At 46.8% G+C, this 141,469-nt stretch overlaps 4 protein-coding genes across 5 annotated transcripts; all 4 read left to right on the forward strand.

Annotated features, from left to right (window-relative positions):
* The first annotated feature begins 23,859 nt into the window (after window positions 1-23,859).
* Window positions 23,860-65,569, forward strand: PPP1R16B (protein phosphatase 1 regulatory subunit 16B). Its single transcript, XM_082491321.1, has 10 exons — window positions 23,860-24,121; window positions 53,683-53,753; window positions 55,836-55,981; window positions 58,201-58,304; window positions 58,622-58,746; window positions 60,802-60,927; window positions 61,278-61,353; window positions 62,467-62,596; window positions 63,349-63,517; window positions 64,114-65,569. The coding sequence occupies exons 1-10, from the start codon at window positions 23,875-23,877 to the stop codon at window positions 64,633-64,635; spliced, it is 1,716 nt and encodes a 571-aa protein (XP_082347447.1). The 5' UTR covers window positions 23,860-23,874; the 3' UTR covers window positions 64,636-65,569.
* Window positions 65,570-71,074: 5,505 nt separating this feature from the next.
* On the forward strand, window positions 71,075-78,947 carry LOC309678110 (protein FAM83D-like; the record flags this gene model as incomplete). Its single annotated transcript, XM_082491050.1, has 4 exons — window positions 71,075-71,527; window positions 76,326-76,493; window positions 77,398-77,522; window positions 77,877-78,947. The coding sequence occupies 4 exons, from the start codon at window positions 71,075-71,077 to the stop codon at window positions 78,829-78,831; spliced, it is 1,701 nt and encodes a 566-aa protein (XP_082347176.1). The 3' UTR covers window positions 78,832-78,947.
* A 2,412-nt stretch (window positions 78,948-81,359) lies between these two features.
* On the forward strand, window positions 81,360-86,821 carry LOC309678160 (protein FAM83D-B-like; the record flags this gene model as incomplete). Its single annotated transcript, XM_082491119.1, has 4 exons — window positions 81,360-81,812; window positions 83,675-83,842; window positions 84,451-84,575; window positions 84,822-86,821. The coding sequence occupies 4 exons, from the start codon at window positions 81,360-81,362 to the stop codon at window positions 85,210-85,212; spliced, it is 1,137 nt and encodes a 378-aa protein (XP_082347245.1). The 3' UTR covers window positions 85,213-86,821.
* An 855-nt stretch (window positions 86,822-87,676) lies between these two features.
* On the forward strand, window positions 87,677-118,302 carry DHX35 (DEAH-box helicase 35; the record flags this gene model as incomplete). 2 transcript variants are annotated; one of them, XM_082491235.1, is made up of 22 exons in its annotated part: window positions 87,677-87,716; window positions 89,988-90,121; window positions 90,467-90,559; window positions 91,399-91,476; window positions 93,662-93,766; window positions 95,044-95,105; window positions 95,713-95,782; window positions 96,355-96,414; window positions 98,410-98,522; window positions 98,873-98,969; window positions 100,058-100,216; window positions 101,490-101,700; window positions 103,450-103,574; window positions 104,288-104,342; window positions 109,100-109,195; window positions 109,593-109,687; window positions 110,285-110,362; window positions 111,524-111,653; window positions 112,375-112,456; window positions 113,001-113,072; window positions 115,434-115,545; window positions 118,070-118,302. In XM_082491235.1, the coding sequence occupies 22 exons, from the start codon at window positions 87,677-87,679 to the stop codon at window positions 118,112-118,114; spliced, it is 2,112 nt and encodes a 703-aa protein (XP_082347361.1). In that variant the 3' UTR covers window positions 118,115-118,302. The 2 variants fall into 2 exon arrangements, with proteins under 2 accessions (XP_082347361.1, XP_082347362.1); XM_082491236.1 differs by lacking the exon at window positions 90,467-90,559.
* Between the last annotated feature and the right edge of the window lie 23,167 nt (window positions 118,303-141,469).

The raw sequence follows: 141,469 nt of genomic DNA on the forward strand, positions 1-141,469 counted from the left end.
TCATGCCAAGCACTCAAGTGACCCCACAGGTGCGCTCACCTGATGCAAGGGCGCTGGGAGCACCTCTAACGAAAGCTCTCGGCACGGGCACCAGTGACAAGGGGAGGCGAGAGGTGCCGATTCCATACGCCGAAGGCAGAGGACGAGGAGGAGCGTGCCATTAATAACAGGAACGCAGCTTCACACTCGGCACTGGGCGGGCGGCCAGCTCCTAACCACAGGGATTTTCACTCGTAACCTTGCAAGCCGTGGATCTTTGCCCACCAGTCTGCAATATTTCTTGCCTGTCAAGGCATGAAAGCTTCCATTGGTCAACCTGGTCCTGGCTCTTTATGCGTTTGGAGAGGTTTGTTCTCCAAACCTGCTCCTGGTTTTTGTGTTTGCACACAAAAGTTCCTCTGGGAAAGTCCTGGATGCCAACGCTGCAGCATTGCTTTGGGCCGGTGCTGCCGCTGGAGCTGGTACTCAACGGTTTGGTTGGAGAGAGTTGGCCGTTTTGCCTACAGAAAAGAGGAGAAATTAGTGACAGCCTTTGATAAGGGTGAGTTGTACCAATATTGAGGGCTGATTGATTAATCTTTTTTACTTATTTTTGGTGTATTTGCAAGGTACAAACTGCCATTGGCACCATCCCGCATCTTAATTTTCCTGTAGCGGTGAGGATACACTTGGATAATTTGTTGGACTGTTGGGAAGTCCTCGTGCCAGTTTACTGGCTCATGCCCAGTGTGGCGTAGGCTTTCCTAGCATGGATGGAGTAACGGTCCTCAAGGTCAGGGTCCCTCCTGCCAGACTTCACAAAGCTGTTTTTTACTGATTTCATGCTCAAGTATGAAAGGTGAGTTACCTATAACTTCTCTTGCTACAGCACTTTTTCGTTCTGCTATACCATACTGGAGCCCGAACTGTGCACCCTTTCTTTTTGCCTCACGGTTTATTCTTCCTCTGATCTTTGATTTCTTCTTGTGGCCTTCTGAAAACAGCATGAATATCCCAGATCTACCCCTTTCTCTCTTTAGTAGTCCCACATTTCTGCTGCCACTTTCAGCTTTTACCCGGTGCCCTCCCGTGTGCTCTCTTCTCTTACTGATTCCGGCACTTTCCAAGCCCTTGAATCTGTTGTTCGCTTGTTGTTTTTCACAGAGAATAACCAATGTCAGTGGTTTTGCTCATGTATCTTTCTCTAAGATAGTGTTTCACCACTGTCAACCCCTTGGTTTGAGCATCATTTCCTTTTCTCGCCCCTGGTTGCTTCCTTCTTGACAACCCACATCCCACGGCTGAATCGCTCCTCCCCCGCCACCACCCCACGATTCCCCTTGTGCCGCACCACTGACTTCCTCCCACTCTCTCTGATCGAAACCTCACCTTTAAGCCTGCGAGATTGCCCATTTCCTTCTGTTTCCCCATCTCCAACTCCCACTCTCATCTCCCGCACCCTCCTGGTGCCTTCCATGCCTCCCCTGCCCAGTCGGCTTTGCCTCCTGCACTGGGCAAGCCCCAGTGCTCGAAGCAGCCCATGTTCACTGACCGTAAACGATTTCTGCCTTCACTTCTTGTCTCACAGCTGGTTTCTTCCCCCCAGCCTGTACCATGCTGGCAGATGCTGCCCATGAGCGTTGCCCAGCAGCGCCCTGCCGTGCGGACACCGCGGAGCAGGTTGCTCTCCTGCTTGGCCAAGGCTCGTGTTCGTTTGCAGTAGGTTTAAGTATGGAAGTGGTCTACTTGCTTGCCATCAGCCTTGCTTCTTGGCGACAGCAGCTCTGAGCTGGAATAAAATACATTAGGTGACCTTTAAAGATCATGAAAAGAAAACTTTGCCAGGGAATTAAAACTGTAGAGATGGAAGTGTAAATTGCAGAGAAGAGGGGGAGCACCTTCAGCTCATGCATGGGGCTGCTGGCACAGCTCCTCCTACGGCACTCGGCTCCCGCTGCAGCCTACCTACGCTCAGCCGGGTTCTGTTTTGACAAGCTGTCACCACGCGAGCGTACGATGAAGCAGCAATCACAAGCACACGTGCTCTGGATGCCTGCAGAACAAGGACCTGGTTTTTGCTGTCCCCTCACTTCTACATTTTTAAACTCACAGCACAGCCCAAGACTGGCAGATCCTTCTGTGCATCTGAGTTGGGGGGTCTGCTCAGTGTCCTTCAATCACTGCAGATTTCTACCCATTTTGTTAATCCAGAAGGCTCAACTGGTTGCCAATGTCTAGTCTGACCGCTGACTGTGTTGCCCAAGGAAGTTGTAGATGCCCCATCCCTGGAAACATTCCAGGTCAGGTTGGACAGGGCTCTGAGCAACCTGATCGAGTTGAAGATGTCCCTGATCATGGCAGGGGGTTGCACTCAATGACCTTTAAGGGTCCCTTCCAACCTAAACTATTCTATGATTCTATAATGTATATATTATAAATGCACAAGAGAAAACTCCTGTTATTCAAGCTGGGTGAGATCTTTCCAGAGAATAGTGAATTTCCTAAAGAAAGGAATTTGAGGGACCAAGAGTAGCTGTGAAATTGGATTGAACACCAGATGAGGCAGAGATGCTAGGAGCTGGGTCTTTGAAAATGCTGGACGTTTTAGTAGTGTTTTTTAAGAACCTTCACTTTTGAAATAGCTGAGGTTTTTTTAAACCTAAATCTTTATAAAATCTTTTTAATATTTTTAACTTGTACTAAAAAGAAAACTTGATGCAGTGAATTTTGACTGCGTTGGGAAACAAACAAATTGTATTTCTGTTCTCGCTCCAAATCTTTGTATTGGCAACCGAAGCAAGAGCTTTGATTTGCTGGCAAGAAGGAGGAGGATGCAGATGCCCACGGGCTCTCTCCAATGTGCTCACCCCTCCCTCTGCCCTGAAGATCTCCAACTTCTCCATTCCAGGGCTCTGGGCACCGCAAGAGCCTGCTGACGTCGTAGCTGGCCTTATCTTCCCAATCACAATGCTCATAACCAAATTTGAACAGAAAACAGAAAAGAAGTTGTCTTTTTTTTTTTTTTTTTTTTTTGATCCTCTAACTGCTGAGATGCATTTCGGCTCCTTACGCTGACTCAGTGGTCTGGCTTGGAGCCAGTTTATGTATGTGACTCCCCTCATCATTACCAGACGTGCCTCAGAAAGCAGCTGTGCTTACAACACATCTTAAATAAACAGACAACTGAATTATGGACTTCAGAGACTGGTCCAAAGCTGCTCGGCGCTCCAGTGCCCTGGGCTAAGGCTCCGGCTGCCAGACTCACTCCTTGGAAAGCCTCCTCCTCCCTGCGCAGCCCAGGGCTACCAAGGTCTCTGCCTGGTGAGGATCTAAGTCTAGTCCCAGATCTGTAACTAACCTTTAACATGGCTAACAATTTTCCCATTCCTCCCATGGTGCACCTACACCTCTGTGGGTCCAGTGGGGAGGAGGACGTGGATGTACTCTCTTCTCATCAGCTTTGTCTTCCAGATTTTGCATGTACAAATGCAGCAATAAGACAAGTTTTTACAGTTAAGGCATGTCTCCATGTGTCACTTGGTGACTCTTAAAACACAGTTCTGCCATCTTACAGCAGTGATATGTGAAATTTGGACAGAGTTCCCAGACACGCATCAGGGTATACTCCCACCTTCAACAGAATCTCACACTCTGGATCGTCTCCCACTCTCATGTACAGTTACAAAGATCCAGGTTTATTACCCATAAACACTTACCCACACATTGTCCTGTTCAAAGGAACGAGTCACGTTTCAAACCAAAAGGCATTTGTTGAGCTAGAACGTTTTAATGAACCCCCACAGCTTGATGGTCAGAGCTGTCTCCCCATTGACCTGTCAGGTCGGAAGGGTGGGAGGCTCTTTCCCAAGGAGAAATAGGGCTGCTGCTGATTAACCCGCCAAACCTTCTGAAACCTATTTCACACTGGAAAAAGCAACCCATCCCAGACACAATATCTGACGGCAGCGTGAGGAATCCTCTCTGCTCCACTCCCAGCCCGTGCAGGGGTGAGTGTGGGCTCCCGAGTGCCGCTCCCTGGCCCGGGAGGCTTCTTGGCTTCTCTCCCAGCTCCAGTGAGTGGCTGACTCCCGGCAAAGACTCTTATCTGCCTCTCTTTGTCCGTCTGTAAAATGGGCATGAGGCATACTTCAGGAATGGAATTCGTTTTCAGCATCAGTCACCGTGCTCTAGAAGCCTGATGTGAGTGCTACATTGCATTGGGGGTGGCTTTTAGTTTCTTCTAAGAAAATGCTCCCCGTCCCTAGCATCGACTCGCTCTGTGGCAAACAGGAACCTGCTGCCGGGCTCGGCTATTTACACCGAAAAAAAAAAAAAAAGGCAAAACGGTTTCTAACCCGGATATCCTCCCCAGCCCTTCCAGCTCCAGCGCAGGCAGCAGCATCCCGCATCTCGCACCCAGACAGCGGTCGATCGGGGAAAATCTTATCTACAGCCGTACTCGGCACCCTCAGGAAGGCCGAGGCGTGGCTGCAACCTTCCACCGAAACTTGAAGACCCTTTTTTTAAAAAAAAAAAAAAAAAAAAAATTAAAAATATTATTTTGATTACCCCCTCCCCAGCCCCACCCGCCCCGATGCGGACAAGCCCTCGTTTTGTTTTTATTTCTTTTGTTTCCAAGGGCCGCCCCCGGGGATGCTCCCCCGCTCCGCGCCTTCCCACCTGCCGGCAGGGGACGGGCTGCGCCGCGCCGGTTCCGCGCCCCCTCCGCGGCCGCGCCCCCCCCTTCCCTCCGCGGCCCCACCTCGGGGCGGAGTCGTGGCCGCCGCCGGGGCCGGAGGCGGGCGGGGGCCGGGGCTGCCGGCGCCGCTGCCTGCCTGCCGGCCGGGGCGGCCGGGCCCGCGGAGCCGTGCGGAGCCGTGCGGAGCCGCCGCGGGTGAGTGCGGAGCGGGGAGCGGGAGCGGGGCCGAGCGGGATGCTGCGGGCGCGGCGGCGGGGCTCGCCGCTCTCCTTCCCCCGTGTGTGTGGTGTGTGTCCGTCCCCGTGTGTCGTGTGTGTCCCCCCCCCCCCCCGCCGCAGGGCCGCGCAGAGCTCCGCGGGGTGTCCCCACCCCCCCGCCGCCGCCAGGCTGCAATCACGGCGGGGAGTTTCGGTAACTCCAGCCCTGTGCGATCCCGGAGCGGGCTGGGCGGGAGGCACTCAAATAACGTCCTCCGCTGCCTTCCCCGGGTGGCATCGGGCGCCCGGCTGGTCGCTGGGTGAATTTGGGCAGCCTTACCTTGGGCGCATCCGATGATGAGGTCGCAATTACCCCTTTAAGGCAGTTTTTACTCCGTTGAAGGGTCGGTGTTGGTGTTTAAGTGCACGGTCGTACCGTGGGGTCATCGCGCAAACCCCGAGACGCTGAAGCTGTGAATTTCTTGCGTGTGTTCGCGAGTGGGTTTTCCTTACTGTGTTTAGAAATCCTCTCCCTTTTGGCATGATTCGGGTGGGGCAGAAATATACCGGAGGTGGCATAAATACAAGCAACTGTAATTCCTGAAATGGCATCAGGGTTGCAAGTGCTGGTCCCTGTGCGAGATGAAGGTCTTTCTCGGAGAGAGTCTCCTTCAGATGCTGGCAGACCAGGCGAACTTCAGCCTGAACTTCAGCCCCTTCTCCAGTTCCAGGGTCTGAGGTGTCAGTGGGGGTAGAGGTGCTTTCTGTTGACAAGACAACGAGTTCACGTTTATATCTTGCTGATCATGAAAAGATCTTTCCTGCAGCGTGATACTGCTCAAGGAGGAGGAGGATGCTTCAAGCTGCACTGGAGCAGCAGAGAAAGTGGCTTCTCAAATTGTTAAGGAAAGCAGAGGGCTCGTAAACCTGGGGGGAAAAAAAAACCAACAAAACCTCTTGGTTTGAGCCTTCCTGTGTTCCCTAACAAATGCTTGGGGAACCTCGGGAGAAGCGAGTGCCTGTGCTGCCCTAGCTGTCACCTTGACCCAGCCTTTCTTGACCTGGGTGTCCTCAGCCCTGCCATTACCGCTAAGTGCTTTTTCACAGATGGAAGGGCCAAACGCTGTTGTGGCAGAAAGCAGAAGGGGTTTTTCTGGCTGGAACTGAATTCAGTCTGGCAGGGGATTGTGTTCATTATTAAATCCTGAATATGAAGAATACTTTTTTATTTATGTTTTTCTCTTCCTTATTTAATCTCTATGCTATGGGTTGTACCAAGAAGTGCAGATGATATTGAAAATATTCTTATTACATTATTTTATGGGTTTTGCTTCAGTTTTGCTGAGATCTCTCATGAAGTTTAAAAAAAAAAAAGCTTATTTTCCTTCTGACTGGAAAACATAAGTGACTGTTTCATAAGAAAAATAAGGTTTAAAGTGTTGAACTTCAGATATCTGTGGTGGATGTGATGAAACGCTGAGATACCGTGTCTTCTTTCTGCTATCAAGGCCACGTGTCCAGGCTGCCCCTTTCTAACAATGTCTTGTTGTTGAGTCCATCGTTGCAGGAAAAATGACGCTGTGTGAGTGTGCTGGTACCAATTGTACCGGTTCCTTGGTGCTTCTGCAGCCACTCTGTTGGAACCTTATTTTCCCTTGGTTTAATAATTTATAAAATGCCTGTTGCCTCTAGGCACATTTCATCCAGTAAGAAGAAAAACATCAACCAGTGTTTACTGGTTACGGAGCCTGAGGTTGACAAATAATGAAGCTTTTGTAGATGGAAGGGATGTCTCATTTTTTAATCTTATATAAACTCGCAAAAATGCAGGGTTTGTGCAAAAAGTCTTCTGGGGATGTTACTCCTTTCTTATCCCTGTCCTTACAAAGGTCTCTTGCCCGCTGGTGACAAAGTGGGTTTTGACTGTGACCTTCCTTAAGCTGTTCTGGGGTCTGCTTCTCCTTTTTGCTTTTACCGATGTCTGACTCAAGCTTGGCAGCTCTTGGGTATTTAATGATTGTCAAGTAAGAAAGCAAAATCAGGTCCTACATCTTCACAGGCTTAGCTGCTTTGGCCTGAAAGAGGTCACTCTCTTTTTGGGCAATAAATCGCCCTCTCAAATCCTCTGGCAGACACTTACGAACCACTGTCATTAACTGCGTTTTGAGTCACTCATTGAGCTGGAGGGGGAAGATTGGGCTGCAGTTCATCTTGTCTCCTTTGAAACTGCTAAATGATGAGTCAGTGACCTTAGTGGGCAAATTATATCATCGGCTAATTGGCCTAAGAAGAAAAACTTGCTTGATATCAAACAAACTGGCTGCTGCTGTTCTTCATCCTGAAACCCTCTGCTGCCCCAGGTGATAGCTCCGGTTTCAAATACTTGTGGGGTTTTGTTGTGGCACTGGAAAGGGGCATAGTAAACTCTTGCTGTCAGCCATACATGTGCACGGCATCCAGTCCACCTCCAGCACGCTTTGAAGGTATCACCCCTTTAAAAAACCCCCAAGCGTAACAATCTTAACATTTCAATCCTGCCTTCCCCTGTGGACAGCCCTCTCCTCTTCCTCCTCGGAGGGTGAAACTGCTCACCGGGGTGTACTGGTTTTGGAGGATTTGGCTCTGCCGGGGATCCCAGCAGAGCCGAGCTGAGGAAGGGGGTGAAAGCGTGATGGCAGGGGACCCGCTCATCACCTTGAGGTCCCTGTCCCTGCTTGGGCAAAGCCCTCTTCAGCAGCGATGTGCCTCTCCCCAGGCAGCTTCGTGGCACGACGTGGGGAACACGGATCGGGATTAGCCCCGGCATGGGCAACGAAACGTGCTGTAGGGTGAGCGGGACGGTGCGCTTCGCCAGCGCCAAGGGTCAGCGCGACCTCGCTGCTCGTTTGCTTGTGGAGACTAATTCAGGGCTGGCGGCTTCTCTGCAAAGGAGGGCTGTGATTGCGGGCGAGCGCCGGTGTAGAAGCATCCAGGCTCCACAGGTTCAGCCCTCCTTTGCTTCAAGAGCTGCAGGAGTGAGCCGGGATGTGTGAAAGGGGTCAGCTGTTGGCTTTTTGCAAGGCTGTTAGTCGAGTTACACCACCTCCTCGGATGGCCTTGCCAGCTGGCTCATCCTTTAGGGAAGTTTCAAGAGGCTTATCACAATCTTACTAGAAATCTGTCGTCTTCTATTAATCTACTTGTCTCTCCTCATCGCCTTTCCACGTGCTGCCTTGCTCATTCATCTCGGCAGCACCGTCCTGCCTGCGCTGTGGCCAGTCGACACCAGCTGTGCCGCTTGCCAAAGTGCTCCTGGTTTGGGCATGTTCATTTGTAGACCATCACGTTTGCTGTCCAACATGGTTTTTCTTTATATAGATACTATATTTTAATTTTTTTATTATTTTTTTGAAGGTGACACTGCTGGGTGGACAGCAGAGCCCAGGTGCTTTGCTGGCTGGGGTGGAGGTGCAGGGGAACCGGGGTGCCCAGGAGCAGTCAGACTCCAGCTCTGAGTAAGGCAAAGCCCTCCCCCAGGCCGGGTCCTGCTGGGCAGCGGGCTCCGCGGGGAGCACAGCGTGCCTTGCCGCTGGCGGCAGCGAAAGGGATGGGTAATTGTGGATGAGAATCACCGGCTGCCTGTGCCTTCCCCTCCGAAATCACAGAATCATAGAATGGTTTAGGTCGGAAAGGACCTTGAAGACCATCAAGTTCCAACCCCCCTGCCCTGGGCAGGGACACCTCCCCCCAGCCCAGGTTGCTCCAAGCCCCGTCCAGCCTGGCCTTGAACACCTCCAGGGATGGGGCCTCAACAACCTCTCTGGGCAACCTGGGCCAGTGCCTCCCCACCCTCAAAGGGAAAAATTTTTTTCCTAATGTTCAATCTGAACCTGCCCTCTTCCAGTTTAAAGCCATTCCCCCTCATCCTATCGCTACATGGCTGAGTAAAAAGTCCTTCCCCAGCTCTCCTGTAGGCAATCAGGATAGTTCCCACTTTGGGGGGGGTAAGGGGGTAGCGCTGCGCTTGGCTTGAGGAAAGAGCAGAGGTGAAGGGCAGCAGAAAACACTGTCAAACTTTGGGTAAGAGGGGTGGACGCTGCGCACCGCATCTCATGGTGAAGCAGGGGAGCATTCATCGGTGAGAATGGATGATGCTGGACCAAGTCTGAGCTCGGTGGCACCTCTGCTACCTGGGGCAAATGTTACGTTTGGAGTAACGTGGGTCTTCCTAATGGATCTTTTCCTTGCAGGTCTCACAGAAGCATGTCGATACTGGGGTTAACAGCCACATAGGCACCAAGGGGAAAAAAAAATGAATAGCTTGAGGAAGACTAAGCCTTAATACCCATACAAAGCAAACAAATGGTATATCGTTTGACGTGGATTAGGTGAGCTGCGAGATCTCTGGCTCTAGAAGCCCAGGTAGGAAATGCAAAGCCTTTGACAAAGGTGGCTTTGGCTGTCCGGGCTTCCAGAGCCAGCATCCGTGTGCCGAGGCTGGTACTGGTGCTGCCGGGAGCCGCTTGTCCGCCTCTCCCCTCAACTTTCACAGGGATGTGCTTTCCCCTGCACAACATGTTGTTTGCTATCCATGAATGTCGCTAGCTGGCGAGGAAGGACATCAGTGTGGTGGTTTGTTTTTTTTTCCAGAATAGTCGGCTGATTTCATCCCATGGGAAGTGGTTGAAAAGCAGGAGACAGGTGGGTCGGCATTCCTGCTTCGCAGCCTTCCATAATTCCAGCAGGAGAAGGATAAACCGAGAGGTGCAGTTGCTGGGTCCTTTCCTATGTTTGCATTTGAAAGAGCTTGATAGGCTGTGATTAATGAGGCTAAATGGAAGCTTGATAAATGGGAAATTCAAACGAACCTCAAACAAAAATGGCTTTATAGGAAGGCTTTTGGCGGTGTGCGAAGTGCGGATTGTGGGTTGCGCCTAGCGCTGTTTGGTTTAGGGTTGGCAGAGCGCGTGGCGCGGGCTGTCCCCCTGCCGAGGTGCGTCCCCGCTGCGCCGCAGCTCCTGCCCGAGCCGTGGCCCCGCAGACCCTCCTGCGGGCAGATGGTTCTTCCCTGGTTTAAGTCAGTATCACGTTTCCAAATTCGGGCTGACATATCTGCATCCATGTCCCCATATCCAGGCTCTAATTAAGGATGCTCTAAAAGCAGCAGGGCAGCCACCATGGCCTTGCAGATCAGAACCATTGGCCTAATCTATTTTTAAAGTGAGTTAAACTAGAAAAAGGTACCGCCACCCTAGAATAAGAAGCCACCTGGGGAGTTAACCCAGAATAGTTGTTCTGCTTTGAATTCGCACCCTATCTCACTTCCAAATAACTTTCAAGCACCGTAAGCACAGAAGGCAAGGCATGTCTTAAGGAAGCTCACCCAACAGAGCTAGGAAAACATCCTATTTTCCCAAGGGCTTCTCTGCATCGTCCCCCGGCAATCCGCACACTCCCTTAACTTAGGCATCCTTTTCCGTGACAAATCCGCCCTGTTTCTTGCTCGGTCCCCTGCAGAGATCTGCACGCCTTTCCCTCCGTGGTTTGCTGTAGCCCCCCAGCTGCCCGCTCCCCGCGACCCCCTCCGCTCCCCTCCTCTGTCCCCTGCCCCGCTGCCGTGCCGCTCACACGCAGAGAAAGGAGCATCCCCAGTGCTCATCTCCCCCGAGGTCCCCGGCAAGATTGCGCAAAGATCTTTTCTTAGGTGGGATGGGACCTTCTCACCTTTCCGGTGAGTCAGTGTGAGCACTAGGTAAGAGGCAGCATCGGGTGCCTTTGTCTGAGCCGGGGCTGATAACCTGAGCTGGGCACGGGTGGCAGGCGTAAATTATTTGCAGCGGCCGACCCGGGCGCTGCTCTCGGGCTGCTCTCGTCTTGCCTCGGCTGGGAGGAGGAGTGGGGATATTTGCATGATGTTTTGAGTTGCGCTGAGACACTCTGCTGTTACACTGCTCCTTCGGATTTGTCAAGCTGAAGTTAAATGTATATAATTTTAACATCTCATGATTCTTTGGGGGCTGACTCATGTTTTTTAGGCCTGAATGAATCATAGCTCTCGAACTCCATTGCTAAATTCATTATGCAACAATTACAGGGTTGGAAATGCCACCCTAAGTGCACACAAACAAGCTGGTGGCAATTTTCCCCTCCTTTTCTCTCGCCCCGTGTTGCCAAGAGACCTCCCTTGTGAGTTTGCTCATTAGCTCGTGCCTCCACTCGGCAGGTGAGGGGCCACTCGGCACCCTGTGTCTTGAGGCTTCGCCCTTGAGCTGGAAGGGGCAGGAGGTGCAGGTTGGGTGTTTGTGGAAGAGCAGAGAGGGGACAGCCTCGGCGGGAAGGCTGGAGATGTGCAGCTTCGCTCATCGGTGCCAGTTGCCTTGATTTTGTCCTGACTGCTCCATGTGACGTTATGGTATAGTCATGGCACTTCTAATGATCCGTGTGGAAAACCCCAAGTACGAGGCGCTGCTTTACAGTGGCTCCGGGTGTCAATATTGGATGTTGGCGGTGTTTCACAGGCACAAATTCTGCTTGATTCCTTGCTCGGCAGCTCAAAGGTCAAATACACATCGGAGGAGGAAGACGTGAGCCCCATGCTGGCTGTGAAGTGTCTCGTAAAACCCACCATCGTTTTCTCTGCTTCACGGTGTTAAGCTGAGATTTGGGGATTTGTGTAGGGCTTGACTTTTTATTACCGGGGTCTTGAGCAAGAGTTTTTCTGGTGTGTGAAATTAAGAGGGGCTTTGTACTGGGTGGGCTGACGTGCTTAACCCACCCAAGCTGGTGGGAGCTGTGCTATAGATCTGTCAGCGGGATGCAGAAGGACCATCTCCACCATCTGCAGGATCAGGTCAGATTTCTGGCTGTAATGTGCCCCTGCTACCTGAATTTGACTTTTGCTACCAGAACACTGATTTTTTTTTTTTTCTGCCATCTAAATATAACTGCTTCTCAGAACAAATATTCAGCTGAGGTCCATACGGAATGGCAGGGTGGGTACCTGTGCCTGGGGAGCCCTCCAGAACGTCTCCCTGAAGAGCAGCCGTTTTTCCCAGCTGAGTTCTGGCCCTTAAATCTCAATATCTTTGGGAAGAGTCTCTTCCCTGGGCAGGTCCAGCTGTTTGCACATCCAGGCACGGCTGCGCATGGAGACAGCAGAGAAGGATGGCTAAACCTTGTGCTCACGGGTGGACGAGGTTCTCCTTGGCCTGTGGCAGCAGAGCCCTAGTGCTTGTGATCCCAGAAACGGTGGAAGCAAAGTAAGAACCACACTGATGAGGAGGAGAGCTATTCTGGTACCATGTTCATAGTCAAGTTAAAGTATCCAAAATTGTATTTTCAAACTAAGAAGTGGTAAATATTTGATGAAACTGAATGTCAGAGCAACTGTATTGTCCAAGCAGCAAGTCAAGCCAACGTGCCATCTCTGACTGTGGCCCAGAGTAGATGCAGAAAACACAGAAAGTAGGGCATGTATGGTGACGTGCGGGTTGATAACTGCGCCTAAAAATAAGGTACTTTAGAAACATAAAATCTGCCTCGCAAGCAAGGCAGTGGCAAGCTGCTCCGAGTGCCTGATTTAAGACTGAAACTGGTGATGTTGGCACTGCAGAAAGCTGCGCTAACGTTTTGTTAGCATTTTGCTAGCAAAACATTTTGCTTCGATCTGATGGTTTGCATCTAAGATAAGGCGAGTCACTCTGGAGCTGTGCTTGGGCGGAGGTGGGAGCGAGAGGCAGCGGTGGGGCTGTTGGCAGAGATGCTTTTGCTCAGCCGAGCCCCGCCGGCAGCAGCCTGCTTCCCGCGTGGGATTTCTGCCGAGCTGCATTTTAAGGAGCCTTTGTCCTCTTGAAGTGTTATGGTTCAACTTTCTAGAAGATGCGCTTGTAACATTCCTGCAGGCTTCAAGGGAGAACAGTCTCGATGGCGCTGCGGTAGCAGTGTCTGGTGGTGCTGATCTTTGCTGCTGTTGTGAATGGGCTGATACTGGTACCCTATGGAAACTATACGATGCTGCTTGTCAGTATTGCAGGGAAGCCTGACCCACTGTGCTGAGGTCAGCAGCCTCAGGGTCCCCTTCTCGCATGCTGGTGGCTGTCCTGCAAAGGCTGGGTGGAGAGGAGGATGAATATTTTGGAGTGGAGGGGTGACACGTGCGTGGTTTAGCGGTGGAATAAGTAAGTCATTGCGGAGTTCACCAAGGTAGAAGGGCCATGCCTTAGATAACAAATCCAGATGTTTGAGCCATATGGAGCAAAGCATCCTGCACTGTAGCGTGGATAATTCATTTTTCCCAAAGTCTCACCTCTTTACTCTCCCAGCAGAGCCCGTGGGCACCCTGCTGGTCCCCCCACAGCAGAGGCAGGTGGGCAACACCGTCCTGAGTAGATGTACGGGCTCCCTGATGGATGCAGAATGGGTCAGAGGGCACCTTTTTGTGTTGTTTGGTTAAGATCTTCTGAGGCTTATTGGAATGGTTATCAAATGCTCAATAGTGTCTGTAAACATTAGAGTTGAAAGCATTTTGTTAGCAATAATTAAATACAACTGCTATTTAAAAAGGATAAATCAGATTGTTGGGAAAAGCATCCTCTCTTAAATCTCCCACAAAATCAGTATTCCTCCTGTCGGGTGTGTACCAGGCACTTTCAAATCCCACCGGTCATATTCAAGCCCACCATAAAGCACCGCCTCATCCTGACGGCAGCGCTTCTCACCAGTCTCCCCAAACCTCTCTTCATGCCACGGTGAGCTGTTTGGCATGTTTGGCTCTGGGTGGTTGTGCCCAGTTGGTGACATCTGTCCCACGGCTGGGGGCAAATGCCTGGTGCTAGCGGGCTATATGGTATTTGCTCCTGTGGTCTGGTAGTCTGGGAACCTCTCCTACCTTCTGCACGAGCTGATGCATCACGCTGGTCCTGACCTTGGGTCACTCTGTGCTGGAGTCTAGGTGTCCAGCTTGGAAATAGTTGTTATCTCTCGACGTTAACGTTGGTATAGCAAATTCCAGTACGGGTGTGCAAAGACAAGTCTTCTCTTGCATACCAGCATCATCTCGCAGCGTGAACCCAACATGCGTTGTCCCTTCCTCCCATCTGATTGTGATTGTGGTGGCTTCGTTGGCTGCTGGCATTGTCACCGCGGTACCAGAAAGCTTCCAGAATCACGCCTTCGCCTTGGAAGGAGAAGAACAAGGCAGGACTCTCTTCTGGTGGCAAAGAAACCAGAAAAAAATTAAAAATAGGAGAAACGTAGTCCTATGGGATGGTAACTCCCTGGGAGGATGCTGCAGGAAGGCACAGCCACGGCGGGCTGCGTAGCTGTTTGGGGCAGGTAGGATGCTCGCTGTCCCTGTCGCCGGAGGTGCATCGCACAGAGGTGATGGGGAGAGTGGGCATCCCCTGGGAAAGGCATATCCCTGTCAATAGCTGAGAGCCTGCAAAAGCCCTGCCGCTGAAACATCCCCTGTTGGCTCGTATCGAGGTGCCTAGGAGCTGTAAATGGAAAATCCAGGCACTTATCTAGCTTGTTGCTGAGCCAGAATAGGGCTGTTCCCAGGATTGTTTTTATTTTTTTTCCATGGACCAAAATGTGTGTAAGTGGCTTTAAACAATGGAAGGATTTCTCTTAGAAAGACTGGGGTGCAGGCGAATAGGGCTTTAATTTGTATCTTAAGGGAAGGGTGTGGGCTCTTGCAGTGGTGTTTTTGAGATTCTGTTGGAAATAAGCTTTGTTTTTTTCCCATGTCTTATTTTAAAGCCTGTTTTGGGAAAAAAAAATGTCGTTTTTCAAATTACAGCTCTCCAAATACATAGTTTAAAATGTCAGGAAGGGGGATGCAGTTTTGGAAGACTCCACACATCTGTCTGTTGCAGGGCTGATAAAAAACGGAAGCTTTAACCAGAAAAACAAATAAAAGGAGGTAATATCACTGTCACAGATGGGTCGGGCTGCTTTCCCTGCAGGTGTCTGCATTGCAACCCACACTCACATATAATGTGCTGTGGAAAAAATAAATGGAGAGCCGAATCGGAGACTTATGCCCTCAATTAATTTTTGTTCCACATAATCGGAGCTGCTGCACGCCTTTCCTTCAATATTTAACTGCCTGCCTCGCAAGACGGGGCTGCTCTCGTGCGAGGGAAGTTGGGATTCGGTTCATGTTTGCGCTGAAATCCCGTTCTGATCTTTCTTTCTTTGCCTAAGGGCAGGAATCCTGCTGCTCCTCTGATGCTAGAGATAAATTTTGTTAGCAGATACTTTTCTCTGGGAGAGCAAAGGGGAGAGGGGAGTGGTATGTAATGAATTCTTGAAGGAATAAAATTTCCTTGTCTTCAAGCATCATCTTCTCTAGGGCCCCGTGTGCTGCCTGGAGCCCGTGTCTGCGCTGCCTCAGTGGGGAGCAGAGGGGAGCGCTTTGCTGGTGGCTTGATGTATACGGTCCTCATCGAAGGAGGGAAAAAAAAAAAGAATCAGTACAATTAGTGCGTGCTCTCTGCAGGTTTACAGGCTGCTGCATTGTTTTCTCTATCGCAGGAGATTAAAAGGGGATGGCTTGTTTTGGTGTGTAGCTTGAAACGGAGCCCCCAACTTAGTTTCTGATTTTTAACTTGATTCAAAATCACAGATTTTTTTTTCAAGTTCAAACTAACCGAAACATCCTTCTCCCTTCTCTCTGTGGCAACCTGATGGCCAAGAGCCCGGGCTGTCTCTTTTTACTGATTGACCCATCGACCCGAGGGTGGGAGGCAAACCCAGGGGTGTCACCTTTGGGGAAGCAAAAGGGGGGTTAAGCTGTTCCTGCAGCTCTGAGGCACCCTGGAAGGTGCACCCCGTGGCTGGTGTGGAGCTGCACCTCAAACTGGGGGCTGGGAGAGCCGGATCTGCCGTGGATGTGGGGGGAAAGCAATCAGAGCGGAGCTGGGCTGTCTCGCCTCGGGATGCTAGGGAATAAAAGCAAAGAGGAGAGGAAAAAACCCAAACTTGTAGTCAACATACAAACTATCCGCATAAATGTTCTGGATTTGAAAATCTACATTTAATGCAGAGCAGTGGCAGCCTTGAGAGAGCTGTGTGGAGCAGACGTAGAGCATTTGCTATACGGAGCTTCTAGATTAAGGTTTTTCCGAAGCGAGTCCTGCTGCCCGGCAGTGGGAACTGCGCTTTGGGAGCAGCTTTGCACAAGGACCACGTGGAGGGAAGCAAGCGCCGAGCTGGTAGAGCTTTACACTCTGCCTTGCTCCTAAATCATGCGTCAAAGTGTGCTGGGAATGTGTCCTGCTGCAGCAAAGTCCTCGGTGTGTGCGGCCGTGCCCCATGAACCCACAGCTCCAGCTCTCCAGTTGTTGTATATACGCTGGCCATGAAGCCCCCATCATCTGGGGACCACCACTGGATATTTTTTGGTGGTCGCTGAGGTGCCGCCGCACAGAGCAGCGTGTCTCCGAGAACACTGGTGTGGGGGAGTGCTGCTTGGCACAGAAGGTCTTTTTTTTTTAAGGAGGCCCACGTTGAAATATTGATAGGAAAAAGAACGTATATTGTGCTGTGCTGAGTGTTTACAGGAAATATATAGTGCAAATACCGAGGGGCTTTCCTCAAGCAACTACCAATATTGTTAGGAGTGGAACAGTTGGGAGGAGAAAAGAATGAGGCACTTAAAATTTTCTGTTACCAGCACTGGCTCCAAAGAGATTTTTTTTGACTTCTTGTTTTGCTTTTTTCTTCTCGCTCGTATTTCATTCCCACCGCTAGGAAGGAGCTCACTGAAGAGGGAGAGATTATCTGGAGCTAGAGATAAAGCGGCCGAACCAAAATGTTTAATGTGTTTAATTCTCTGGGGAATTTAGCTTTAAATTTTGAGCTTTCCATTAAGCTACAAAAATAACTTCCGTGGATGCACCTTCACCACCAAACTCACCTTTGCATCAAGCGGTAATGAAATTCCTTTGCTGCAGATGGGTAAAACAGTATCTTCACTTTAAGGAGGTAATTGGGGCACAGATTAAGTTACTTACTTTGCATACAAGAAACCTGTGGGAAAGCCAAGAATCTCTCCCGAAACTCCCAATTTCTGATGAGATCTCTCACCCAGAAGACTTCTGTGCCTGCTCTTCTTCACCAGTGCTCCAGGGCAGACTGTAGGAATTGTGTTCCCTAAGGGGTCTTGGCTGAAATCTCTCTTCTTCTTTTTGGTTTGTTTTTGGTTGTTTTCTTTTTTTTTTTTTAAGTGGTGTTTCCTGCCACTTCCCCCTTCATTCCTTCAGGAGGAACCATTCATTTGGTAGCGCTGAGCATCTGCTGCTTAAAATGCCGCAGAAGCCCTGAGCGAGGAAAGGAGCCATTTGCTTCCAAGATACCAGCGAAATTAAATCATGCAGCAACAATTTTCATAATTTTCGCTCCTCCATGTGGTTAACCTGTGGGTGCTGTGGGGCTCGCAGCTCGGTGCAGGGAGGATCGCATGGTGCGTGCAAGAAGAACTTGCTACCAGAAGCAATAGGCAGAGCTGTAGGAGTAGCACCGAGGGACGAGTAGGGTTTCACTGGTACCTCCTGGCTGGAGCGCAGGATGAGAAATAATAATCCTGTAGCTCTTACAGTGAGTTTGTTGCCTGAAGTCAAGCAAGTGACCTTGTTCTGTGTTCATCTGGTCATCAGGGGATCTCTCGACCTCTGGAGAAGGGCTTGTTGCATATTATTCTGAAAGTACGGGCTTAGGTGTATGTCAAGCTGAAGTTTGATGGGCTGCGTTGGGCTGTGTTCAGGGTGTGTGCGTTACCAGCGACAGGTTTCTGACCTCAGCTTTGCCGTCAGCGCTGACATCCCGGAGGAGGCGGTGGTCGGTGCCCACCTGCATCGCAGTCACGGCACCAGAGATCCAGACAAGGGAGATGGCACAACCTTGTCTGGCAGCGTGTGTATTAGAGAAATAACAATTTCAGGTTCAGAAAAGAAGGGAAACCCTTGAGGAGGCTGGAAATGCTGTGTTTGGAGTCACTTACCACTACAGCCTTTCCCCGCGGGTGTCCTCTCCTCCTCCTCCTCCTCCCCTGGGCTTTGTAGGAAATGCGACTGTCCTGTAGCATTGCAGGTGAAAACAAGTGTTTCGGGGCCGGAGTTCCTTGGAGGGGCAGGCATGTCTCTAGTGATTTGAACTCCCCTCCCCAGTTTGTCGCTGTTGGTATCTGACCCTCTGCCTGTCTTCATTTGGAAGAGCCAGTGGCCGAGTGCCCTGTTAGAGGTGTGTAAGGTGTAGTCGGGGGGCAGGGCTTGATGCTGTGTCCCTGTTAACGATGCCCTAATGAAATGTTTTTCCAAATGGCAAGAGGTGAGAGGAGCAGCTATAATAAGGAAGGAAACCCTTATTCTGGGCGACGGTCTTCTTAGCGCAAAAGACTCTCTTGACTTGATGCACCCTGTACTAATTAAAAAAAGCCCCACAACCCTACAAACCCCAAGAGCTCTTGATCCAGAAGAGGGCTCGCTGTTCCCATCAGCAGGCCGGCAGAAGGGTTTGGTTTCCCATCTTCCCAAAGGCATTGCGGATTGCCGGAGGGAGCAGCTTGCCTGCTGGTGGTGGGGTGGGGAACGCCTCAGCAGAGCTGGCGCGGTGACGTGCTCGGCAGTGACACGGTTTAGGAAATGACTTGGAGCGTGTTCCTCTGGGGAGGGCAGGAGGGGGCCGCTGCTGCCCTTCTCGCCCTTGGGTTGGGCTGTGGAAATAGACCTCGGCTCTTCATCTGTGGTCAGCCCCGTGGCACATCCACGCTTTGGGCAGCCCCCTCTGTCCCCTGCCTGCTCTCCCCTGGGGACAGTTGAACTCCTGTGCCTGCCTTTCTCAGCTGCTGCTGCCTGTCCCTCAGTCTGTCACCTCCTGCCCTCGGTGGCTTTCTGGCTGTCTCTGGGTGGCGTTATGGCTGCTGGGCTGCCGGTGAGCTCTTCCCCTTGTCAGGGAGCAAGCGATGAAGAACTGCTCTGCTGCTTCCCCCAAACCTCAGGGAGATCCTGGCCAAGAGCGGAAACAGCAATACAGAACGTGCGACTTTGGCTGCTTTGTATCACCAATCTGTGATGATGCTGAGGGTGATGCCCAAAAGAGGCGCCTGTGAGTTCTTCGTTAGTGCTCGCTGCCGGAGGACGGTTCTGCAAAAGGGCGGTGATGGGCTGGTCATCTAAGCATTTGGTGGGGCAGGAAGAGGACAGATTGGCTTGGGCCCTCATAGGAAACAGAAGGGGTAAATTTGGCAATTCCTCATCTTCCATGGTGCGGGAGTTGACGCTAATGAAATAAATAAATGAATTGGGCAGCCACCTCCTCTGCAGGCTGCTTATGCGCTCGGATCTCTGCTGTAGGCTTTCGTGCTTGGTTTCCAATTCCAGCTGAGAGATTAGCTTGGGGGGTGGGGGGGAGGGCTATTTCTGTCCTCCTTCATGCCACTGACTTGACTTTACGCTGCAAACGCAGATGCTTCACCTAATCGGCTGGGCCCAATCCTGCAGGTGCCTCCCCACAAGCAGTCCAGTGAATGGGAACGATCCCCTCAACTTCAGAAGTGGCTGTTCCCGTATCCGAGTCTTGAATTTTACCTTCGCTTGAAAGATGCACAACTTAGTTCGGCAGCTAGAGAATTCTGTTTCATCTTAAGGTGTCCCATTCAAGGGTTGCTCTTCCATGGTTTGTGGTTTGGTTTTTTTTTTTTTTTTAAGTGGAATAAAACTGAAGCCGGTTGATGACACTTAATGTGAAGTGCTCTTGCAAGTGTTTGTGTTCTGCTTCGGTGTCATGCTGTGCATTAAGTAGGGCCTTGGGGAGGTGTGACGGAGGATTTGCAGGTCTTAGCTCCGGCTTCATCGCCTGGCGGGGAGATGAGGAGGCTCTCCAGCATCACTCAGCACCGTGCCTGTTTTAATGGACCCAGCTCTAACCTCAGCGTTATCATGGCAAAGTGTCTACGAGGGGAGGGCTTTGTAGGAAGGTCGAGGGGGCAGGTCCGAGTGTGCGTTGGAACATCCCCGTAAACGGACTCGAACATCCCCGTAAACAGACTTGATTTTTCTCCTTTGCAGGGTGCAAATGCCAACCTCTAAACGTGAAATGGGAAGAAGTGTGTGTGGGGGAGAGGCAGGGCCCCTCCAGGCAGGGTCGGTGGTACAGGGCAGGCAGCTTGTTGCACCCATTGACTCGGGAAACTCTCGCTTCACAGAATTGCCGTCTCTTCGTGTATGGCAAGTGAGTAACCAGAGCCCTGAAAGTCCTTTTGAGCTTAATGAGATGCATCTTGTCTTGAGGTGAGACAAAATGTACAGGAAATGTAAACTTATTTAAAAAGGTGATTGTGTTTGCCATCGCTTGTGTGCCCTTTGTGGGGACCGCTCTGACGGGTTTGGAGCGGGTCTTTGCCGCAGTGCTGAGAGGACGGCGGTGGCACGAGCGCAGTACAATAGCGAGCGTCTCGCCTTCCCTTTGGCCCCTGAAATAGAGTTGCCCGTTGTCCCCGCGGGGCCCGGGGCTGTGTGCGTCTGGCAGGATGTCCTGGGCACGGCGGCAGGCAGATCTGCTGAGCTCACGGAAACTCAGCTCGGTCGAACATGAGGAACAGCTCTTTTTTTTTTTCTTCCCCCCCCCCCCTTCTTTAAATAAAACAGAAACCAAAATGCGATGCCTTGCAAACCACAGACACCCACACAGCCAGCTTCTCTGTCGCTTCGCAGGTAAACAAATGCTGGGGCCCGAAACTGCGCTATAGTTAGACTGACCAGTTTGTGCACTGAGAAGTCAATGTGCCACTTTTTTGGTACAGGGAAGAAACGACGTCATTGGAAAAGAGGCAGCAAGAGTGATGGAGCCAAAGTCTTTCTGAGGCTCTGGGGTCTGCAGAAGGTGCTAGGGGGCTTGTACCTACGTCCGGGAGAAGTGGAGCTGTGTACCCTTCAGGAAGACCTCTCAGGGTGACCTCTCTGCTCCTTTAGAGGTTCATTTGCTGGTCGGTTTGAGGAGACACTGGCGTCTGGTACTTCCAGAAGATGTCTCTTGGTGTTCCTGGCTCTCCCCTCTCCATTTGATTCCCCTCTGTAGGCCACTCGAATCTCCCTTCTGTTGTGTTGTGAGCTGCTGGAGGCCGAGGCACGTGCAGGAAAGCTGAAACACGGGCAAGCAGAGCAAGCCACGCTTCCCCTCTCCTTGTAAACCAAGGTCCTGGTGCTCTTTCCAAGGCGCAGTCCTATTACCACCAAGACAGCTTCCAGCTTTTTCGGGGGTAAACAGGGAAATGCTGAAATAAGGTTTCTTTGCTTTAATAAACCTGCAGAATGAGGTCCTCGTTTCTACTTCAGGTGTGTTTTGGAAAATATTTGTTCATCTTTCAGCGAACAATGGCAGAAGTGGCCTGGAAAAGGAGCAGGGTGGGAGTGCCGCGTGCGGTATGCCGAGAGGCATTTCCTGCCCTTATCTCCCCTCCTTCGAGGTATTGTAAACGGGGCTTCAGATCTGCAGCCTGTGTTGCTGGAGCGGAGATCGCCAAAAAAGATACCTTCCCGGGAACGCCTGCGCGGGGCCGGAGCCGTGCTGTGCGGAGCCGAGTTCACCGGAGGTGGTGAAGAGCTTTCCAGCCAAGTGCCTGTGCTTGGAAAATGCCTCTGCCCCGCAAGAAAGCTTTTTGGAAAGCGGGCTGCGTTTGCGCCGCTCTTGTCGGCAGGGTTCGTGGGCGCCGCGGTGAGTGGGGGCTGCGGGCAGGGGGCAGGGAGAGCTGCGCGGGGCCCCCGTGCCGTGGAGGAGCCGTGGCACGCTTCCCTCGCTTCCCAGCGCCATGCTAAAGCCATGAGGGTGGTACTTCCCATCTCAGGCAAGTGTTTGAATTTCTAGGTGGTATCTCTCTTACGAACAACTTTGCAAGGATTTGGGTTTGTCCCTGTGTGGAACTAAAGCACTTTTTTGCAATCTTAAGTTCTTATGGGATGGAACAGGGTGGGTGGGTTGTTTGGTTTTTTTTTTTTTTTGTTCAGATCTGTCCTGAAACCCTCAAAAAAAGGTTTGCAGGTGCTGCTGAAGCCACCCTTGGCCTTCTGTTGGCCATTTACTGGATAAAGCGACTGCCCAGGACCCGCCAGTGTGCTCTGGCTGAGTTTGTTTGTTTTCAGTTCTCAAACCAATTATCTCGTGGAGGAAATGGCGTGCCTCGCCATCAGTCTGCCCAGATATTTATAGGTAAGGTCAAACCCCTGTGGAAGGTCTCTAGCAATGTTTGGAAGGAGTGGATGTCTCAACCTTGCAAAATTCGCTGGGACGTGGTGGATATGCTGCATGGCATGGATGTTTCTCTGCAGCTCCTCAGGGTAATCCTCCCCCATTGGGCTGCTTCGCCCTCTGAAGAGGGATGAACGGTGGGGTTTCCTGGCTTGGCCGGATGGAGTAAGGTTTGGTATCCTCACCACGTCTCTCTCCTGGGCCTAGCTACTTCTCTTCTGTGGCTATTTTTCCTATAGATGCTTTTCATCCATTCCTTATGAGACTGTTGCTTCCTCTCCTTTGGAGCAGGAGAGTTGAGCAAAGAATGGGTTCAGCTGCCCTGTTGGGGCTTTCTCAGGTGCTTGTGAATACTTAAGCTCTCCATAGTGTCCCTTCCCTATCCGCTTTTTTTTTTTGTTGTTCCTCCAAGCTGGCTGAACCTTAAGAGCTCTCATCTCATGCACGGCGTACCTCGATTTGGCACGCTCACCTTGCCATTCGATGTGCTTTGCATGGGTCTGTTTGGAAAGAACTCATTCAGTTTGCTCGTGACATTGGCTTTATTTCAAACACACCTTTCCCTGTTGGACCACTCCTTAAATCCGGGACGTGTTTCCTCCTCTCTGCAGCAGGTGACTGGGCTGCTGTCCATGGGTCCCCCGGTCGATGGCTCTGCGAGTAACGCTGATCTGAGGTCTCCGATGTCGTGGTCACACCGAGAATCTGGGGCTGTGATTTAACTGCTCTCGTTGCTGTGCTTGTGCAGCCCGTACAGCAAAACCAGAATGAGCTAGTGTGTGGTGGGAAAAACCCAACACCTGACGAGAGAAATGAACACAAAACCCCATGTCTTAGTGGCTGAGGCAGTTTAAGTGTCAGTAACACCTCCCTGGGAGCTGCGTCCTATCTGTCTGCCCTTGGCCAGGGCTGGGGTGAGGAGGGGATGATAGATGAAGTAGAGGAGTGCAGGTGATGCTTCTGGTGGGTAGAGCTCCTCTGGGAAAACCTGCCTGGCCTCGGGGTGCCAGATGGGTATCCCTGTGCGTTTCCAGCCTCTGGGTTATTTGTGCTGGGATGGCCCCGTCTGGTGTCTGTGGGTGCCCTGGGCTCTGCCACTGCAGTCTTGGTCCCCTCTGCCCCGTGTTTTGCTGCCCAGACCGAAATGCTTTGGGGGGGTGGGGGGGAGTGCTGGTGTGCGTCAGTCCTGGCTGCGGTGTTGGGGACACATGTAACGAGGGGTGACGGTTGCACTGGAAGGGACCAGCTGGAGGGAAGGATGTGTCTCAGTACTTGTATCTCTCCTGAGTTGTCTGAGGAATGAGATCAAATACTATGGAAGATCTTTGCTCATTAAGACTTTCTTCTGCTTATAAGAGAGGGCTACCTTGAACTGTAGACGTGACTGAATTGCACACTAAAACTACTGCTTTAAAGAGGGTTTTGTTTGGCTCTTTGGAGTGGGCGAGGGGTGGAATCACAAAGGCCAGAGAGAACAACCAACCAACTAAAGCACAATTAAGTGAGCTGCCTTCTAAGATGGTGGGTATTGACTGTCATGTTTTCCAATGGGCTGGTCTTAGTTGCTTGTCTGGATGGGATGATAAGACTCGATCCCTCACGCTTTCCTCCTCTTTTCAGGTTCCCACCATATTCTCATCAGACACTGCAATGGGCCCTTCCCAGCTCAGCCTGAAGATGCTGGTATAGCAGCAGGCGGCTGCAATCCAGAGGACCTGTGGTGGGACATCATTTCCCGCTGGGACATTCTTCCCCCCCTCTCTCTCAGCAGAAGCAATGGATGCCCACGTGGACCTCCTGACAGAGCTGCAGCTGCTGGATAAGGTGCCCACGCTGGAGAGGCTGCGGGCAGCCCAGAAGCGGAGGGCTCAGCAGCTGAAGAAATGGGCGCAGTATGAGAAGGAGATGCAGCACAAGAAGCGGAAGCATGAAAAGAAGAGAAATGCTGTTAACCGAAAGAAAGTGTCTTTTGAAGCCAGCGTTGCTCTGCTGGAGGCTTCTCTGAGGAACGACTTGGAGGAAGGTATGGTGTTTGTATCTGGGAATTTCTTTGTCTGGCGATGTGTGAGGTCCGTAGCACTGTGGTGTGCAGAGGCATTTGCATTGACATCCATGGAGTGGACTACCTTTGATGTGGTGTCCGTCTCCAGAGTGTTGCCATCTCTGATAGAGCTATGGGGGTCCCAAAGCACTGTGTGACACCAGCGTTAGCTAGACTGACCTCAGGAGTGGGCACACGAATGCCAGGGTAGGGCAGGAGTTATGACTGAGATTTGGGGAAAGGGAGGCGGCTTTCATCTCTTCCCTTTCACACTTTCTACTTACAGAAGGTGTGAAACACTTCTTTGCCTTCTGGGTGTGCCTCTTTTTGTGGTTTTATAGAAGTCTGTTGCAGGGATTTACGTGTCAGTGTAAATCTCTTCAGCTTCCCTGCTGGGGGAGGTTGGTTGAGAGCTACATGGATGCATGAATTCTTCCCCTATTCAAAATATTGAAAAACGTGGCTTTGCTTAATGCTTCCTATAGAAGAGAACTGCAAATTGTTCCAAAATTTATTTAATTGCCCCGTTTCAAAGTGGATCAAAATGCTTTGCTTTTGCTTTAGAAACCGAAGGGAGCAAAAAAAAAAAAGTCTAAAGTCAATGCCCATTAGCCTCAGCACAGCACGGGGGGAACCTGTGAGCTCTGGGGGGCCGGGGCTCTGGTAGTGGCTTAGAAACGGGGCAGCTGAGCTCTGGTGCTTCCACCAGCACTGCTGCCACGTCTTGAGGGCCTCTCAGCCTTGCTGAAAGCACCCCAGAAGGGGCCTTTGCTGCTCTCCCAAATTAGAGAATAGGAGTTCTGTTCCTACAATGAGCACTGGAATTCCCCTGGGCTTTTCATGAATGACATGCAGAACACTTCCCTGCCAACACAGTAATAATTTTTTTATAAGAAGTCTTCTCTGGGAAGAGAGCTTGGCTCACCTATTTTCCCAGTCCCGCCACTACGAGCAGTGGGCAACCACCTGGTTTCCCACTGCTGAGAATCTCTGTAAGAGACAGAAATCCATCTGCTCGCCTCTTCCTAAATGCTTTGGGATTTAACACCATCCTTGCTTGGTTTTCAACCAACCCAATCACCGTGTACCACTACTCATAGTCCATGTCAAGATAGCGGGCTCAACCCTACTAGGAAATGAGGGCAGATTCTCTGCAGAGAAGTAAAAACATTTCTTGGAGGAGATGTGGAGCAGCCTCTGCCAGGTAGTGAAATTGGTGTGCGATTCCTGGTCCCTTGGCATGGCAGAGGCAAGGGGAGATGCTTAGAAAACGTGGGCACTTGACTTGCATCTCTGCTAGTCAATGTTGATCTCATTTCCAGCATCTTTTACAAGAAGCAGTATACGCTTGCCTGGTATGTGGGTGGAAGGCAAGGACCTCATCTTGTGAGGAATCTCCCCAAAGTCACGTCCCCCTTTCTGAGAAGGCCTTTTGTGCATCGTAACTTGTCCTCATGTCCTACCAGTGCATGTTTTGTTTTGCATCCGTTTGGAAACGGAGCACTTTGGTGGCGGACAGTGATGCCTGCCTGGGCGGTGCGTTAGAAGGGTTTGCCGAGCCCTGCTGCGTGTCTGTGGCTTTGTGTGCATTTGTAGCCTCTCTCTAGGAGAGCAGACCTGTGATAACGCCCTGGAAGCTGCAGGCTTTTACTTGTTTCTTCCTTGCTTTAGAGGTTTAACAGTTGCTTGCAGCTCTTTGCTCCAGTGAACCTGTGTTTCTCACTCCGGGCTGCTCTAGCCTGCTGCAGACGCCCGGCAGTGAAGGCAACTAGAGCCCCACTGTGAAACTGTGTCTGGCATCGCCTGAGACGGCAGATTTGTGACTTGTATCGCCTCCGCCTGTGCTGGCGGATACTTGGTGAGGTATGGCTTTGGGTTTTGTACCCAGCTGCCCACCTGTGAGTGACGGGTCACCGTGTTGGGGTGAATAACGAGCGTTTCATCGTTCTCTTCGTGTGACAGCCGTGCCCCTGCCCAGCGCGTGGGCTGGAGGGTGCGATGGGGCCAACGGCTCTACCAGAGGCCCAACCTTGTAGTTTTGCTTTCTGCATCTTCTGGCTTTGGTTCCGGGTGGGATAGTTTGGAAGGAGCGAAACTCCTCCATTGTCCGCCTTAAAAATGCTTTTCTTATTTTGCGTGAGATACACAAACAGCAGAGGCACGTGCAGACACGGCACTGGGGGAGGTGGTTGCATACCCCGGTGGCAGTGCGCGGGCAGCAGCGATAACGTACTGGTGTCAGAGGTCCTGCAGACGATGGTCTTGCACTGCATGTGGATGCTTTGCTGTTGGGGGTGCAGGAGTGGAGCTTTCGGCTCTCAGCTTCACCCTTTTCCTCCTGTAAGGGAAAAAGCCATCACTGCAGGTCTCTCTTGGTACCGTAATCCTGTTGACCTCTTTCCGTAGGAGAGCCGGGTACTGGGCTTTAACCGTCCGTCGCTCTTTCCGATGCGATGCTGATTCCGCCAAACATGATCGAGGCATTTCCCTGCTGGGTGGAAAATCAACCTCTCCCCCCGCCGGGAGAGGGCAGGGGCAGCGTCCTCGGTGCCACGGGCGCTTCCCCTGCGTAGCTGGATTTTTCAGATGCCTCAAGTTTTTAAATTAGGTTTTTGCAGTCAATAATTTAAGTCTTCAAATTAGCGTGTGGGCAGTTTCTGTCCTTGCTCTGCCCCCTCTGTGCTGTGGGACCAGTATAAAGGGGAGGGAGGAGGGGACAGAGCGCAAACCCAGATGCCAAACTGGGAAAATTCCGTATCAGGTGCCCTAGGCCAAAGTGAGGGAATTCGTGGGCTTCCGGAGGTCCCAGGTGATTATTTTGGTGTGTGAATCATCTTTTGTTTCCATGTGGGAAGTGGCGGGGGAGGTGAAATATGAAGGGTGAAGAAGTGGAGGAGTTGGCGTGCGCGGGATGGCGATTCGGGGGCACAGCTGGCAGGCGTCACCCCCGGGCTACCTCCGGGCGGGTGTGCCCTTGCCACTCTTTGTCACTTCTGCACTTTTGTATTTATTTTTAACATTCTCACTCCTGAAGTGGGAGAGGGGATGGTAGGATGCGCTGTGCAGTGAAATTGGGGGGAAATTGAAAGGCTGAGGGAATTGGGGCTTTTTAGTCCAGAGAAAAGAAGACTGAGGGGGGATCTTATCAACGCTTATCAATCCTTCAAAGGTGGGTGCCAGGGGGATGGGAACAGTCTGTTTCCAGTGGTGCCCAGTGACAGGACAAGAGGGAACGGGCACAAACGTGACCATAGGAAGTTCCATCTCAACCTGAGGAGGGACTTCTCTCCTGTGCGGGCGGCAGAGCACTGGCACAGCTGCCCAGAGAGGGGGGGAGTCTCCCACTCTGGAGCCATCCCAAACCCGCCTGGACGTGTCCTGTGCCACTGCTGGAGGTGCCCCTGCTCTGGTGGGGGGTGGGACTGGGGGAGCTCCAGAGAGCCCTTCCAGCCCTGACTGGTCTGGGATTCTGGGGGAAAAGAAAGCGGAGCTGGTGAGCGAGTTGGCTCTTTGTGCGGGAGGTGTCCCGTGCTGTGGCGTAACCCCCTGACGGAGGCGGTGGGTTGAGCCCTGTGGAATGGAGTCGGTGGGTGCAAAAAGCCTCTCCTGCTCTTCAGGGGGCAGCCCCACGTCTCTGAGGACCTGGGCGTGCTGACCTCCCTGTCCTTTGCCCAGGCGCAACTGAAAGAGCAGCGCTCGTTTTGCTGGGCTCCCGTGCGCCCGCAGGTATCTGCAGCACCTTCCTTCCTCCCCGTCGATGGCACAGCCACCGGGCTGAGCCACCCTCCTTCCCACCCAGCCCGGGACCTCCCTGCCTGTGCAAACACGATGGCCTCAGAGAAGAGGACTTCTTCCCCGTGTAAGAAATCCAGGTTTGTCTGTGGCTGATGAGTCCCCAAGTGACCGGGCGTGCTGCGGGATGGCTGTACCTCGGCATGGTGGCGAAGCAGGGCTGAAGGCAAGGGCTCCTAGGGACCACCAGCCCCGGCGTGGGCAGGAGCTGTGAAAGGGTGATGGCTCCTGCCTGCTCGTTTCTCGCATCTTCTGCAACAGATCTGTCAAAATATCCCAGGTTTAACAAACAAGCTGCTATTAAAAGCTCCTTTGGATCTCTGCTGACAGAACCAGGGTAGGGAGCATGCCACCAACACGCTGGTGGCGGATGTGAGCAGACAGTCACGCTGGGGAGAAGTAGGTGATGGGCAGCGACCCCAGACCGAGGGCAGCGGTCCCCCTGGGCTGCAGCGTGCTGGCCGGGACCTTTGGTTTGGAAAGCTGAAGTATCTACAGGCAGTTCATGGGTGAGCAGAGTGCTCCCAGTTGCCACACTGGACCTGTTCCGCTCTCACCCGTGGAGGAGCTGGGGAGGGCATCGCGCGCAGTCACCGTTTTAAGTGGAAATATGTTCAAGCTCCTACTTAGCTCTAGGCACGATGTGACCCGGTTGGAGGAGGACGGTGCAAAGGGGAGGATGCTCAGTGCATACAGAGGTCACAGCGAGCGGCAGTGCTGTGTACAACCTCCGGGCTCTTCTAATGGCTGCGAAGGAGAGATGCTTTACAGTGCAACAAAACAACGCTTTATAAGATACTGTACTAACTGCAAGGAAATTGTGAGGGCTGCTGAAGGCTGTGGCCCTTCGAGGCCATCCTGCAAGGTGAGGGACCAAAACTGTGGGGCTGTCGTGTCCAGGTCTTTCTACATCGCTGAGCTCCTATAAAAGCAGCCCCAGGGCGCAGGGAGAGGAGCTGGCGTTCTGTAAATTGACAAAAGAGATCCCAGAGGTGGGTAAAGTGGCTGCTTGTACAGACGTGTGGCATTTGCTGCCTGGAAGTCCCTTTGCACGCCCAGCCTGTTTGCAGGGGGAGCTGCCACTTGAATGGCAGAAGGTGGAGGTGTTTGTGTGTGGTTGGGGGTGAGCTGTGTTCCCTTCAGCAAACCAACGGAGAATTAAAGCCCCTGAAGGACAAATTCACCTTCCAGCAGCGCTGGAGGTGCCCTGGTTTCTCCTGCTCTGGGATGAGAGCTGCATCCCCACGGGTACCCGCTGCCCCCCCACCCCGGCTGTGGCTCCGGGAGAAGCATCGCCGCAAAGTCCTTCAGCTCCCACCTCCTGGCACTTCATCCCGCAAGCAAAACTTTGTCAGAGCCAGAGTGTTGCATAAAATAGCGTTTCTGCAGAAGTTTAACCATGCAGATCCTTACGGCTGGCGAGCCAGAAAGCGAATGAAGACTTGGGCTTGATGACCTTGGACTTGGCATCCAGCAGAACGGTTCCCGTCAGCAGAGCAATGGGCGCAAGCCTGGGGCTCGCTGGGTCCTGCGCCGGTGTGGAGAAGGTTTTCCCGGGGAGGGCATAAGTAGTGCACAGCTTGTTCGTATACATACATCCCCCCTCGTTTCCCTTCCTGCCGACCCTTAAATCTCCTGTAAATGTGCGGTAATGAGGAGCGTGGCAAACCCTTTCAGGAGCCGTCCCCAGGCAGCTCCTACCATACTCCCTTTGCACCTTTCTGGAATAAACCCAACCTTGTCATTTGCAAAGGCACTTTAAAAAGAGGCCCTAATTAGTGTCTATAAATTGCTTTCTTTAACCTTTCCAAGTTGATGTGATCTGTTCCCTTGTTACTAAAAACCTTTTATGAGGTGCCTTAATTTTCCACCCACATTATTAGTCTCCTGAAGCTTTTACATGGGGTTCCTGTGTCCAAGTCTACGAGCAAGTGCATTTATCTGTCTGAGAAGATTTTTCTCCTGGGTTTTGTGCCCTTTGAAGGGCTTTGGAGAAAAAAAAAAAGAATCTTTTATCACCAGCAGTCTGAGTGTGTATCTGGGAAATAACTTGAGTCAGAAATGAAAAGCTTCTGTTCAATAGCAAAGGTGTTTCTTGAGTTTTCAACTCCATAGGTGTGGCAGTGGAACCCGTCCTCTTCGGGAAGCTGTGTGTGTGGGAGCTCTTGGCAATGATGAATTTTGTTAATTTTGTTAATGGTGGTTGGTATGTCTTCCAAAAGCAGATTCACATATTTGGCCACATTTAACTTGGCTTTTTCATGCAATCTGGATGCGATGCCAGCGCGGGGTGGCTTGCATATGGCAGCTAACTAGATGGCATCTGGGAGCACAAGCAATATTGAATATGCAGTCATCTCTGTTGTCATAACAAGTAAATAATCTTTTTTTTCTTACTTCCTGAAATTTCAATCAAGTGGGAAAATTATTTCCGTTTCCATAAGAGTTTGAAACACCAACTTTTCTTTTTGGATGTTAATGCTGGAAGTCCATCTCTATTTTTTACTGGGGTGAGCCCCTCCTCCAACAAATCTGGAGGCAGCTTAAACCTTTTGTTTCAAACCCTTTCTTTAAACAAAACAGTTTGAGAAATACTTTTTCTTCTTTTTTTTTTTTTTTTTTAAGTAACAAAATGAGATATTTCCTTGACTTCAGAACGTGTTTTATAAACGGTGACCCCAGCTGTTGTAGAAGAGCTTTGGCTTCAGTGGGTCAAGCCCCTTTGTAATCCCTGTTGGAAGGATTGGGCTGTCTGTTCTTGGGGCACTGGATGTTGCGTGCGCTGAGCATCACTGCTTGCTGTTTCAAGACGTGCGACTTGAGAAACGGGCTCTTTCCATGCCTGCAGACCAGAAATTCTGCATCTTTTGAGTTTCTCGGTTCACAGCAAGGCTCATCCCACAAGCCGCCTTCCTCCCGCTCCCCGCACGGCGAGCAATTGCTTTTCTTGACTAAAACAAGAACTGAAACTGTGTGTGTGGATGCGCTCTGACTGTCCTTGCTAAGAAACGGTGATGTAGGGATCCTGGCTGGAATTTTTTTGATCAAAATTTGAGCACGCTACCCCCCACCCCCGGTCTCTTGCAGGCCCACCCCCGCCTCCGTGGGCGCATCTTCCCGCTCGCGCCTGGTTTCGGCAGAGCGCGCGTCCTGGGCTTGCGTGATGGAAATGGGTTGGTTTCACATCGTTTCGGTTTCTGGCTTCTGCGCGTGTGCCAGCTTCCACCATTTCTGATACCGCTGACAATATTTCTTATGTATCTTACAGCACTGCAAGATAATGAATAAACATTGGATTCAAACTACTCGTCCCTCCAGTAAGGATGGCCTGTTTGGATTCAAGGTGTTTTAAGTCAAACAGGGGTTGGCCCATGACTGTTGCCAATCCCAGATTTTTTTTCTTACTAGAAGTGGCTTAAATCACTTAGTCGGCCTCTAAAATTCAGCTACAATGTGTTTTGGAGGGGAAACTCGGAACTGGTGTCTCCTTGGTTGCATGTACCTGTAAATGCAAACTGGGTGTTTTGTTGGTTTATTGGTATTGTCGATGGTTGCTTCTTCATGCAACCGTGAGTGTGGAGTATTCCCTTTCAAAAGGGGATCTGGGCAATGGGGAGTAAAGGCCGAAACCGTTCGGGCCGTGCACGCGAGGTGCAGCAGGTAGGATGTGTGGGATATGCAAGGTCACCATCTGCTCTGCAAACCCTGCCCGGCCAAATCACGGCAGGGAGAGCTCAGGCTGCAGCGGCCGCCTTCGTCGGGAGCGGCGGGGCTTTTGTCAGCCCAAGGCTGATTATCGGTGGGACCTTAATTCAACCAGGTGCCCCCGGGATGTTCGTGCGTACAACCAAGTGCTAAATCGCTGGCGTTTAACCTTTCCCTTCCCTGTCCCGGCTGCTCTGCTTCCAGTGACGTGGAGGCAGCCTTGGACGGCTGCTCGTTTTCTGATAGCTACAGGCTGCCAAGTGTCAAAGCCAGAACTTCCCAATCTGAGCCTGATAATACTTGCTGATATATCGGTGGCTTTTTCTAGCCAGGAACTTCCCAGCTGGGTCGTCCTTGTGATTTTTTTTTTTTTTTTTTTTTTTTTTTTTTTTCCCCTGTGGGGGATGACTGCCTGCCATCCGCACGAGAAGGGACCAAGGCATGGAAGAGCAGCCACGGCCACGGCCGTGGGTCGGATCAAGCCCTGAAAGCAGCACGCCTGGCTGCCTGCTCGGTGGGATAATGGCGTGGAAGGGCTGATGCTACAGCCCAGCCCGCTCCTCGCTCCGGGGGGCTGTGACATGGGGTTTCTTGCAGGCAAAGTGCTTCTCGCCTGCCTGGCTGCCTTCCGGGTGGGTGCTGTTTCCTACGCTCCCATTAACTGTGTGTTGTGTCCCACTGCAATAACGAGAAACCAGAGAGCATAAATAGCAGCTCGGTGGGGGACCTCTGGTATCTTCCTCGTAATAAGCAGCAGCAACCTGGAGTGAAATATTGTCTGCGTTCCCACCTTGGCCGTGACCTCCGATAGCCACGGCGCTGCCTCGCTGCGGTGCTGGGTCCTGATATCTAATCCAGTTCTGCCAAAAGGACCTCAGACGTTCGCCTGATCACTCCCGAGAGCTCGCTGGTACCCGGAGTTTTGCAGCATTGTTGTGTTTGTGTATTTTGAAAAAAAAAAACAAAACAAAAAAAAAACCAACAAAAAACCCTAAACAAAAACTAACCCAAACCCTCTTCTTCTTTGCAAATTAATATTGGTGGGGAAATGAATATTTTTGGAGGTGAAGCCTTCTTGCAGTGCGAACCCTCACACGGCTGCTTTACCCTGATGCAGCTGAAAATGCAGTGGTTGGATGTCGTTTCCAGGCAGGAATAACTTGGCTGTAAACTGTGGCTGCAGGCTCTGCTTTCTGCCCCTTCTCCTGGTCAAGGAGAACTTGAAAAGTGGATTAAATCTATTCCCCCCCCCCAGATTTAAATTCCTGCCTTTCTGGATTCAGGTCAGCTCAGCCGGTGTAGATTTCTTCCTCCGAGAATCATGGAAAATAGAGGTTGAGAGGGCCTCAGGAGGTCATGTAATCCACCTCCTGCCCCAAGGCAGGATCAACTGTATCTAAAATGCTTGCTAATGAGGTCGGAGTTAGGTATCTTAGTGTATTTATAGGCATCCCCGCAACACGAGAGCAGATACCTGTGCAAGCAGCCCCTGCTTCTCGTTCACTTCTCTGTGTTTTTCCCACTTGCTTGTATTTATTCCCCTTTATTTTGCTTTGCATGCCATCCTTACGCTTACTGGCTGCGAGTTTTCCTACTTCCGTGAAGAATGCTCTAATTCTTTCTTTAATAGCAGTTGCTATGGCAGCTGCTTCAGGCGGTGCCTTATAACCTCGCGCAGAGCGGCTTTTACACACACTTTCACCGCTTGTTTTTTTTTTTTTTCCCTCTGGAGCCTGGCCAGATCTTTGGGAAACCTTATCACCCACCGCAAATGTCTGAACACCAAAATGAAATAAATCAGGTTCTGGCACGACTGTTAAAAAAACCCTCTCCTAAGCCTTGCCTACCCTCTAACCTGTCGCCTAAGGGATGCTAGCTAAAATAGGCCAGGAAGCGAACTGCTTAATTCTGCCTGCTGATGCCTTTGTAATCAAGAGCCGAGATGCAATCAAGCACCCTGCACTCCTTGTGATTCGGGGAACAAGAGCCCCCGCGCCGCTCCCAGCGAGCGGATGCAGTTTCCACTGAGGTCCCCGCAATTTGCAACTGCTTATTGCCGAATTTGGCCTCCGGGCTCCCGAGATAGCGTGAGGTAGACTGGCTATAAACGTTACTCCTGTAGGAAACTGGCTGCGGCTGCTCGGCTGAGTTTCTCCTGCTCGTTTTATAACAGTCTGCAGCATCTGTCGGTTTGGCCAAGGGTTTCAAGCTAGATCTCCAGTCCCTTTTTCCTGGTGGTCTCGTCTGCTCTGCCTGGCTTTGCTCTCATGGTGGCACAGAGGAGTGGTCCCCGCCTTGAGTATAAGAGCACCAAGCTCTGAATTGGCACAGGAAACTTCCAAATTCCCACTTCAATTTGTGTGCCTTTACTTGAGCCAAGAGAGATCCTATTAGGAAGAAAAAAAAAAACCAACACAACCAACCACCAAATGAAAAAACCCCACTTTTTTTATCTCCTAAGGACTCCTGCTCCAGTAGTCCTCTAAAAGGGAAGACTAGAGCAGGAATTAACCTGAAAGTCACTCACACCATCCCCAGTGGTTGCACCAGCCCTGTTTTAAGCCGGCGGGCAGCTGATGGTTTCCATAGTAGAGAAGGGTTATCTGCACCCAGGTTGTATTTTGTCCTGTGTTACACCTACATCTGTCCGGAAACATCCCCGTTTTGGGTGGGTGGGGGAGATTCTGGCACCTTCAAAGTATTTCCACTCTGGTCTGATTCAGAGCAGTAAAGGTTGGAGATCAAGTGCTGATACTTGCGCGGTTCTGCTTGAAATAATAAGGCTTGAACATAGTGAGACACCACGGCTTGGTGTATTCAAAGTCTTTCAAATTACGCAATCTGAAGGATCCTCTATCTAAAAAAAAATAATCTATTTCGATAAAAGCAAAATATTTCCAGCAGAAAATTCTCGAATTAAAACATGAAGCCCTTGTGCGGGAATGGAGCAGCTCTGCTGTGCTGTGGTTTCGCTGCTGCAGGACATCTAGGGTCTGCCCAACAGCTTGGGCCAAGGAAGTCCATACCAGCTCTCAGCATCTTGCAGTTGGAGAGGAGCAGTGCCCCCGCAGTAAAGGACAGCCATTTCACTTGCGTCCAGGACGTGGAGAGAAGAGCGCTTTCTGCATCTGCCTATCGATGTTGGGTTCAATTCTCATGTGTTGTCAGCGGAGACAGGTGAGATCCGAACTGGGGTGCTGCGATTAACCCTCTGGAGAGTCCGTCAGCTCTACAGAGGCCAGGTCCTACCTTAGACACCTGGAGCTGGACGACACGCAGTGCTCCTGCAGAGAGCAGGTTTCAACCTACTTAGGAGCTCAGACTCTTTCTGTGACTCTCGAACTTTTCAGACCTGGTTTATTTTTTCACTTCAGATCCTGTTAGTTTGTCTTTAATTAGCAAGGCGAGAGCAGGGCTCCTCGGGAACTTAAATGGGACTCTTCATTTAAATTATAGTTTGGTAGCCTGAAATAGCAGGCATTAGAAAGAGCCAGAGCTCCAGCGAAGGAGGACAGTCCCCGTGGATCTGCGGTGACATCCTCCTGGCTGCCAGGCAGTTGATCGCAGGGTTTTCTTTCCTCCTAAAGCTGATGCTGTGAAAACAACGATGTAAGTCCTGAATGTGACATGAAGCTCCAGTCTAGGCTGTAACCGGTCAACTTCCAACCTGCTGCTGGATGCTGTGCCAAAACCACAACATATCTGGGTTGGTAGGTGACAGTGGGTCATGGAGAGATGCTGGAAGTCCATTTTGCTTCTATTAGAAGGGCCAGTGAGTTTAAAATTTCATCTTAAATGGCATCTAAGCAGGATTCCCTGGGTGCTTTCATAGAAAATCTATTCGTCCATAACTGTAATGATGCAGTGGTGAAATAGCGATGAACAAGCTGTCGCTCTGCCCCCTGACCCAAATTATTCTCATCTATGGCAATTTTCCGTCACTCTTCAGAGCAAGGCAAGCTGTCACTTGAGTACTGGTCAGCATGGAATCTGTAGCACGGATTCGAGATTTGGGTCGTCATTGCATTGTATCACTTGGTGCTCTGAGGTTTCCCATGTGTTTAGTACTAGGAATGTTTGCAGCGCTGATCTGTCCGGTTATCCTTAGGGGAACAAGAGAACAGGAAATATTTCTTGTTTCGCTTGCATTCAAAGACTTGTCTTCTAGCTGAAGGGCAGCGTTTGGTGACCGATTTCCTCCTGTGGAGTGGAATTGACAGCTTGAATTGCAGCTAGAGGTGGAGGGAGCCGTGCCCGGAGCCATGCGAGGGTGAGGAGACAGAGGTCTGGCCATCTGGCCGTGCTCCATCCTTGCGTTAGTCTCTTGGGTTTGAAAGCTTCCAGAAACACGTTGCTCATTCAGCCTCCCCGGACCAAGCTCTGACAGGAGCACATTCAGCTGCCATTAACTGGGGGCTGCTTGTGAATCCCTGAGGATTTTGGCACAGCTCTCTAAAGGTATTTGGATATTTTAGCTTCTACTGAAGTCAGTTAGTTTTGGTCACCAAATGCATTTGTGCTCCTTAAGAATATGGAGTCCATCTGAAAAATACTCAGCTCCTTTCTGTTGGATGCTGGTGTAACGACCACCCGGTAAAGCGCTCCTCCCCCACAGCATTAGAATATACTGGCATGGCATTTTGTCCCCACTGGGGATTGCCCCGATCAGCACCGGGAGGTCCCAGCAGCAGTGGGAACATCTCACCTCTTTGCCGTGGGGAGGAGTGGTTCCCCCTGGCAGCCATTACCCAGTTCTGGAAACCAACCCTGGTGCTGTGGGCTCCCCACCCTCCTCCTTCCCCTCCCAGAGGAAGGGGCTGTGGTTTTTTCCAGCTGTGGAACAGGAAAGAAATAGGGGATCCTGTTTACCTACCCGCTGAGCTGCTCACATCTATTTTAAAATTCCTCCCTGTGACATGCAGTGTTTTGGCAGTGTTAGGCTGATGGTTGGACTTGATGGTCTTAAAGGTCCCTTCCAACCTAGACGATTCTATGCTACTTATCACTGTGGCACCTCATTCAGCAGCTCTCCTGTCTCGGCTGTGCCCTCTGGAAGGAGCTCCTCCATGGAGCATCGCGTGTGGAGGTCCTGAGATGCCACAGCTGGGATGCTGGAGAGGGCTTCAAAACCCAGCGGGCTGATTGGAGGGGTTGAGGCACCAGCACTGGTTGCTGCGTAACCGGGAGATGAAAATAACACCTTTATCACCCACAGACCATGGGGTCTTGGGACTGGGGAGCAAGAGAAGGGTAGTTATTCACTGCAGTGGGCAAAGTTGGTCTTGCAGTTTTGCCCTGTCCCGGAGCAGTTTCTGTCTTAGACCCTAATAACGTCCAACTTAATATCTGCCCCATGAGAGGTGTCAGACAGTGTCTGACCTGTGTGTGAACATGGAGGTTTGGTGAGACTCATGCAAAGCCTTGGCTACATTTACGCTCTCTGGCTGAAATGTGAGAGGACATCGGGCACTGGCTGTGTTGTGACATCCCTTTGCTCTTGTTGGGAGGTCTGAGTTCTCCGCGGCTGCAGTAGAAGCCTGCTGGGTGGGAAGCCACCTTCCCACAGTGGACAGGAGATGGCTCTGAAGCAGGAGAACCAGGAGAACCTGGAGTGCCTCCCGTGTATGGTGCCTGGGAGTGCTCTGCGTGCTCTCGATGCTACGGGAGGGTCTCGCTTCTGCATGTGGAGTGATTTGTCTCATCGCTCCAGCTCCAAGGGCTCTTAGCAAAGGCAAGCGGGGTGACAGAGCTGCGGCTGGGGAGGGTTTGCTGGTGGAAACGCTTGTGGGGTGGGTGAAGGGACGGCTGGAGGTCTCCTTGCCAGAGCAGGATAGCCCCGATGCAGGAGCGGTGCAGCCTGGCGCTGGGACAGCCTCCTGGAGCCACGAAAACCTCCTTAGATTTGGCACAACTGGTGGCATCCAGAGTGATCACGTCAAACGCTGACTTGTGGGCTTAGGTGTTTAACCTGAGCAAAAAAGTCACGGGCTGGGGAGGAGGTATTTGCACTGGAAAGAAAACGTGTATGTGTGCTTGTGCATCCCCTGGGATGCGCGCAGCTCTGGGAAGCAGAGGGACTGGCAGGAGCGCGTTGGGACATGGCCAGGGCAGCCTTCTCCAGGCTTTTTGCTCTGTCATCGCCCCTGGGGGGCGCGTCATTCCCGTGGGGTTTGAGGAGAGCGGGTGTGCGAGGGGGTCCACAGGGCATTCCACCCTCCCAGCCTGGGGGCATCTCACTGCAGAGGCACTTGCGCCAGCCGGTCCCGTAGCTGAAAAGAGATGCCCCATAGCTGAAAATAGATGCCCCTTAGCCAAAGGGAAGCCCCATAGCTATGCTGTGTGTGGCAGAGGGTTTTCAGGTAGTGGTTAAGGAGTGACCGGTGGAGCAGGAGTCCAGGCACCCAGCAAGTCACTGGGTGGCCGCGTTTAACTAAAATTAGCCCTTTGTAAGCGGCGGTGGCAGCTGTGCATAACAGCAAGCTAATCTCGCCAGGGAGAGGATTTGCTAGGGAGATGATGGCTCCCGGGTGCCCTGGCCGGTGCAGGTAGTGGGAGCCGGGATCCGTATCATGCATCCCTTGGGAAGGCAGTCACACTGCCCCTGGGGTGTGTGTGCATCGTCTTTCCGCAGGATTCAGTGCTGCCAGCGTGCCGGGGGCAGCACCGACAAGCCTGGCCTTAGTCCGAATGCCGGCTGGTGTCTGGGGCCACGTAACCACGCCGGCGTGCATCCTCGGAGTGGGATGCTTGGGGACGCGCACGTGGGCACGGCCAGGGGTTGATCCAAGCCCTTCCTGCTGGCTGAACCGCGCCGAGCCAAGAGCCTTGGTCAGGCAACGCGGCTTCCACCTGCCTCTAATCAGGACACGCTGCCCGGCGCGGGGAGAGCGGCACTGCCAACAGGCACTGAGCATCACTTACTCTATTTAATTAAATATTTGGGGGTACATTTTATGGCTTTTTTTTTTTTTTTTTGACAGCTGCTTGACTGGGAAAGTAAGCTGGGGGGAGGGAAGCTGTCCTTATTTAAAAGGGTCTACCCTTCGCCCGGAAATCTGGGCCAGATCCGCTGGTACGTGCTGGCTGCTTTGCGCGGCCCTGGTAAGGAAAGCAACCACAAATGTCACTTTATAGCTGTTCTGCTTTGCTTGGTGAATCTGGATCAGTGTCTCTCTCCCTCCTAATGAGGTTAGTTTTCTTTTGATCTACCCCTGTTGAGGGAAACCTAAACTGATTTAGCTATCCCTATCCATTTTCCATTTGCCTGATGGCACTTTCCACGAGGCCATCTCTGCTCTACCCTAATTACGCTTAAATTGTCTGATGCTGTAGCAGGTGACACTCTGGCATATAACTTTGTAGATCTTAGCCAATATTCACTGGGAATTTTTTGCCAGATGTTTTGTTTCATTTGTGGACAGATTAGTTTTAAATTGGCAAATGCACTAGGTTTAAGGAGAAGACAATTGCTACTAGCTGTCAAAAAGAAAACACTAATTATCAATCATGTTTTATTGAGCCTCTGTTGAACTGATTTGCTGTAGAAAACATCATTTTCTTATACTCTGTCTCCAGGAAATCTGATTTTTGTGAGTTCTGCTCTCTCGATAATGGTGGTGTATGCTGGAGCATAGAAGAGAGGAAAAAATTAGCTCAGGGTTAAAATCTGTAACACCCTGGCATTTAAATCACCTGTTTTTAAGAGCACAAACCCATTATCCGTGCTGGCGTTCCATGAAATCACTGCAGATGTGCGTTCCTTGTCGCTTCTGCATGTAAACCCCATCTACGCGTGTGATTTACAGCGCTTTCCCGGCCGCGAGGGTTTAGTGACTGCGGCGCCTTGTTTTGTTGGCTCTGAAGAGGCCCCCATTTTGAAAACGAGCCTGGAGTTACTGTGAGAGAAGATAAGAATAGTCGGGGGGGAAATTTCAGTGTTCCTGCCCGGCTCCGGGGCTGCGCTTCCCGTGACTCAGCGCGGCAGCGAGGCACCGGCTTCCTCCGAAACCGCCCGCCTTTTGCAAAGCTCCTGGTACGGTCGTTAAGTAAATCAGGTTGGTTTTTGGTTTTTTTTTTTTTTTTTTGTGAGTTATTCTCCGCTGCCGTTGCACGTGATGTCCAAAATATATCTCGCTGTGCTCCTGTTGTCTTTTAATGCACTCGACGGTGTGGGAAGGCAGGTGGAAGCGAAGGAGCATCTTCCAAAGAGGCTCATGTAGCCCCTTCCTGACTCCAGACTGGTCTCGTTTTTCTCTTGTGATAAGTGGAGCAGGGGTCAGCAGTTTTTATCAAGCTATTTCTCTTGTGAAAGGGAAGTGTTATCTGTGAGGGGAGATACGGTACCCTGTGTGATGTGGACACGTGGGAGCTGATCCAGAAATGTGGCCAAGTAGGACCCGTCAGTGGTTCTGCGTAGCCTGGCCTCTCGCTGCCGGTTTAGCCCGGGGGTTGTGCTTTGGCAACAGCAAATTTCTCCTTATTTCTAGCAAGAATATTGGAAAGGAAGAGACTGCCAGCCAAGGAGTTGGGGAAACCTTGTCATTCAAATCTAGTCCACTATCTGAAGAAACTCCTTGACTTAAATACTCTGGGGTGGAGGAAGGAGGGACCACGTGGTTGCAGAGCATCCCAAAACTGCCGACAGTGTAAGGACCTCTTTATTGAGAGCTCCTGCTTCTCCCACAGTTCCTTCAAGAATCTTTTTCTAATGCTCTTGGATTTTTACTGCAGAGTAGAAATCCAAGGGAGGGTTTGCACATCTTGCCCAGCTACTCTGGGGCTCGGGGCTGTCTGAATTCCCATCTGACTGGGGCTTGTGTGACTGGGGCTGGTGGGCTGGTGCTGGGGTGGAGGAGATGGCTTTGCCCTTATGTGTCATCCCCTTCCCACGGTGACTCTGCAGATCACAGCTGCCGTGATTTGTTCCTCTCCACCTGCAGTGGGGATGGCCTCGCCTGAACCTCGCCCCCGTGTGCTGAGCATTCACCTCCGCTTTTATGGATGGTTTATTTACTAGAAAAGCCTGCTGCGTGTGTTCTCCTTTTTAATCTCTTTGATGCTGTTGTGCATTACAGGCACAAAGCACCTCAAACCAATATTGGTTTATTGGGTCTGTCTAGAGAAACAACCCTCTTGAGGAAGAGCCCCACCAGGGAGCAAGGCTTCAGCAGTGAAGAGGTTAATGCTGTCTGTCCCGAAAACTATCTGTGCCTCATGCCAAGCCCGATTGTCATCTTGCTCCTTTTAGCCCCCGCAGTTGTTCTGTCCCCAGAGCACCATTTGATCTGTGAGGGATGCATGTTTGTTGGGAAACTGTCCCCTGCTTCAGGGCTCCTAGTGCCCGGTTGGGTGGAAGAGGTAGCCCAGAGCCTGCTGTTCCTTCTTGTGTTCTTCAACCGAAACTACATGGTGATGCGAGGAGATCTTGGCCGGCAAAATGTGCTCCATCCCTTAGCAACAGGTTGCACGGATTATGCAACCAGGGCCCGTTTTAACTCGCTTTTTCCTGGTGATCCCCCTCTTCCCAGCTGTGCTGGATGGAGAAAAGGTAATGGTCCTGTTGGGGTGTGGAGCCAAGGCAGAGGGTAGAGCTGTAAGAGCCGGCAGCAGCAGGGCAGGAGAAGCACGCAGCCTTCACGCGCTCACTTTTCAAAGGGGAATAGCTGGAATTTGGTTCGAGGTTTGTAGGTCAGGTTTCCATTATACAGCTGTACTGGTTGCAGCTGCTCATGTGAGATCCCGACCTCGTTGGATGCTCTTGGCCTGGTGGGCTCCTTTCCTCGGGAATTATCCTTTACGATGAGATGTACAGAAACAAACAGGATTGCTCTGTTGTAGCACTACTGGGGTGGTAATTGAGGCTTGGAGTGGGATTTGCTTCAGGTTGTGAAATGTGGGAAACATCTTAGAAACATTTGTTACAAACAGCTGCTTGGAAAGAAATCCATTTTTTTAAGACTGTGTTTTTTCCAGACAAAGGTAGGACAAAAAACAGTTGAGGAGGGATCTTATAATTGATCATGGATCTGGTAATGAGGATCAGATCTCCCAAAACAGGTACAAGTGCTCTTGGCACAAGTCGCACTGAGTGCGTGGATCTCTGCCCGTGGTTGAAGGACAGGACTGCTTGTGTGAGGAAGGTCATACCCGTGGTTTAGTGAGTGACAGTGCAACCCTCCTGTTTCATTTCACAAGGGATAAAACGGTCTGTGGCGTCCCCAGGAACCAGAGCACTTTGATTCCTGTCCTCACGATGGTCCGTAAGGGCCCTGTCAGCCGGGTAGCCAGCCCCGCTCCCGTCCTTGAAGGACTTGCTCTTGAAAAAGGTGTTGAGTAAGATGCTACGGACCTCTTCTGCTGCATGCTGGTCAGCAGAAAACTGTGTTCTTCCACCAGAAGCTGCTGAAGTTGCTCAGTTATACTCAGTGCTGGAGATACTGAATTTGGGGTTTAGTAGCAGGAAAAAGCAGGGGGCTGCTGGATCCGGCCCAAGTGGTTGCATGGGACCGCACATCTTCCCGGTACCGTGCACGAGCCTCAGACCAACTCCTGGTTCCCTGTGCTGTCACTGGGATCCACCTCTGCAGCCTGTAATTAGTGCTGTCAGCAGAGCAGTGTAAGCAGCCACTTAAGCATTAATTACTTTAATGAACTTACTAAGGTGGGTTTAGCTACTAAAGCATTTTGTTGTTACTATAAATTTTTAAGTCAAAATATTAGACGGTGGAATCGATGGGAGAAGACGCAGAGCTCCAGCCTGGCTTTCCTCTTGTCTTAACATTCAAAGTGTGGGGTTTTTTTTTATGAAATATAATCATGTAGTCTTTTCTCCTCCATTGCCCAGAAGCAGCCGTGGCCAGAGAGCGTAAGGAGGCTCTCTCTCCGTTCGCTTATACGTAGGTGTAAGGGATGCAGCGAGCACGGGGCAACCTGCCATTCAAACCCAGAAGATGGATGTCGCCTTTCTTGGGTTGTGACAGCTAAAAGGTGGCTCACGTCGCTTGGGCTCCTGTAGTGTTCAATATGTAATGAAAAATTCCCTGGTGTGAGGGACCTGCTGGTGAGGGAACTCGCTTATAAGCAAACAGGATGGAATAAAATGGTTCATTAACAGAACTGGGTTTAATACCGAAGGAAGCAGAGATTTCACCGCTGTGGAGAGGGGAACGGTCCTGCCATTGCTAATGGCAAAACTTAATGTGGAATCTTAATGACTCCTAATTATTTTGAAAACCGCAGTTTTCTTGGGAAATGCAATATACTTTGGCAAACTGAAGCTCTTCTTCACTGCTGCAGAAAAGAAAACTATAATTCCTCTGAGCTGACTCTTGCTCAAGAGGGTACAGGAGGCATGTGGCTTGCAACGCTAACAAGGAGAGTTGGACAGGGTCTCTCAAGGGTCTCTCAGGACAGGAGACATCTCAAAGGGATGAAGGGAGAAAAGTGGGATATGTTGCGCGCTGTCTTCCCTGCTGTTGCCTGCTACTCCTTGTTCCCAGCGTCGAGGAGATATGTCTTCAATGTTCAGACATGCTGCTCTGATAAATAGGATACTTTAAACCTATGTAAGACTTGCAGGAATTAAATTGTTTGTGGTTGTTTTTTTTTTTAATTTGGTGGTTTAAACTATGTATTTTATTAATATTAATAAGCTCAGCATGTAAATACAAAGCAACATAAATTAAAAAAAAATAGCACTCTACATGCTGAGACTAAAGCGCTCATCTCAAAGAGGATGAAACATTAGTGCCTGGTCTGACGGACTAAGGCAAAGCATGATCTGGAGGAGAATTTCAGCTCTTCCACTTTGCATTAACTATTCACTAATGAGGGCAGATCCCCCTAGACTGACCCTGAAGGCTGTTAGAGCAGTCAGGTTATAGATCATCCCAGGTTGCATCATTGCGTGCCCACTTGTTTTGACCTAATTTAAAGGTCTTTTATGCAGTCTCTGAGGAGTCATGGAAGGGGGTTTCAATCCATCTTCTATGAAATCAGGAAATGTTGCGGAAATGAACTGTTTGTCCATGGTTCTTGATAATAGGGCTTTTTTCTTTTTCCTCTTTTTTTTTTTTTTTTTTTTTGGATGCTCAGGCTAACAAGGCCTAAATTTGGCTTGCACGACTAGCAACCAGCAGCCAGTTTATGCTCTGATCTTTTTGGAGCAGACCGTCCTCAAGTGGATCAGGCCCAGGTCTCCAGCTTCAGCCCCTGGCTGGGGGGGCTGGTGTCTTCTGTGCACAGCAGCCATCACACAGATTTCTTTACGTACCTTCTGTCAGGCCTGTCTCATTGATTATAGTTATTACTGTAGCTGTGAAAACCCACGTATCTGCCAAGCTCAGGTGCTAACTTTGGATTCAACCCTTAAATGTATAAGCTGCTTTCCATGCAGTGCTGAATACCTTTGATGATGTTCAGGGATAAACTCCCTTGACTTCTCCAACAAGGGTTTGTTGGTTGCCAGGGGATGGGAGAGCAGTTCCCGCGGCTCTCTAATCCGTTTGGTTATGCTGAAAACAAATTTGCAGTATGGAGAGTTGGGGTGCACAGGTGTTTCTTGGAAATGTCCCCATTTTGCTGTGTGGTGGTACAAAGATCTCCCGCGCCGCTCCAGGTTGGGTCCCACCAAGGGGCAGTGTGCCACTCGCTCTGGGACTTGGTGCCGGTGCTCGGTGACCCATTAGAGCTGCCTCTGTGCCCTATGCCAGCATCAGGCTGCCACGGAGGTGATGCTCAGTGGTGGGGGTTCCTTTGGGATTGGAGATGTTTGATCTAGAATTGAATGCACTTTTTTTGTTAATACAAAAAATAAGTTCTTGACCATATGATTGATTTGTCTGTGTGTGATAGGTGCTGAACTGAAGAGTGAAAGAGAAGTGGTTTGAAACTCTGGGGGAAAAAATTGGGATTTGATCAGCCCTGAAAGCCTGCAAACTTCTTGGGCTTGCAAGAGGGTAGATATAAAAGGGGTTGTCCTGGCTGGGTTGCTGGTAAAGATCAGGGGTGGTTGTGAAATGTAGGCTCAGTGGCCATATGTGCCTCGTTCTCCACCTTGGTGATGGCATCATTCCTCATGCGTAATGAAACGAAGCGTGCTGCTGCACCGCAAGCCCTTTGGATGACCCTGCTCCCCCCCTCTTGCGACTCGCTCTGCTCTCCCAGCCCAGGTCCCCGGGTGGTCAGCAAACAGGTCCAAGCCGAGCGGTGGAGACCCTCCCGAGGGAGCGATACCAGCCGAGAGCTGCTGCTGAGCCATGGTGTCGGTGCCTCTTTTTAAAATACCCGCAGACACTATTACCGAATTACTGAACTCTGCCAAATACAAGGTTCACGTTGGGGTCTGGTTGCCATCAAAGCTGTTGGCGTTGAGACTTCAGCTGCTTTGCCCAGTTCCTCTTGGCTGAACAACTGAGAGGAAGGGGGAGAGGGAAGAAGATTTTTCTTGTGCTTAAAGGGTGGCACTGGGACCTGGGACTCAAGGGCACTGTCACAGCTGTGCCACGGACTGTCACTGTGACCTTGGCAAAGGAACCTGAGCCTCCAGAGCCTTGGTCTAACTCGGGCTGAGATGTCACATCTGTGAAACGAGGCAAATACTGATTGTAAAATCCCGGGAGACAGCCTGGAGCTTGCTCTGCTAACGGCAGCAGCACTTTCGGAGATCTCGGGATGAAAGGCTCTGTTGAAATTCAAATCTCTGAATCGTGTAAAATTTGCTGCTGAATAATTACAGGTTGCAAAACCAGAAGTGCTGCTGAGGATCAGATGGTGCTTCTCTGGTAAAGTTCAGGTTGCTGTTGAATTTGCCTGAAAGTTTTCTTTCTGTAGCGTTTACTTTTGAAAAGGAAACCACAATCTCTTCTCACTTGACCAAAAAAAAGAAAGGGGGAGGACTTCCTGCTGGTGTGGACATTTTCCTCCCAGCGCTGTGCGGCAACGCAGCGTTTCCAGTAAGAAAGGGTGCTGGTGAGCGGGGGCTGCTGTTTCAGCAGATTACACCGTGACTCCTGGCGTGCCCCGTGCGGGGTGACGGTGTGGGACACATCTGGGCTGGATGTGATGTGGGGGGCTGGCACCGGCTCCTGCCGCTGGTGTCGGGAGGGCTGCGTTGCAGACCGTGTCCTGGCACGCTGTGCTCTGTCTCTCGCGGGGGTTCAGACCGTGGCTACGTGGTGCCCTGTTTCATGAAAGCAGTGATCCGCAGGGAGCAGACCGAAGGATGTGATTCAGTCCTGTATCTCTTCAGGATTTCCATCCCCAACGTGGTCGTCCTCCTAAAGTCATAATCCTAAAAGGGAGACAAAGTTGGAGGGGGCGAAAACCCAAAATATGCAGATCGAGGTCAGAGTGGATGCTGCGGAGGGTGGAGAAGGTACCGACACAGCCAGAGCAGTTGGAGCTTCCCTAAAGACCAGGGCAAGAGGTGCACAGCAGAGCGAAAGGGTCTCCGAAGCGGGGCAGGCTGAGGAGCAGAGGAGGGGGAGGGCCCGGGCTGCGGTCAGCAGGCTGCCACTGCGGGGAATGGTTTGGAAATTAATTCAGGGCAGCTTGAAAAGCGGATAAATAGTTCCCCACCCCTCCACCAAAACCTCTTTTCCGTTACTCTAAATAGAAAGTTTCCTGTTTTATAATTGAGGCTCTTAAAAACATTTGCGTGGTTCAGGTCAACGTACAGCTGCTTAGCTGAGGCCGTGAGACGTCTGAAATACGAGCTGGGGCAGAGGCTGTTGACTCTGGAACCTAACAACACTTTCAAATGGCAATATGAACTATTTCCTGCTATACAGAGCGTATTAGAGTATCCTCTCGCGAATACTGTCAGGCTGGCTCTGCGTGGAGCTTGGGGGGGTATCGCAATTCTCCTCCTCAGGCATCAATCGCACGGTGCTATTGTGTTGATGCAAAGGGGGAACCTCTTCATGTACTCAAAGAGCTGCAAAAGTTTACGTCCTGACACCATCGCTCCTTTTTTTCTAAACACTTCTTAAGCTGTAATTTCTATTAAAGCCAATTAATTTTTTTGCTGTATTTCCTTTTGTGTGTCCTGAAAGATTTATTTCCTAACCGGCTTAGTAGAAACATCACAGGTGACACCTGCTGCAAGTCTCAGTAGATAGGTTTTGGTCCAATACATCAAAAGTAGATTTTGAACAGGTATATAAGTGGGGTCCTCTGTGCTACTCAGATAAAAGGCTTTCAGGTTGTGTTGTCTGAATGGATTTGCGTGTGTTGTCTTGAATTCCAAGATGAGCCTTTTGTAGCGAGAAGGCTGGGCGCAGCCAGAGCACTAGGAGGACAGGAGGTCCTGGTCGAGCATTTACTGACTCCGTAGGTGCCCTTTGTCTAACTCTGCCTGAAACGTGAAGGGAAGCGAGGCGCGTTGCTTGCCTGCTGGCGCCCACCCAACCCGACCTTTCAGGTGCTACCCCAAGAGATGGGGGATGCAGGTTCCTATTGGCTCTGCTGGAGGACGTGGCTGTCCCTGGTCTCTCGCTTTCCCTCGGTGTCCCCTGCTCAGGCCGCTGGCTCATGTGGCTCCGACCGCAGCGGGACGATTCCCTCTGCGCGTTGTCAGTGCCTTCTGCTGACACCCTAAAAGCCAACACTGCTCTGTTCATCGCTACAGCTTCTGAGTCACCCTTGGGAAGTTTGGCCGTGGTATCCCTGATCCATACCTCCCTAAGTCTGACTTAAAATTATTTTTCCTTTTTAGTGCTCTTTACATACCTAGGCCAAAATGCCTCTGGGAGAGAGAAGAGGCTCTTTGGCAGCCCAGGTGTCACTGTCGCAATGATATTGGGGAATCTGCTTTCCTGGCTCCCTGCCCACAGAAATCCTGCTGGAGGCAGCTGAGCCCGAAGGTTATATAAAACACTTATCCCTTTGAAAGCCCATCATCTGTTTAAAAACCATACCAAAATGATTTATTTATTATTCCAATAACGGCTGAGGAATGGGAAGCCAAGAAAGTAATCTCTGACTTTAGTTTTCCTTTATGTATTTGGTGTCTCCTCCGTGGACCAATTTCCCTGTTAGTCTGAGCAGGAGGAGGGGATGAGGATTCTTTCGAACGTGATGCTACATCCTTTAGAAAAGCTTGTCAGGTGGCAGCATCCTCTAAATTTTATTTTACCTATTGAAATGAGCTTGGCTTTGTTTCTGCTGCGTCCTTTGAGCGTTGCTGGTTGCAGGTGGATAACCCGCACACCGTTACTTATCTGAGTAATCCCAGGTGGATGGCAGCCATTAAAGAAAGATGCTTTAGCATCGCGAGCACTAAGTGGGTTATCGGAGCCTGAAGTCTTGTCGATGCAGAACAAGAGAACTGTGGGACGCAGCACGGTTTGGGCACCATTCATCCAAGAGGCAGCCGGAGGTGGCTGTCCCCTTACAGCATTCTTCTTGGCGCCCGGGTACTACAATGATGGATAAGGGGTCAAAGCAGAAAGCAAAAATTGATTGAAATAGACACAAACGGGGGGGGAAAGACTTGAAGCCCATGCATTAAGTAAACGTATGAGTTGTTGACAACTCTCACTTGCTGTCGGAGTAATACTTGCGTACCCACCGTGCCCCGAGCTCTGTGGGAAGAGCGTGCTGCGTGAAGCAGGCTCCTGGGGGCTAAGGAAGGGTCTGCGCTCTCGAGCGAGGAGCATCACAGTCAGAAATAGGTTTTCCCTTGAGAGAAGCAGCAGCCGGGCTGCGCGTAGCTGCCTGAGTGTCCCGGCCCGTGTGGATACGGCACGAAGCAGATGGGGCTCTGCTGGCCCCTTTCCAAACTTCCCAGATTTTGTGGGTGTATTAGAAGGAATGTGCGCGCCCGGCTACAACCTAGGTGGGAAGTGTCTTAACAGGCTTTGAACCTTCCCGAGAAAGGTCGGTGATCAATGAAGAGGGGATGTCTCGGTTGCTAGCTCAGCAGGCAAACTGGGCCGTATTTATTTTTAGGTGTACTAAATGTTTGAAGCTGTCTGAGTGGGGGCTGGTTGTTTTCTGTGTGGTTTTGTTTTGTTTGGTTTTCTTTCAAAAAGCTTTAGGGAGCTGCAGAGTTTATGAATGGACCAGGATGGGCTATCGGTTGTACCTTGCAGGGGGTGGAGGATAAGGCTGAGTAAGTTCATCCCGTTATTGCTCAGGGTTTAGATGTGCTTTTCAGTATCACGGTGTGCTGTGTTAGGAAGCTGGATGCTTCGCTGGCAGAGCGCTCGTAGCTTCAATGCTGTTTTCCTGGCAGTGTTTCTCCTGTGTAATAAATATCCCTGCAAAACCATAGCGGTAAAAAGGCAGCTCTGAAGTAGCTGAGCCCGTCCGTCGGACGGTGCCTGGCGGGGGGGAGGGGGGGTGTCAGTCCTCCGAGACCTTTGCCAACACACCTCTGTGGCACAGACATCACCGGTGTCTCACTACAAATAACGCCGGGAAGAGTTTCTTCCGCTGGGCTGGGTTATGGACTACAGGTGCATTTGGGTGGAAGTGACTTGTAGCGACGTGTAAAAGCGTGCATCTTAATCCCAGTGAAACTTCTCTTCATTTTATCGAGTGAAATCAGGTATAAACATTATTCTGCTGCTGTAGAGACCTCGGTGCAAGAGGAGCTTTTAAAGGAAGCCTGAGAACCAGAAAGTGAACTACAAGACTTTAAATATTTTCAAAAACAAATCATTGAGTGCAAAGGATCAAGATAAACCTGGATTTTTAAAAAACTAACGGCCTGTGTGCATATGTTAACTTGGAGCACGCAGGTAAGGCTGCTGGCCAGTATGGACAGTTTGCCACTGTATATTTTCGGGAGGAATCAGCACCTCCTATCAGAAGGGTGTTTGGGGTTTCCACCCCCCCACTCCCCCGGTATCCATATCAGTTTCAGTTGGCTTTTTCTCTTAAGAGTTATTAATACTTGAGGTATGCAAAAGCTGGGTATAGATGGGAGTGTAATAGTATCCTGAGTTTTATGGTGTAGCTTATTGACTTAGGGGGAACTGCACTGACAAAGGCATATTTTCTCCATGGAAAAGTCTTCATCTGGTTTAGGAACCTTTCTGGAAAAGCTGTTTCTAGCTTTGTAAACTCAGTGGGAAGTAACATTGATGAAAAATAATAGCGCTGTAATATCTCTTCAGGTGAGAGAGCTGATTACCCCGCACTGAATTTTCCTTAAGGCCTTTGCAGTGGTTTTTTTTGGCTTCCCTTTGGTTTATAGGGTTTGGGGAGAATAAGTGAGGCTCGGACATGCTTGGGAGGAGAAGGAGCTCCTGAGAAGTGGGTTTGCCATGTTCGGGGAAGAGAATCTGTCTGAGGCTGCCCCAGGACATGTGATGGAGGGTGACTTAAAACCTAAGATGTATTTTCACAGCTGTTGTGGGAGCTTTTTCCATTTAACACAGCACAGATGTGAATGATAAAATATAAATGGAAGATTAATGTACATCGTCTTGGCGTGTGAGAGGTTCAATTATAGGCAGAGCAAGCAGAATAATGGAAAATACATTTGAGTGATTGTTCAGTTAATATAATTTGCAATGAATTATTCACAACAATTTGTTCACCCAGCTCTTATTGTAATCATTTTCATTCCTCCATTTGCTATGTGCTTGAAACCGCTTCCCACAACTTGTGCTTGACATGTAATAAAGTCTATCCACGCACCCATCCCCTTCTCCCCACCTGCCCCCCGCCTACACAGACAGATTTGAAAGAGCTCAACATTGGAAGCACTGGGCTCTCTTTAAGAAGTTCAGCGTAAGTGTTCAAGCGGAGGCTGCTGCCTGCTCAACCCGCCGATGTGACCCATAAAAGCCCGTTCTGTTGGGCTCGGGGTGACCTGGGCTCGCAGAGGACCCGTTTCCGTGCTGGACCTTGTGCGTATGGGGGGGATCTTCCTTTCACGAGTGGTGTGCTGAGGCCTGAGCCGACAGAAGGCGATCAGCTGGCGGCGAGCGATTAATCTGCGTCCTTGTGAGCCGAAGCATGCGCTTCCTACCTGTATGGCATCGTTCGTGCCTGGAGGAGGGAGGAGAAGGTGTTGGGCTTTGCAGCGAGGCGTGTGGCACCGGCAGGCTTGAGGAGAAGCACTTTGCTCGCTCGGGTCCCCGTCCCTTATGTTGTTCATTAAGCAGTGGAGCGGGTCGGTGGCAGTGCCACAGCCCTGGAGCTGAAGGTCCGGCTTCCAGCACCGCAAAGCATCGCAGTTGTGTCCCCCCTCCTCCTTTTCCTTATTCTGAAGGCACTGGAAAACCCACAAATGCACATTTCTCCTGATGTTTATCAGACAGGAGGAGTTGTTCTTCCCAGCTGTGTGGGAAGGGCTGTTCCTGGGCAGTGGGCACGGGGAAGATCCATGTCCTCCATCCACGTCTCTCTGCAGCTCTGCCCGCAGGGAGCGGGGGGTGATGAAGCTGCTCTTTGCCACCCCATGCCCTGCTGCTGGGGGTGGTGGTCGGAATGGGGCTGCGTTCTGCTATGAGCTTGGTGGGACGCTGGGTGAATGCCCATGCTTGTAAAAGGGCACGTGTGAAATAGGAAATGGCAGTTCTTGGAGAGTTCTGCCTACCTGTTGGGATTTGTTGTCTGGAGCAGGAGGAATCCCTCTGACTTGAGAGAAAAGAGCCAGGACTCGTTGCTGCCCAGCCCCATACTCCTCTGCCGAAGCCTGAGATGCAAACTTCAGCTTAGGACTGGTTGGAAAGGAGATTGATGTCTTCTTCAAGCCACGTTTGCCTGGACTCATTGGTACCATATCCATACCTAGCTTCATTACCCGACTTTTCTGTGCTCTTTGCTGGCGTCTTGCGGTTGTCAGTCTTTGGTGCATTGGGAGATACTGGGAAATGTTTTGAGGGCTGCGGTGAGCCGGTCCCGAGGGCAGATGGGAGCCAAGGGGAGGTACACTGCGAACATGAGGGCTGCTGCAGGGGTTAGTGGAGAATTCAAAGCTGCTTTAGGGTAAGATAAATCCTTCTCTGAATCTTAACCCTTCAAGGACTCTCACAAGCTCTGTCAAGCCACGATCGCAGAGCCTTCCACACAAAACCCTGTGCTCCATAACAAGCTGGGATTTATGCTACTGCTTCTTCCCATGGAGGGGACAGTACTTGTAAGGTTAACCTGCCAGCATCTACTTGTCCAAATCTCCATAATTAGGCAAAACGTGATTATGGACCTGCACGTCATTAGTACACAACGGCCCTTAAATGACTGGGATTGAATTAAAACCCTAATGGCAGAGCATCCAAAGTAAATAAGAGACAACCAGATCCGCTGGTGAGTGACTTGCCTATCGCTCAGCTTGGATTAGGAGAGCAGGAGCTTGGGGCTGGCCAGAAGCAGCAGGAGTGCAGTGGGTAAATTGGATATACTGGCTGGGGTTCAGCGCTGTTATTAGTCAGGCGTGCAAGTGTCGGGGGGGTGAGCTGAGCGTAGGCGGGGGCTTCCTGCGCTGCCTTTGAGCTGAACAAACCCACACTCTTTGGACTCGCCGCGGCGGGGGATGAGTTTTGTTCTTTGTTGTACTCTGCTTTTTTGTATCGGTTTCATAGAGGAGGTGTCAATGCCTTGAAATTATTTCCAGCAAACGTGGATTCGGGCATTCGTTTTGGGCCGGGTGAAACAATCCTGTGATAGCAAGTGGCTTATTTCCTTTCTGTCTGGTTTTGCCTTCCTTTTTGATAACATCAGACCAGTGGCTTCCAAACAAAATTTCACTTTGGTTTCGATTTGCCTGTCTGGCAGGGCACTTCCCAGATCTTTTAAACAAAGCTTCATAAATCAACATTGATGTCATTGTGGGCATGTTTTCCATGTTCTCCTTTGGGTGCCAGGAGTGCTCTGTCCCCAGGGACGGCCCTGATGTGCTGGGGAAAGAGCTGCCTCTAAGAGCGAGACAGCCCTGGGTCAGAAGCAGAGGCTGCAGGATGCTTTGGGAGCCACCAGCCTCGCAGTCGTTTGGATTGCCAGCTCTGGAGATGGTTATTGCCCTTTTAGCTTTGTTATCATTCCTTATTTTGCAGCTCTGGTCACGCTTAACAGTCGCATCTTTGCTAACAAATAAGATGGGACTTGAATATCTGTTGCTGCCCTCTCCAGGGAGATGATTCTGAACCTGTGACTTGTGCCCGTGCCGTCAGTGACATTTGAGGTGGGAAAAGAATTAGGTAGTGAAATCTCTGGACAAAAAAACAGGGAATGAGCAAGTAAACAACAGAAGACGGGTATAGATCATCAAGATCTGTCAGCAGGGTTGAATTTGAAGAGTTCCCGGGGATGCTATTAATTTACTCCCTCTGCCAGCCCTTATTGCTATTAGCCCGTGCGAGATCTGCACCTCAGAGCAAACTTTATCTTTTACCTGGGGGCTAATGGCTTTTCATGTGTTTCAGAAATTTGCATTTTAATGGAATAAATCTTATCCTTTCCCTCCGAAGCAGTAATAAATTAAAAAAAAAAAAAAAAAAGCCTCTGGGAAGCTTTCTTGAAATACCCAACAGTTCATGTGAAGTGTCCAAAGCATCCCCGGTGTATTTTCGATGCTGCAGGCCCCTGAACATATTGGGCCTCTCCTCACAGATTGATAACTTCTTCAGGCAAAACCTCATTTTTCCTCCTCAGTGAGACCTCTCTCACGGTTTTAACTCAGGACCCCAAAGTCCCCGATTGCGGCTGAGCTCTCCTGCGCTGCGGTGTGCAGAGGCCGCACTCCGATGTTGCAAGGCACAGATAAAAAAGGTAGATTGTTCCAGCCCAACCGTGTGAAAATGACAGCTCTGATAGCAAAGTCTCCTTTGGAAGGAGGTTGGGGGAAAATTGTATGCTGGTGCTCTCTGCTGGATAAAACCAAGAAGGCTTTTTTCCTCGCCAGCGCTGCGGTGACTGCGGGTTCACGCCAGCGTTGGGCTCTTGGCTGTGAGGTCTTCTGCAGCTCTGCCCGCCCTGGGACGCCCCGAGGGTGGGGGTTGCCTTTGGCTTGAACTGGCCAGGGCTAGCTGGGAGCAAGAAGTGTGTTAGGATCGCTGATCTGACTCCTTTCCTCCCGTCTCCTTCCCTTACAGTGTGTTACTTGCTGAAGAGCAACATCAGCCCAGACCTGTGCAATGAAGATGGATTAACTGCACTGCATCAGGTGAGGCGTGGGAGGAGGTCACAGCTCCCTCTGCTCCTCAGCAGACCTGCCAGGGGAACGCGGAAAGCTCTTGTGTTTCATTTTGTTGCTCAGTTAAAGCAGTGAAACTTCCCCGTGTTGCGCTGGCGATCCTGTTTCTTGGGGAGCAAACTGAGATCAAACCCTTCTCTTGCTCTATCCCAGACTTCGTTCAGTGATAACGTGACCTCAGGATTTGGGGCTGGGTTTCAGACGCGAACAACGTTTCTCCCACCCTTTAATCTTTGCAGGGCTGTGCTGAAAATGCTTAAAGCAGGTTAACTCAAATTTAGAGACTCCAGCAACCACGAGTTTTGAAACTGGTTTAATAAATGATGCGCAGCCTGCTGCTGCTCTCTGTGGGCTCAGGGACTTCCAAAAGCCTCTATGAGATGTCAGCCGCTGATCGCCCGTGAAATATGGACTTGCCATAGTGGTGTGTAAGCCTGTGTCCTTCCCCAGAGCCTCTGCACTGATGCCATGAGGGTTTTTCTATTCTTGCTGAGGCCCCTGTCCCCACCAAAAATCTGGAGTCCTGATTTTCAGTGCGAAGGCATCAGGAGACTCAGCTGCAGAATGCCCGTGGGACTCGCCGTGCCTGGCAGCTGCCGCCTCCGCTGCTGCGAAAAAACACTGGCGCGGTTGTCACACTCGCTCCGAGGGCGGAACGGGGACTCGTGGTTCTCTCGCCGTTAGTCCCTGCTGTAAATGCTCCCATTGACTTGGGATTTCGGATTCTTCTGCAAGTCGCTTGCTCTCTTCAAAGCTGGCTGGATTAAAAATTTTAAAAAGCTGGATTTGCTTAAAAACACACACTGGCTTCTAGAAGAATCACAGGTCCCCACCACCACCTCTCCAGAGAGATGTTGTTCTGCACACAGAAATGCTGACAGCCTGCAATGCTGGCGGCTTCCTTGCTTCACCACGAGGTACCGAAGCCATGGTGAATCCCGCCGTGCCCGCTCAAGGGTCAGTTATTGTAAAGGTGCATTTGGGAGCTGAGGTGGGAACTTTGCATCCACTGGAATTAATGGAATCCCTGAGCAGAGAGCAGCTCCGAAGTGAAGGCTGTTGCCCATTAGCAGCGGCTTCCAGTGAAGGATGCAGTTACGCTTCTGTGATAACCTGGCTGTGCGGCGGCTGGCGTGATTTTAACCTCACTTCCATACACAAATAGTAAACAGAAACAGAAATACAGAAAGGGTTATTGTCACTCAGCTGCTAACACGCTTGTCGTGGGCTGTAATTCAGCCCCGTTGCCAGCCCCCACTGCAGTGCTGAGCTCTGAGGCTCCCGTGTGGGTGGGCAGTAATGTGTAGATCACGACCAGGCTTCTCGCACAAGAATGGACCTTCTTTCAGTTTCTATATCCTGCGCACGTTCGTGTCGAGAGGTGAGCACGAGGTGGATCAAAGAGCAGGTTCCACCTTCCCCAAAGGAAAGCGGTTGAGGCCGTTCTTGCCGGCTGCCTCCGGGGCTGCGGTGTAAATGCATCGAGGATGCTGATTTTTTTCAGGAAGTGAAAGGTGCCCTCTGAAGTACCTCATAACTCTGGGAACCCGACTTGCATCTCTTCAGATAACTGTGGTAGGTAGCGTGAGCTGCTGGGAAGACTTTTACTCATCACCTGCCAGTGTGTGGGATTTTCCCTAAGAAAAGGGAATGTCAGCTTGTCAGCTCATCCCTCGGTATGTGGTTATACTGGTTATGTTGAATTTCTGCTATGTTTGCTCTTGAATATGAAAGACCCAGTGGAACAGCAGCTGTACACATATTTGCTATTGTTCTCTGCTGGTTCTGCCCCCAAACCAGAAGGCCCTGTAAAACACCAGTGACCTCCAGTCTGTCCAGCGTAGGTGTTCTGTATGGTGCCCTTCTGACCTGCTTGTGCTCGATTTGGTGTTTAACTCTGCTGGAGATGCTCATTGTCAAACGCTGCAGGGTAAAGTAGGTCTCCACATCCAGGTAGAACTGAGAGTTCTAAGATGAGGTATTAGCCCTCATCTTCCCAAAGTTTAAAAAAAAAAAAAAATAATCAATCTGTCTGCATCCCTTCCTCACCAGTGCTGCATAGACAACTATGAAGAGATAGTCAAGCTTCTCCTCAACCACGGGGCCAATGTCAACGCGAAGGACAACGAGCTGTGGACTCCATTGCATGCAGCAGCTACGTGTGGTCATATCAACCTGGTGAAGATCCTCATTCAGCAGTAGGTGGCTTTTTCTGTCTGTCCCTTTCTGCAGATCTGATCCTACCCACAGCTTCTGTGGATGGAAACCGAGACTGCTTAGTACCTTGCGAGACTGCAGCGATGGTGATTATTCCCTGCTTTCAGGCTATTCATGGCACTCCTTCCTGCATGGGGGAGAAAGGGGTGGAGGAGGAAGAGCAGAAAGGCTGAGCAGACACAGTAAAACCCTAGGTGAATTGACTCCGTTTCATGAAGCTTCTGGAGACTGGGCCAAAATTTGCCACACTTTGCCCACGTGCTGGTGTGTACGTGTCTGTGTGTGCGCCCGTTGAACCGAGCTCGCTGGATGGGTTGGAATAGGAGCAGCCAGCAGGATCCACCCTCACGCTCTCAAACACGACTTCAGGTCTTCCAGCCACAGCCAGAGAGACGCTGATGGAGGAAGACGGCAGCATGTTTGTATAGCTCAAACACTTGGGTGAACTTTGTGACCTGTCTTACTGGCTCTTAATTACTAGTTAACTAATTGACTAGTTGGCTTCTTGTAAGGCGTTTGTTCCCCAGCGGTGTCGCACAGGGTGCTTGCACTGGATCTTCCACTTGCCTTTACCAAGGCCCTAAAGCTCAGGTCTTTCCTGGACTTGCTGGCAAGGAGGAGGAAGCCAGATGTGTTTTGAGCATTTAATGAGCGCCTGCTGCGAGCAGATAGTCCTGAGACTGAATGGAGCCCTCTCCATTTCCCGGAGCAATGGTGGAGAGGGCAGAGTGTGCTTTGGGAGCGTTAACGTGCCGCCTTGCACAGCGGTGGCTGCTGCTTTGCCCTCGGGGAGGGAGACTTCTCCCTGTGATGCTGTCATCTGGGAGACTAGCATTGAATATTTGGCCCTTCTTCTTTGGCCAGACAATGAAGGAGGTGGAGCAGAGGGTGCAAACAAGCGTCTCTTGGAGGGCGTTCCCACTTGGGTTAGGAAATTTTTGGATGAGGGGCATAAAAATGGAGCAAACTTGTGGAACAATATAGTCCGTTCCTGACTCTTAACTGAAGATAAGGGAGTGTCATGGGGATGGGTGGCAAGGTGAGGAACTGGAGTTTATGGCCCTAGTTGTCATAGACTGTCCTGTGTTGAGTAGCTGCCAGCAAACGTGGACTCTAGTAGCCTAATGTCATGATCCCAAGCTCAGAAACAGTCTTCTCCTGGGCTTCTGAGGAAGGGGTCATTTAATTTGTTTGCAACAATCAAAGTTGTCCTTTACAGGAGGTGTCACGTATCAAATGACCGGCTAAACACTGCCTTTGAGGGCAATGTTACTGGTGATGGGACCTGGAACCCTTGCAGACCATCAGAGGAAGTAGCCCACAAAAGATGTCCAGTTCCTTGGGGTTTTTATTTGCTGATTAAACTAATGCTGATACTTTGCAAATGTGAATTTCAATGTAGTTTGCATTGCTCAGGCAGAGGGGAAAAAAATAAAGAAAGAAACAGGAATCTAAATGCAGGTGGATAGTGTCTGCAGTCCCTCTGTGACTGGTAACTGTCAAGGTGGATCAGAATTCAGCTGAAACTATTTAACAGCCAGCAAAGATGCACAGTTCAGAAGGTGCTGGAAACTTTCTACTATGTGGGAATATGGGGACAGCAATCAATCTAGCTGGCAATTTTACTTCCAAATAGTGACCTCCTGGAGGTCACTAAAGCACCTAGAGAAGTGCTATTGGACAATCAGAAAGAAAAATTCAGCAGTTGACGGGATATGTTTTTTATTACTATTGTTTGCCACTGTGCCCTTGGCTAGATGGAAGACTCCCTCCACCATTCAGCCTGTATCTTTCCCAACTTCTCTGGTCCTTGCAAACTTTTCATTGAAGGACTGCCAGATAAAAAGCACCTGGTAGTATCCAGAAATTCAGCAAATAAATCCATTCCATCATTGAGAAGCTGCCAGTCTGTCCAGTGCCAGGATCAGGAGAGGACAGGAACGGCTCAGTGGCTCACGTGCCCCACAGCCCACGAAGGAGGTGTAGCGTGCTGCCTTTCACCCACTTCTGGAATGTATCTTCCCCATTGAAGCTCCATGGCTTTGCTTCAAATCTTTCCTATTTCACACAAATCTTTGTGACATTTGGGCAACTAGTAAGCCCCAGTTAGTTTTTGCTGAGCATTTATCCCAGTGTTTGGCACTGTCTGCTCTAGGATGCCCGAGGTCCTTTCTTGTATAACTCCGCTTTCTCCTTGCAGTGGAGCAGACTTGTTGGCGGTCAATGCGGATGGCAACATGCCGTATGACCTCTGTGAAGATGAGCCAACTCTGGATGTCATTGAGACTTGCATGGCCTATCAAGGTAAGGAGGCCGAGTTCATGTAAAATACAAAAACAGGTCGTTGTAGTACTACAAAATTACCTTCTTTCTCAGCTCTTGATTTGCCTCTGGAGAAAAGTAGAGAGCTGCTGCCTGGTGTAATTTCTTGGAGCTTGTCTCTGTCTAGTTTCTCTGATTCCTAAATAACAATGAAGGTGAAGGACAGCTGTCAGTCCCCTCATAGCCTCTGAAAAGGATGTGAAGTCATATCAACCAGGAATTATTAAGTCTAATTTTACTCAACCAGTGGAGACAAAGACCCTTTCCAACTCTTCTCTCTATAACTGGAATTTCAACAGGAATTACACAGGAAAGGATCAATGAGATGCGGGCTGCTCCAGAGCAGGTCATGATCTGTGACATTCATGACATACTTGCGACTGGACAAGACCTGAACAGGACTGATGCCCAAGGTGCTACGCTGGTGAGTGAAACTGCTGCACCTTCACTTCTGCCTTCCTTCAGCCCGTGGGTTACGAAACCTGCCCCGTGGCAGCAGTTACACAAAATCAACACATACAAATCACCGAGAGGAGTGAGGAAGCTATTTTGATCTTTTTCCCTGTTTCAGTTTGTTGTCACGTAGGAACAGGTTCCGTCCCTGACTACAGCTGACACAACTTAGTGTCTAACCCTGCGCTTTTTGAAGCGAATCCCTTGTCCACGTGAGCTCTGTCGGTTGTCCGGCAGCTCGGGTCCTGCAGCAAGGCTGCTGAGCCCCCGCGCCCCGTCTGACAGGGGCCCGTACCAAAGAAAGGTGCAAGAAATCCTGTGATGAAGAGTTGCAGAACGTGGCGCTTGTACTGACCTCCGAGGAAACAGGACTGAAAGACCCTCCCAGTAATGTTTTGCCTTTCGCTAGTCCTGTAGTCTGACCCGACTCCTGCGGAGGAGACGTGAGAGTCCTCTGGTTTTCATGGGAGCAAGGTCTGGTGCTGGGCACTCTGGAGACTTTCTGCCTCCTCCTCCCTCTGCTTTGCATAGCATCTGGCTCAGCCGCAGTCCGTGGAGGGCCGTGTTTATTCACGTAGGACGGCATCTGCCCCTGGGCAGAGGAGGGCACCCAGGACAAAAGTCCGGCACAAAGCAAGCTGGCATCTGATTTGGCTGGACAGAGACTGAGAAGGCTGAACAACCCTAGTCCTGTTCCCTTCTTTTTCACCTGCGAATGTGTGGCTTAAACCCTTGCTTGCAGCAGTCCCGACTTAGGGAGGGTTCAGTAATGCTGTCATACGTGCTGGGGCTTTCACACAACCTCGGTCATTTGGTGCTGGGGTCCGGACGTAACTGATATCCAGGCTGCTCGGTGTCATTTCTTTGATGGGCAGACCACGGCAGTGCATTCAGGGTTTTTTATCTAAATTGTCGCCTATAGCATGTACTAGAAGCGTAAGGGGAGGGCAGGCTTCCTCCAAGACAAACTTGCACGACTGAAGCTTTTATTGCAGCTTATTTTTTTAACACGTTTCCCTTTAACAAGGATTATATACATAAATTTAAGCAGACCTCTTGGCTTCCCTTTTTATATCACCCCCAAGTGATTCCTTGTTAATTCATATGGCCTCTACAGGGTATGACCCTGTGCCATAAAATTTAGGTAGAAATTAATGGAATTGCCAGAAAGCATCAGAATTTATTTCCAGATGAAGGTTTAAATTTGTGTGGTGGAATCCACATGGAAATTTTTTTAAAGAAGCTTTAGTTGTCCTCTTCAGCACAGTTGAAATAGGATGAGCTCTGAGTGGAGTTCATACCTTCAGAGCAGTGCACAGGTCAATGTTCTTGCTCAGAGATGCAACGGCAGACCGCAATTATGAAAATTTTCAGAGACATGAAGTGTCGTGGAGGACTAAAGGAAACTATTATTGATGTCTCCAAGGTGACGGTTGTAGTCGGAAGCCACTATCTGAAAAAGCAAATTCCCTTAACTAAAAGTAGCCAAGGATTAAAATGTTTTTGATTTTCAAATGGCGAAAACAGTTATACCGTGAATGGAAGTGCACTTGCACGAAGGGCATCCTGACTAAAGCAGGCTGAAAATTTGATCAAAAAAAAAATCACATCCACAGTATTTAAGTGGGGGAGAGGAGACGTTCTTCTGGCATGAGGAATGCAGAGTTTACAGTGGATGATGTTCCCCATTGCAGGCTTGCGTTTTGAGGATGCTGTTTCCCTACAGATTGGGAAGCACTTAACAGCCCTCGATTTAAAATGTGAAAACATTATTTTTCTAACCCATATAGGCAAGTTATTTTAAGAATTGTTAAGCATTTTCCTCTCCAAACAGAACTGCAGGTAATACTGAGTTTTAGTAACAGGAACAACGTGCTTTTGACCTGATGGCATCTGCCAAAGGTGAAATGGGCTGCCTGTCCTGATCTAGGCTCAAGATGATAGCCAAGAAATCCCACTGAAACTTGGTGTATAAAACCATTCGTGGTCCTTGCAGGTGGTTCATGCTCTGTTCCTTGTCTCCTAGCTGCATATAGCTGCAGCCAATGGTTATCTGCATGCAGCTGAAGTCCTTCTTGACCAGGGGGCAAGCCTGGATGTTAAGGACTGGGACGGCTGGGAACCTCTTCATGCTGCTGCTTTCTGGGGACAGGTAATTATTTTGTTGCAAATGTCGTGCATGAGGGTGACATTTCTTTCTGCCTGGACAAGTTGTGGAGTACTCTGCAAATGGAAGAAATCTGTACTAGGGCTGGACTCACTGGACAGTGTCAGGTGAGGTCCTTGGGGCTCCAAAAAGAACCTGTTGCTGAGAAAGTTCGGGTAGAGTATGTGTGCAGTTGAATGGTAGGAACTGTGTTTAACACATATAACCAGAATAATTTAAGGCGAGTTGAGCATTCATGCCATTGCTTCTTAGCTTATTCCGACTTTCCAGCTTTGAGGAGGAAAATAATTGCCTACAATACCTCTGTCAACTTGGCTTTCTTTCCCTTTCTTTAGATGCAGATGGCTGAGTTGCTTGTGTCCCATGGGGCTAGTTTGAGTGCCAGGACATCTTTGGATGAGATGCCAATAGGTGAGTTTACTAAGCTTAAAAAAAAAAAAAGAGAGATCGCTAAGAAAAGCTTTTCCCCCTAAGCGTGCTGGAGTCTTCACATGGGGCTTTCAGAAGCATTAACTTCATTGTTCAGGTGTCTTTAGAATGAGAGTTGCAGTTACTTTAACTGGGACTGAAGTTTTAGAGTGCCTACTCCGTTACTTCTGAACGCACTTCTTCCTGCTCATAAAAACAAGGGGGAAGGCATTTCTCAAGCACTGAGTCTTTCTCCTGTCTGTTTCCACTCATGTTATCCCTCTGTACCTGTGCTTGGGAGTCTCCCTGCTCTTACATTGTAGTCTTGGACCTGAGCAGCTGCTGAGTGCAGCCCTAAGACTTGGGTGTCTAACCCTGCTTCGATGCGATGAAGTGTGGTACGCAATAAGGGGTTGGAGAGGAAAGTGAAAGCGCATGCAGGTCTTGGAACAGATTGGACGTAAAAATGCCAAAGTGCATCTGACCATGTGTGGTATAACCTTGTGCCACATTTTCTTTTGGCAAAAGATTTTCTGAGCCTTAATTGAAAAATCTGTGCATCCTCGCTTTGAAAGTTCTTGTCTTCTACCCTGATCTACAGAATTGTCAGGGTTGGAAGGGACCTCTGGAGATCATCTAGTCCAACCCCCTGCCAGAGCAGGGTCACCTACAGCTTTTGTCTATATTCTTTTTTGGTTTGGAGGCTTAAGTAAAAATGCCGTATTCAGGGGCGCTGCAGTCTGGTGATTACAGAAATATGGTTTCCTCCCATCTTGAAGCACCAGTCACTCTGTCTCTCACCCTTTCATGGGTAAAGGCATGGGTAAAGGCATGCTGCAGAGATGGGACAAACCCCAGCTGAACAGCTGGATCAAAGCTGAGCGCCTGTCACAATTGGCAGCTCTTGTTTTCTGCTCCTGTTTAGGTGTCCAAACCATTCCGCCTCCCCTAATTTGTTTAGAGGTTAATGTGCCTAAGCATATTCTGCTTAAATTTCCCTTCTCTTCCTCCTGGCATTTGTAGTTGTGTATACCAGGAAGGTGCAGTTAGTAACGTGGTATTAATGGTACCACATTTGAAGCGTCTGATTAATGGCTTGGTTTGTGTGTGCCATAGATCTGTGTGAAGAGGAGGAATTCAAAGTATTGCTTTTGGAGTTGAAACACAAACACGATGTGATCATGAAGTCTCAGCTGAGGCATAAATCCTCCCTGAGCCGAAGGACCTCCAGCACTGGCAGCCGGGGGTAAGCGCGTTGTTCCCTGGGGGTCACCCGGGGCGTTGGGGCGGCCGCCCAGATGTGCCTGCAGAGCACCCTGCGGTCGGTGTGGGGCGGACGACCCGTCTGTCCTTTCTGAACGAACTCCGAAAGGCAGAAGCTGACTTTTAGTTGCTGAAGGCAGAGCTCCTTTGAAGAGTGGCTCTTTCACTAGCAAGAGGTGGTGTTTCTTGGGGGGAAAATGGTTTCGCTCTGTTGTGGTTTAAGAACTGCTGTGTGCAGAGGACCAAGCGGTGAGAATTTCCCCTGTTAAACCACTGATACCGGTGTCGGAGAATCGGTGCTTCAAATGGATTAACTTGAGCTTCTCAATCACATGCCTGATGGCCAAGATACTGTGCTCAGGCACAGTTTGCACAGGTCTTTATAGGATGTTTGCTGGACACCAAAGCAGTCCTGCGGACCACAAAACTCCCTAAACAGCCTGTGGGCCTTTTCCCTCTACATTTACTCCGCTGGTTGCAGAGCAGATCCCTTAGGTGAGCTGTACGAGATCTAACCCAGATTTGCAGTACTGCTTTAAACCTCCTTACAATTCCTCCCACCTATAATATCCCCACTAGTGCCTTTGCTTTGCGTGGGTGCCGGGAAGCTAAACTCACGTTCCATTCCAGTGGGAGAGGCTGTGGAGCGCGAGGAGGAGGTGGGAAGAGGTACAGGGTAAGAGGAACTGTCGTGTCCTGCTCACAGCCTCCACGGCCCTTGTCCCTGTCCTGCAGGAAGGTGGTGAGGAGGGCCAGCCTTTCGGACCGAACAAACCTCTACAGGAAGGAATGTGAGAAAGAAGCCATCGTCTGGCAGCAGCTGGGGGCGGCAGAAGAAGGAAGAAACTCGGGTGTCATTGGAGAAATTGGGGAGACTCGGTCTGACCAGGAGAATACAGACCCCGTAAGGAATCTCTTCTGTATTATGGGAGTCGCCAAGGAGGGCTGGTAGCGCATGTTCAATAACAATGGGTGCCCTGGGATGAAAGGTGGCCAAAAAATTTGTAAACCCCATCCATCAGATGTAAGCAAAAGAGCAAATTCTCATTTGGTGTAAACTGAGATATCCCGCTCACGTGGAAAGACCGTTTTGGATTTACAGCTGCATAGTTTTGAGAAATGGCCCTAGTGACCCAGGAAATTCGGAAAAAATAACGTGTGCCTTTCTCTCTACAGATAACAAACTGGTAATCACAGAAGAACTGTAATCTTGTTTTGCAGTTATTTGTTTTTAATTCATTTATTGCCATGTTACATTAATATGCTTATCTATCTATATTGTTTTTGTGAGTCCTTCTGAGTTAACTGGTTGGGAACCAGCTCCTGGTTGGGGCATTGGAGCATTATAGGGCCCTGTTAGTGGGTGAATTCAACGTTTGTGGTGCAGTACCTGTCTGGTGGAAGGGCTGAGCGTGAGCAGGTTTAGGAAGTTGTCACGGGGGTGAACTGTGTTATGACGGTCAGGGGAAGATGCTCTTCTTTCATGTCTTCTTGTTACAGAATTCAGTGCTGGAGAACTCTTCCCTCCTTCCGGAGTTAGCAAACAAAAGCACGCAGTGTGACTCTGAAATCCCCCTCCAGAATGGACTCATGGCATCTGCCAGCACTTACCAGTACACCTTTTCCAACGGGGACATTTGGAGTATGCACGCTGACCCTGACGGGAACCCAGGCCACATGCTGCCCTACGGCAACCCCGGGCTGCCCGACACGCAGCAGTTCTGGGGTGCCTACAAGGAGCACAACCATCAAACGCTCTCCGAACTGAAGCGGCAGCGGGCTGCAGCCAAACTCCTCAATCACCCTTTCCTCAGCACCCACTTCAGCAGTGGCGTGGGAGGAGTCGCGGAGAACGGGGGTGAGGCCAAGTCGCACCTAATCGCATCCAGGACTTCTCCCTACAGCTCCAATGGGACCTCAGTGTATTACACAGTGTCCAGTGGTGATCCGCCCCTCTTGAAATTCAAAGCTCCCATGGAGGAAATGGAAGAGAAGGTGCACGGGTGCTGCAGAATTTCCTAGTCTCATCTGTTTCTCACCCCAGAGGAAACAAGACGCGGGTGGGCTGGTTGGATCTATCGCAGCGGCCAGGTTGTTGGCATTCCAAAGGGAGAATTTGGTTGTGGACATCCTGACTGCGGCGGCCTCGTTCATCTTGAATTGTACTTTACCCTGCCAATTACTTCCATTGCAGTCGAATGAGTAATGCAGGTGGAGCAAGGCTCTTAGGAGAGGAAGGGATGTGCATCAGTACAGTGGAAAAAAAAAAAAAAAAAAGAGAAAGGTCACCCTAGTCTTGCTCCCTGGGGAAGAAGGTATGTGCACTGCCTCCTTGTCCGTGGGAAGTCATGAGAAGCCTTGGAAAGGAGAAATGATCTGAATTAAAATCTTCGCATCTGAGCCTCTTGCTGTAAGCCACCAAGCTTCTGGAAGGTGGCAGTTCAGACCCGAGTTTTCACTCTTGGGTGATGCATATATCCCGGAGGGGAGATCAACCCCTGCAGGGGGTTTTCAAGAGTGGACAGAGCTGTTTTCCATACAGTTGGATCCAGCACGGACAGGGCCTGAGCGACAAGCAAGCGTAGATGCTGCGCTTGCTTTAGGAGGTTTGCAAGGTGCGTGGCCGCTCACCATCACAAACTGTGCGCTGCGTGGGTCCTGTTCTGCGCATGTACACTCATCGCTGCAGACTGCCGTCCGGTGTTAAGCAGAACTTTTCCTGGAACAGGCTTCACTCAACAGGCTTTAAAACTGATGTTGCAATACGGGGCCCTGGCAATAGAATTTTACTGCAATAAAATACTGACAAAGGTCTATATTGGGATAAGTAATTTAAAAAACTTATTTGTACTATTTAGACTCTTAATTTGTTAAAACTAAAAAGACTTTTGCTGATCTCACTTTCCTATTGATTCTGTTTGTTTACCCTGTATGCTCAACACAGATACTCGGGGCAGTGCGCTTTGTGTTCTGATTTTTCTGGATTTCCAGAACCACAGGGCTTGGGAGGGATGGGGAGGAAAGGCTTGCCAACACTAATCTAGAAACGTCACGGGGGCGTTTCTAGTCTCCCTGGACGTTACGACACGTGCATTAACCTGCAGTCTTTGGCTGATAAAGAAGTAACCGTTAAATCATTGCTTTGGTAGCTGAACATTGCAGCGCAACAGAAGATTATTTTTGGGGGTTTTTTGGTCTGTTTATCCAGCTCCAACACTGACGTCAGCAGTGGTTAGTAGCCATCAGAAGAAGGCTTCCGTGCCTCTCCGTATAAGGGAGCTGCCTAGCACCATGGCAGAGCCTCTCTGCTGGAGAGCGGTTGGCACACCAGGAGCTGCAGTGTGTTCCTGTCAGCTCTGAGAGAGCACCTGGGAACACTAGCACAGCACCGCCTGGGGTTTGGCACCGGCTATTCAGTGAGTTAAGGCTCGGCATGCCTGGGGGGGTGGTGAGAAGACAGCGCCCCGTGGGAGACAGCTCCGAGGAACTGGCCGTAGATGAGTTAACAAGTTCTATCTACAGAAGTAACTAAATCTTCAACCCTTTTGCTGCACAGAGGGGCTATCACACACGTAACTATTTGCCTGCATGAATATGTGTCTTCTCAGGCAGTTTAAACTCCAAACTCTGAAAACGTCAGCCTGCTCGGGTCTCTCTAAGCCATCAGTGGATTAAATCCAGCCCACGTAGTTGTGCTTCAGCCGAGTAACAGCAAATGCAGCTTCCAGCCATCTTCCCGTTACCTGGCGGCTGTCAGACACCGATATTACACTTCACACGTGCGCTCCCCCGGCGGGAATCCTCACAGCCTCTCCTATTTATGTAGGTTATAGAAAGTTGACTTGGGCTGCCAGTGTCTCTTAAGTGCTCCCCATCAAATCTCGCCCATCGCTGGGGTGGATGTTCTATGATCCGTGGCTCTGGGCTCCCGGAGGCAGCAGAGGTGGCAGTGTGTCACCACCACAACCGTACTGTGCAGGAAACACTTTTGGACCTGTGAGGTTATTACTAGGCTGACAATTTACTCTCTTGAACTCTGAAGATACAGTTCTCTTCCCTCACCAGTTTTAGGGACAAATCAGAAAATGGTAGCAGTTGATCTGATTTATTTATTTTTTTTTAAACCTTAGTTCAGTTAAAAGCCGGGGGGTTTCTTTGTATGTTTTGAAACATTCAGAGAAGTTGGGTTTCCTCCATTATTGAGATGCATAAGCTAAATATAAAACTAGAAAATACTTGTTGTGCTTGACTTAAGGTTAAGGGATTTTAAAAGTCATTCTCCAGTAGAAAGAAGATGATTTGGTAGCTGGACAGACTTTACCGCATGTGTGTGTGGTTAACAGTGGGTGTTCTGATTACCTCGAGAAAATTCTCCTGGGATAACACCAAGCATGGTCTGGCTATTCCTGAACGGGAGGAGATGCTTGTTTAGATGCCTCTTTTCTCCCGTGGTGGTGGGGTTGTCTCTCCACTTCCATCCTAATGAGGATTATGAACTCAGTGTAAGAAATTTTGGTGCCGCTATCCACTAGGTTGGAAGTGGTGCAAAACTCGGCCCCAGCGATGCGTTCCCTCCCAGGGAAGGAGCCGACGGGCCCTTTTCCTTCTCAGAGTAATTTTGTGCTGTCGGGTGTATCGAATCCTACCGAACTCCAAGCGAAGGAAAAGGAGACCGTTGAATGCGATAGCGTTAAGGAGTTTGAGGCTTGCTTTCACTGGGAGTTGTGAGTACACTAAAACTGCAGGAAGCCACCCTGTTTCAGACAAACAGCTTTTAGCCCATTGGTATTTGACTCTGTTTATATGTAAAACTCCAGGAACTCATCACTCTAGCTGTGCTCTTGAGCAAATCAACAACTGATCTGCTATCAGGCTAAAGGTATTACAGGTTCTAGATTACAAAGCATCCTCCTGATTGGACATCATATTTTCACTGTAAAATTGGCTGTAATACAGCTCTCCTGGCGTTATGGCTCTAAGCTAATGTGCTCGCTGAACTCCAGTGGCGTCTGATCAAATGTAATCAATTCTTATTCAGATGAGAGAGTCGGTAACCGATAAATCTTCACGGATGTGTTTCACAGTCATGCAAAGTATTCACAGTCACACAAAGTATTTATCTACCACTTCAGCTTTGGGCTGAAGTTGCATCAGAGTGGGGCTTGTGAAGGCTGTTGGAGTGACCTAAAGTGGGTTCGTGCTTATGTGTTGGTGACATTCTGGATATAACGGTCACTGCCTGTGGGGCACTGGCGAATGCGCTCGGGGAAGGAGCTGGCAATTTATGCTGCGTGCAGAATTGTTGGTTGTAGGTCTGGGATGAGCAATTCTGTAAACAGGATATTTAACCTGTCTCTGGTAAACTATTTTGTAGAGATAAACAGGCTTTTGGGGGATTAATAAATACATAGATACTCTTATCTGTGCACTGTAGGAGCCTACCTCTAGGAACAGGGCTTTTTGTTACAAATTTTAGCAGTGTTACAACAATAGTGGGTTTTTTTTTATATCTATGTGTTTTAAAGGCCATCCCAGTGGAAGGCTCTGAGGTACACAGCAGAAGGCACTTGTATATTTCATTGCATCTTAATTTTGCTAAAAAGCTGTAGACACTACAAATCATGATGGGATTGGCACATTAGAGGAAGATGGGGAGGGCTATGCTATATTCAGTGTTTTTAGGCTCACTCAACACCTAAGTACAGACTCAAGGTCAGATTAGAGTCCCACTGTTGTCAGCAGTAAGACAAAGGCTGTAGTTGTTCATACAGACCATGCAAAGATTTGAGAATGTGGATGTGTTGATGGGTCTATAGTAGGCAGAGCTGCACATGAGAATAACCCTTCTGCTTGCAAAATCTTCCTGTATGCTGAAGTCATACTGTTTCCAGCAAACTAACTGACAGCAGCTTTACTTTCCACATTGAAAGACTTTTTTTAGATGGAAGAAAAAGTGTGTCTCAAAACAGTGTTTGTGCTTTACTGAGCTCAACCAAGAAAAGTCCCAGCACTGAAATGTTAGCTAAGGGCTTAATTGCTGCGATCTGTTTGATGTCAGACCTGGATCTGTATTTCATGTACCAAGTGATGTGATTTTAGCCCACTTAGTTTCACTTCTGTGGTGCTCCAGAATCTTAAAACCCTCCCAATTCTGGGAAGAACTGATTCTAGGTGATGTGATTCTGTACCATCCTGCAGGTGTGGTTGAAGAACCACATAGATGAGGAACTCCTGGTAGGGAAGCAGAAGAGCAGGGCAGGGAAATAGCAATAATGAATCAATGCAATACTCGGTGCAGGCAGTGAATTCTCTAGTTTATTGAGCAGGGTTTTATTTCATGAGGTTGAAAGAACTTACAAGCTCCCAAATGGCATTGCAACTTCTGGTTAGTGTCCTTTTGTTTTGATCTTGGAGCTCTGTTTACCCAAATCTTCTCTGCTGAAACTAAATCAGCAATGCCACGAACTAGGAATATCTTAGCCGAGAAAGCAATGGCCCTGGTCTCCAGTGAGCCACGGATAAACTGTTGTCCATCTGCTGGAAGGTGTTCTCCCTCTGTCTGGATATTTCTGTGCCTTATCATACTAGCTAAAGGTAACGGGGTAACTAGTCTCTGGAAGGTTTGTGGTGACTACACAGTGCTGTTCTTTAACTTGGACACTATTTTGTAAGGGGGTAACAGTTCAGAGCATACCAGATTTTGAAGTTTTTATTTGGTCTTTCAGTTTCTCTCATGATTACCTTTTCTCTCTCCCTAAATACACAGAAAGGAAATGCACAGGGTGTTCATTCTAATTTAACAAATCACATTGACCTGTTTTGTTATGGCAGTTCTTGACAGGCAGAGTCCAGAACACGCTTGTAGCAGCGAGGTCTAGCCTCTTACTACAGAACACAGCTGGTATTTACATTTTTGTTCTGTTTTGCCTGTGGCTGGACAATAGAATTTGTTGTCCCTGGTTGTTCTTCAGCTTTATTCTGCTATTTTCATGTCGGCCAAACTGGTAACGTACTCCTCAGTCCCTCCACAGAATTCGAGTACCGCTGGGTTCTTCAGGCAACATCAGCTGTGGCACAATTAACAACCTAGAGTACGTTGCTATATTGCAAGTGCGGAAGCTGTAGTAGAGGAGACTCTGCTCAAGACACCTGTTCCCAAACCTACAGCAATGCAACTATCTCCACCCGCAGCTGGAGGGGAGGTGCGGGTTTTTAACCAGTGCAGATGCAGCCGCAGCGTTGCCACCTCTGCGTCGTCAGCCTGTAGAGCGCAGCGTGAGAATGGACTGCAGGAGCGTCGGTAACCCTGCTGCAGCTCGGTGTGACTGCTGCCTGTACGGGATATTAACAAAGGATGGTAAGCCTTCTGCAATAATTCCTAACTCCATCCATCAGTAGTAAACGATGTACAAATAAAACTTGATGAAATGTATTTTATGTGAAAAAAAAAAGTAAGAACTGTATATTGTATTAGCAGCTTTGTGTATAAAATGGCATTTTGGCAATCAGAGTCTAATATATTTAAAACTTTTTTTAAAAAAAAGGATATTTGATATTGTATGGAATTGACTTTATTGCTACTGTAAGTATGAAAAAGATGGTTTCTTAACATGTTAAAGCAATGCATAAAATCTTAAATTGTACGTAAAACTCATGCCAAAAGGGTATGTCTGACAGTATTAGCACCTGACTCAGTGTCTTTAATAGAGAGATTGAATTTTTTAATTTAAAAAATATATTAAATTTCTTTTAATAATACAAAAAATGCCACCGAGTTTTTATTTACTTGGCTTATGTTTTGCTACTGCCTAAATACCTGTCTCTGCCTCCCCTACAACCGTCAAGTACAGCCAGGAACCGTCCAGCAGAGTAAATCTAAGCAGTCGGAAGGTGTAATTTTATTCCTCAGCAGGCAGCAGTAACTCCTGATGGGGACAAGCATGAAGGCCAAAACCTGAACTGCCTTTCCTGGACTTTGTCATGTCCGAGGCATTAGGCCCAGCATTCACTAACACGCTTCATTAAGAGGGTCCTTCTCGCGTGGGGGTGACCGGGCCGAAGGCGAACCACCCTCACCCTCCCAGGGAGAGGAACGGGGAGGGCCGGGGCCGGCCATGGGGCTGCTCTGTGTCAGGCCTTGACGCCGCCGGGAAGGGGTTCGGCCCGGCGGCGGGAAACGGCCGCCTCAGCCAGGGCCTGAGGAGGGGAGCGCCGGGGCCTGGGGGCTCTAACGGGGCTGCGCGGTTCCCCGGCCCCCAGGCGGCGGAGAACGGCTCCGCTGCTTCCCCTCTTCGGCGGCGGCGGGGCCGGGCCGCTTCGCCACAGCCAACCGGGGCGCGGGGCGGGACGCGGCTCTCCCAGTGGCGGCGGCGGCGCGGAGCTGTTTGGATTCAAAGCCGCTATAAAGGCGGTGTGGAGCTGAGGCCGCGCCGGGCCGGTGCGATCGGCTGCGGCGGGCGCCATGGCCAACCCCTCGCAGTGCCTGGAGGAGGGCGGCGGGCGCTGGCCGCCGCGGCCGCCCGGGCCGTACAGCGAGGCGCAGCGGCTGGCGCTGGAGGAGCTGGTGGCGGGCGGCCCCGAGGCGCTGCGGGCCTTCCTGCGGCGGGAGCAGCTGCCGCCCTTCCTCTCGGAGCCCGAGGTGCAGGCCATCGCGCGGGGCGCCCTGCCGCCCGCCGCCGCCCCGGAGCCGGCGGGGGAGCCCTCGCTCGGCGCCTCCCTCGACGCCTCCTCGCTCACCTACTTCCCCGAGCGCTCGGACCTGGAGCCGCCGGCGCTGGAGCTGGGCTGGCCGGGCTTCGCCAGCGGCGCCTTCCGCGGGCTGACGCGGGTGGAGGCCCACTTCCAGCCGGGCTGCGGGGAGAGCATCTACGGCTGCAAGGAGGCGGTGCGGCGGCAGATCCGCTCCGCGCGGCAGGTGAGTGCCACCCGGGGGTGCGGGCTCTGCCCGGGGCCCTTCTCCAGCGGGTCTGCGAACCGGAGCGAAAAATCAACAGTATCATAGAATCAGGGAGTGGTTTGCGTTGGAAGGGGTCTTGAAGCATCTCCTTGGTGTGGCACTAGGCAGGGCCAAGCGGCTTTAAAAGCTCTGTCGAGCAAAGGGAGCCCCGTTAGGAGGACAAGCTGGGAAACGCACAAGGAGCGGTGCTCATCCTGACGGTGTGTGTCCACGTGCTATTCCCGCAGAATGGCGCTTTCCCTGTGACATTGCTCCAAAGGTGGTGGGCCAAGAGTTCCCCGTGCCCCTGCGCTGCGTGCAGAACCGCTGCTGCTGTTCATGGCCAAACCACCTGCTGGTTTCATCAAATTACATTAGAATTTGAAGGGACCTTAAAGACCATCTTGCTCCACCCCCCCTGCCCTGGACAGGGACACATCCCATCAACCCAGGTTCCTCCAAGCCCCGTCCAACCTGGCCTTGAACACCTCCAGGGATGGGACGGCCACAGCTTCTCTGGGGAACCTGGGCCAGGGGCTCACCACTCTCAGAGTAAAGAACTTCTTCATAATATCTAATCTAAATTTCCCCTTCCAGTTTAAAACCGTTCCCCCTCATCCTGTTGCTCCTCTCCCTGACCAAGTGTCCCTCCCCAGCTCTCCTGTAGCCCCTTTAGGGAATGGAAGGGGCTCTAAGTTCTCCCTGGAGCCTTCTCTTCAAGCTGTTTCAAGCTGATCTTGCTTTTATTCAAACTGAAAGGTTTCTTATTCCGGGTTCCTTAATGATGTGCTTTGCAAGCCGGATTTGCTTGCAGAAACCTCCTACTGTCCCTTAAAGGATGTGACACAAAAAAAAGGCCTCCCTTCTAAAAGAGGGTTATCTACTGAGATAACCCTATGACTATATCTCTCTTCTTCACCTCTTCCCTTCTTCACTTTATTAACTGCCCATAAGTAATGTGCAGAACTGCTCTTAGAAGGACTTCTCTCCTACAGGATTGGATAGCTTTGATCTGATGTGGAGTATGGCTTTAAAATCATGCGGGCATAGTAACTTCTAACTGTTCTCCGTAACTCATTATGTTTCCTGAGTTTATAGCCTCCAACTGTAATCCCTAGGAGGGAACCACCCTCTTGTTAGCAGCCATTCAATTGGCTTAGCTAAAATTTAAATGTATAGCTTCCTCTTCGGGTGGCCAGGTGAAGCAAGTGCTGGCTCAGTGTGTAACGTGCTCAATCATGGCACAGGGTGAATCAGCGACTGAACTTAGTCCCTGCTCGCTTCAGAGTGCAGAAGCGTAGGGGGTGTGTGTGAGGATGACATGAATGATGGGCTGCTTGCCAGAAATGGTCACCGGGAAGCTCTGTTCTCAAATGATCATTATCAGGTAGATGAGACCGGTCTGGTGACTTGAGTAAACTCCATGAAAAGATCTGTTTCTCAAAAAAGCTGTACTTGTTTGTAACATTCTTGCCTGTAGCACCCTGCCAAACACCTTCCCTTGCACAGAGCCAAGAGCCAGGCAAGCTGGTCCTGCACTGCTGTGTACATGCCTGATCCGGGGAGCGCTTTTGTGGACACTCAATGGAGAGAAATTTTGACGCCCTTTAATTTGCTGAATATCAGGTGCTGTGTGATATTGCTCAATCATGTCTGAGTTCCTCAGGTTAATGTGAGGAATGGGAAAACTTCAGATGCTGTATAGTTTCTTCTCAGCTCGCTCAAATGTGGTTTGCTTGAGTGGCTAAAGGGGACACTGTTGCTATCTTGCCTCTGCTATTCTGAATGGGTGAGTGTAGTGAAAAGGGTTTGCTCTCTCTCCTCCAAACATAACTGTACTTTTGGTCATTCTGACGATAAGTGTATTTCTTTTTCAGCTGCTAATTCTGGGATTAGAACTCAAACGTGCTGCTAATTGAGTAGTCATTTGAAGGCTCCAGTGTTTCCAAGGGTTTTAGCGTGAATTGTTCTGTTTTCAAGGGTTATTTTCTTGCTCATCTGTTCTTTTCAAAAGCATCTTATTTTTCTTCCTTTGACACTTAGACAAGTGGTTGGGTGGAGGAGAGCCCAGGAGAGACGCAAGAAGCACGAGCATAAACTAACTTTATCTAGAAATGCCAACGTGCCTGTGTGTGTTACACCAACTCATCCATACGGAGCCAGTCCCTTAGGGAGCAGGGCACAGGTGGGAATGCAGAGCTTAGCCTGTTCTTGTGGGAAATGTTTCCTCCAAGTCCAGGCAATGCCACACACAGAGCAGCTGCGTTGCATGGGTACACACGCCTTGGGTGTGTTGCAGCAGTGCGTGGATGCCTCGTGTCTGATAAGGGCAGGTGCCAGGTACCCACAGCAGTTGTATAATCATCCTTGATGCTGGTCTAATAGAAAGAGAATCGAAAAGTAATTTATGAATCCAAACCCTCTATGCCTTTGTGTCCCTACACAGATGTGTGTTCCTGGTTTTGAAGGGTGACAATTCTAGCACCAAAACAGCTCTGAATTAGCTGGAGAGATTGTGCATAAAAGTAGGACTGGTGTCTTGTCTTCGGCCCATTGAGAGAAAATCTTCCCATCTTAGGACTTGCCTTCTGTAAAGAACTTGTTGAGTGAGTGGAAGGATTTCTTGTGAAGGTATGGGATGGAAACTCAGAAAACCTCTAGTAAGAGTCTGGAAATAGTGTATTCGGTTTATATTTTGTTTCAGAACTAGTATATCTCCTGGTAACTTATATAGGGACGGCATTGCCTTCCTCCCACACAAAGAGAAATCAGTTGGGGTTTGTTAGTTGTTCAGTTGCGACAGTGAGGAGGCCATTCGAGCTAATTCTCCGGCAGGCAGTGGTGAGCAGCTATGCCACGCTGGGAGCACAGGAGTGGAAGCAGCTTCTCTGGATTCCTGATTCTGCTTCAACAGCTTCCCTGGTGTTACCAACAGGCCATATTATGGGACACAGAATCACAGAATTTTCAGCGTTGGAAGGGACCTCTAGAGATCACCCAGCCCAACTCCCCTGCCAAAGCAGGATTGCCCAGAGCACATTACTCAGGATTGCATCCAGGCGGGTCTTGAAAATCTCCAGAGAAGGGGACTCCACCACCTCCCTGGGCAGCCTGTGCCAGTGCTCTGTCACACGCACCGTAAAGAAGATTTTCCGTGTATTTGAACGGAACTTCCTGTGTTCTAACTTGTGCCCGTTACCCCTCGTCCTGTCACTGGGAACCATTGAAAAGAGCCTGGCTCCATCCTCCTTCAACCCACCCTTTAGATACTTGTACACCATAATAAGGTCTCCCCTCAGCCTTCTCTTCTCCAGGCTAAAGAGTCCCAGCTCTCTCAGCCTTTCCACATCAGGGAGGTGCTCCAAGCCCTTAATCATCTTAGTTGCCCTTTGCTGGACTCTTTCCAGCAGTTCCCTGTCCCTCTTGAACTGGGGAGCCCAAAACTGGACACAGTATTCCAGTTGTGGCCTCACCAGTGCAGAGTAGAGGGGGAGAATGACCTCCCTCAACCTACTGGCCACACTCTTCCCTATGCAGCCCAGGATTCCATTGGCCTTTTTGGCAACAAGGGCACATTGCTGGGCCATGGATAACTTACTGTCTACCACAACCCCCAGATCCTTCTCCTCTGAGCTACTTCCCAGCAGGTCTGCCCCTAACCTGTACTGGTGCCTAGCATTCTTCCTCCCCAGGTGCAGGACCTTGCACTTGCTTTTGTTGAACCTCATTAGGTTCTTCTCTGCCCAGCTCTCCAGCCTGTCCAGGTCACGCTGGATGGCAGCACAGCCCTCTGGGGTGTCAGCCACCCCACCCAGTTTGGTATCATCAGCAAACTTGCTGAGGATACACTCTGTCCCCTCATCCAGGTCATTAATGAATATATTAAACAAAATTGGACCGAGTATTGACCCCTGGGGGACACCGCTGGTTACAGGCCTCCAACTAGACTCTGTGCTGCTGATCACAACCCTCTGAGTTCTGTCCCGCAGCCAACTCTCAATCCACCTCACTGTCACCTCATCTAGCCCATACTTCCTCAGCTTCCTAATGAGGATGTCATGGGAGACAGTGTCAAAAGCCTTTCTAAAGTCAAGGTAGATGATATCCACGACTCTCCCCTCATCCAGCCAACCAGTTATAACATCATAGAAAGCTATCAGATTGGTCAAGCATGATTTACCTTTGGTAAATCCGTGTTGACCACTTCCAATAATTTCCTGTTCCTCAACGTGTTTGGAGATGACATCCAGAATGAGTCGCTCCATTACCTTCCCAGGGACAGAGGTGAGACTAACTGGTCTGTAGTTCCCTGGGTCCTCCTTCTTGCCTTTTTTGAAGATCGGAGTGATGTCAGCCTTCCTCCAGTCCTCAGACACCTCTCCTGTTCTCTATGACCGTTCAAAGACGATGGAGAGTTGTCTAGCAATAACATCCGCCAACTCTCTCAGCACTCGCAGATGCATGCCATCAGGGCCCAACTACGTAGGAAAGTTGGCTGTGAAAGCATACAAAAGCAGCAGCAGACGTGAGGGGGGAAAAAAAACTCTTCAAGGCTTATGCTTTGCACTCCAGGGCACAGTGAATTTTTAGAAACATTGTGCGAATATAGGAATCTTCTCTAACTTGCCAGGGCCTAGGCAGCAGGACAAAAAAATGTGCATCTGGCCTCGATGATAGCAGCAGGAGAAATGTCTGGGGGAGGCAGTGATGTGGCCTTGTGTAAAATAAAGCCCTTGAACAAGTGTTGTCACACTTTTTTTTTTTTTTTTTTTTTCAGGTGATTGCCCTTGTGATGGATACCTTCACAGACATTGATATCTTTGGTGATCTTCAGGATGCCTATAACAACCGCAAAGTCCCTGTCTATATCCTTCTTGACCAGGACTTTCTACCCCATTTCTTGGAAATGTGCAAGAACTTAGGAGTTTGTCCTGAGCAGGAAAGCGTAAGTATGAAACGTGGGTGGGTGTGGCTTGTTTTTATTTTTTTTGTGGTATGGTTTATAGTTATGGATCTCAAAGATGCCCTTCTCTAAAACATCAGACTCTTGAAAGACTAAAGCATCCTGTCTGTTTGGTAACCGATATAAAAGGCAACTTTCTGAAATGTTTCTCAGCTCTTGAAGATCAAGGCTCAGTATCATGTGGTTTCAGTACAGTCTCTAATCCAACATGTGAAACTGCTCATAAACTCGGTGAAAACCATGCAGAAAAGGCACATCTATTCCTACCCTACACTACCTGTATGTAGGAGCTACAGCCGCACAATGCAGCAACCTGGTGTGCTGGGTGGAGTGCACACTGTGATCCCTGTCCTGAGGAAGCAACAATTTTCAAGCATTTAATTTTGCAAGATCTAAGTAGCTTTATTCTTTGGCTCAAGGAACTGCTTGCTAAGGAAAACAGAAACACGGGAAGCTCAAGGGTGGTATAGCTTTGGTAACATCTCATTTCTTCACTAAGGCATAGTTGCTTTCTTTTAAAAGGGTCCGGATGATGTGACCCAGGTGGTTTACTTAATTCCTCTGAATATAAGCTGACAGGACTGTCATGTCATTGGACAGGATTATGTTTACCCTAGTGAGAGTTTCTCTGGATGGGGAGAACTCCTCACTTTGTGGGTGGTAATTCGTTTGAATAAGCTGTTCTCTCCAGCTTAACTCTCCAGACTCTCCTAATGTAACAGAAATTAAGCACCATGTAATTAATAAGACTCACACGCAGACAATGTAAGGAAGTTCATTTCATTCCCATAGTGTGTGTAGCTGCTTTTAGGTAGAATTGCTAATCAGAACTTTTTGGAAGTTAACTTCAAACTAATGTTGCTTTTTCCCTTCTCTTCTGAAACAGCTGATGAGAGTTCGAACTCTCACTGGAAACACATACTACATGAGGTCGGGTGCCAAAATTGTTGGGAAAGTCCATGAGAAGTTCATGTTAATTGATGGCATTAGAGTGACAACAGGCTCCTACAGGCAAGTATTGGGGTCTGGTGAAGCTATGGAAAGGGGGAGTTTCTGCAAAAAGGATGTATTAGCTTTGCTTCATGCCTGGTATTAATGAATGCCAATGGCAAGTGGACTAGCTGGGTCAAAGTGGGGCTAACACAAAACTGGAAACAGCTTTGGAAAACTGGTTTACACAACTTGTTGCTAGCAAAGCACTTGGCCATGGCTAAATAGAGTTCTTCCTGAAAAAGAGAGAGTGAATAGTCTATAGACTTATACCTTCCTTATGTGCAGCACTTCTAAGCTGAGTCTTGCTAGCTGTAGCTGTACGTGTTGAAATGCACTGGAGATTAACTGTGAATCTTGGTTTGTTTTCAACAGTTTCACGTGGTCTGATGGGAAGCTGAACAGCAGTAACTTGCTGCTATTGTCAGGTCAAGTGGTTGAACATTTTGACCTCCAGTTCAGGATTCTTTATGCCCAGTCAATGCCCATCAGCCCTAAGTGGCCATCCAGCTGCAGGAACAGCGGGATATTTGATCACCTGGAAAACAGAATAGAGTCCCCTAAGGAATACACTGTTGAAGGCAACTTGAGAGCAGAATTTGCCAGATTGTCTAGTACTCCAAAGAAATTCTTGAAAAAACTAGATCAGGCTGAAGATACTGCTGGAGGAAAACCTTGTAACCTGGGGCATTCTTTCCTCTGTGAAGAGGTGTCGTTCAGCGATCAAGAGGCCATAGTGGAACGGAAAAGCGCATCGACTCAAACTGGCCCATGGGAAGAGAAGCCTGTAGTGACCACGTGTAATGCTGCCACGCAGACCAGTGCTGTAACAACAGAAAATGGCACTCAGACTTCTGTTGCTGCTAGAATGATGGGCACTCAGACTTCAGTTTTGCTGAAGACTGCAGTGACGCAGACAAGGGAAGGCGAGTACACAGAAACACCCCTGTTTCACAGAAAGTTGTCAAAAGAAGAATCTTCTCTGTCTGGAAAGGCTGTATCAAATTCTAGTCTGCGATCACTGTCTTCGTCATCGTCCCAGTGCTCTCTTGGAAGCTCTACCGGCTCGCTGTCTTCTGTGCGGTCCTTTGACTACTCGAGCAGTCACAGGGCAGAATATTTCCAAAAACTGCATAAAGAGAGGCAATTCCACTACTCCACTATCAGGTCAAAGCTCAGCCACATGGTGGATATCCTGTCTCGGAGGGGACGTGTGCCTGAAAGCTACATGACCCAATACACTGGAAGATGCAATCTAAAACAGAGGCGTGACATCAGTGCCAGCCTGCGCAGCCTCCGGGACGTTTCACTCTTTTCCCTGAATAAATGACAACTGCACTGAATGCAGAGCACAAAAGCTCCAGCCTCTAATTACAGTCACTTTGTACCTGCCAATTCTTCCACTTTCTTCCAGCAAATTTACTCTTTTAATACACATGTACATCACTCTGCAGCACTTTGTTTTATACTATGCAATTTAAGCAATAAAAAAAAGAGGGGTTTATTTATACTGTAACTACTTGCATATTCTTCTTACATGCATTACTGGTGAAGGTTCATTTTAATTCTGGATGTTTAACCTGAAAAGTAAACTTATTACTGCTTTCTAGGATTGCTAATGCTCTGGCTTTAATTTCTGTAAACATGGAAAAATCTGAGTCAGAGTGATCTCGCTCAGAGTGGCATTGGAGATTTAGCTTACATCAAGGTATACTGAGATTTTTTTATTATTATTTTTAATATTGGCTTTTATTTCTACTTTATCGTTGGCATGAGGGGTAACAACTTTTATAAAAACATAAACCTAATTTTATTCTGACTTCAGCTATATATACATTGCTCTTCAACTAAAGTTGTGAAGGGTCTGTTGGAGCAGTTGCAGGTTCTTACCTTCAACTGTATTCTCTTTCCATGGTTTAAGCCTTCTGAAATGGACCGAGCTAACTAGCTCATCAGCTTGATTATACTCTCATGCCTCTGTATAGATACACATACACAAACACACACACACACACATATGCCTCTGTGTACATACATACATACATATATACACATCCTCAGAAGAGCATTTTTTTAAAACCAAGACCAAGAAGTAGCAACTTAGCACTCCAAGATGGCTGTACCCATTTTAGGTACAGCCCTGATGTAAATGTTTCTAGTATTCAGAACTAAAAGCTGGATATATTGGACCTGTAAGAATAATAATGGGATTGTATTGCTGAACTGTTCGGTTTTGGTGCTTGTGAGTGGGAGATGAGGTGATACCTAGAGATCAGTGTCTTGCTGCAGCATACCTGATGTACTTTTCTTTTGGGATGACTTTGAAGAACTCTCTCTTGTGCAACTTGTTAAACAGAATTAAGACTTTTAGTCTTAGCACTGTAAAATGAGCTTCCAGTTCTGGCTTGGCCTAGGAATGTCTGAACCATCTTGCTTCCATCAAGAGACCTGTAAACAACTTCCTTCTTTGGAGTGAACTTAGGTGTGAGACAATCACTGAGAGCACATGACAAAAGCAAACTGACAAATGCACTACAAAATGTTATGGGTTATGTTTGCTAATATTATTGTACAATAAGTGTAAGAGTGGAGGGGAAAAAAACCCAAATGTATTCTCTTTAAAGTGTCTTATCTGAAATACTCTGTTTCCTGCTCTGTTTATCTTTTATCCACTACTAACTTTGTATGAGAAGCTGAAGTGCCACTCTAGTTTCTTTTAAAATACGCTACTTTCAGTATTAAATGGATCTTAGATGATTCAGAGACATTATCTGAATATTTGTACTCTGTGCGTGTGTGTGTGCGCTTGTTGGATTGCTTATCCAAGCTCTGACCTGTACTGTTACTCTTTAGACCTGCACCCCAGTATTTCGGCAGCCGACCAGACTGAATTCTGCCACGTCAAATCAGAGTCTGGGTTATGCATTTTCTTATTTATTTGGCACGTGTGTCCAGTAGATGGCACATTTCAGCTGTTGTCTTGAATATTCCTGTAAACAGCAATTGAATGAGTGAAGAAACAGAAAAATATCCAAAACTCAAACAGGCTGCAGTGCTTCATTCTACTAACTTTGGCACCTCTGAAATCTATATGGACAAAGAGGCTTTGCTACTTCTACCGCTTGGATTTCAAAGCAGCCACTCCCTCCCTAAAGCTGGAAGGCAGAAGTACAAAGAGGTGCAGGTGTGTGGGGGGACAACAGAAGTTCTGTCTGCACTTGTTTGCAAAGCTAAGGAGCTCTGTTGCGGGGCCCCTGGCGCTGGAACGCCGGAGTGAGGCGGGCTGCGGGGAGGGAGCCGAGGGACGCACCTTCACAGCCCATCTCCAGCGGTGCTTTTACGGAGTTCAGCAGTGCTGGAACGTATGTGAATCCGCCTTGTGTGTCCTGTGTGCTTTTTATCTTCGTTACACCGCGCAGCTGCTTTGGTACTCTCACAGGAACGAGAAACAGTTGACAAACAACCTCCTTTTGCCGCGGGGGTTTTCACCCGCCGGTTCCTGAGCTTTGTTTTCCCTCCGAACGGCGGTGACTAACGCGGCGCTCCTCCCGCGGTCCCCGGGGGCGGCGGGGGCACCGCTCGCCCGCCCTCGCCTCGGGAGCGGCCTTTCGATGGGGGGCTGGCGAGCAGCTTAATTAACAACCCACGGTTCGCTTTTCCTGGGCGGGAGACGCCAGCCGCCTCTGCCACCCGGGACTTGTTTTGTTCCCCCGTGGGCGACGCTGCCCCGGCGCCCCGCTCCTCCCCGGGGCCGGGCGGGCGGCGGGGAAGAGCCGCCCGCGGTGGGGCCGAGCCGCTATAAAGGCGGTGTGGAGCTGAGGCCGCGCCGGGCCGGTGCGATCGGCTGCGGCGGGCGCCATGGCCAACCCCTCGCAGTGCCTGGAGGAGGGCGGCGGGCGCTGGCCGCCGCGGCCGCCCGGGCCGTACAGCGAGGCGCAGCGGCTGGCGCTGGAGGAGCTGGTGGCGGGCGGCCCCGAGGCGCTGCGGGCCTTCCTGCGGCGGGAGCAGCTGCCGCCCTTCCTCTCGGAGCCCGAGGTGCAGGCCATCGCGCGGGGCGCCCTGCCGCCCGCCGCCGCCCCGGAGCCGGCGGGGGAGCCCTCGCTCGGCGCCTCCCTCGACGCCTCCTCGCTCACCTACTTCCCCGAGCGCTCGGACCTGGAGCCGCCGGCGCTGGAGCTGGGCTGGCCGGGCTTCGCCAGCGGCGCCTTCCGCGGGCTGACGCGGGTGGAGGCCCACTTCCAGCCGGGCTGCGGGGAGAGCATCTACGGCTGCAAGGAGGCGGTGCGGCGGCAGATCCGCTCCGCGCGGCAGGTGAGTGCCACCCGTTTCCCCCCCCCCGAGCCCCGTTTTCCCCTCGGCCCCCGCTGCCCCCGGGCCAGCTCCCCTCACCCCACTCCCACACGGTCCTCCCGACACCCCCCTACTCATCCTCCTCTTCCTTTACTTCGAAATAAACTCCTCATTTGACTTCCTATGCTATTTCTGTATTGCTTTACACACACCCTTTTTTATTTATCTTTTTAACAAGTTCATTACTTTCAAGCTTTTTTTTTTTCCCCGTCCATATTGGTGAAAACCAAGTGCGTGCTCTCCAGGCCAGGCTGTGCCCACTTGAGGCGTTGGCACCTGCCAGCGCGGTGTCCCAACGCGCCCCCGTCCCATGCGCCGAAGGGGCCGTGGCTCCCACGGGGCACGGGGGGCACAGCGAACCGTGGGGTTCAGCCTGCGGCACGCATCGGTGGGGGCCGTAGCTGCTCCCGAGGGAGGGTTTGCTCAATGAGGTTGGGCAAATAATCAGGTCTTGGCTTGAAATATCATGAGAATCTGAGTAATAAGTTGAAGACAAGACTCATCTTTATTTTAGATATGGAGGTGGGATGTAAAGAGCAGTCAGACACCACTGATTGATTTTTTTTTTTTTTTTTTTTTTTTTTTACTGTTTCTTTGAAAAGTTTCAAAGATTCTGGAGAACAAGTTTTGGAAATAAGTTCACCTTTTTCTTCAGGCAATGCTTTTGAGGAAAAGATATGAGTTCTCAGGAAAAACCCCTCTTGCCTAGGAATCGGAGACCAAGTTTGTCTAACACAGAACTAGACACCCTGTTTTTGCCATATCAGGGTGATGAAGAACCTTGAAGCAATACATTTATTTTGCTGCTCTTCTGGTTCTTCTGAAATAGTCTCAGCACCCTCAAACATCTCCACAATCAACTCCGTGCTCCTGTTACACCTAAAGTTACTGATGTAGCTGAAGAAGACTGACAGCAAAATGTCTTTCTTTTCCTCATACAAAATACCATTTTTATCAGCTCACTTAGGTGTTTGGAGAGGTGTCATGTCTCCCTCTGCCTTCGTAGGACTTGGCACCGCTCTAGAGGTGGGGGAAAAGGAGAAAATACTCAGATTTCTGTAATTTTTTTCTTGAAGGTGAAATTATGTTGTAAAAAAGGGATGGGTTTAGTATAACCTTAATTAAAAACCATGAGCAATGTGCTACTGAACAGATGCAGGAGCTATCATTGCTGCTAATTAGGGATGAACTCCAATTTTTAAATAGAGAAAAGATGTATTTCCACAATAGGCTTTCAGGCTAGGTTGATCATACCTAATGAACCAAAAACGATAAGGATCCTGGCAAAAGAAGCTTCAATGTCTGCTGCTGAAATTACAGTGAAAACAAAATTCCACAATGCAATAATAAAAATCTTAAGTGATGTTATCTGCTATAAATCAGTCAAGTGACAACAAGATTTGGGCAAATAATCTTTAACAATTTCTGTCTGTAAGTTCAATGTATTTTTTTCTATTTAACTATAGAGGGACATGAATAAGTGATCATAGTGAAGGGGTGAAGTGTGTTGTCTCCTGCACCTCAGGGTACTGCACTCGGTAATCACCTTTACCAAAATACCATTCTCTTCACAGAACTTCATTCTAATCAGAGTTATTTTTTCCTTTCTCTTCTGTTTCTCATCTGTTTGTTAAATGTTTCAGCAATCCTATGAACAGCAGAACAATATACCGTATCACAGAAGACTCTACCGTGTTCCATAACCACCAGGGAAAAAAAAAATGGGGGGGAGAGGAGGATATTTAATTTGAAAGTCAAATTCCTCATGTGCCACCTCCCTTGGGGTGCTGTGGAAACAGGCTAATGATTTCTCCTTGTTGCAGATGATTGCCCTGGTTATGGATTCCTTCACAGATACTGATATCTTCAAAGACCTCTTGGAAGCTTGTAGCCAGCGGCAAGTTAAAGCGTATATCCTTCTAGATCAGTCTTCTTTTTCCCACTTTCTGAAAATGTGCAAGGATCTGAGAGTTGACCTGGAACAGGAAAAGGTGAGTCTTGTCATATTTATAGGGGTAAAGAGTTGATCCTTGTATGACTGAGGTCTTTGAACTATCAAAAGAAGAAACTAATATGCCTGCTGCCACAATTTAACATGGGGTTTATGTAGCTCTAGCTCTTTCTTGGAAGTTTTAACTGTTCTTGCATAAGGCAGCAATTAATAGAAAAACTGAAGTCTTTATAAGTGGATGTTACAGTTGCTTTCTGAGCTGTCTGAGTTGCTTTCTTGAGTATTCAAGGAATGCAGGAAGAATGTCCCGTTCCTAACACGTGACTGGAGTTGCTCAGGCTCGCCGGAGACTTTGAAGGCTGATGGAGAAGCAGGTTCTCGGGCATCTGTGGAGTTCGGGTCCCTCCAAGATTTGGTGACAGGAGTTTTTACAGTCACGTTCTGCTCAGTCAGTTTGTGGGTTTGCCCCTTAATGCCACCTCTTTGCCTACTAAAACAAGACAAAATTATCATTTGGTTCCTAGGTGAATTTTGTGCCACTGTACAGCAACCTTTGCTGGTTCACCAGTGCTTGTTAGTGTGTGTTATCCCTTTCAGTGCAATCGTTGAACTTTGAAATCCGCATAACTCTTGCCGTGTCTTTCACAGTTGATGAGAATTCGAAATATCACTGGGAAAACGTACTACACGAGGTCAGGTGCCAAAATTGTTGGAAAAGTCCGTGAAAAGTTCATGTTGATTGATGGCATTAGAGTGACAACAGGCTCCTACAGGCAAGTGCCAGTTTCTTACTGTCGTTTTACGTGATTTCTTTACATGGAAAGGAAAAGCGTAGCCCACACTACAAAACTGCTTTCCTTATCACGGTTTACTTGTAAAGTTTGTCCTAAAAAGATCAGACTGCTCATCATTTGGATCGTAAGAACAATTTAACTAAATGTGATGAAAGAGAATTTTCAATTAATACTTGTTTACTTCTTGTCTTGAATTAACTCAGAATTTTCTCCTTCTTTTGCTAGTTTTACGTGGATGGATGGGAAGCTGAACAGCAGTAACATTTTGATCCTGTCAGGCCCCGCAGTTGCACACTTTGACCTGGAATTTCGGATTCTTTATGCACGGTCAAAGCCTATCAACCTCAAAGAGTTATCCAGCTGCAAGAAGAACGAGGTGTTGGACCAGCTGGTCAGGATAACAGTGTCTTCCAGAGACTTGACCAGGGAAAACTTCCTGAGAATGGAGTTTTTGTATCTTAGAGCGTTTGTAGGAAATCTAAAAAGGAAGCGAAGCTGGCTGCATGCCTCAAGGGAGGCAGTCTACGTGTCAAGTAATGCAATGCATGCCTCTCCTCCACTGACTAAGAGGAATGGCTCTCTAGTTATGAGGCCGCACTGGATCGTGGAGAGATGAATTGCATATTCACTCAGAGCGAGAAGCAGAACCTCAGGAACCACGTCCAGCCGGCCATGCCCCGTACTGTCTTACAGTGTCTTTGTGAGAGCAGCCGGGAAACAAACTTTGAACTGAGAGAAAGTGATACTGGAATTGTGGTTTCGTTTGCAGACCACTATAACGCAGATGAACAGATACAATTATGGTATTGTCTTAGGCTCAGATGTGGGTTTTTTTTAAAAATAACTCCTAACACCTGGAAAGCCATTGTTGACTTTGAGTACTCTCAGATTTTCATTTTTCAACCTATTCTTACATGCTTTACCCTGATGGGTTAGCAGTGCCTTCGCTCAGTAGTGCAAACTTTTTTTTTTTTTTTTTTTAATAAAGAATCTAGCTATAGAAAATATTGCTTAAAGGTCTTCCAAAGATGAATAGCTGGACTGCTGACTGCTGTATGGCTCTGAAATTAGTCTAAGCTTAATCTTGTGTTGGGCAAACTCTCCACGAATTGTTTCATGACACAGAACTGAAGTGGAGTAACCATACTCTAGAAAATAGTAGATCAGTACCATGCTACTAGTCCTCAAATGTTACATTTTCTTTACACAAAGCTGTGCCGCTAGGCAGAATGGGCTGAGGTGTCAGGCAAACAAGGCTTTTGCAATGATTGAATTACAAATGACCTTTTCTTCTTATAATTATAAGAATACTTGGATTGTTGGACATCGTGCAATAAATGCATGCAAGGGGTAATATTCCTAAGAACCTACTATGTTTGTAGTAAAGACAAATGAGATTATTTTCTTGGCATTACTAGATATACTTTTGGGTTTCTTTATGGTTGCTACTGCTGTCTGATCTTATGGGAAAAGTTGAGTAGATTTGAAATCTGTGAAGCTGCTGCTACTTCTCAAAAGCCTTATTTCTGCCAGACGTGCAATAAAATGAAAGTCAGAAATAGAATCATTTATTTTTAAGGTTTCATGAAAGCTCAATTTAAAAAAAAAAAATAAAAAAATCCATCTGTTTCTGAAGAAAGCCAAAAAACCCCAAATGAACGAACCATTTCTCAACATGTTCTTGAGGCTCTAGCTACTGCAGAAAACTTGGGTATATGCTTGCATAAGTGCCTTGTGGGTCCTGGGCTTCAAAGGGGAAGGTTAAAACTTAGCTGGGGAATTTCGTATGGGTCTCTGAAACACATCAGCAAGACAATGTTAAATTGGACACGTGGAGCTTACAAAAATGGTCTTTATGGGCAATGCAATAATGTACTGATTAGGATACAACTAATCTGTGGCCTTTTTCTTCTGTGCTTGCAATCATGGAAATGTAATAGTTCTGACTCTCCTAATCTGTAAATGTTCAATAGTTTACAGTTCAATAGTCTTAACTTTTATCCAGATGTAAAGAAGTTTGAAACGTGAATTTTTATCCTTAACTATATTTTCCATGAAAGGAAAACAAGACAATGTTGTGCTTTATGGAAAAAATTGGTTGTGCAGTCTTATTTTTGCTATTGTTATCTGTATGTGTTTTCTCAAATACAAGTTTTTAACTTTGGTATTCATCTCATTAAAAGGCAACTATTTCCATGTGCCATTAGTAGGGCTTTTTTCTCAACAGTTGCTAATATATTGATGATACAAAATACTGTGATGGTGAGCTGTGGTTTATTTTTGATAGAGTGGGCCTAATCTGAAAAGTACATTGAAATAAATCGCTAGAATTTAAGAATGTCTTTAATTATGGCTGAATAACACTTTTTTAAGGTGGTTACCTGGAGACTTAGCATAACAAGTGACGGCGGAGGCACAGCGGTGGGCAGAGCAGTCTGTGGGAATGACCACAACCGCATGGCGAACGTCTCAAGTTAATCATTCTCGTTCTTCATTAGTAATAATAATATAAAATATTATTAGATTTTTTTCCATAAGCAGGAATTTTTGACAGCATTACTAAACTTATTAGAAGCTGTTTGTTTCTTTGCTTTTTTCTTTTTTTTTTTTTACTCTCACCTATACTTAATTAGTTGAAATTCTTCATTAAATTTGATTCAGTAATACATTTAATGGGCTGTAACGAGCCTGTGGTAGGGCACTGCTGGATCTATTAACTATTACTGTAATTGTTTTCTCTCTAGCCCTTCAGCTGCCCGGTGTGATGTGCAACAGCTGTGGTGCACATAGGTGGAGTCATCCTTCATCTGGAGAAGGGACGCCAATTACCTTTACTTAATTAATGAGGCAAGGACATTATTTCAACCCCGTTAAATCCCAGGTTCTCCCCCAGGTTATACACTTGATTTTAGTAACGGGACTCGTACCCGGAGGTGCGTTACACCTATTTCACCCCGCACGGCGGGGCCGAGGCCGCCTCAGGCCCGGCAGAGGCCCCGGGGGCAGCACCGGGCGCCATGGCAACGGACGGCGCGTCACGTGGGCTCCGCCGCCGCTTCCGCTTGCCCTCTCACCCCAACATGGCGGCGCCCGTCGGACCGGTGAAGTTTTGGAAGCCGGGTGAGGGGGAGTGGTGGTCCCGGGGCGGCGGGGGGTGGCCTGTGAGGGCCTCCTGGGCTGTTTGCGGCGAGGGCCGGAGCGAAAGCCGCGGCGCTGCTTTCGGCGGCTGTTGGGGGTCGCACGGGTTTTGGGCGCCGGGGGCAGCGGACAAACGCGCTGTCTCTCCGCCGCCGGGGCCTGGTGCGGGGGGAGAGGTCTCTGTGACTCCAGCCGGGCTCTGCCCGGTACCGGGGGGGCAGGGAAGGGGACGGAGCCCGCCCGCCCTCAGCCCACCGAGGTGGGTGGTTGGCCGTGTGGGTGTGCTGCCTTTCCGGGGGGGGGGCTGGAGAAACGCGCGGGGGAACCCAAAGAAGTTTAACAAAGGTGGTGCGCAGTCCTGCCCCTGAGGGGGAGTCACCCCAGGCGCCAGCCACCGGGGAGAGCAGCTCAGCAGAGAAGGACCTCGGGGTCCTGTGGGCTACAAGCTGAGTGCGAGCCGCTGGTGAGCCTGGGCGGCCAAGGTGGTCACCCGCATCTCGGGCTGCGTGAGGAGGAGCGTTTCGGTGAGGTTGAGGGAGATGATCCTTCCCCTCAGCGCCGGGCAGGCCACATCGGGGTGCTGCGTGGGCTCCCCAGCACCAGGAGGACACGGAGTTATTGTAGGAGATTCACAAAGTGAAGTGCCACAAAGAGGGCTGAGTGATTGGAGCATGTGACACGTGAGGGGATGCTGAGAGGGCAGCGACTGCGCAGCCTGGAGAAGAGGAGTCTTGGGAGGATCATTTCTACGTACATAAATACCTGACAGGGAGGTGTGAGGAAGACTCTTCTTGGTAGTGCCTACTGACAGTACAAGAGGCAATGGACACAAGCTGAAATGTGAGAAAGTGAGCTTAAATGTGAGAAAAACCTTTTCTACTGTGGGCATGCTCAGGTTCTGGAACAAGCAGGCAGGCAGGTTGTGGGGTCTCCAAACCGGCTGAACAAGGACCTGAGCAGCCCACTGTAACTCACCCTGTGGTAGGCAAAATGTTGGACTAGATCTCCAGAAGTCCCTCCCAGCCTCTGCTGGGCCATGACTCTGTGATTGTTCCCTCGGGATTTGGGCAGAGTGTACCTTCCCATTCGCATATCCTGAAGGGGAGCTTGGTGGGTCTGCATTTGGTAATTTCTTTTAAATTGGTCACTGCATTGTGGTGTGCTGTGCTTTGCAAAGCTATTCCAGAGTCAAGATTAGTGTAGCAAACAGTTTCTTAATAATTTGAATATTGTAGTAATATATGTGTATATACTATATACGTACATATGTAATGATATGTTGACAGTAGTGTATTAAAAATACACAGAAAATGCTGTGAAAGAAAATCAGTGTGTGATGAGAAGCAATATCTGTTACCTTTGTTGATTTGTCAAGATCCAGATATTCAAGTCCCTGGTTCTTCCCCATCTGTCCTGGGGAGTGAATAGTTATTGAAATCACTGCTAATCATTCTTAAAATTGGATCAGTTTGCTGTAAAACTTGCTTGGCAGCTTTGAGTAGGGACTAACCATTTTTAAACGGTCGAAAAAGTGGGAAAAGCCCAAACAAGCAAATCCTACAAAACAGGGGAATCTTTCTCTCTGCTCTCAGACTTTCCCAGTTGAGTCTGCAGCTGGAGATGATACATTTTGAGATGATACATATTGAGATGAAGTTTTGTTTCTAGTTCACTTGCATGATTCAGCATTTTTGGTTGTCAGTAGTTTTATGGTAACCTGCAGTAGGAATAAATCAAGTTTCTGTTACTGAGGTAAATTCAGATCCAAAGCGAGTGGCATATCGCATAACCGGGCAAGGTTGAATGTTTATACAGTTTGATGTTAGTCAAGGGAAGTTCTGTTACATGGCTGGCTGGCTGGCTTAAAATCCATGGAAATAATTCTGAGAAGGATATTGAAGATGTATCTGAGCTGTTGCACAGGAAGAGAAGAAAGGTCCCAAGATCTTGCTGTATGTTTTTCTGAAGTGCTTTTTTTCCTCCTTTATCTTCTTTTAAAAATTCAAATACTTATTCACGTTGGGGTTTTTTTTGTTTCTTTTTTTTAACCAACAGGAGACATGTATTTCATTTGAAAGAATTTTTGTGTTTACTGTTAGTTAATATTTTGATTATTTTCATAGGAAAGTTAATCTTTTGATATATGCTGCTAGCCATGAATCCTCCTTGTAAGGAATGTATTTATTTTGGATATATTCTGATACACTAGGCAGAAGTGTATTCTTCTAGTTAAAATTAACCTATGTTGTCTAGGCACGGAAGGTCCTGGTGTCAGTGTCTCAGAGGAGAGACAGAGTCCTACTGAGAGTAGTGGCATAACCGTCATCTATAATCCTTATGCTTCCCTTTCTATTGAACAACAAAGACAAAAGCTGCCTGTTTTTAAGGTACAGAAGTTTCTTTTGGTATATTAAATCTGTTGTGTGATGTCTGGCTCTCAAGTCTTTTTGAAAGAGCAGTGTAGAATCACTTTACAACATAAAATAATTATTTTATGGCCTTGATCTCTTTGTTTGTTACTGACAGTTTTACAGGCTTTGTAGATTTATGTTATTTACTATATGTTGTATGTGTCATTTATAGATTTTAAAGAACTGTTTAGCTTTTGGGAGTAAATTCCATGTAAAATTAATTTACTGTGTCTGTTAGATATGTAAATATCATCATTTTAATTATTTTCTTATTTTGGTACATACGTGGTTTTGATACTTAAATGCCATCTTCTCTTTCAGCTAAGAAATCACATACTGTATCTAGTGGAGAATTATCAGACTCTGGTGATTGTTGGGGAAACAGGTTGTGGGAAATCAACGCAGATTCCACAAGTAAGTGTCTGTTTAACTTGGTAGAATCGAGGGATTTTATATGAAATGTTAAACCAGCAACCCAGAACTGCACTGTGAGAATGAAATTCACCTGTGCTCGTGTGTATGACCAAAAGGAGAGAAATATAAGGCTTCGTATTAGATAGCAGGAGCTGGTATATCTGTAATATAAAATCTTCTTCCACTACAGGAACGGACCGTGCACAACAAAAAAGTTTATGCTGGTACAAATAGTAGTCACTGTGCTGTAGTAGGTGTTTATTGCTCTATCAGAAGCGTGTTTAAAATTTTGTTGAGAATGTGTTTTTAAGAAGGAAAAAAAGTACACTTTTTGTGCAAGTTTTCCTCTTGGTATTTCTTTGAATATTGTATATTTTTGTGGGTTTTTTAATTTTTTTTTTTATTTTTTCTCTTTTGACACAGGACTGAGAGAAGTTTGAGACTGTTTCAAAGTTAGTTCTTGATTTTAATGTGAAAATTGCAGACTAGGCATGAGTGTCATCTGCTTCAGTGTGAGCACAGGACTTGTGCTGCTCAGCTTTTTTTCTTAAAGGGGTTATAAAATAAAGGAAAGGAGAAAAAAATGAAGTAGTTGAAAAATACTTGAGACCCAAAGAACTACTCTTAGATGCTTTCTGAAAGCTTATGTGCTTAGCAAGTAGGTATTGTACTATATTAGTTTTAATGGTGAGAATAATGCACAAAATCTCTAAGGAACTGATTTGCCTGAGGTCCGGCATCAGTTACTGTTGGAACCAGGAAAAAGTACATCGTACAGAGAACCTACACCTTGCTGTAATCACAGCATAACCAATTAGTTTCTCCATATTTGTTTGCAGTACCTAGCAGAAGCTGGTTGGACAGCCGAAGGAAGAGTTGTTGGAGTGACGCAGCCTCGTCGGGTTGCTGCTGTTTCAGTGAGTTTCTACGTGTCCAAATTTTCCTGGTTTGTTGTCATTATAACCTCCAGTTTATTAGCAGGTTTTGCTGAATAGCAGGAATCGCAACTGCATGAGCTCCTGAATGAACAGACGTTTCTGCTTATCTTCCTCACAGAATTGCTGGTACTATATGCGGAATTCAACTTGATTAGTAGGTCTTGCCAAAAATTCCAAGTCCAGAATTGCAGATACAGACGCTTTGAAATAAAATTGCATGGTATCAGCAGAACTGTGTACGGAAGTAAGGGCTGTGCAGGGTTGAGCTGTGATTGACTCTGGACTACAGCTGTGCTTGTGTGACCCTTAACTTCTTTCACAAAGTAAAGTAGAGCTGTAAATGTGTGTATAGTAACATAGCCAGTAGAAGAAAGAGGAGGTTGTGTACCTCTTTCTAGCAATTCATCCCTACTTTTCTTTAATCTTTTTCTGTGTTTTTTTTTGTTGTTGTTGTTGTGGGTGTTTTCCCCTTGTAAGAGTGTCAGGGGAAACAATTTTATTGTGGGAAATCTTTTCACATACATAGTATGTCTAGGAGAGCGTAACGTCAGCTAGGTGTACTCTTAGTGGAAGAAGAAGGAATGCTGAGGGCAACAGCTTATACTCTCTGGTAACAGTGTGCACAGAAAGCATCCAGCGTTCCTTGTCTGCATAACTGCTGCCAAACACTGTCTTGGTGGGCTGAAGTTTCTGCTGCAGCATTCTTTTTGTACAGAAAACTGAGGTGCCATTTTGTAACCCTCGTTTTGCCTGTTCTTTATAATATGTTAAACTGCACCTGCAACAAATCAGCTTATGCCTCTGATAAAAAATGCAGTAGATGGAACAGCTGTACAACTTGCTGTTTCATCTGTTTTGACAAGATCCAACATGGTTAAGGAAACAGTTTCTAGCAGTGATCCGCATCTTGTGCTTTGGGCAGTCTGCCTGCAGTGTCCTCCCTTTTCTCCTTCACAGGACATGCAGCTGACAGTGCACAGTTCTACAGGAGGTGTTGTGTATACTGCAATGATTTCTCATGACAAACTTACTTCTTTTTTCCCTTTCATGTCTTAGCACGTTATTTTTAAGCCTAGAATAAAAAGATTACTCAGTTAGGGCTTAGTATATAGAGACAGTAGGATTTTTGATTGAGAATGTTGTTGGAATCTGCCCAGACTGTATGGCTGTTGCAGGGAGATTAAAGATATAGCTGATGATTTATTGCTTTGCCTTGAACTGAAAGCGATCTTTTATTTTAATAGGTGTGCTTATCTGCTTTCCCATCTAGAGTATGAGGGCTGTCAGAAGTAAAGATAGGCAGTTGCAGAGGCATAAGGCATAGTTCAGAAATTCCTGAACTTCTGCTTGCATTACCCAGACTGACAATTAGCCTGAATGCTTGGGCTGAAAGTGATGGAGTGGTAAGATTCCAAGTGAAATCATGAATTCACTGCCTGTCAGTATGGTTTAGAATGTCACTCAAATGACTGAAAGTAGCTTGCTCTTGAAATTCTACTAGGACTATTGTATGTATTGTGGAGTTTTATTGTGTCTTTAGCTATTAAGTATCTTTGTAGCTTGCTGAAGCTGTGGCCTGATAATACCTAATATTCTGTAGAATAAGTCTGAATAACTCAAGACTTTTGGCTAAAGGGGCTATTGGCTTAAAACTGGCCCAGGGTAGTACTGTTACAAAAATTGTTGCTTTTTTATTTAAAAAAAAAAAAAAAGCCTGAGTGAGTTCAGGGACAAATCAGCTTAACTGATAACTCTTTTCTGCATGCCATATACCTGTACTCTTTCCCTTTTTGCATGCCAACTGTGTTCTTAAATTGCTGGTAGGTGGTCCTTCCTCAGCATTATGACTGGTTGCGTGCCTGCCTTTGTAGGTCTGTTAAGAGTACTTATCACAGAAAGGTACCTCCGTAGCGTGCCTGAGTAGAAGCAGTGTGAAACAGATTTGTTAAGTTACACTAAAGCATTTTAAAAGTACTTGCTGCTTATATGTTCAGTATGCACTGTTATGTTGAACAGAATTTTGTGTTTGAAACAAGAAAAAATAATTCTTTGGAAGCACTAGATCTGTTCCTGTTTTGATTCCAATTCTCTATGGACAAAATAGTGATACAACGAAGAAGTGTGCTGTGAGCTGCCTCTTGCTAATAAGAATCTCTTTTCTCAGGTTGCAGGCCGAGTTGCGGATGAAAGAGGTGCAGTGTTGGGTCATGAAGTTGGGTATTGTATTCGGTTTGATGATTGCACGGATCCTCAGGCTACCAGAATTAAGGTGAACCATGAACAGGATGTTGTTACTCTGAAAGGGTTAGCTGAAACTCTTCAAGTACTTTTGCAAAATTAATGAGAACCTTGTGATGTCAGTAAAGAGAATAGATAACATTTCAGTTTTCCAGGTGGGTACCCCAAACGTGCGCTTGAAATGGCTGTGGCTATCCAAACCTTAATAAAACAAGTACATGTTCTATTCTGCTAGTCTGGCAGCCAGTATTTTAAAACTAAAGGAGATTTTCAAGGTAGTTATGGCCAGATCTTAGTACAGTGCTAATGTGACCTGATACGTCACTCAAAGTCATAGTGAAAGGCTGCAGTGAATCACAGCTAAAGTATCCTCACCAACCTAAAAATAGGTTTGTGATTAAAAGCGCAGATAAAACATAAGATGACTAGGCTGTGAGTAATTTGATGTGGATTTAATAGCAAGCTTTGCAGCTGTTCCTTAGTGATGTGAGCAATATTAATGTTGTGTACAGATGAGAGTTTGCTTTAGTTATGCTGGAATAGCAATGATGATGAATGAGACAATTTACTTTTTGATTTTTTTTCTAAAGCTAGTAGCTCTTTTAAAGTGAAAGAAATGGAGATGTTTGTTCATTAAATGCGACTGAAATAATATTTTTTTTTTTGAGTGTGATGATTAAACATTTGGGGTTGGACTTTTGAAGGTTTTTACCTTGCGCAACAGTTACTGCCCAGTTCAAGGCCACAGTTGGAGTCCCAGGTCAAACTGCTCTTTGATGGTTACATAAAGCTGGTGGGTTTCCGCTGGCTAGTAGGAAGAAAATATTAAATTAAAATGTTGCATTCTGTTGAAATGTTAAGGTTTGTGTTCTGGTCCGAAGTGTGTGATAGATATTAAGTAGCCCACTTTGAGAGGGTCAAGACTGGATTGACACACAGGATGTTACTGGTAGAGCAGATTTAGCCATGTTACAGACAAGAGAGAAGAAACTTCTATTGCAGTGTTCCAGTGCTGCCAATCTGGTTTTATGTTTGGTTTTTTGTTTTTTTTTTACCCCAGTAAAAAAATAACTAATTTTAAAGAATTCATTACTGATTAAAAAGCAATCACTCTGCTTATCTCTGGGTTAGCACTCAGAAATACCTGTTTGGCTTCCGTAGCTGAAAGTTGATCAATTTAATAGATCATTAGAAAATTACAGGCAAGGAAAAATTCAGGCAAAAGTCTTTAAAAATCAAATGGGTAATCAAGACTGCCTGATAGGGTTTGGGTTTTTTTTTTACATTTTTCTTTGCTTTCACTTTTAGTTTCTAACTGATGGTATGCTGGTGAGGGAGATGATGGCTGATCCCTTATTAACAAGATACAGGTAAGGAAACATGGAATGAATGCTTGCTGAAGTGTAATTTGGTAAACAACTGCATTTTTTTTAGACCAAGGTGTGGTTATTATGAATTAAATACCAAAAGATGTGAAAATTATTTTAGGAGTTTGACTTCTTTATGTTGTAAAGACTGTTAGAAAATCAGTTGATCATTGCAACACTAAACCCATAGGATTTGGCGCTGTGGTTTTGGAATAAAAGTTAAATGGGCCTCATGGAGTCTGAATCATTTCATTTACTAGTTTTAAATTCATTTTTTCTTTCTGATACTAATCAAAGAAAAAAAATCAACAACAAACACAGGCTATTCTGGTGTGCAGAAAACCTATGCAATACAGTAAAGACAAACCTTTTTTCTTCCACCCCTTTACAAAAGCTAGCCTGAATAAAGAACAGTATGTATGTACAACATGGTGTTATCTACGTTTTTGTCCCTGCTTTATCACTGTGCTTTTTTAACTTCCACAGTTTTCTGAGTGGATGTAAACAGTTATAGTCCAGTGGCAGATTTAAAATAATGAAGACACGAAGACACTGATTCTAGTGTCAATCAAACCATTTCTGAAATCTTACTATTCTGCTTTATTCACAGTGTCCTCATGCTGGACGAAGCCCATGAAAGGACTCTTTATACAGATATTGCCATTGGCTTACTAAAAAAGGTTGGTGGTTGTTTTTTACCGTTCTCTGTAACTGTTTTCATTTTCATGCTTTTTGTAAAACTTCTGATCTTGATGGCTGATTAGTGAACCCATTTGAGAGATAGTGATTTCTAGTTCTTCATTTGTCCTACAGCCTATTGTACATACCCAACTGTTCGCTTTAGATATCTGACACTTGGGATCCTCTATTTCCTCCCCTCGATGCTGAAATTTCTCCTTAGATGATATTAGCAAAAAGGTAGTCTTCATTCTGCTGCCGCTGATCATGTAAAGTGATCTGATAGGGGGTTGTTGTTGACTTTCAACCTGCAAAAGCTCTGACTCCCACCAGAAATTAAGAATAAGCTATAGTGATGGCAGACTGAATGCCCTTAAAATGAATATATACAACTCGAAACAGTCATCGGGTTGTTAGATCTATGGGGTGATATGGGTGCTTCAGTTCATCAGCTGCCTTGTAGTATCAAAATATTTTTAAAGGGAAGTTACTGGTTGGATGCTCTAAAACTTGGTTCTAGCCTTGTATCTCAGAAAATAGTTTTTACTCTGGATGTTCTTGGTCTCTATCGTAGGTTCAAAAGAAGCGTGGGGATCTTCGACTGATTGTGGCTTCAGCCACCTTGGATGCAGAGGTATAGCTCACAGGTTTGGTTTGAAATGAAGTGACCTTAAGTGGCAGCTCCGCTTCTATTTATATACAGCCCATCCTCTGTGCTGCTTGCTTCTTGTGAAGCAGGACTGCTGTTTGAGTGGTGAAGAGAGGAAGGAGTGCCAGAAAAAAATCTGCTGTAGTTAGATTGCTGTGTTTGGTTTTCATTTTGTATTTAAATTCACTCCCCAAAAAGTTTGCTAATGCGAATCTGCTTTGCATGTATTTGTGCCTTTTTTCCTCTTGTATACAAAGATGTTCTCTTGGCTTAATCTAGTCTAGTAAGAGACATTGGTTTAGCTCTATTTTGCCGGTAGCAATAATTAGAGACAACCACAGACCAGTAAAAAATAAGTGATAAATGAGTAGATTTAATTTCAGTGAGATTTTACTAGGTCCCCAATTGACTTGTGGCCTGTGGAAATTTATGTAACTTACTAAAAATGTCATTAATTTAATCTCGAGTAGAAACAGAAGAAATGCTCTCCTAGATTAGAGCAGTGTTTCATCCAGCCCAGTGTTCTGTCTGTAGCAGCAGCAGCAATGGGAGATGCTGTTTAGGGAGAGCACACCTACTGTGGTCCGTTCTCTTTGAGCTGCTTCAGCATCTGCAAAGATTATAATAGAGATATTAAACAGTACATTCCTGCTGTTTCCTTCTAGTATGTATTTATGGACATGCTGTTTGTTAATTTGTCTTTGAATCCTCTTGAGGAAGCTGTAAGTCTCCAGGACATGATGTGAGAGCAATTTTCAGAAGTTTGCCACCTGCTGTATAATGAAGCACTATATTTAATTTCTTTTAAACATGCGAATTGCATCAGACCTCCTCATTCTAGAAGTGTGGGATTTTTTATTTAAACAAAAAAAGAAACAACAAACAAAGAAAATCAGTTTTACATTTACTTTATCTTTAAACCTCAGCTGTATGTCTTCTCAACCTTCTGCTCCCCAAGCAGAGCCCTAGCTTTTTCAGTCTCTCCTCATAAGGCAGTGACTCCATCTCCTTTATCATGTTCATTGCATTTCTCTGTGCTTTTCCTGACTCCGCTGTGTCCTTTGTGAGATGTAGTGGTGAGAGCTTGCATGTAGCACTGAAGATGTAGGTATACTGAGATTTCCTGTAGTGGCGAGTATCATGTGCCATAAATCTTGATAGTATGCTGATGGTAGTACTTCCTCTACTCTGTATTCTGTACGTTATATTAGATAACATCACAATACTTTGCCTTTGCAAAATTTTAACTGCCAGAAATCGGACATTTCAAAGAGTTTACAGTTTAAGTAAAAATAAGTTAATAGGAACAAAATGATTAACATGACTATATAAACATTTGTTTAAATACAGAAAGTTTGTGGTATCTCTATAATGGTCATAAAAGTTGAGGCGGATTATTTGGGTTCTTAATGTTCATTCTTTTACTATTATGTATTTCAAATACTTCATGGCAATAAATCTAAATATATGAAGGTGTCTTGCAACACATAAATCAAAAACTTGCATAAATCAGGCTAACTCTGCTTTTACAAAGTGAGATTTTGGTGTTCAGTAAGAGCTGTAAAATTTACTTACCCATCCAAAAATGAATGAGAGTATGCAATTCCTACCCAAAACTTTTAGGACCAGTCATTTCTAAGTTCTTCTTAACTTTGACTTTGCTACTGTTATAGATCCAATAAGAAGTTCATATATCTGCTTTTTTCAACTGTATCAGCTGATCTAATTGATTTTATTATCTATTTTCAATCTTTGCTTTTAAAATAATAAACGTGCAGGACAGTGTATTTGTGCTTAATGCCTGAATGCCAGGCAGAATAGAAGACAACAAAATCAAACTTTAAAATTTTTAAATTGGAACTGTCAAATGTATGAAGAAAATATCCAAGTAGTAGTAATGTAACTTGTTCATGTCTTTAGGTTTCTCCTTTGATTCTTTAAAGTATTAAAGTGAAAGTGTTTGTTTTTATTTTAATGTAGAAATTCAGGGATTTCTTTAATCAAAACGATACTGGTGACCCCAGCAAAGATACCAGTGTGATCCTTACAGTCGAGGGGAGAACGTTTCCAGTGGACATCTTTTACATACAGAGGTGTGTTCCTGTTTGGTCCTGTCAGTGGTGATTGGGAGTGTGTGCAACTGTGATATAATTTTGTCTGAGTTGGAGCTCAGAAATTCCCAGACCAATGCTAAAGAGGTGTAGCATTCAATTTGGGAAACATTTGGATATTGCTTATAGCAGCAGACACGTTTTTAAGCTTACTGTAGTGTAAAGGAAACAAATTAATTGCTGAAAACTGATTCCCCAGGATGCATCATGAACTAAATGTGGTATGGCTGATATATAGCATCCAAAAGTTATCTCTCTGTTTGTTCCGTATGGAACTGAGGAGTCTGTATTTATTTTTCTGCTAATGTCTCTGCTATTTTCTCTCGCTGTAGTCCTGTTCCAGACTATATAAAATCAACTGTGGAAACTGCCATGAAAATTCACCAGATGGAGAATGATGGGGATATACTGGCATTTTTAACTGGCCAGGTACAAACATAAGCTTTTTTTTTTTTTTTTCTTTACAGTGTTGTATTGTGGGCTTTGCAAAGCAGCCTCAGCATCCTGCTTTCCTTAGCTGGGCTTACTTTAATCTCAATAACGATGACAAATATTTCTGCAATGATGGGAGCAGAATGAGGCCAGTCCAAAAGACTTTTGGAAAGTGTAATTGTGGTTTGGATTTATCAAAGCTAGTGATGGATGATAGTTTTTCTCATTCAATGCTGTATGCTTTCATCCTTGTTAGTAAGTGGAACAGTATGTGGTTTTTGGTGCTAGTCACCTATGAAGTTGACAGTGAGTCATCATTAATAGTTAAGGCAAATGGAATTTACATTTGTTAGGCTTAACACCTGAAGTCTTTGACAGAAAAACAAATTGCTGTGAGATAAAAATTTACTAGTCTCTTCTGCTCTCTTTATGCCTGTCAGCTCATTTCACAGCTGAGAAGAGTAAATGGGAGGTAGCTTATAATTTTTCCAGTGAGGAGCTACCTTGAAGAGCTTCAATAACGTCTTGCATATTTTCAGAATAAATTCTTCATCCCCATTATTGATTTGACTCTGAAAGAGTGAATTGGTTATCTGACAAAGCGATGTTGGAACATTTTGTTGTCTGTGTTTTTTAATAGATGCTACAGTTGATCTCTGAGATTAAATGTGAAGTTGAGCAATAAGTGTTAATACTGTTATTGTGTTGTTCCTGATCAAGACCCACAGCATTCTACAGTTAAAATAGATTGGCCTTCCATTTTGCTCTCACAAGTTGAGATACACAGAAAAATACGCCTGATTACTCGTGAACTTTGTTCAGTCCTTCCCTTGTGATTTTTCTCATGTATTTGTGACATTTTCTCAAAAAACAATGTACATAAGTATTTACATACATATTTATTGTGAATAGCAATTTATGTAAGAATATTACAAAATTGAGGGAACTAGTCAAAAGATCCTGGAGTTTGGGCAACTAAAATTATATTTGGATTATTTTGGTGCATTTTTTGTATTTAGGTGAGAGTTACGTGAAATTAAATTGAAACCTCTCTCATTCTGTCCCCTGTCTTGCTCTGGCTCTAGGAGGAAGTGGAAACTGTTGTTTCTATGCTCATAGAACAGGCTCGGGCCCTTTCTCGCACTGGAATGAAAAAGCACCTCCGTGTTCTCCCCATGTATGCTGGGCTGCCTTCTCCTGAGCAAATGAAAGTGTTTGAGAGAGTTTCCCACAGCGTCAGGAAGGTAAGGCTGTTGCCTGTGTCTCGGTTTTTACCACCCAAAAGGGTGTCTGCATCACACAGGCTGTATATATCGGGTTCACATCATAAGACTATTGCAAACATTTACCGAGGGAGGCTTTCTGCCTCTCTTGACACTGTCTGTCAGTTTTCAAACTGTGAACCAAGAACATTTTCTCTGGCTTCCCTTTGCATCTTTGATCAGTCCTAGACGTGTCAATTCTAAGTCTTCTGCCTACCTCATCAACTTCTCAGTTTTTAAGAGTCTTCATACAGCCTTCTATTTGTCTATGTCCAGCTGCAGCTTCTTACACTCTGAAGTCCTCTACTTTTACCTAGTTTTATTTCTTTTTGTGGTCTAAGTGTCTATGGCTGTTTTCCACCAGTAATGGAAAAATTAGTGACAGAGGGGGTAAGTGTTGTATTTTCACCTAAGAAACAAATTTAAACTTGCTTGGTTTTAGTAGAAAAAAATTTTGTTTTGACATCTGCAAGTCCTGTTTGGATATTTAACATCACAGAACTATATAATTGGTCATGATTAGTGCTTTCTGCTTAGGCAGAGCCTGTGTTGGAGCTAAGATAAGATGACAGAATTACACAGGGGTGACTTGTTATAATTCTTGTGCCTGCTGGAGTCTAACAAGTAAAATTGTTCATCTGGTATTGGAGAATGTTGAGTATAAATACTACTTTTCTCTCCAGGATGTGACATTAGTCAATTGACTTCCAAGATTTACTTTTTCAATTTCAAATGCAATAAGGATCAAATTTCCTTTTGTCATCTGGGAACAATTATTTTTTAATATTTTAGTACATGTATGTAAGTATATCTCTTCAGGAATACTGAATGTGGAACGCTTAATCAGCTCTGTTCCTCTGCTATCTCCTGCCCCATTTCAGTGTTACACGTAACAGTTCAATATAACTGAGAAGCAGAAAGAATATACTTCTAGTTCACTACATAAGAACATTTGATTTACAGTCAGTTAATGTTTTTCTCTGCAAACACTGCCAAGTTCTTTTACTTTTATTAAGAGAGAATAAATTTGAATAAGAAAGTGACTGAAACGGTAAAAACTGGGCTTATTTCAAGCTGACAAGCTCTTTCTGCTGCAGGTACTGTATCCTTTTGTACTCCAGAGCGTGTTTACTGGAACTGTCATATCTGACACCTTTCAAGCAGCTTGTATGGGAGTCCTGGTGCACTGATGGGGCTTGATAGTATATTTGAGATCGGGGAGTTCACAGTATTCTCTTTGTGTTTGTACCTGTAGGTGATAGTAGCCACCAACATTGCTGAGACCTCCATCACAATTCACGGCATTTCATTCGTAATTGATTGTGGTTTTGTGAAGCTCCGGGCCTATAACCCCAAAACAGCCATCGAATGCCTTGTGGTGGTACCAGTATCAAAAGCTTCGGCTAATCAGAGAGCAGGGCGTGCAGGACGGAACCGCTCTGGAAAATGTTACAGACTTTATACAGGTCAGTAATTTGATGTGTAGGGAAGGTGAACTTGCTGGTGTAACTTGCATTTTGTTTTACAGTGGTTTTAGTATTAGATAAAGAAGAACACAAGTGTATTTTTTTCTCTCAGTGAGAGATAGAAATTTCCCTTCATTATTCCTCTGGCATATTTAGGAATACACTGTTGATATGTGCTAAGCATTGGACACTGAATGCTTTTATAAAACAGAAGCACAAACTGAAGCAGGGTAGGTGCTACGAGATTATCAGCAATTGCAGACCTATAATGATAATGCAGCTCTGGAAAGTCTACTAAGAAGTTCATCTTTTGATCTTTGTTTCTGAGCAGTTGTTTCAATTTATAATACCCACCTACGATGCTCTCTTCTGTGACTAAAATCTCCTTTAGACTGTGTGTCTAACAAAGCACTCTGAAAATCCTTTAGACAACTGAGGGAAAACTTCTTTGTATCCCCTTTTTCACAGGAACAGATGCCAACCCCAAATTCTTCTCTTGAATCAGTGACCCTGGCACTGTACAAAAATTACTGTTACAAATAAATCTGTTGGCCACATAGCAGTGTTCAGAAAGCTGCAATCCAACTGTCTGTGTTCTCAGCTGTTTAATGAGAAAAGGCATTGCAGTTGAGCCCTGCCATTGCTTATGTGCCTCGGGTTCCCTCTAGTTTTACTGGAGACTTGAGACTTAGAGAGGGCAAGCGTACTCTTTTAAAATGTGTGTGTGCTTGCCAGCAGTTGTCACGTTAAACAAAGACCTGATTTATTTTCTAAATTTGTGTGTCCAATAAGAATCAGGAGAGAATGTCTGCTGCATAATATACCAAGCTTACATAGCTTTTAAAGTATTTTACTGGAGAAACCATGACTACACTGAAGTTATTTTTGTGTGCTCAAGAGCTGGCCTAATGAGTGCTTTATGAAACATTTTAAAGGAGAAAAAAAAAAGAAAAGAAGAAAGTGCACTGAGGGGCCAAAAGTAGAGAAAACATGCACTATCTTTGTCTTAAGGAAGGTCTGAGGTAGAGCAGAGATAGAAGAGGGTTTTGTCTAGAAATGAAAATAATTCAGGTGAAAATAATGTATTTCTTGTCTTGATTTGGAGTTTTGGATCAACAGAGGGATGAGTGTGCCTTTTTCTTTGCTGCAGAAGAATTGGTTAATGGAAGGTTGCAGGGATTTTGACACTATATGAAGTATTTTTCCAAACAAACTTTGTAGCAAATGTGCTTTTAAAAAGGCATTGTTAAATAAATTGTTTTTCAGACTTTAGTCTTTATTTTAAATATGCTTTTGAAACCTCCTTTTGTTTGAGTAGTTACTTAAAATAGTGTTTTTATACTGAAAGCCTGCTGGTTTTGAACTTTTTCATGTCCCTTTAAAAAAAAAAAATGCTTTTTTGGAGTATTTCACCCCACCTTTTATTTTCTGATAAAAGTATTAAACAGAAGACAAATAAAGGATTTCCAGATTTCTGTGAAGAACTTAAAACATTTCAAATTGAAATATGGGTGGGTCACCTACAGTATAAGCAGTGTAGCCAAAAACATTTGCTTTTCTATTTAAAGTGAAGTATCTTAAAATACAGTAATTGGAGAAAGTTCATCTTTGAGTTAGAGTTCTTTTAACACCTGTTTAGTATTCACACTTGAAAATTTTAATTTGAAATGGGTATGATTCTGTCATGTTGACTGCATAGAGTGAGAGTTGAAACTCAGTCCCAAATTGCTTTGTTTTCTCCCACAACAGAGGAGGACTTTGAGAAGCTGCCAAAGTCCACTGTTCCTGAGATGCAGCGCAGTAACCTTGCACCCGTCATCTTGCAGCTGAAGGCTTTGGGAATCGACAATGTGCTCAGGTTCCCCTTTCTTTCGGTGAGTACCCACAGAACCAGTAACCATTGCCCTGTTAATTAGGAAAGCACACCTCATTGCCCACTATCGGGCAGCAAAGTATATTTTTGGGAATCAACTAGTGCAAGTAATGTGTGTGACTATTTAGAAACAGCGACTGTTTGTATTCCAGAACTTGCTGTTAGAAGTGTTGAGAAATAGAGAAAGGCCTAGAAAGACAAACTCTGAGATTCTGCAAAACTGTAACTGTAGTCCCTTTGCACTGAATTTATGAAGAAAAAGGGGAAAAAAATTATATCCGCAGAACTAAACCTATGCTTGTCTGTCTTGTTAAAAAGAGCAGTACCAATTTTTAGATTTGCTTTCTGTAAAGTTTCTAACCCCTTTTGTATCTATGTGTAAGACCAATATGTTAGCATTAGGAGAGAAAGTTAATTGTTCTGCTCACCACTGGCATCGCTGTTGGACAAAGCAAGTATGCCTTTTCTAGCTGGGATCTTGAGAGCATCGTAGTGGTGATGCTGAGCCTGTTGAGATGGTTTTCACTCGCAGCAGTGGTGGTCAGTGCAAGGGTGATAAAAGAGTCTGAGAGCTCTTTCTTCATTTTGCATAAGTAGAAAGATAGGTAGTTAGAACTCCACAGATTTTGCAAAAGAGGAAGATCTAAGAATTTTTGTGAAAACTCATGTGTTCTATGATGATAACTTTAAACAATACACATTTTTTCTTCACAGCCACCTCCTGCACAGTCAATGGTGCAAGCTTTAGAATTGCTGTATGCTTTAGGAGGTGAGAATATTATGCTTTGCTCTATTTATAGCTATGTTACAGGATCTATGAAAAAAAAATTGTTAATTTGGACTTGGTGATTGGATGGTCATTAATCAAACTTGCATTTGAGAACTGTGCTTTGAGAAAGAGAAAATGCAGCCTTGACTGGTGGAATCTTTTTGTTGGTGTGTTTTTAAAGTGTACCTTAGTCTCCTCTGAATTTATTTTCTTTTCCTCTGGTTATTTCAGACGTGTAAGCAAGCAAAAAGCAGTGATAACTGGGACTAGAAATCTATTGCAGAAAGTGTAAACTAGAATTTGACAGTTTAGATTGGGCAAATGCATATTTTACAGCTATCTTCTGTGTATTTCCTTGCACCTTCATGGGAGGAACCAGCTATTTGTCCTTGCTAGGAGCAGGGCTCTGAGTTGATGAGGGTGTTAGTGTGATTCCCCCGTGGCAGGGGGGTTGGAACTAGATAATCTTTAAGGTCCCTTCCAACCTAAACCATTCTATGGTTCTCTCAGGCAGATCCTCTGTGTTTCTTCAGTCCTTACAGAGTGGTATGAAGATACAAACGGAGTTCGGCCACTAATTAGACCAGTACATGAGTTAAACACTAAATTTACCTGCATCCAGTTAGATAAGTTGTTAGATACTCAAGCTCTTAGTGTGGTGTTTCATTTTGTGTTACTGTGCCAGTGATGGAAACATGTAGCACTTGCAAGTAAAAACAAAAAAAGTTGAAAGTAAAGTTTTGACATCTCTTTCAATTTCAGACTGATTGTAGTAACCTAGAATTTAGCAAGCTTAATGTAATTGCTGCTTTGTTTATTAGTTGGTCAGACTTTAAAAAGGATAGTGTATCTATTTTAAATTTTTCTGTTAGCATGTTACATTCATTATCTGATCTTGATGTGTGTGCAGGAACTCTGTCTAAACATTGTCAGTAAAATCTGATGCTTGAGTTTGGGAGAAGCAGGTCACTGAAGGCTTGAATGAAACCCGATAGAGAGTGTGCTTCCCAATGGCTCAGCAATGCAAGTGTCACATGTTAATTTTCAGAACTTTTCATTGATACGATTTTGAAGGTTTGACTGACAGAAGTTATGAAGAGCTAATCTAGTCATAATTTTAAAAATGAGTACAAACCTGTAGCAAGTCAAACTGTTCTGATTTTATTAGCTGTGAATACATGATGTAGCACTAAACCCAAACCCTGATCGTTCCTAAAGGCAGCACGCTTCCTCCTGTGAATTGGAGCTACGTTTCTCACACTCGCTGTCTGTGTTTCAGTGCACAGCCTGGTTGCTTTTCAGGCTTTTAAATGCATAGGAGCTCATTTGCATGCAGCTTGCAAAGAGCGTTTGTTCTAGTTTTAATATTGAACTTTCTGGTTATGGACAAATTAACAGACACCCACAAACTTCTAATGAAAAGAAGAAAAAGCTAGCCTAACAGACCCTGAGAGCATAATTCAAAGTACTTTTCTACTCTTTAGCTACTTAATAGATTTTTTATTATTGTTATTATTATGTTCTCTGAATTACTAATCACGGCTTGTTCTAAAATTCTGTAGAGTCTGAGCAACACTCTTATTCAGATGGTTTAGTTTTAGGTAGTTCTGTGAGGAGCAGCCCAGAGTTGAACTTGATCCTTATAGCTCCCTTCCCACTTGAGATATTCTATGATTCTAAATGTGTTCATTTTGGTTTTATTCATTGTGCTGATGTTGGATACCTATAACACTCTAATCACACTTTAGTAATATTTTTATGCACAGCTTTCAGATCCTTTTTGTTGTGGTGAGAGGAATGTATGCTGTCTAGTTTTGTTTATAGGAGGAACTGTTATATTGTTAGATTTTTTTGACAGCTGTTTAATCTTTTTGAATGCAACAAACTTAAAACTAAACAGAAACTTGACACAAGAACAAGTAATCAAAACAAAACTCTGTTTGACTTTAACTCTATGTTTGTAGTTAATTCAAAGTTAACAATATTTGCTTCATAATGTAAACATGAGGAAAAGGGTAGTATAAAGGAGATTGTGTAAGTTCTGGAAGCTTCCAGAGGTTTGTGGCTGTTTTTACAACACTTACAAACGTTGTGTTGTGATTGTGGCTCTCTTCTTATTCTTGTGGAGCTGTAACTCTCTTCCTGGCCACGATTTTGCCCTCTGCTGATTCAGTTCCATCTTGCAAAGGAGGATTTCACTTAAGGCACTTGGTTCTTGGCAACCATTTCCAGCTTGGAACAAGGACTTTCACAGCAGCTCAGAAACATGTTGCAAGGATGAATTCACAGCCAAAACCACCTTAGGGAAACAGAGAGGAAAGGTCAATAAACTCGCTGATTAGCTGTTTGAAGTTTTGGCAAAAGTGTTACGCTCATGGTAGCTTCACAGAAAAGTACAGAGCTGTTACTCTCTTGGCTGCCCAGCTTTTGTAGCAAAGCAGAGAAGTGCTGATGTTGGTGTTTAAGATGGAAAGCAACGTGTGTGCTTGTGTGAGATACACGGATTCGCTCTTCAGTTTTTGCTGAAGTTTAAGGTTTTAGGTGTTTTATTAGGGAGATTTTCTATAAGTTGCAGAGGTTGCACCAAGCGTTTGCAGGTGCAGTAAGGATTAAATTTGTCTTATGCAAGTATGGACATGTATTTCATCATTTACATTGTAATAGCATGCAAATGTGCAGTTTAGGGTCAGGACCCTATTGTGCCAATGTGGTGCCAACAGAGAAACTTGTGCAGAGCAGACGCTGTTAATGTTGAGATAGTTCTGTTGAATAAACACATCACTGTTTTCAGACTGATTATTTTTACAGTGGTGCAAACTGATTACATCAGGGGCGTCTCATCTCAACCTTCTCCTTTGATGCCCCTTTGAAAGTCTGAGTTGTCAGTTGGAGTTTAGTGGTTTTAAGCATAATTTTGGAGGTAAATAAGCAGGTAAAAAGTGCCTTTATTTTTCACTTTATTTCCGATCCAAGATTTTGTTGAAGATTGTTTTGTTAGTCGTCACCTATCAGAAACAGCCACTCTACCTAAGTATAAAATTGCGTGTTTTAATCCCTCAGCCTGCCACATTCTAGTGGTTGTTACTTGAAACTTTTTAGTGCCACAGTACTTGAATAATCTCTCCTGAGTATGTTCAATAAAAATCTTTGCAGTACCTTTTTCTAAGATCTCCAATTTCGTATATATATGGATACAGTGGTTGATTCCGAGGTTATTTCAAAGAAACTTTTACTTGTGTTAGCACTTAAACTTCTCAGACTGCACTGGTCAAATGAAAGCTATCATACCTTATTTTTTGCAGTTTCTATGACTTGTGTTTAAATATGTTACTTCATCATTTCACATAAGCTGCCTTTTGTACCTGTTTCTCAGGAAAATATTGTGACATTATGTGACATGCCTATTAGGTTTTGTTGAACAGTGTAGGGGTGTGGTGAGTGAATTACTACCTTGTCATAATAAGTGAGACAAGAGCATATCAAATAATAAAGGAAAGTAAACACTCGATAGAGGTATCTGTGGTTTTAGATATGCTGACATGAGTTATAGGAGATCTCGTTCCTTGACTTGATTTGTGGTTTTGCTTTTCTCTGTGAACCATAGCTGAAGTACAACTGTGGGTTTTTTGACACCACATGATTTGACAAATAATATGTTTATATAATGCGTGGGCACCAGTTGTGTTTCCTCAGTTCACTCTGCTGTGGTTATTTATGCAATCTACAGTGCCCCAAAGTTCTATTATTGGGCTCTTGTTAGTCTCTCCTTGTGCAGCTTTTCTCTTGTGCTCTGCCTCCTTGCCATACCTCGTACAGCTTGGCTTACTTGTGGTTTTCTTTTCTCTTTCAATTCTCACTCTTTGCTCTTCTCTTATTATTGTTTCTGGCCTCTGTATTACTTTTTTTATTCTATTTCCTATGTCCTGTTGCAAAGGGAATGCTTTTCCATTTAGGTCATTCCCTGAAGTTTCATCATAGCACTCTGGATTAGAATATGACCCGGTGGTTTGCATGGGTAAACCTTAGTGCAGGCGTTTGACTGTAGGAAGCCATACAACTAAAATGGTAAACATGCAGGGCTGCTCAGTGATTACTGGGAATCGAAAAGCAAGCTGTACCATCTCCAGTAAAAAGGTTACAGTTGGAACATGGCTGACAGTTTAGTTATTGATGCATGAGGCAGACTAAACTGTAGAGAATCTTCATCAGCTGTACATCTCTGGTTTAGATTATATTAAAGTTAAACTATTTTTCTTCGTGACCTGAGCAAATATGCTCATAAAAATGACACCCTACCCAGCAGGGCTTCCTGTTTTTACAGGTATGCCTGGTCCATAATTATGCCCTTTTTTATTCTCATCAGGACTCCTTCTGCTTCCTGTCCCTGTGAACAAAGATGTTGCTAAATACTTATAAAAGAGATGCATAAGTCTAACAGCTAATAGGCACTCTGGCCATTGCATTGACTTGACTGCAGGTTTTCTAAATCGTTGGTAGTAGCAATGGGACCTGGTCAAAATGAAGAAACTGGTGTGGTCAAGTACTTTTGAAGAAAAAAATAAAAATCAGCGACCCATGGGAGAGTAAATGAATATTAAGGAGTGCCTTTAATTTTAGTTTAATATACATTCAGCAACTCTTAGGTGCATTTACTGTATTTTAGCTCGTAATTCTGCTCTTTAGTACATGTTAAATTCTTAAAGACTTTCTTTGCTACTTTTGCCTGTATCATAGATACATTTATTAATATGCTGCAGGTTTGGATATGCACTGCCGTTTAACAGAGCCTCTTGGAATGAGAATAGCAGAGTTTCCTTTGAATCCTATGTTTGCAAAGATGCTTCTGGAATCAGGTAGGAGAAAAAAATCAGATTTTCTTCATAGTCTTGTGATGACTAGCAAACACTGCCTCTTGTAAGTGTAGTGTAGTATTAGACATTTGCTAAACTTGAAACAAATTATATGCTTCATCTTGGTATAGCATTTAGTGAAAAGAATTGATTAAACTCATGGACATCTCTAATAAATAATAAGTCTAACACGCTTAACACACTAATAAGTCTAACACATTTGCCTTTTAAGTTTTCCGTTAAAAACATTCACTGTTATACTAAAAAAATCCTGGGGTTTAGGTATTTTGGTTTTATATACTACAAAAATATATTCTACTTATTTTCCTTTTTATTCTATATGGGGGTGAGTTGAATGGAAGAGGATTTAATTTACTGAATTTCTCCACTTACTCCTCAGGAAATTTTGGCTGCTCCCAGGAGATTTTGACAATTGCTGCCATGATGCAGATTCAAAACATTTTTGTGATCCCTCCAAATCAAAAAGCTCAGGCTGTAAGTTCAGTTGTGTCTCATTTTCTTTTTGTTAGTTCCACATTTCTGGATTTCTGCCAAGTATTTTATTGATACCCATTGCAGACTGCAAGTTTGTATGAAAGTCAAGCAAGGTCTTGAACTGTACCTATTGGTTATAGGTAAAAGAAGAAACTGAGTAACAGTTGGACTCCTTTAATAGTGTTAAAAGCCTCCTTCTGAGGACCAGAAGCATGAAAGATTATAAACCAATATTGGTCAGCATAAGGGTTTGCCAAAAAAACCCCAAACCTCACCAAACACCACTTCCTTTCAAGAGAAACAAAAAAGAAAGTATTACGATGTATCAAATTCATAATAGGTACCAGGAGCCTAATTTTAATGCATCCCTCTCTTGGATTTGGGGGGTTCATTTTCAGTTCATTTTTCTAATTTCAATTTTAGAAGTGCTCCTGAATATAGGTGGGCTACTAAAATATTGCTGTTGCCTAGAGGAACTACCCTATATGGTAAGAATTTTAATAGTCACCAGGAAATAAGGAGATGATGGGAACTGAGTGTATTGGACATGATTGCAAAAATCAATCTGCCAATAAAAAAAAAATATTTCTTCTCCAGGCCAGGCAACACAGAAAGTTTGCTGTGGAAGAAGGTGATCATCTCACTATGCTTAATGTTTATGAAGCCTTTGTCAAAGTAAGTCAGTTGAAGCGCATGTGGATTTGCAGGAATGGGAAACACTTGAGGTCCTCAGTTCTGATTCTATAAGTTCTAGGTATAACATCCTCGAAGGTGAGGACTTATCCAGTCTATTAAGTGATAATTCTGCTTTAAAAGATATTCTGGTCATGTTTTGCCACAGACCTTCTGTAGTTCGGAACAGGGAATAGAAAGAATTTGGTTTGGGTACAGCATGGAAGTCTTACGGGTAGACAACTGTGTTTTCAAGGAGACTGGGATTTTTGAAAGGGCCTAGGAAAAACAGGTATCCAGATTCCAAATGAAATTCATATTCTCTCATCTTTTCTTTAAATGTACCTGAGTTTTGCTGATTATAAACTGCATCTAAATGTAGAACTTTTTTTAAAAAAATTGCCTCATTGACCATCATATCCTCTTTTTCATTGACCTTACGTATTTACCCTAAAGTTTAACACCAATCTTAATACTTCTCTGTAAGTTGAGATTTTACTTAACAGTTTTGAAGTGCTATACCTCTTGGGAGAAATGTATATTTTGCTGGTATAAAGCACTTCTGTAATAATGTATTTGCAACAGTGTTGAGTTGAAGCAGTATAACCACTCGAATGTTTAAATATGAATTCCCTCTCCCCAGCTCCAAAGCAATCAGTCAGGCACCAACTGAAATTTTGCCCTTTAAGTTTTATATCTGCGTAATTCTCTTAGAAACTGCCAAAGGTTGACACTCTTGGAGTGAGTGCTGGCTTATGGAGAAATAGTTCTTTGCATAAAGAAGACCAGTGTACAGAAAAGGTTGTTTACATTTTGATATTGAAAACAGACTAGTTTATGATATAATGCATTTGTGTGTGAGAATGGAACGACTGATGCTATTCTCCTTTACCACATATGAAGGAATGAAGCACATCTGTTTGAAAATACCCCATAGCATTTGTTCTACTACTATTTAGTAGTTTGAAATATGTTTTGTAGTTATTGGCGCTACGTAGCCTTGTGAGTAGCTATGTAAATAAGTAATTCTCAAGGAAAACCACAATAAATATGTTGTAGGAGAGAGAAGAAAAACAGAACAGGGCTATGTGATCCAAAAGAGATTTGGTTTTGTTTTGCTGGTGGTTTCTCACTGTAATTTTTTCTACTCTTCCCACTGTACAGCACAGCAAGAGCTCTCAGTGGTGTCAGGAACACTTTCTGAACTACAAAGGGCTTGTTAGAGCTTCTGTTGTAAGAGAGCAGCTGAAAAAGCTTCTCGTCCGCTTTAAAGTGCCAAAGAAGTCCAGCGAAGGTGAAATTTTTTTTTTTAACCTGTTGTCCAATACATGTCGAAGGTAGTCCCCAAATTGTCAGCCTGCTTCCTGCTTTTCTTATAACCTTTGAAGTATTTTCTCCCTGGCCTAAAAATAATGTTAATAAAAACCTTTTTTTTTTTTTTTTGTCCTAAAAATGACTGCAGAAGAGCATTTTAGCTCTTTTTTACAGTTAACATTTAGTCCAGTCTTCATTAGTTAAGTTTTCCAGCAAGAGATTATAACCACTGATTATATACTTAATGGACAGCTTTACCAAAAGAGTCATAAACAGATAATTCTGTTCCCTCTTTTGACTTTTCAAAAGGCCATTTTTCTAGTATGTTCAAAATTATGTACAATCATTGGGGTCTGATTTCCAGAAGTGCTGTGCGTGCATGGATGCCGTGACTAGTTCTCAGCACTTGTCTCTAATGGGTCTGAAAAATCAGGCTTCATTGCTCAGCTGTCACACAAGGTTGCTCTAAGGACTGTGAAACTATCTTCTTGGAGAAACTAGTGGCAACAGTAGTTTTTTACATAGTAATTTTGATTTGCTGTGAAATTGAAGTCAGAAGAGATTGCAGGGTTTGTCTGCTTTCCAGCCTTTGCCATCAAAGCCTGATGCAGTGTGAAAAGTTGGTTGAGATGATTAAGTGGTATTTTAGGGGTGTTTGCCATTCCATTGACTCATTTTACATAAAAAAAATATTTTCTCAGGTGATCCAGATCCTGTTTTGAGATGCATAGTTTCCGGATTCTTTGCTAACGCAGCTAAATTCCACTCTACTGGAGCTTACAGGTAAATATATATAGCTTAATTACAGCTGTTGCTTAGTTTAAAAGCTCCTTGGACTGGATACGTCTGAGCATAACCAACAAACAGATGCTTCTTTAGACACTTGCAATAAGAAACAGATAGCAGTTGATTTACTAAATATTTGAAGTTTTGTATCTTCAAACTGCTGCAATGTTTATGTGTTCTTTTTGGCAAATATAAATTATCAGAGTTATTGATAGTGGGAAGCTGTTAGTAATTAGCTTGTGTTAATTCAAGCAAGTACAGTGCTCTGTTGTAGCACTCCCAGTGCACTGAACAAAAGCCTGAAACACATTTCTGTTTAATGTAGATAGAACTCTTTTAGGACATTAAATTGTCATTTCTTCCTTTGGCCAAGATTTAAGCCTGGTTTCATCTGAAAGCCTGTTCATTAAATGCAAATGTTTTTAATTGGCTCCAGCTCTTTCATTATTGCCTTTTATTAAACATTCTTACTGGGGATGAAAGGAACCAAATGTTAAGCACTAAATAGATGCATGGTCTGAAATAATATTTTGCTTTCAAGGACTATCCGTGATGACCATGAACTTCATATCCACCCCACTTCAGTGCTGTATGCAGAGAAACCTCCACGCTGGTAAGTTAAAGCTGCTTTCTCTTTGTGATCTTTATAAGACATTCTCAGCATCCAGACATTTTCATGAATGACTTTTCTCCATCTGTGGAGGAATAAACGTAGGTGGTCATGGTTCCCACGGAGAGAATTTAATCGGTATTTCCTCTGCAACTTTTTGTAGGCAGTTAAATCAGGGCAATTGTGATGTTTAGCTGTCAAAAAACCTGCGAAAGTTGGAAAGCAGAGTCAGGTGCCCCTTTTTTAATAGGCACCATATCTTGCACTGCAAATTTCTCTCCGAGTGGTCTCTGTACCTAGATGGAACTAGGATTAATTTGCTTTTAGTAAGCCTATTAAGTAAATGCCATGTCAAATAGGTGCTGCAGTAATAGCAAGTGGCCTGCTAGCAGTCAAAGCATGCATGTCAAATGCATGATGCAAAAAGTTTGAGAGAAGTTACGGTTGTCTAGCAGGTCAGGGAAAGAAGTGGTTGTACTTTTGTATTAGCTGGGATATTACAGTTCCATTTGCGTGTCTAAGATGCTCAGATAACAATTACAAATGTGTTTCTAACTGCTAGGTCAGCATGATCGACCTGAAGTATTTGGACTCTTGTCCTTTGCCTGTTGCTGAGACTTTGAAGGCTAAACTTCGCCTCTGTTGTCTGTTCTCTTTGAATTAAGCTCCTATACCTGTTGTGTATGATTTGCAGAAGTGTAACTTATAGGAACTTAGCCACCGATTACATTGGCTCACAAAATAAAAATGAATCCAGCTCACTTGGTCTTAACTGTACCAATTCTTCAGGGCTGAGTTAAGCAGAGTGTAGCGAAAGTAATTTTTGCCACTGAAACCAGCCCTGATTCGCTGCTGTTTTGCCAGTTCTTGACCTCCTGTCACTGCTATTAAAAATAAAACAGAATTAGTCTGAAATTATAAAAAGAATACTTTGCAGATATACTTCTGAAATCTTCTAGCTTACAACTTCCTGAAAGAGGCTGGTTTATGGGAGAGTGACAGACAGTAAGAAGAATAAATTGGGAAGAAATTAATCGGGAAAGAGTCTAGTGGTAGGACAGTACTGGAGAAATTCTTTGCTCCAGCACATACCTCCTCCAGGGCTCAGCTTTTAGATGATGAGCCCTCAGCGTGGAACTTGCATCCCAGCCTCGGGCACTTCCAGGCACGTAGAAAAGCAGAACTGTAGACAGCTAGCTGGAAGTCTTAACTGGCAAAACCTTAAGATTGCGCTTCATTTCACAGCCTGCTTGCTGTTGGTGGCAGCAGTATTGCTGGAGTTTTTGGGAATACTGATTCTGGGCTTAAACCTGCTTTTGGACCCCTGTGTTGCAGAACAGACACAGAGCTGTCTTCTGAGGACATGTGGTGCTGCCACTGCCAGCCTAAAGATGCTGCTGGCTCATGGCATCCTATAAGACAGGAGTTTGCCTTACTCAGCAGCCCTAGTTCCAGTGCTACTGCTGCCTGGGCACCCATCCTATATCGAGGGCTTCAATTCTCTCTCTGTAACAGGTGTATATAAAACGTGTTCTCATTCTTGTTTGTTTTCCTCAGATTTCTCTTTAGTTGTATTAGTTGGTATGTCTTGGGCGGCATTTGGCAGAGAAGAGAATTTTGGACTCTCCTCTTTGCTTTTGAGAGCAAAATACCAATTAATGAGAGACCACAAACCTTGTGGGTTTGCAGCTGTACCATGTATAGAAGGCAGATGACTTCTGGTTTTGGTGACTAACCCTGCAGTGCGTGGGTTTGTGCTTCCGTGATAAAAATGACTTTCCCTACTGAAGGGTGACTTCAGAAATAGGTTGCCCATGCTGGCAGTGGGGATTGAGTCCACATGGCTGTCTGTTTCTAAATCTCTTACCAGAAGATGTTCTGGCAGTAGTTAAAGCTGATTTCTTCTTCTTATCCTTATCTTGCTGTCTGCACACAGGCACCAGGGGTAGTCATGCTGTGATCTGTGCCCTACTTGTTATGGGTCCAGGGTTTTGGTGCTTCTGACGTTCTTCCTCGTGGTATCACAGACCAACTAATATTCTCTCTTTCAAACCATCTGTTGTGAGTCCTCATTGGCCCCATTATAAGAAATATTATTTCTTTTATACCTTGCATCCGTATGTCCTGGTAGTATGTGAAGGTGTTTTTAATGGCAGTCAAAAGGTTATCTGAATGTAGAGTACTCTGAATAACAAGAGGGAAAGAGGTAAGAGGCTGTATTATAACGTAAAGACTGTCTTGTCACTCTGTAAATACTAACTCCGGCTACATGTGTGTGAAACTGTCTAAATATGCTGTTAAATCATCTCTCTCCCTCATTGCTTTATAGCAAATATTTATTTCACCCCCGCCACTTTTTCCTAGGGTAGTCTACAATGAAGTCATACAGACTGCTAAATACTACATGAGAGATGTGACTGCTGTTGAATCTGCATGGCTATTGGAACTGGCCCCTCATTTTTACCAGCAAGGAACGGTACGGAATCGGCATAAAGCCCAAACGGTACCATTGCTGTATTAACAGCTCTTGTATCTGAACTTTTTAAGTGTTTATGTTTTGTTGTTTTCTATTTAGTAGTACAAAAATGAATTTGGTTTTGTTCATTGTAGTGGTTAATACAAAGAAAGAGGATAATAAATTGATGCATGCAAGCTTTTTCCCTATTATCCAGCCAACAGACGTGATCTCAAAGTTACAAAATAGCGTATCACTCTGTTAAATGAAGCCTTCAACCATTTTACACTTAAGTATAGGCATTTGGTAGCAATTTTCTGAATAGCAGTATAGCTAGACAGTGGTCATACTTTGCACAATAATTTCAGTGGAGTCTTTGCATGCTTTGCAAATGTTTGTGCAAATCCTGAGTCTCTTTTTAAGCATTAATTATGTTTACTGCAAAAAAATCAGCTCTGATCTGTTAAAACTTGAAATGGCAAAGAACAGCTCCGATTTGTGCAAACTTTTATTGCAAATTCTGTTGTGTGTGATAAACATACCTTTTCTGTACAAGTATCTTTTAATAGTTGTTGCCATCCTTTATCAACTCTGTCCCATGTGAATCCATCAGTCTAGACTTACTCATTGGTCATTCTGAAAACTGGATTGGTATTAAATATTATCTAAATGTTCGTTATGCTGGAGCTGTTGACACCACATTGCATGTAATACTGCACAGGCAAGATTGCCAAATTGATCTTGCATGTGAATTTCCCATGGAAGATTAATAACTACTGAGCTTTATATTCTAAATTAGTGAAGTGTATCCAAAATTCTGAGTGAAAAATCACACTTGCATGTCAGACCTGTGCAAAACAAGAGATCTGTTAGTGCATATGAACAGCCATGTTGCAAAAATGGGGCTGTTTCTGATTTATACATCTGCTATGCTATTTGACTTTTCTGAGAACCTGGTGTCTGTTTCCCTTCCCTTCCTGGGGTTTTTGGAAAAAAGAAAAACACTGTGGTGCATAGAGCACCTTAGGACATACCTCTGTGGTTACAGTGTACAGCACCATTGACGTCTGTCCATGTAATGGACTTGAGAGGGTTGGGTTTTTTAATGTTGAGCTTGGATAATCCATCTCAGTTATCCAGACACTTACCATCTCTAAACGCTAAGTAGCTGAATATTTTCTACTTTTTCTTCTATAATGCATTTGACAAAGGCAGTAAGGACCCCTGCAGGGTAGACCCCATAGTCTTTAGCTACTCTTAGGCATTCTGCAAGCATGGTGTAAAATGGAGATGAGCCAATGTTCCAGTTGTATCAAATTTGGTCCTGGAATAATTAGTCCTTTTGACTCACGTATTTACATGTTGTAACATCCCCATACACAACACAACATCCAATTATGATATGACCTCTCCACAGGCTCAGTTTTGGGGTGAGGTTTTCCTTTAGGTAGGTGGTGTTGGGGAATATGACTCAATGACTTGTTCAGGCAAAACTTGAGTTGCTTTTTGTAAGTGAAGAAGGCTTGTCTTGAATAGTACTACCAACCTGACCGAGGGGACATGTCTTTCAAGGTAGTACTACTGCTGTTGTAGATATTATATGAAATTACATCAAAACCTAATTTTTACCATTGCCATCCTTTTGATAGGATAGAACTCATTTTGCAGCACAACCGAAGCATTGCTTTCATCCTAAAATAAATGGAAGCTCTGGAGGATAGTGCTGGTTTTGAGGAAAATTGTCTTTCCAGTTTGGTCAGTTATACTTATCAGGCAAAAGGCTTGGATGTCTTCATAAAATCTTTTAAAAATAGAGATATTCCTGTTGAGTAAAGCTTTGAATAACACATGTAAATTTTGAAAAAGCAAGCCGTTGCAAGACACACATTTATGCTGATTTACAGACATTCAGACCCTTTTTCTGCTGAAGGATACATCTTTGTGCTAATAAGAGATTCCAGAAATATGAGAATTTTTATTCCTGTATCAAGTTAAAAACAAATTACAACTGAATGGGATTCTGTGTGAAAAGATTTTCTTTTACAGCTTGATCATGGTCTCAGCCAATTATGTCTCATTCCAGATTTTGCAGGACTCTCCTCATGTTTTCATTCCACATTTTTTTAGGCCTTTTTCTTTAAAGGTCCAGTGCGACTGCAGCTCCCTTGTTAATACATCAGTTAAAATCTTGTACTCCTAGTGTTTACGCACAGGTGGTGTTGGGAGCACATGTGCCTTTCTGTGCATTTTTACACACTGGCACCTTGCTTCCAGTGGGAAATTGTTCCTGTCCTTGCAATTAAAACAGAAGTACTAGAAGATGATATTTTATACCAAACCAGACTATCACTTTGGGATACACATGGGGTTTTTCGTTTCATAGGTTTATTTTAGCTCTATCAGTATTAAGCAGAGCTTGGGAAAGGTGGTCTTTGATATTTGTATAATAATTTATTTAATTTGGGATTAAAGACTGAAAGCATTCTAGCTGAATGCTTTTCTAATCATGTATATGCTAAACAACTTTTCTTTTCTTTTCTTGCAGCATCTTTCCTTGAAAGCCAAAAGGGCTAAAGTAGATGACCACTGATTTGACATGACATAAGTCTTGTGACATCAGATGCAGAACCTACCAGTGATTCAAGCTGGCTACAGTCCATTCAGCAGTCAGTTCATTAGCAATTTGATCTTACATCAACTTAAACATTTAAATGCCTGCCAGGATCTGTAGGGGTTTATGCATGACCAGTACATTGTAAACCTATGTAGAGCTTGCATTGTGGACATTTTATTCTTTGCCTACTTGAGCACTGTTGTTAATCTGGGCATGTTGCTCCTTTTAAATAGGTAGAAAAACAATTCAAAAAGTAAGAGGACATACAGGACCACAAAAAGCTGAAACCTTCAAGAAGGAAACTGATTTCCTGGAGTGGTACGGCTGCCTTATGAGAGTGGGGAATAGGGTACCCTGCCTCCTGTTACCTAGAGCACTGTGACTACTACCGGCCAAACTGAGACTGACTCCTGATGGCAGGAGCTCAGGGCAATGCACTAGCCCTTGCAATGCAAGGGGCTGCCATGGAAACATTGATTTCATGTTGGACCATCCCTAACTGGTGCAGCTTGTGCTCCCAAGCAGTGAGTGTCTCCTGCCTGAGGTCAAGCTGCCCCTGGCTCCCTACGCTGTAACAGTCCTTCTGTAGGCACATTGCATTGAAGTGTCTTGTTTCCATACGTGAGAGTTGCTGCTTGGGGAGGGGAAGGAAGAGTAGCTCACTGTTTTTAAGAAGGATTAATTTTTTGCTCAGTCAGGGGACTATATACGTATGTTCACAATCAAATTCACAGATGGGACTCTAGTTTTCTTTTTATTTCCTAACAAGAGAAAAGATGTTAGCCTCTCACTGCTTGGAAATACCAGAAAACTTCAGCAGGGGTATATCAAGGAACACTGTTTTTTAGCCTCTCTTATTCAGCAAAGGCGAAAATGTTCTGTACTTTCCTGTAAGGAACACAGTCCTATGTATTTGTCTTATTAAGAAACTGTTCTTTGCTGCTTGGGACTCTTTTTTATGTGTTACTGAAAGAGAAGGATGCTCTGAACAGTTGCTGCTCTAATCGGGACTCCATGGCTACTTTTCAGTAAGGAACTGTACCTTCTTGTATTTTAACAAAATAGCTTGCATACATGTATTTATTTTTTCCAACCCTATTGATATTTATTTTAGAAACACATTGTTTGAAAATTTTATTTTTGTAAGGCGACTGATTTATGAATGTGGTTTTGACATGTTAACTATAGTTTTAGTTTCTTTTTTTAAAAAAAAGTATATAAATAAGCAAAAATTTCTACATAGAACAAATGCCTTCCTTGTCACAGGACTGCCTTGAAAACCTTCTTGAGAGCTTCTTTACCTTCTCCCTTCCAAACCCCTGCAGAGAGAACATGTTCTGTCATGTGCAATGTGTGGTCTATTCAGTGTCTGCGTACTAACTGCCAGCACAAAAAGATGTACCAGTCTCCACGTATGGCACCAGCAGCATGACAAACCGCGTCACCTTCCTCATTGTTTTCCCTGTGAACCTCACGTTTGTATTACTCTCTCCTAGAATGGAAGCTCTTTGGGGCAGGGACTATTTCCTAGCCAGAGCTGAGAGCATTGGTGGTACTTACTGAAAAGATTCAATTTGTGGGTTGCTTTCTTTTTTTCTTCTCTTAAAGGATTGGAGAAGGCTGAATATGAAGACTTGTAAAATACCCGTGTCTCTCTGTCCTCTGGAAATATCCTTAAGAAGAATAAAACCATTGAATCGAGGAAGCTTGAGAATGCGTCACTTGAGCCTGAGTAGTGGGTGGTTTCCCAACATACTGGGTGGTTGTACTGTGCTGGTCTGCACTGTGATGGGCCGTCAGTGGGTGACCACTTCATGTGCCAGGTCTGAGAATTTCAGTTGGTTTTGGAGAACTCTCTCCTCCAGATGTGCCTTTACCTGGCTGTACAGCTGCAAAATTTTGTCTTGGAATGATTGGGATTCCTGCTAAGTTAAGAACCCATCTATGTGGAAGCTTTGTAACATGCTGCAAGCAATTGTACTCTTCTAAGAATAAGTGCAGTGGGTCTTTGTAAACAAAAACAGAGATTGAGACTTGTTTTTTTAGTAGTTTTACAAACAAAACCAGAAATTGAGACATGTTTTTTTTAGTAGTTTTACAAACTATTGAGGTATTGCCAGAGGTGCAGAACAGGCAGACTTTAGTACTAGAGATGCAGGCTAAGAATACGTGGGTTTTGTATCCAGGTTAAAGGTTACCTTTAGAGGGAAAGCACTGCTTGCATCAGAAATGTGGACCCTTTGAAGGTGTTTGAAGACAGACTCAAAACTTGAAAGACTTGAAAATCTCTTTACTTTGTAAAATTTTGGCCGACAGCACTCTGCTAGATTTGTACATAGCATTATGCTTTAAATAACTTTGATTAAGGAGACGGGCAACTGTGCTTTGTTGTTGGCTCTCTGCTGCATAAACAGTCTGTGTGCTATTTGGGGGAGGTTGGATTCATTTGAAGATGTTTGTAAAGGAGTTTATGAAACAGTTTAAGGATTTTAAACGTGGCTTTCAGAGAATGAGGTTAAAATATTAGGCTCTTGAATTAAAACATTGCTTGAAATAGAAGTCATGCCACCACTGGCAAGGAGATAGATATTTATTTTTTTTAAAGTGAATTTACAATCCATTAATGTCAAATTACTGTGAGGGGGGGGAAAAAAAAAGCAGCTATACTCCTGAGGTCCATCAGAAAGTGCTCTCAGTGTTTCTACTCCTAACTTTACTATTGTCAGTTATAGAATAAGATGAAGCTAAATTGGAATAAAAATTAAGCCAAGACAATATTAATTGAAATATACTTTTCATCTTGTAGATGAAAAAGAATTCTGATAAACTGATGGGAAAACAGTGGCAACTCTTCCTGGTTAGTCTGAAGAAAGAGACCAGTAATTAAAAGAATAAAACTTAAAAAGGGAAATAAATATGGGAGAGGTAACTGCCATTTCTTGTCGGCACTTTATGATAAAAATGCCTGTATGATAGGATATGTAATTTAGCATACAGCAGTGTTCTCTGAAGGTACATCAGGATAATGTGATGTAACTTATTTTTTAAGCTGAGTTAATTTTATACATGTGTTACAATAAGCACACTACAGATGGGCATTTGTGGTAAGTCAGGCTGTATGCGTCTTTAAACCAAAAAAAAAAAAAAAGGTAGTTTACCAGAATCAGATATCTGTGTGACTCTTTCGAGATCTGGTGGTTCAGGTGTTTTCTGGCTCATGGGCAAGTGCAAACTGTGACCAGTTTCCCGTTCCAGCAAATGGAAAACCGGGGCAGAGAGGGTGAGATGGGGAGAGTGGTGGGGCAGTGCCTCTGCGTGAGGGATGACAGGGCTGTAAGACACTAGGAACGTCTCAGTAACTCCAGCCGTATTCTGCAAAGACGTTTCTGTTTACGAGGGAGGGCTGGCCTTCTGTGATGCCGTTGGGAGCCTTCTTCGTAGGGAAGGAGTGGGGAAAGGAGCAGAGGAGCAGAAGGTGTCTGCGGGGAAGGTGCAGGGTTTCTTCGTCGGGTCCTGGGGTGACTCAGGGCAGCGCTTTGCCTGTCTGCTCCTCCGGTCGCTGCCGAGCGGGCGGTTACTGAGCCGCTGGCTTGCTCGGTGGGGAGCTGAACTTGAGAAGCTGCTTGGGAATTAATTAGCTGAGCCAGTATGGCTGTGCTTGTCCCCTTCGTGTGACTTTTGTGATGAAACACCTGACTGGCAGTCCCGCAGTCGAGGACAGGACTGCGTGTCGGTGGGACGGGCGGCTGCTGAGGCAGGAGCACGGGCACGGTGACCGCGGTGCCGTGGAGGCTGCGTGAGGCTGGGCTCAGCCCTCCGCCTTGCCCTGCTGGAGGGGAAAACCACCCAGACAGCGCACCACCTTGGGCTTTGAAAGGCCGTTCTGTTCTGAAATGTGGTCGTCAAAACCATTCCTTCTGTTTCAGCTGCTTTCTTCACCAAGGAAAATTAGCTGTATGTGTTTTTTCCACTAGCTCTTCACAACCCCGTCATTTGGGAGCATCAGTGTGCATCTGTCACTGCTGTCACCCCGTCATTCTGGTAACTGTCACTTACTGGACTAGTTAATCACTTTTGAGCAATTCCATTGAAGGCAACTTGGAACCAGGTTGCTATTCTCAATCAAATGGCCACACTATCAATAGTCAGTAAAGAAAGTGAACAACACAACTCGGCATTTAGAGTAAGTTCCTCTGCCGGGACGTACAACAAACAAGTTGCAAGATGAACATAAGTGGCACACGGAAAAACTGTCCTGAAATCTAGTTTGTGGCCTGTTCTCAGACTTGCAGAGCTTTTATCCTTGAGGTTTTTCTTCTGTCAATTAATAACTTCATCTTTCTCTGTAAGCTTCCTCAGAGATGTGCATTTTTGGCTTAAAACTGACTGCATTTTGAGAACGGTGCCAGTAGATGGCAGGCAGCGGTTTCAAGTGGCAGTATCTCGGGGAACAAATAATTGGCCAATTCTTGTAAGTTGTTCTTATTCTTCAGTTTTAACACTGAATTAGTTTAGTGGTAAGTGGGATGAGGAAGTGTAAAGGAAAAAGCTATCGGTGGCTGTGGGATAAAGTCAGTATTCGAAGTGCAGAGATTAGTGGAAAAGCGCAGAGTGCTGTGTGCCCCACTGGTTTAAAAACAAACCAACCAAATGCCCCAAAAACCAAAAAATCCCGACCAATAAACTCTCTAGCGGTTCTTTCAACTACACACGGAGTCACGAAGACGGCACCTTCACTGTGAGCCGCGGCTGAGGTGCGGCAATGTGCTGGGTGGGGGTACGATAGCACCGTGAGGGACTGACGGCATTTGTTACGGGGTTTTGTACTCAGCTTATCCAGGTGACCAACCGCTGCTGAAATTCAAAAACAGGTTTGTTTTTCACTTGTTTCTGACTACTTCCAACTATGGCTCTCTGTTTTTCAAGAAACTAAATTTTGCAGCCTTCTTGGCTAGTAGAAATACTTTCTTAATAAGAAAATGAAGAGTTAATAGGACGTATATTTATATTATATATCTAATTATATATAAATATATGTAAATATATCTCTGTGTTTATATATAAATTTAAATATATAAATATTTAATTTGTCTTTTCATTTTATCTTTATTCTCCTCAGCAGTTCCCGGAGAACACAGCAGCACAAGGAGCACCGTGCGAGGGAACCCCTGATTGCCAATTCGGGTGCAGGCGCAGGAGATGGATGGTGCCGCAGGTCCCTCCCTCGCTGTTTCCGCGGTCGCTGCCTGTGCTCTCCCCGCCAAGCTGGGTGCTGCAGGAGGGGAAGAGGGCTTGGACGGAAGAGTTTTGCAGGTGGGAGAAGTCAGAGGTGGCCATTTCCTACCCTTGGAGTGAGTGTTGGGCAGCACGGAGTTTCCTATCGCCTCCCACAGATGTTCTGCAGCTGGATGCGGGCGCGAGTCCTGCGTTGCTTGTGCAGCCTCTGCCTGCAATGGGCCCTTTGAGGTCAGCGAGTCTCAGTCCTGACCGGGGGATCACCCAACCGCTTCACTGTAGACTTTCCATCCCGTACTGCTTTGCTGGGCAGAGTCCAAACTTCCAGGAGAAAGAGCGGGAGAAAAAATCGCAACGGCTTCTTGGCTCCCGTCGGGCCGAGAGCGAGGTTGCTTATTGCGGATGCCTGTTGGCAGCAAGGCAATCCCGTCGGACAGGTTGCCTTTTGGTGCCAGGAAGCATCTTTCATGAGTTCCTTAACACCTGCTGTTTCTCTTGTTGATAGCTGGTGGCATACCAGGGATTCGTAAGCGACCCCTGAGCCGCGGGAGAGCCCCGCTGAAACGGGAGCCGGGAAGGAGCCCTTTCGGATGAGTCAGAACCTGAAAGAGCCGGGCTCGTGTTCAGCCCTGCTACCCAGAGCGGGATCTCTTTGTAAGGCAGAGTTAATCCTTCCTCCTTCCTATTCTTTCCCTTGCCTGTTGGCGCTTTGGGAGGCCAAAATCTGTTTCCAAGTGTGCGGGTACGCACATGGGTGTTTGGTATGTGGGACAACGGGGCACAGACCCTCTGGCGCTGCAGGGATGGGAACGTGTCGGGGCTGAGGAGAGCGGAGAAGCAAGAGATGCACTTTAGAAAAATAAAAGATCAGCAAAACACGCCCCGAAAGGTGCTTGTCACCGCAGGGAATGCCCTTCCTCTGCTGAAGCCCAGTGCCCCCATCGTTTCCATGCCGGCCGTTAGCGGCGGCAGCGGGTCCCGCACAGCGACATGGCAGGCGGCCACGGGGGTTAGTGCCCGTGCGAGGCATTGACCACCGCAGCTGCTCCGGCGTGTAAATACAGTCCACAACAGTATGAAATACCGACGGCCATTAGGAGCTGTCAGACTGGTCAGGATATCGCAAAGGGCTCTCTGCAGCTCCCCGGGGGGTGCTGGGCAGCCCGGCACATGGCGGGGTTCAGAGCTGCATCAGAGCTGAGCGAGGTGCAGGGGAGGGCTCTGTCTTGCTCCAAATCGCTTTGGTTTCTTGGAAATTGCAGCTGATGCTGATTTAACCCTTTGCGCTGACGAGAAAGCGCTGTGTTACAGCGGTGAGGGATCGGCCGGAGAAGCCTTGGAGTGTCTTGTTTTAGCTGGAGAAGCAGAAAGCGATTGCATTGGGGCGCTTCCAGAGGTGGTCGTTCCTGGCTCTGTTACAAAAATCACTTCACCACCTACGTGGTGAGGCTCAAGCCGGGGTCTGGACGCCCGGTCCAGCCTGTGGGGCTCACCATGTAGCCGTGGAGCCTGATATTAAATCTTGTGTAGGTGCTTCTCGTTTGCAGAGGGGCACATCTCTTGCTGTGGTGACAGCAAACAGGCCGTCGTCCCCCCGTCGTTGGGCTAAGGGTGCCCATGGCCATGGTGAAGCTGTAGGGCGTTCGTGTCCCCGAGCCCTGAGAACATAGAGGAGGGGGGTGACCTTCTGTGCAGCGGTACGGACTCAAGGTATGTTCTGGTTCTCATCCTGTCTACAAAACATCTGTGGAAAAGCTACTTTTTAGTAAATTCTTTAAATGACAAATTGCAGCACTCGAGCCTCGTGGAAACCCTGAGGATAGCACTGTTCAGAACACCCCCACTGGTGCTATTTTGTGAGCAGGATCTGTGGCACGTGAGCACGCGTGTGACGCACACCGTGCAGGTCACCGTGTGGGTAGGGATGTGCATCCTCACTGTTATTCATCTTTGCGGTGCTCAGTTTAAGGGCCATTTGGAGGCCTCCTGAGGATGTGCGGTACTGCACGGCAGGCTTAGGAAGACGAGGGAGGAGGTCCGAGGGGAACATGCTCCTCGTTAAAGGAAGCCTGAAGGCAGCAATGGTCAGAGAAGGGCTGCAGAGACACGCTTGGTAAGAACAGCTGTTGCTCTGCATCTGCTCTATGTCCTCCTGCTGTTTTCCGTCCAAAAACATTTTATATATGCTTCTTAATTCCTGTCCCTTTGTCACCAAGTCCTTTTCAGTCTATTTAAGGGTTGTCTTGTCAGTGTGAGGAGCGGAAGACAGACGGAAGATGTATTGTAGGAGGCGATCCCAGGGACTAGTTCCCATTAGGGTTTGGAAGCTTTCCAGGAGCCCTTGTACTGAGGCAAGCAATAATTTCTGGCGAGACAGGTATTTTAGGCTTTACCAGAATTCCTGCGTCAGGTGCAGTGAGAGGAGAGTTGAGCTGAGCCGAACAGAGGGCAAAGCCACATTGAGGGCACCCAGCGGGGCCGTGGTGGCAGGCACAGCCCGAGCGCCATCACCGTCGCAGGTCTTCCCGAGGTGGGTCCTCCAGGGAGAAACACCTCCAAGGAGCCAGGGGTCCAACGGACTGCCCTGGAGTGGGCTGGTTTTGGGTATTTTTTCAGAAGTGAGAGGATAAACATTGTGTATCAGCCTCCTCCCTCCAGAATTTTGTTCTGGAATGAGTTTGTTGTTGGAGACAGAAAGGACTGAAACATGTGAATTGTGATGTTGACTTTGTCTCTCACTGGGTAAATCCACTTGTAGTTCATTTTACTGAAGTGTAAACATGGGTGAAATTTTATCCTCTATGGCAGTACGAGACTGTAACATCTGTCAGATATATTGACACCCACAAATGCGATACTTTCTGGAAGGCAAAACTGTTTTGGCAAGTGGGTTTGCGTGTGTGGAGTTTTCTCGCCAAAGCGAGCTGAAACACTTTGAGAGAAAATTTTTCCTTCTAAAACTGGAATTAGCAGATTGCTGACATCCGATATTTCTCAGTGCTGACTGATCTTTAAATGCTATGCTTGATTTGAGCTGCACTTTCCTCCTCGCTTCAATTTATCTTTTAGATTTTGGGGTTTATTTATATCACTTGTCTCCCTTTAATTCATCCTTTGCGGTCACTGAAGGAAAAGTAGCAGAGAAAGTGAATCTTCCATGTCTTCTTTCTCCTGTCATAGTCGAGTGGCAGAAAGTACTTTGCCACGTATCTCTCCTCCCCGCGCCTTTCCACCGCAGAAAGATGCGGACTTGCAAGTGAGGGTTACTCCCCCTCCCTTTCTACTCGAAAAAAAGCAATCAAAGCAGGGTGAAACTTCAAAGCAAGCATAAAGGTTTAGAATCTTCCTTGGGGAAAAAAAAAAAAAAATCAAAATCTTTTTAATGAAAAGTTTTCTGGAAAAAAACATTCAGGTTATGGCCCCCTCAGCCATTTAGGCATCATCTCTCCAAACTCTGCCCCGTGCATACCCACGTGCACGCTCACAGCCCCCCGACCCGCTGGGCCTCAGTAATGCAATGAAAGTGGCGTTCTTGAGTCTTCCGACAGTTCTTGTTTGCTTCTGTGTGCCTGCGTTGTTTTGGCTGATGCTGGGGTGTGACACAATCGAGGCGGGAAGTGTTGAGAAAGCTCCTGCTGTCAGCAGGTTGCTCTTAAAATCTTGGTGCTTACGTGATGCTGAATAGGCAATATGGAACTCCTGAGTGGAGCAACACGTGGCAAATACGTAATGAAAAATGGCAAGCGGATCAAAATTAATGATTATAAGGAGCAGCTTTTCTAGGCAGCTTGTTGTCTGAGCGGCAAGTATGGTTCAGTGGTTTGGAAGCTCTTTTAACATCTTTGAAGATTAAATCCCTCCGTCGCTGTAGTGTAAACTCGCATTGGTTATTTACAGCTACATGCATGAAAGGGCTCTGGGCATGAGTCAGGGATCCGCGAGGTGTAACTTCTGGACGTCTGGCTCCTGCAGTGGACACCGCAGCCGTGTGTAGGTGTCTCATCTTCCGTGCAATGCGAGGGGACTGTTGGTGCCAAAGGATAAGGTTCATGGCATTGAGTTGGCTTAGCGGTAAACCCACCTGAGGCAGCCAGGGACAAGCGAGTTTGAGGTGGTAGCCCCGGTGGGAGCTCAGCTCTTCGGGGAGCTGTGAGAGCTCTCCTGGAACCAAGTTTCTGAAAGCCTTCCTCTAAGGTGCTGTAGACACACATGAACCAGTTCCAAAACTGGAAACCCAGAACTCAGACGCCAGTGGGACGCTGATGGCCAAGAGTGATAGAGCTGTGCAGGAGCTACGTGCCCTCCTGAGGGTGAGGGACATGGTTACACCACTTCACTGACCTTTGCTAAGTGTGCAGAGAGCTGTAAGGATGTCGAGTTCCTGGGATGAGCTCTCGCGACCTCAGCCCCCCACTCTGCTGCAAAACTGACAAAATTTTAACTATAGGATGAGATAGATAAGGAGTAAATTCCTTCTGTATGTGGTGGCTCAGTGTTTGATGCATTCACTTAGGAGGACACGGTGGGGCTTTGAAGGCCTCCTCAGCCAAAGGTGGTAAAACTCCCCACCTCCAGGAGAGAGTCTGAGGGTGAAAAAGGGGCACGCCGCACCCTTTGGGTACAGATTGGCCACCTCTGGTAAAAGGTGACCAGCGTGGCATGGCCTCGGGGGAAGCAGCGTGGCTGCAGCTCTGCAAGCAGCTCCCCAGGGAGCAGAGACCCAAATCCTTGTAGGAGTACCGTTTGTGTAGTCGGTGTGAGAGGGGCATTGGGCAAAACACCTCGCTGGGGCTTTGGGACATGGCAGTAGCTGGGACCATAGAGTTACTGCAACCGGAGAGCCCGTCCCCGTGAGCGGGAGCAGAGCGGGCAATGCCACCGCGCCGGTCCAGAGCCGGGTCAATGGTGAAGGCTGGGGGGGGCTGCCATGCTGACAGCAGGGACGGCCGGGCTCGGGGGCGCTCAAGTAACAAATTGAACGGTGAATATCTTAAGATGACTCTGGTTTATTGTCCAGATCAGGTCAGCGGAAAAAATATTGGGAGACTGAACAAAGAGACAGGCTGCTTTAGCAGATAAATGGACTGATCATTTCGTATTGAGGAACAATCTCTAAAACATAGTTTACTGCGCAGCTGAGGGCTGAAGCATTTGCTGATGCCAAGAGCTCCTTCTTTGACCCTAGGCACGCGTGGAATTAAATGGCGCGGTGTTTTTTGATGGTTAAACTCCCCGAAGAAGACACTCCATTTGTTACCGGGGCTCTGATGAAGTAAAGTGTGGTTTATATGTACAAGGCCGGCCTTCAACTCATCTCAGAATGAATGGAGAGGTAAAATTGAATTTTACACTCCTGCTGCTATGATTAATGTTTGGGCTCTCCCATCCGGCGGCCGGCCGCAGGAGGGCAATGCAGGCTCGCTCTGCGGGAGCCGCGCCGGAGCCCGCCTGCCTCCGCTTACGCGCAGGGATGCCACATAGAGGGGAGTCTGCATAAATGAATAGCTGGCGGAAGAATAAACCTGTTACAGCAATAAATTCCCTGCGTCTCTGTCTCGGCGCAGCCCGCTGATATGAGGCCGCACCTGACAAAGGAATAAACTTGTTAGGTGAATGAAAGAGCGCACATACATTAAATCAGAGAGTCTAATGCCGGGAGACTGAGAGAGGGCTCCGCAGCACCGGCCGTGCGACACCCCACCGAGGAACGGGAGAAACGGGGAAAGGGGCTTGAGGGAAATGTTCAGAGCTCGGCAGGGATGCGCAGGGCTGGAGAGCTTCTGGCGGCACTTCAGCCCTGTTGCTCCGTCCTCTCGGATGGCTCAGGGGAAGGCACGGTCAGACCTGGGGGGTCTGAAAGCTCCCCGCAGGCAGGAGAGGGACAAGCTGCCCGGCAGCCCTAGAAATGAGTGTTGTCCTCATCCTCTTCAGGAGGAAAGGAGTGGGTGAGACCTGTTCATAACTTCCTTTGCGACTGAGTGGCTTCAGCAGAAGCAAGTTGGGAGGCCAGGACCTACGAAGCATCCTTGCACTGAGGAGAGGGGCTCTGCAGCACTTGCCATCACATTCTCCTCCCGCCCCCTGGGACTCTCCTGCTGGGCAGAGAGGGTCGTTTGCCTCTGATTCCTTTCCCACTGGTCCTGGTGGGGAAAGAAGCTTCTGTCAAACTCTTCAATACTGAAAATTGTTCCCTGTCCCTCCGGCGCGTTTGCTGCTCTGAGGGAATTCCTGCTGCTTCGTCTACAGCACGGTGACCAGCTCCTTCACCCGGACCCTCAGCTTCCCTCGGGGGGGGGGGGTCCAGCTGGATGATCTACGAAGAAATCCTCCCTTCTGGTTTATCCCCGGGTGGGGGGGATGATCCAGCCCCGCTCACTAGTCAGTGCACCATCTTTCTTTTGCAGCATTTGAGCTGGTTTTAAGTCCCTTTGCCCCGCGCAGCAGCGTTTGCCCACAGGAACACTCATGCAGCGGCGTTGATGCTCACAGCACCAAAGGGCAAGCTGCAATGGGAAGGCAGAGAGAATTGGTTCACTCCGACTCCCAGGGTAGAAGGAATTTTCTAGAACAAGTAAGACCTCAGGGCTGATAAAGGGAGGAGTTGGTGGTTTTTTTCTGCTGGTAAGATTTCACATTCCCCCCCTCCAGTGTTCTCTATTAGATTGTCACGGTTTAGGCGACGTAGTTTGTCCTATGTCAAACCAGGACATAGATATAAGAACCAACCTTGTGATGCTTATAAATGATCTGCAGCACTTCTATGGTTAGACGGAGACCAGGCCCTGTAGTAAATAGGAAGACATTCAACTGCTAAGGGGTGACATGTTTATTCAAAATAAACATTTTACAAGGTATAAATCAGGAAAATGTTGGGCTAAGTACTGCAGAGGACTATTCTTATGTTAATGCAGGTAGTGGAGTGGTTCCCCTAAAATTTACTGTACTGTTTGCCTAAAAATGGAGCAACTCAAGTCAATGATGTGCACTAAAAGTAGAACAAGGTAAGCAACTGCCTTTCCCCATCTCTGCATCCCTGAGCTCAGGACTTTTAAAGGTTAAAGATCAGGGTTGGTAACAGGGAAACAATGTGGAAACCTGTCAGAACTGGTCCGCTGAAATCAATGGACTCCCACCTATGTGGCTCTAATGGGACTGGAAATAGAATGGTGTAAACCATCGATTTTTTTTTTTTTTTTTTTTTTATGTTTTTTTCCTTGATAAACTGAAATTTTAGATGTAACGTATCAGATGAAACTTCTATTTACTTTGTATTTTTCCGTTGCAATACAAGATCAGAAATACTGTTTTGGATCCTATGACATTTTTTATTCTAGATAAATTATTCTGTTTTGCTCTTGGTTAATTCGAAATTTAGGTATGTTTGTAAGATCTCAGCGGAAAACACTTCTCAGTGTGAACAGTAGTCTGCCCTTACCAACTGCTGGGTGAAGTGCATGGGGTAGAGAGCCCAAAGCTCTGGAAATGAGCCTGGTTGGAGGAGCAGCTGTTTCTGTACCTGGGAATATTTCTCAGATGATGAGCGTGGAATGAGCTGATTCTTCTCGGGCAGCACCTAACAAGTCTTAAAACCAGCTATCTACTGCCAGTGACGCCACTGGAGAGGCTCCTTCATCCTCCAGCCAGGTACATTCTGATTAAACACCCTGTGCCTTGAGGACGGCTGTGCTTTGCAGGGTTCCCCCAAAACACCTTTGGTCTTTAAGTTGATATCATTTTAAAGAGAGACGTTTGGAAGCTGTTGACAATGCTGTTTGTTTCTTCTATGCCACGTGAAAATCATTTTGTTTTCTGAGCTACTGAGATGGGAGGAAAAGTTTTACTCTTGGTGAGGAAGACAGACTTTTCTGCTTATGAGCCTTTCGGCTCAACTAGTGGGAAGGTGTGTGACTCTAGGGGACAGAGTTTGCACGGCGGTATCTTTTGAAAAGGTTTTGATGGCAGGAAAAATCCCCAAAGGAGCCACGTCTTCTCTCTTACTAGTGTAAAACCTGCAGCACTTGTTTCTCCGCTCTTCCACCCGGCCTAGAGTGAGCCCAGGGATGAGATGTCTACACCGCTTGTGGCCCTTTCTACTCGCACAGGCATCTGTATCAGGTATGACTGAGTTACGACTAGCAGTATTAAAACCATCACTCCATTATAAATGGAGCTTTTGGTGGCGGTTGGTCACTTTTTCTAGCATCAAGAAGTGCAAAGTATGACAAGCTGCTTTCCGGAGCCTCCAACGGACTGTGGCTTGCTCCAAATCCCGGCTGTGCTGAAAGGCACGGCAGCGGTGGAGGGCTGAGGGTCCCCGTTACTTGGCCACGTCCCCCCCAAACCCACAGTAAATCTGAGCCCACCCGCCCGGGGGTGGGGGTAGGGGTGGGGGTGGTACAGCCGGCGGGTGGGTGGGTGGCTTTTGAACATCTGCTGCGATTTAGCACCTCTGCTCCGCTCATCCCAGCGTGAGCTGCGGGTGCGGCGGGCTGACAAACAATAAACGGCTGAAGGATAACAATGAGTCAGGTGGAAAAGGGAAATTGTTTTTTTGACAATCTGCTGTTGGGCGAAAGGAGGAAAGGGGAGGGGGGCGGGGGGCAAAAGACGCTGTAAGAATGAGGAGCCTGGGAGAAAGGGGATAAGTTAACATTAAATGGGCATGTGGTGACAGGGGGGGAAATGGTGGGACAGCGGGAAATGCGGCAGGAGGCTGGAGAAAATCGATACGAGATAAGCGTTCCAGGGGTAGCGCTGTTCATCAGGTGACAAAGTTAAAGGCGGCGAGACACTAAAAGTGAGAAAATATCACTGACCCCCTGCATTATTGATCAAACAGCTGAGACGTTCAAGGCCAAAGTCACTAATAAAGTGAGACGTACCAGCAAGAAGCCCATGAGAGCGGATGAGTTGGCTTCCGAAGGTCTTAAAAATAAAAATAAAACGTATCTGCAAAAGTTCTTGTTAACCATCTTCTTTGTCTTGGTAAGTGCGAAGGGGACAAAGCAGCTTTGTGGAGGGGCACCGCCAGGGAGCTGAGACGAGTGAAGGTTTGCTGGGTTATTAAAAGAGGGGTTGAAAACCGAGAGGATTTTGTAGTGGAGAGAAAAGAGGAGGTAGTGATGCTGGGGAGGGCCGGCAATCCTGCAAGCTGCTGCCGCCAGCTCTGCTAGGACACCCGCGGGGGCTGACCAAGCTCTGCTCAGAACCTCAGGCTGGAGTTGTGCCCCAAAATTCAGGCTGCCAAACTAAAGGGGTGCTCCTGTCTGAACCCCTGGGGCGATACCATCGCACAGCTGCTAGCCATGTCCCACAAAGCCGGAGCCTTAAATCAGTTTGCACTGGGAAGATGGGGCTATTTGTGTCGCCTGGTTTCCTCTGGCTGCACATGGCTGAGGGATGTGGGCAATGGCAGGTCCCTCCCAGGACGCAGACGTTTCAAATGGGACCAATAATTCAATTAACAGGTGTTTATTCCTATTTGCCTGAAATTGTGCCTGGAGGATTGGATGCCCCCATTTCTTTTGCTTTTTGAAATAGGTTCAGGTCCGCTTGGTGTGTTGGCGTGGCCACGAGCCTCAGCTGTCCTTGGCCACCTCGTGTACCAAAACGCGCCCCAGAGCTGGACAAGAGCGTGCTCGTGGCACCGCTGTGCATGGGGAACCGTCCCTGCTGCTGTGGAGCTTGGGCTCGCAGCAGCAGTGCTCTGCGGGGCAGGGAACGAGTCTCGCCTGGGGTGAAGACCCCGGTTCCAACTCCCAGTCACTTCAAAATGACTATTTATGGAGAGTGGACAGCGTGAAAAGAGAGAGGAAAGTAGCTGCAAAGAGAGTAAATGTGTTTTAATGTGCTGTTTGGAAAAGGTAACAGTAAAGAGGCTGTGTGGTAGGCTACAGTGGAAAATGGAATATCTCCATTTTTGGTTCTTGATGATGCATATGTGTAAAAAAAGAATAAAAACACCCCCTCCCCTTTTCTTAGAATTAAAGGGATCGGGAAAGTCTTTTCGCTTCTGTTTCTGTAGCGAGAGAAGTTCCTGGATGATTGTTCCGTACTAGGAAATATCTAATCTAGACTCCAATGGAAAATCCATCATACTCTTCCAGGGGTCATTTCCAGCCCGTAGGCAGCCTCCTAGGGTCCCACCGCCGCGGCTGAAGGGGCCGCAAAGGTTGCTGAGAGCAGGCAGCTGGTTGCAAAAGGCTGACATTGGTACATCTCGGGTCACACCTCTGCTGAAAAAAATTTCAGGGGTCTTCAGTCTGAGTAAATGCAGAAACTGCTGTCTGTCAAAACGTGTAGGTGCTAAGAAAACATGAAAGACCCTAAATAAGACCTTTACTGTTACCTGAAATCAACCCAGCTGTTATAGAATAAAGTACTCTGCAATTGCTTTGTCCTAGTGTAGGAGTTCCTAGCGTAGGAGTGACTTTTATTTGCTATGTTTGTTCTTTAGTCCCAATTAAAAACATAAGATTGCATGGTGGATTTTTTTTTCCTAGAGTCACAACACAAAAGATGTGATTTAGAGCAATTATTTGGGAATCGCTGTGCTAGATAATTTTCCCCAGCAGATTAGCCCTACGTACAGCGTCACCTGAAATCAAACCTCCCTGGTTTGATTTATAGGCTCTTCCAGAGCAGGCTTTTTAGCTGAATTGCTAGTGTGGAATGTAGCAGGAAACTCGAATTCTGATATTTCAGGCTTTCGGCTGCTGGAAAGCACAATGCATTCCCTCCACAGCTGAAGGCTGGTTAGAATATTCCAGCCCCATTAACTGCACCTTGGAGTCACGTTGCCTGGCACCTCAGCAGACAAAGTGCTGCCTTCGTTACTGTCCATCCATCTCTATATTTGTACAGTCAGAGACTCACGGAGGGCTTGAGGTTGGAAAGCAGCTCTGGAGATCGTCTCAGCCCAAGCCTCTGCTAAGCAGGGTCAAGGAGAGCTTTAAGTCTTTTCACTGCTTATATTCCGGTAACATCTTGTCTTCTGGTAATATCTGAAGTGAGCTGAGTACTGAACTAGCTCCGTGAGTAGACGGGAGGAGAAAGATATGGGGGGGAAGTCTTTTTTGCTTCAACTTGCAATAGAAATGGGGGGGCGGGATGCAGGATGCAAGTGAAGTGCTTGAAATGAGATGAGACCAAGGTCCAGCTAGTTCCTTGCAGGGATGTGGATATTAAGTGCATAATTCATGGATATGTTCATCTGTACTGTGAAAAAGCAGCAAATCAGAATAACTCCTTCTGTTTAATATATGTGTCTTCTAGCAAAATCTTTGTTGTTTCACATACATTAGAAGTTAGAGGCAGGAATTAAATGATCTGCTTGACTTCTTGGTTGCTGAAATGCCCTTTTATTCTAGTTGTTAGTGTGTCCGGGAACAGGAGCATCCCAGAACTGGCTGGAATTAGCAGACAGGGTCTCTTTAGGCCGTTTTGTTGAGCTATTTTATAATTATCCTACCACTTGTAACATTATCTCTTCACATAAACTGTTGTCTTCGTGCACTTTATTTTACCTGCCTTTCCTGCGGTTGTTAAGATCCTGAATCGTGGGAAAGCAGAGTCGCATGGGACTTGTTGTTCTTTTGGCTCAGAAAGAAAAGGAAAAAAAAACCCACCCTTTGGTTAGTTTTTTGTGAAAGAGAGCTTCCCCTGGCTCCTGTGTTTCCTTTGGCCCACCTCCCTCGTGGAGTAAAGGAAAAGAAGATGAAATAAATACTAATTTACTAACTGAAGGTATACATAAGGTCCTTGTTGTAATGATGATGTAGTGTCCTAAAAGCATGTGTTCTGTGCATAATTTTAGCACAGGAACTGACAGGTCCTCCTGAGGAGGTTTTCGGGGGTGAAGAGAAAAGACCACAAAGGAAGCTGGTGGAGGAGAAGGGAATCTATGTAGCTTAGCTATAGCGAAGAGAGGTTAAAGTAATTGCTGGCTTCATCAGGTTTCTATATGACAGTAGGAACAGCTGCACCTTAAATTCATATCTGAAGACCCTAAAACCAGAAGACAGTGTTTGTTGTGATGGATAGGGCTACAGTTGGAAATGTATTGCAAATTTCAACTGGGACATTGACTATTTTATGTGCAGCAAGGACAGATCAGCGAGCAAAGACAGATTAATTTAATTAAATCAATGTGCGATCACTAAGCCTCATAATAAAACCTTAAATAAAAACTTTGGGGAGAAAAATTGATTACCTCTGCAGGGTATGAGATGGAATAACTGTTTGTTCAGGAAATACTTTTTCAGCAGTTTAAAAGATGTTTCATTTCTTCCTCTCCCCATTTCCCCATCCCATCACATGATAGAAAAATTGGCAGCGGGTACTTCAGAGGGTTTTCTTCTTTTGCTGTTAGGTCTTCCAGCATTCAAGGTTTGAACATGCGGTGGCAAAAGGAGGAAACCCCACTGCGACCCTTTGCACTTCTGTCCCTTCAGGAAAGGTACAATTGTGCCTCTTTTCAGACCTTTCGTTTCAACCAGATTTCATTACCTAAACCAGGAGCGATGGTCAAGATTTTTACAAGGTCAGTGGTCTTGGGTGGGCAGCTGCTGGGTGCACAAGTGTTTCTTGCAGACCCCGTTGGGGTTTACACTCTGTTGGGCCTGTTGGGTTTTGTGCTCTTACTTCCTAGGAAATCATCAGCTGAGACACTTGGGCAGACGGGAGAAGTTGTGAAGGAGATGGAACATCCGCCCGGGTCGCCCTGCAGCAGCACGGCTGCGGGAAGGTGCCTGCTGCTGCCCTTCGCAGAGCATCGCTCCTCTGCAACAAGCTCTTTCCAAAAAGGTGTGAACTCGGTTTGTGGTGAAGGTTGTTAGCAGGATCACAGAGGGCCTTTGTTAAGTCTACTCTCAAAACAAAGAGGCTTTCCTTTCCTTCCAAGCATCCACATCTTTGTGCAGCTGGGTTGCTGCTGTAAGCATGTTACGTCAGAAGACTGTTTACAGTTATAAGGACTCGGCGCCTGGCCTGACTGGTGATCTCTCTGTAAGTGATCTCTCTCATCTGTGTCCAGTGACATAACCGAGCACTTTAGGCTTTCAGCAAGACCGCCTTGCTGGACCTGTGTCACTGGACACATGAGCAATCCAGCAGCTCTCCCGCTGTTGCAGGGACCAAGGCCATCAAACCCTCTCCAGCTTTCTCCCTTCCAGTTCATCAGTGTCCCTATAATTTCTGGCTTTTTGTACGAGACACCCCAGTTAGCCAGTTTGCCTACAGATATTGAGAAGTGCAGGCGAGAGTGTGGATGTTGCATGCGCCCTTCTGGACCTGAACTCCATCCCCTCCCCATAACTGCTTACTCCATCCCCGTCCCCCCTCCCAAAGCAAAGCTGAGCTGCCCCTTCGTTTGCTGCTAACGGAGAGGCTTGCCCAGCGCTCCCTCGTGAGAAACGCCGGTTCCTCCTGACTCAAACTGATGGGGCGTGAGGACCTGGGCAGCGCCTCGTGCCTCAGCGAGGCCAGCCCGAGCAGTGGGATAACGGATGATGTGCCAGCGCCGGAGCGCCTGTGAGCACCGTTAGACCTGCGCTCGTCCCACCCGTTGGTATGGTAACGGCCCGTTATTTAGTGGAAGGCACCTTCCATAGCACCGTCTGGCTATTTGTACTTGTCTAATTATTATTACTCTTTGCATTTTGTTCCAGTGGATGAGTAATGGAAAAGGGTTAGAGGGAAGGGAAGGTGCAGGGGGAAGAGAGCAGTGATTTGTGGAATAGGTATCTCATCTCGGAGAGGAGGACATTCATCTTGCTGAGCATCCATGGGCAGCCCCGGCTGCCGGCGCGTGGTGTTCGCACGCGGATGCCTGCTTGTGTGTCAGCTCGTGGTGAGTGACAGGGCTGGGGTGGGGACCGTGGTGTTATTTAGGGTTGTTTTGATCTGTGAGTGCCAGTTATTTGTGTTTTGATTTCTATATATTCACCAACAAGCCAGTTGTTTTGCCAGCGAGCCGTCTCCCGATGAGACATGAAGAAATGTGAATAAGACTTCTCAGATCTTGGTCCAAGCTGTTGTGCTCATCCTTCATAACTAAATCCCTCATTTTGCATGAGAGTAAGTTTAACGAATTAAACCAGATTAAACAGTCGCTTTCTCTTCCGAGAGCCGAAGACAATTCCAGATTTCTCAGGGCGTAAATCTTTATCCAAATGGTGACAGCAGACATAGCTTTATAACACGCCTGCCTTCGCTCGAGCACGTGGGTGACTGCAGTAACCCACAGTCGCCCCTCGGGGCACGATGGTTTTGTTAGGACATTTCATGGTCTTCTCTAGGCTGGGTGTAATGATGGGTGGGAAACAGACCCCTGAGACCCCTGAAGCATCTTTTTTTTTTTTTTTTTTTTTTGCGTGTGTGTATGCATTTACCTTCCTCCTGATCATCTTGCCTGTTTTTTTTTCTCTTGACCTAAAAGTTCCCTGAATAGTGCTGCCGACCTCCCAGGGGGATCGTCTCTGTGGTTTTCTATGGTCTAATTTGTAGTCAGTTATCCTGTTTTAGCAGAGTACAAAGCATTTTGGCCTCCTGGAGATTTAGAGGGGATTGGAGAGAAGAAAGTGTTTTCTGAGGGTGGAGAATGGGGTATTCATTCCTGCTACACTGAGAAATGCATAAATGAGAAATCTGGATGTGTCTAAATAGAAGATGTGGTCCAGTATCAGCTTGAATAAGCTTTTATTAACTGAGTATTTTTATTTGTGCTGCACACAGATCATCTGTGACGTCTTTAAACACTGCAACGAGTAGTCTAAATCACCGTATCGATAAGTGGGTTGGGTTTCTTTGGCCACAGCCACGTAGCAAAGTGCAGCTTGTACCTTCTGCAGTGGAGCTTGTATTTGATGCAACAAATCTTCCCCCTGTTTTGCGTGACACCTAAACATCTAGAACCAAGAAAGCTCCACAATGTATTGTCTGGCTCTTGCTGTTTCACAGATGTGAGTTACGCATGGAATATTTCTAGATTCAATGAAGGAAGTCAATGGAATATTTATGGATGCAATGCAGGAATTTTATCAAGGGTTACTTTCATTCCATGGAGCATATGGTTTGGTGCAGCTATGCAGAGCTCTATGTTGATTTTTTTGTGGTTTTATTTTATTTTATTTTATTTTTTCTATCTATTTTTCTGCCAACAGATTCCCGAGAGGAGGTTTCTTGAAGTCTGCAGAAGCTCATATCATGCCCTAACCTGTGATTATAGAGAATTTCATGCTTATATTGCTCTCTGTGGCTGGGGGGGATCTTTGGGCTGTTCGGATAGCAGAGGCTTCCAGTGTTGATGCAGAGCCACGTTCAGCAAGGTGAGGCCGTTGCAAGACAATGCAACACCTCTTGCTCTGCTCCAGAGGGGGCAGCGGGTAAAAAAAGCAGGTAATGTGTTTCCCTTCAGTGTGCTCTTGGTTTCGATGAAAAAGCAGTAAGTATCTCCTTTTAGTAAACGAATAGTTGTATGAGAAGGAAGCTGCTGGGCCTGGGCCAAAAATAGAGGGGTTTCTCCCCGGGGGTAAAACCAGCTTTCTGTTCGTACTGATGGTGTTTCATCTAGGTGCTTTGGGGGGTGCTTTCCACACTTTCCACAGTGGGGGGAAAAAAAAAAACAAACAAACCACCTCAAAGACCTTTTCCTGCCTCCCCTCTCTTTTGGAGGTATGCACCGTATTCCCCGGAATGTCCTGATCTCTCGGGACCCTCAGTCCACCCCAGGGAAGGCCACTGAGGCACTGTGCTGGGAATTTGCTGCAGTGGGGACGGCTCTTTGACAGAATAGTCCAAAATTACTGAATTTCATCCTGGCTAGGCACCAAATCGGGATTTATTTCCCTTGAGCAGTCTGTTCTGTTACCTGCTAACAGCCTTGTAAGCCAAAGCCATCCTTTCTTTTGGGGACAGGGAGAGTTTTGAAGCCCCAGAGCTGTAAAGGTATATTGTCTCTCACAATCAAAATTCAGTGTGCTTGATCCATAAGATCTGCTCATGCTTGAGTGTTTCTTGGTAAACGAATTAGAAGATGCTTGTTGGCTGAATTTCCCAGTGGTTTCAGCTCATGGCCGAGCATCCCTGCCCTCCCCTTGCCCTGGCGCACAGGCAGAGCCCGATTTGGAGAACGCCGGGGCCGCGTTTAACCAGCCCCTTCCAATATGTGACCTGGGAAGGGAAGAAACAAAAGACCTCGGCTATAAAAGGCCCCAGCACAAGCCAATCCGAGGGCACGTGGTGGTAACGGCCAATTATGATGGTATTATAAAAGATGGCATTACAGCACTGAGCGTATTGATTGAACCTTTAGCCACTGCAGACATTGAAAGAGAGAGAAAGAACGAGCGCGAGATCAATATATGCATCTTTAGACCTATTTATCTCTGGGTGATTTTTCCATTCCCCTTCCTGTTCGATATGGCATAATTTACCTTCATAAAGTGTTCAGCGTCAGGGGTCCATTATCAGAGTAATCAGTTTTGATTAGTAGAGAAAGGGTACAAAATTGTTTAGCCTCTAGATAGAACTGTGAAGAGTGAGTAAACTATGCTTGACAGCACCTAATGCAGTTAGAATGTAGACTTAATTTGATTCCAATTCTTTATGGCTTTCCGTGATTTCAAGCATCTATTGGTTTGTTAGAAAAATATAATAGGAAATGGGCCGTGGCAGGTGGGAGGGGAGAGGGAGGAGAGAGATAATTTAAGTTTGCAGGATGCAATTTTCCTCAATATAAACATTCTAATGCAATTTGATGCCCATTGTGTTTTGGTGCGCCAGGCGGGAGCTTTTATTTTGCAGATTTATTTTTAGCACTTTGAGTATACACAGGGGGTAACCCAAGCCGGATGGTTGGCTGCATGTTCCCGATGCCACGAGCTCAGCTTCAGAAATTCTGACGTGCCGTAGGGAGCTGGGAGTCGAGGCTCTTCTCTTTCCTTCCCAGCTCTTTCCCTCGTACCGCGCTACAGCGCTAGCATCCTCCTGGCTTGTTTTTGCTCTTTTTAAAATGGAGTGGAGAATCATGTAAAATCCATTAATGGTGGCAGAGCTCTTGGAGATCCTCTAGTGAAGTAAGCGTCCTGCTTTGAAGTCAATCATTAATCAGGATGTGATTAATGCTACTGAGTACACCATCAGTGTAAAAGAAAAACCAATTAAGATTTTTACTAGGCAATGACTTCACTCTGCTCTGGTTCTCAGAACAACGAGCAGAACAGCAGCACGGCACGCTGGAAAGTATTAGCTGATTTTCCCCAAACTTCCGTAATTAGTTGGTTTGAATCCTGAGCCCCATCTCGGTTAGGCCTAAGGCAGCCGCTTCGCCAGGAATGTCTCTGCCTCTCCCAGCTGGAAACGGGGGTTAGTCGGTTACCAACATGACTCAGTTTTTCCCATCTCTGATTTAGCTTAATGATGTTTGGGGAAGGATTTGCTCCTTTTGAACCGGAGATAGTGATGTTGCAATGAAGGTTAACCCCACTGCAGACTGGAGCATCATTGCTTAAGGACTTTACTCAAGGGCCAGGTGTGCCTTGGTGTTAAAGTTTGTAAAATTAACACGTATTACCGGTAATTAAATGGAAGATGTCTGCCTATCAGTGTAAGGTGAAGAAGGGACCACTATACAGCACTGTAGATTTGCAGAGGGGACCTTTGTGTTCTTTTGAGAGGCTGAAGACAAGAGATTGGGCATTACGGACACACCGTTGGTACACTGAGATAAAAGGACTTTACCCCACGTTTGTCCGTGATAAATTCTGTAGGAACATCTCTTATCTCCTGCTTGTTTTGTTGCTCTGTCTTTACCAGACAAATTCACGAGGCATCCCGTTTAAATGCAGGGAGAGATGAGATGAAAGAAGAAAAGCCTCTGTACTCGTGCAATGTGTTTCTTCATCCGCCTCATTTTAAAGCCCTGTGGGGCTCCTGGCCAGACCCCTTCTCCCCCCTCCGCTGCCGCAGGAGGTGGATGGCCTCTCAGTGCCACCCTGCCCCAGCTGCCCTCAGCCTCTCGTCCCGCACCCTCCAGTCTTTCCTGGTTTTTTCCTCAAAGTATACCAAAGAGGGGTGAAAGCTGTGCGTGACTTTTTC

Source organism: Vanellus vanellus (assembly GCF_965231255.1).
Source record: "Vanellus vanellus genome assembly, chromosome: 15".
Lineage (NCBI taxonomy): Eukaryota > Metazoa > Chordata > Aves > Charadriiformes > Charadriidae > Vanellus > Vanellus vanellus.

What these genes read in the sequence shown, in the direction of transcription:
- PPP1R16B (XM_082491321.1), top strand. Translation starts at nt 23,875, where the DNA reads ATGGATGCCCACGTGGACCTCCTGACAGAGCTGCAGCTGCTGGATAAG. An exon ending in ATGCCCAAGGTGCTACGCTG is followed by an intron (nt 58,747 to 60,801) that starts GTGAGTGAAACT and finishes CTTGTCTCCTAG; the next exon opens with CTGCATATAGCTGCAGCCAA. An exon ending in TCCAGCACTGGCAGCCGGGG is followed by an intron (nt 62,597 to 63,348) that starts GTAAGCGCGTTG and finishes CCTGTCCTGCAG; the next exon opens with GAAGGTGGTGAGGAGGGCCA.